We start from the raw sequence: 144,179 nt of genomic DNA, 5'->3' as shown, positions 1-144,179 counted from the left end.
ATCTGAGCATTCAGCTAACAGAGTTAAACAATACTTTTGATTGAGCAGTTTTGAAACACTCTGTCTGTAGAAAATGCAACTGGACATTCGTAGCGCTAAGTGGGTAATAGTGGAAAAAGAATATATTCAAATATAAACTACACAGAAACATGGTATGAAACTTCTTTCTGTTCTGTGCATTCAACTAACAGAGTTGAACCTTACTTATGATTGAGCCTTTCTGAAACACTCTTTCTGTAGAAACTGCAATTGGACATTCTGAGCGCTAGGAGGCCTATATTGGGAAAATGAATTTCTACAAATAAAAACTACACAGAAGAATTGTGTGAAACTTCTTTCTGTTCTGTTTGTTCAACTAAAAGAGTTGAACCTTAGTTTTGATTGAGCCGTTCTGAAACACTCTTTCTGTAGAAAATGCAAGTGGAGTTTCGGAGCGCTAAGAGGGTAATAGTGGAAAAAGGAATGTCTCCAAATATAAACTACACAGAATCATTCTGTGAAACTTCTTTCTGATCTGTGCATTCAGCTAACAGAGTTAAACCATACTTTTGATTGAGCAGATCTGAAAACTCTTTCTGTAGAAAATGCAACTGGACATTTGGAGTGCTAAGAGAGTAGTAGTGGAAAAAGGAATACATGCAAATATAAACTACACAGAAGCATTCTGTGAAACTTCTTTCTGATCTGAGCATTCAGCTAACAGAGTTAAACCATACTTTTGATTGAGCAGTTTTGAAACACTCTGTCTGTAGAAAATGCAACTGGACATTCGTAGCGCTAAGTGGGTAATAGTGGAAAAAAGAATAAGTTCAAATATAAACTACACAGAAGCATTGTATGAAACTTCTTTCTGTTCTGTGCATTCAACTAACAGAGTTGAACCTTACTTTTGATTGAGCCTTTCTGAAACACTCTTTCTGTAGAAACTGCAATTGGACATTCTGAGCGCTAAGAGGCCTATATTGGGAAAAATAATATCTTCAAATATAAACTACACAGAAGCATTGTGTGAATCTTATTTCTGATATGTTCATTAAGCTAACAGAGTTAAGCCATACTTTTGATTGCGCAGTTCTGAACACTCTTTCTGTAGAAAATGCAAGTGGACATTCGGAGTGCTAAGAGGGTAATAGTGGAAAAAGGAATATATTCAAATATAAACTACACAGTAGCATTCTGTGAAAATTCTTTCTGTTCTGTGCATTCAACTAACAGAGTTGAACCTTACTTTTGATTGAGCCGTTCGGAAACACTCTTTCTGTAGAAACTGCAATTGCACATGCTAAGCGCTAAGAGGCCTACATTGGGAAAAAGAATATCTTCAAATAAAAACTACACAGATGCATTCTGTGAAACTTATTTCTGATCTGTAAATTCAGTTAACAGAGATAAAACATATTTTTGATTGAGCAGTTATGAAACACTCTTTTTGTAGAAAATGCAAGTGGACATTCGGAGCGCTAAGAGGGTAATAGTGGAAAAAGGAATGTCTTCAAATATAAACTACACAGAATCATTCGGTGAAAATTCTTTCTGATCTGTGCATTCAGCTAACAGAGTTAAACCATACTTTTGATTGAGCAGATCTGAACACTCTTTCTGTAGAAAATGCAACTGGACATTTGGAGCGCTAAGAGCGTAGTAGTGGAAAAAGGAATATATTCAAATATAAACCACACAGAAGCATTCTGTGAAACTTCTTTCTGATCTGAGCATTCAGCTAACAGAGTTAAACCATACTTTTGATTGAGCAGTTTTGAAACACTCTGTCTGTAGAAAATGCAAGTGGACATTCGTAGCGCTAAGTGGGTAATAGTGGAAAAAAGAATATGTTCAAATATAAACTACACAGAAGCATTGTATGAAACTCCTTTCTGTTCTGTGCATTCAACTAACAGAGTTGAACCTTACTTTTGATTGAGCTGTTCTGAAACACTCTTTCTGTAGAAACTGCGATTGGACATTCTGAGCGCTAGGAGGCCTATATTGGGAAAATGAATGTCTACAAATAAAAACTACACAGAAGAATTGTGTGAAACTTCTTTCTGTTCTGTTTGTTCAACTAAAAGAGTTGAACCTTAGTTTTGATTGAGCCGTTCTGAAACACTCTTTCTGTAGAAAATGCAAGTGGAGATTCGGAGCGCAAAGAGGGTAATAGTGGAAAAAGGAATGTCTCCAAATATAAACTACACAGAATCATTCTGTGAAACTTCTTTCTGATCTGTGCATTCAGCTAACAGAGTTAAATCATACTTTTGATTGAGCAGATCTGAACACTCTTTCTGTAGAAAATGCAACTGGACATTTGGAGCGCTAAGAGAGTAGTAGTGGAAAAAGGAATATATTCAAATATAAACTACACAGAAGCATTCTGTGAAACTTCTTTCTGATCTGAGCATTCAGCTAACAGAATTAAACCATACTTTTGATTGAGCAGTTTTGAAACACTCTGTCTGTAGAAAATGCAACTGGACATTCGTAGCGCTAAGTCGGTAATAGTGGAAAAAAGAATATGTTCAAATATAAACTACACAGAAGCATTGTATGAAACTTCTTTCTGTTCTGTGCATTCAACTAACAGAGTTGAACCTTACTTTTGATTGAGCCTTTCTGAAACACTCTTTCTGTAGAAACTGCAATTGGACATTCTGAGCGCTAAGAGGCCTCTATTGGGAAAAATAATATCTTCAAATAAAAACTACACAGAAGCATTGTGTGAAACTTATTTCTGATATGTTCATTAAGCTAACAGAGTTAAACCATACTTTTGATTGCGCAGTTCTGAACACTCTTTCTGTAGAAAATGCAAGTGGACATTCGGAGCGCTAAGAGGGTAATAGTGGAAAAAGGAATATATTCAAATATAAACTACACAGTAGCATTCTGTGAAAATTCTTTCTGTTCTGTGCATTCAACTAACAGAGTTGAACCTTACTTTTGATTGAGCCGTTCTGAAACACTCTTTCTGTAGAAACTGCAATTGGACATGCTAAGCGCTAAGAGGCCTACATTGGGAGAAATAATATCTTCAAAGAAAAACTACACAGATGCATTCTGTGAAACTTATTTCTGATCTGTAAATTCAGTTAACAGAGATAAAACATATTTTTGATTGAGCAGTTATGAAACACTCTTTTTGTAGAAAATGCAAGTGGAGATTCGGAGCGCTAAGAGGGTAATAGTGGAAAAAGGAATGTCTTCAAATATAAACTACACAGAATCATTCGGTGAAACTTCTTTCTGATCTGTGCATTCAGCTAACAGAGTTAAACCATACTTTTGATTGAGCAGATCTGAACACTCTTTCTGTAGAAAATGCAACTGGACATTTGGAGCGCTAAGAGCGTAGTAGTGGAAAAAGGAATATATTCAAATATAAACTACACAGAAGCATTCTGTGAAACTTCTTTCTGATCTGAGCATTCAGCTAACCGATTTAAACCATACTTTTGATTGAGCAGTTTTGAAACACTCTGTCTGTAGAAAATGCAACTGGACAATCGTAGCGCTAAGTGGGTAATAGTGGAAAAAAGAATATGTTCAAATATAAACTACACAGAAGCATTGTATGAAACTTCTTTCTGTTCTGTGCATTCAACTAACAGAGTTGAACCTTACTTTTGATTGAGCCGTTCTGAAACACTCTTTCTGTAGAAACTGCAATTGGACATTCTGAGCGCTAGGAGGCCTATATTGGGAAAAAGAATGTCTACAAATAAAAACTACACAGAAGAATTGTGTGAAACTTCTTTCGGTTCTGTTTTTTCAACTAAAAGAGTTGAACCTTAGTTTTGATTGAGCCGTTCTGAAACACTCTTTCTGTAGAAAATGCAAGTGGAGATTCGGAGCGCTAAGAGGGTAATAGTGGAAAAAGGAATGTCTCCAAATATAAACTACACAGAGTCATTCTGTGAAACTTCTTTCTGATCTGTGCATTCAGCTAACAGTGTTAAAACATACTTTTGATTGAGCAGATCTGAACACTCTTTCTGTAGAAAATGCAACTGGACATTTGGAGCGCTAAGAGAGTAGTAGTGGAAAAAGGAATATATTCAAATATAAACTACACAGAAGCATTCTCTGAAACTTCTTTCTGATCTGAGCATTCAGCTAACAGAGTTAAAGCATACTTTTGATTGAGCAGTTTTGAAACACTCTGTGTGTAGAAAATGCAACTGGATATTCGTAGCGCTAAGAGGGTAATAGTGGAAAAATGAATATGTTCAAATATAAACTACACAGAAACATTGTATGAAACTTCTTTCTGTTCTGTGCATTCAACTAACAGAGTTGAACCTTACTTATGATTGAGCCTTTCTGAAACACTCTTTCTGTAGAAACTGCAATTGGACATTCTGAGCGCTAAGAGGCGTCTATTGGGAAAAATAATATCTTCAAATAAAAACTACACAGAAGCATTGTGTGAAACTTATTTCTGATATGTGCATTAAGCTAACAGAGTTAAACCATACTTTTGATTGCGCAGTTCTGAACACTCTTTCTGTAGAAAATGCAAGTGGACATTCGGAGCGCTAAGAGGGTAATAGTGGAAAAAGGAATATATTCAAATATAAACTACACAGTAGCTTTCTGTGAAAATTCTTTCTGTTCTGTGCATTCAACTAACAGAGTTGAACCTTACTTTTGATTGAGCCGTTCTGAAACACTCTTTCTGTAGAAACTGCAATTGGACATGCTAAGCGCTAAGAGGCCTACATTGGGAAAAAGAATATCTTCAAATAAAAACTACACAGATGCATTCTGTGAAACTTCTTTCTGATCTGTGCATTCAGCTAACAGAGTTAAACCATACTTTTGATTGAGCAGATCTGAACACTCTTTCTGTAGAAAATGCAACTGGACATTTGGAGCGCTAAGAGCGTAGTAGTGGAAAAAGGAATATATTCAAATATAAACTACACAGAAGCATTCTGTGAAACTTCTTTCTGATCTGAGCATTCAGCTAACAGAGTTAAACCATACTTTTGATTGAGCAGTTTTGAAACACTCTGTCTGTGGAAAATGCAACTGGACATTCGTAGCGCTAAGTGGGTAATAGTGGAAAAAAGAATATGTTCAAATATAAACTACACAGAAGCCTTGTATGAAACTTCTTTCTGTTCTGTGCATTCAACTAACAGAGTTGAACCTTACTTTTGATTGAGCCGTTCTGAAACACTCTTTCTGTAGAAACTGCAATTGGACATTCTGAGCGCTAGGAGGCCTATATTGGGAAAAAGAATGTCTACAAATAAAAACTACACAGAAGAATTGTGTGAAACTTCTTTCTGTTCTGTTTGTTCAACTAAAAGAGTTGAACCTTAGTTTTGATTGAGCCGTTCTGAAACACTCTTTCTGTAGAAAATGCAAGTGGAGATTCGGAGCGCTAAGAGGGTAATAGTGGAAAAAGGAATGTCTCCAAATATAAACTACACAGAATCATTCTGTGAAACTTCTTTCTGATCTGTGCATTCAGCTAACAGAGTTAAACCATACTTTTGATTGAGCAGATCTGAACACTCTTTCTGTAGAAAATGCAACTGGACATTTGGAGCGCTAAGAGCGTAGTAGTGGAAAAAGGAATATATACAAATATAAACTACACAGAAGCATTCTGTGAAAATTCTTTCTGATCTGAGCATTCAGCTAACAGAGTTAAACCATACTTTTGATTGAGCAGTTTTGAAACACTCTGTCTGTAGAAAATGCAACTGGACATTCGTAGCGCTAAGTGGGTAATAGTGGAAAAAAGAATATGTTCAAATATAAACTACACAGAAGCATTGTATGAAACTTCTTTCTGTTCTGTGCATTCAACTAACAGAGTTGAACCTTACTTTTGATTGAGCCGTTCTGAAACACTCTTTCTGTAGAAACTGCAATTGGACATTCTGAGCGCTAAGAGGCCTATATTGGGAAAAAGAATGTCTACAAATAAAAACTACACAGAAGAATTGTGTGAAACTTCTTTCTGTTCTGTTTGTTCAACTAAAAGAGTTGAACCTTAGTTTTGATTGAGCCGTTCTGAAACACTCTTTCTGTAGAAAATGCAAGTGGAGATTCGGAGCGCAAAGAGGGTAATAGTGGAAAAAGGAATGTCTCCAAATATAAACTACACAGAATCATTCTGTGAAACTTCTTTCTGATCTGTGCATTCAGCTAACAGAGTTAAACCATACTTTTGATTGAGCAGATCTGAACACTCTTTCTGTAGAAAATGCAACTGGACATTTGGAGCGCTAAGAGATTAGTAGTGGAAAAAGGAATATATTCAAATATAAACTACACAGAAGCATTCTGTGAAACTTCTTTCTGATCTGAGCATTCAGCTAACAGAATTAAACCATACTTTTGATTGAGCAGTTTTGAAACACTCTGTCTGTAGAAAATGCAACTGGACATTCGTAGCGCTAAGTGGGTAATAGTGGAAAAAAGAATATGTTCAAATATAAACTACACAGAAGCATTGTATGAAACTTCTTTCTGTTCTGTGCATTCAACTAACAGAGTTGAACCTTACTTTTGATTGAGCCGTTCTGAAACACTCTTTCTGTAGAAACTGCAATTGGACATTCTGAGCGCTAAGAGGCCTCTATTGGGAAAAATAATATCTTCAAATAAAAACTACACAGAAGCATTGTGTGAAACTTATTTCTGATATGTTCATTAAGCTAACAGAGTTAAACCATACTTTTGATTGTGCAGTTCTGAACACTCTTTCTGTAGAAAATGCAAGTGGACATTCGGAGCGCTAAGAGGGTAATAGTGGAAAAAGGAATATATTCAAATATAAACTACACAGTAGCATTCTGTGAAAATTCTTTCTGTTCTGTGCATTCAACTAACAGAGTTGAACCTTACTTTTGATTGAGCCGTTCTGAAACACTCTTTCTGTAGAAACTGCAATTGGACATGCTAAGCGCTAAGAGGCCTACATTGGGAAAAAGAATATCTTCAAATAAAAACTACACAGATGCATTCTGTGAAACTTATTTCTGATCTGTAAATTCAGTTAACAGAGATAAAACATATTTTTGATTGAGCAGTTATGAAACACTCTTTTTGTAGAAAATGCAAGTGTAGATTCAGAGCGCTAAGAGGGTAATAGTGGAAAAAGGAATGTCTTCAAATATAAACTACACAGAATCATTCGGTGAAACTTCTTTCTGATCTGTGCATTCAGCTAACAGAGTTAAACCATACTTTTGATTGAGCAGATCTGAACACTCTTTCTGTAGAAAATGCAACTGGACATTTGGAGCGCTAAGAGCGTAGTAGTGGAAAAAGGAATATATTCAAATATAAACTACACAGAAGCATTCTGTGAAACTTCTTTCAGATCTGAGCATTCAGCTAACAGAGTTAAACCATACTTTTGATTGAGCAGTTTTGAAACACTCTGTCTGTAGAAAATGCAACTGGACATTCGTAGCGCTAAGTGGGTAATAGTGGAAAAAAGAATATGTTCAAATATAAACTACACAGAAGCATTGTATGAAACTTCTTTCTGTTCTGTGCATTCAACTAACAGAGTTGAACCTTACTTTTGATTGAGCTGTTCTGAAACACTCTTTCTGTAGAAACTGCGATTGGACATTCTGAGCGCTAAGAGGCCTATATTGGGAAAAAGAATGTCTACAAATAAAAACTACACAGAAGAATTGTGTGAAACTTTTTTCTGTTCTGTTTGTTCAACTAAAAGAGTTGAACCTTAGTTTTGATTGAGCCGTTCTGAAACACTCTTTCTGTAGAAAATGCAAGTGGTGATTTGGAGCGCTAAGAGGGTAATAGTGGAAAAAGGAATGTCTCCAAATATAAACTACACAGAATCATTCTGTGAAACTTCTTTCTGATCTGTGCATTCAGCTAACAGAGTTAAACCATACTTTTGATTGAGCAGATCTGAACACTCTTTCTGTAGAAAATGCAACTGGACATTTGGAGCGCTAAGAGAGTAGTAGTGGAAAAAGGAATATATTCAAATATAAACTACACAGAAGCATTCTGTGAAACTTCTTTCTGATCTGAGCATTCAGCTAACAGAGTTAAACCATACTTTTGATTGAGCAGTTTTGAAACACTCTGTCTGTAGAAAATGCAACTGGACATTCGTAGCGCTAAGGGGGTAATAGTGGAAAAAAGAATATGTTCAAATATAAACTACACAGAAGCATTGTATGAAACTTCTTTCTGTTCTGTGCATTCAACTAACAGAGTTGAACCTTACTTTTGATTGAGCCTTTCTGAAACACTCTTTCTGTAGAAACTGCAATTGGACATTCTGAGCGCTAAGAGGCCTCTATTGGGAAAAATAATATCTTCAAATAAAAACTACACAGAAGCATTGTGTGAAACTTATTTCTGATATGTTTATTAAGCTAACAGAGTTAAACCATACTTTTGATTGCGCAGTTCTGAACCCTCTTTCTGTAGAAAATGCAAGTGGATATTCGGAGCGCTAAGAGGGTAATAGTGGAAAAAGGAATATATTCAAATATAAACTACACAGTAGCATTCTGTGAAAATTCTTTCTGTTCTGTGCATTCAACTAACAGAGTTGAACCTTACTTTTGATTGAGCCGTTCTGAAAAACTCTTTCTGTAGAAACTGCAATTGGACATGCTAAGCGCTAAGAGGCCTACATTGGGAAAAAGAATATCTTCAAATAAAAACTACACAGATGCATTCTGTGAAACTTATTTCTGATCTGTAAATTCAGTTAACAGGAGATAAAACATATTTTTGATTGAGCAGTTATGAAACACTCTTTTTGTAGAAAATGCAAGTGGATATTCGGAGCGCTAACAGTTTAATAGTGGAAAAAGGAATGTCTTCAAATATAAACTACACAGAATCATTCGGTGAAACTTCTTTCTGATCTGTGCATTCAGCTAATAGAGTTAAAGCATACTTTTGATTGAGCAGATCTGAACACTCTTTCTGTAGAAAATGCAACTGGACATTTGGAGCGCTAAGAGCGTAGTAGTGGAAAAAGGAATATATTCAAATATAAACTACACAGAAGCATTCTGTGAAACTTCTTTCTGATCTGAGCATTCAGCTAACAGAGTTAAACCATACTTTTGATTGAGCAGTTTTGAAACACTCTGTGTGTAGAAAATGCAACTGGACATTCGTAGCGCTAAGTGGGTAATAGTGGAAAAAAGAATATGTTCAAATATAAACTACACAGAAACATTGTATGAAACTTCTTTCTGTTCTGTGCATTCAACTAACAGAGTTGAACCTTACTTTTGATTGAGCCGTTCTGAAACACTCTTTCTGTAGAAACTGCAATTGGACATTCTGAGCGCTAGGAGGCCTATATTGGGAAAAAGAATGTCTACAAATAAAAACTACACAGAAGAATTGTGTGAAACTTCTTTCTGTTCTGTTTGTTCAACTAAAAGAGTTGAACCTTAGTTTTGATTGAGCCGTTCTGAAACACTCTTTCCGTAGAAAATGCAAGTGGAGATTCGGAGCGCAAAGAGGGTAATAGTGGAAAAAGGAATGTCTCCAAATATAAACTACACAGAATCATTCTGTGAAACTTCTTTCTGATCTGTGCATTCAGCTAACAGAGTTAAACCATACTTTTGATTGAGCAGATCTGAACACTCTTTCTGTAGATAATGCAACTGGACATTTGGAGCGCTAAGAGATTAGTAGTGGAAAAAGGAATATATTCAAATATAAACTACACAGAAGCATTCTGTGAAACTTCTTTCTGATCTGAGCATTCAGCTAACAGAATTAAACCATACTTTTGATTGAGCAGTTTTGAAACACTCTGTCTGTAGAAAATGCAACTGGACATTCGTAGCGCTAAGTGGGTAATAGTGGAAAAAAGAATATGTTCAAATATAAACTACACAGAAGCATTGTATGAAACTTCTTTCTGTTCTGTGCATTCAACTAACAGAGTTGAACCTTACTTTTGATTGAGCCTTTCTGAAACACTCTTTCTGTAGAAACTGCAATTGGACATTCTGAGCGCTAAGAGGCCTCTATTGGGAAAAATAATATCTTCAAATAAAAACTACACAGAAGCATTGTGTGAAACTTATTTCTGATATGTTCATTAAGCTAACAGAGTTAAACCATACTTTTGATTGCGCAGTTCTGAACACTCTTTCTGTAGAAAATGCAAGTGGACATTCGGAGCGCTAAGAGGGTAATAGTGGAAAAAGGAATATATTCAAATATAAACTACACAGTAGCATTCTGTGAAAATTCTTTCTGTTCTGTGCATTCAACTAACAGAGTTGAACCTTACTTTTGATTGAGCCGTTCTGAAACACTCTTTCTGTAGAAACTGCAATTGGACATGCTAAGCGCTAAGAGGCCTACATTGGGAAAAAGAATATCTTCAAATAAAAACTACACAGATGCATTCTGTGAAACTTATTTCTGATCTGTAAATTCAGTTAACAGAGATAAAACATATTTTTGATTGAGCAGTTATGAAACACTCTTTTTGTAGAAAATGCAAGTGTAGATTCAGAGCGCTAAGAGGGTAATAGTGGAAAAAGGAATGTCTTCAAATATAAACTACACAGAATCATTCGGTGAAACTTCTTTCTGATCTGTGCATTCAGCTAACAGAGTTAAACCATACTTTTGATTGAGCAGATCTGAACACTCTTTCTGTAGAAAATGCAACTGGACATTTGGAGCGCTAAGAGCGTAGTAGTGGAAAAATGAATATATTCTAATATAAACTACACAGAAGCATTCTGTGAAACTTCTTTCTGATCTGAGCATTCAGCTAACAGAGTTAAACCATACTATTGATTGAGCAGTTTTGAAACACTCTGTCTGTAGAAAATGCAACTGGACATTCGTAGCGCTAAGTGGGTAATAGTGGAAAAAAGAATATGTTCAAATATAAACTACACAGAAGCATTGTATGAAACTTCTTTCTGTTCTGTGCATTCAACTAACAGAGTTGAACCTTACTTTTGATTGAGCTGTTCTGAAACACTCTTTCTGTAGAAACTGCGATTGACATTCTGAGCGCTAAGAGGCCTATATTGGGAAAAAGAATGTCTACAAATAAAAACTACACAGAAGAATTGTGTGAAACTTTTTTCTGTTCTGTTTGTTCAACTAAAAGAGTTGAACCTTAGTTTTCATTGAGCCGTTCTGAAACACTCTTTCTGTAGAAAATGCAAGTGGTGATTCGGAGCGCTAAGAGGGTAATAGTGGAAAAAGGAATGTCTCCAAATATAAACTACACAGAATCATTCTGTGAAACTTCTTTCTGATCTGTGCATTCAGCTAACAGTGTTAAACCATACTTTTGATTGAGCAGATCTGAACACTCTTTCTGTAGAAAATGCAACTGAACATTTTTAGCGCTAAGAGAGTAGTAGTGGAAAAAGGAATATATTCAAATATAAACTACACAGAAGCATTCTGTGAAACTTCTTTCTGATCTGAGCATTCAGCTAACAGAGTTAAACCATACATTTGATTGAGCAGTTTTGAAACACTCTGTCTGTAGAAAATGCAACTGGACATTCGTAGCGCTAAGGGGGTAATAGTGGAAAAAAGAATATGTTCAAATATAAACTACACAGAAGCATTGTATGAAACTTCTTTCTGTTCTGTGCATTCAACTAACAGAGTTGAACCTTACTTTTGATTGAGCGTTTCTGAAACACTCTTTCTGTAGAAACTGCAATTGGACATTCTGAGCGCTAAGAGGCCTATATTGGGAAAAATAATATCTTCAAATAAAAACTACACAGAAGCATTGTGTGAAACTTATTTCTGATATGTTTATTAAGCTAACAGAGTTAAACCATACTTTTGATTGCGCAGTTCTGAACCCTCTTTCTGTAGAAAATGCAAGTGGATATTCGGAGCGCTAAGAGGGTAATAGTGGAAAAAGGAATATATTCAAATATAAACTACACAGTAGCATTCTGTGAAAATTCTTTCTGTTCTGTGCATTCAACTAACAGAGTTGAACCTTACTTTTGATTGAGCCGTTCTGAAAAACTCTTTCTGTAGAAACTGCAATTGGACATGCTAAGCGCTAAGAGGCCTACATTGGGAAAAAGAATATCTTCAAATAAAAACTACACAGATGCATTCTGTGAAACTTATTTCTGATCTGTAAATTCAGTTAACAGAGATAAAATATATTTTTGATTGAGCAGTTATGAAACACTCTTTTTGTAGAAAATGCAAGTGGATATTCGGAGCGCTAACAGTTTAATAGTGGAAAAAGGAATGTCTTCAAATATAAACTACACAGAATCATTCGGTGAAACTTCTTTCTGATCTGTGCATTCAGCTAATAGAGTTAAACCATACTTTTGATTGAGCAGATCTGAACACTCTTTCTGTAGAAAATGCAACTGGACATTTGGAGCGCTAAGAGCGTAGTAGTGGAAAAAGGAATATATTCAAATATAAACTACTCAGAAGCATTCTGTGAAACTTCTTTCTGATCTGAGCATTCAGCTAACAGAGTTAAACGATACTTTTGATTGAGCAGTTTTGAAACACTCTGTCTGTAGAAAATGCAACTGGATATTCGTAGCGCTAAGTGGGTAATAGTGGAAAAAAGAATATGTTCAAATATAAACTACACAGAAACATTGTATGAAACTTCTTTCTGTTCTGTGCATTCAACTAACAGAGTTGAACCTTACTTTTGATTGAGCCGTTCTGAAACACTCTTTCTGTAGAAACTGCAATTGGACATTCTGAGCGCTAGGAGGCCTATATTGGGAAAAAGAATGACTACAAATAAAAACTACACAGAATAATTGTGTGAAACTTCTTTCTGTTCTGTTTGTTCAACTAAAAGAGTTAAACCTTAGTTTTGATTGAGCCGTTCTGAAACACTCTTTCTGTAGAAAATGCAAGTGGAGGTTCGGAGCGCAAAGAGGGTAATAGTGGAAAAAGGAATGTCTCCAAATATAAACTACACAGAATCATTCTGTGAAACTTCTTTCTGATCTGTGCATTCAGCTAACAGAGTTAAACCATACTTTTGATTGAGCAGATCTGAACACTCTTTCTGTAGAAAATGCAACTGGACATTTGGAGCGCTAAGAGATTAGTAGTGGAAAAAGGAATATATTCAAATATAAACTACACAGAAGCATTCTGTGAAACTTCTTTCTGATCTGAGCATTCAGCTAACAGAATTAAACCATACTTTTGATTGAGCAGTTTTGAAACACTCTGTCTGTAGAAAATGCAACTGGACATTCGTAGCGCTAAGTGGGTAATAGTGGAAAAAAGAATATGTTCAAATATAAACTACACAGAAGCATTGTATGAAACTTCTTTCTGTTCTGTGCATTCAACTAACAGAGTTGAACCTTACTTTTGATTGAGCCTTTCTGAAACACTCTTTCTGTAGAAACTGCAATTGGACATTCTGAGCGCTAAGAGGCCTCTATTGGGAAAAATAATATCTTCAAATAAAAACTACACAGAAGCATTGTGTGAAACTTATTTCTGATATGTTCATTAAGCTAACAGAGTTAAACCATACTTTTGATTGCGCAGTTCTGAACACTCTTTCTGTAGAAAATGCAAGTGGACATTCGGAGCGCTAAGAGGGTAATAGTGGAAAAAGGAATATATTCAAATATAAACTACACAGTAGCATTCTGTGAAAATTCTTTCTGTTCTGTGCATTCAACTAACAGAGTTGAACCTTACTTTTGATTGAGCCGTTCTGAAACACTCTTTCTGTAGAAACTGCAATTGGACATGCTAAGCGCTAAGAGGCCTACATTGGGAAAAAGAATATCTTCAAATAAAAACTACACAGATGCATTCTGTGAAACTTATTTGTGATCTGTAAATTCAGTTAACAGAGATAAAACATATTTTTGATTGAGCAGTTATGAAACACTCTTTTTGTAGAAAATGCAAGTGGAGATTCAGAGCGCTAAGAGGGTAATAGTGGAAAAAGGAATGTCTTCAAATATAAACTACACAGAATCATTCGGTGAAACTTCTTTCTGATCTGTGCATTCAGCTAACAGAGTTAAACCATACTTTTGATTGAGCAGATCTGAACACTCTTTCTGTAGAAAATGCAACTGGACATTTGGAGCGCTAAGAGCGTAGTAGTGGAAAAAGGAATATATTCAAATATAAACTACACAGAAGCATTCTGTGAAACTTCTTTCTGATCTGAGCATTCAGCTAACAGAGTTAAACCATACTTTTGATTGAGCAGTTTTGAAACACTCTGTCTGTAGAAAATGCAACTGGACATTCGTAGCGCTAAGTGGGTAATAGTGGAAAAAAGAATATGTTCAAATATAAACTACACAGAAGCATTGTATGAAACTACTTTCTGTTGTGTGCATTCAACTAACAGAGTTGAACCTTACTTTTGATTGAGCCGTTCTGAAACACTCTTTCTGTAGAAACTGCAATTGGACATTCTGAGCCCCAGGAGGCCTATATTGGGAAAAAGAATGTCTACAAATAAAAACTACACAGAAGAATTGTGTGAAACTTCTTTCTGTTCTGTTTGTTCAACTAAAAGAGTTGAACCTTAGTTTTGATTGAGCCGTTCTGAAACACTCTTTCTGTAGAAAATGCAAGTGGAGATTCGGAGCGCTAAGAGGGTAATAGTGGAAAAAGGAATGTCTCCAAATATAAACTACACAGAGTCATTCCGTGAAACTTCTTTCTGATCTGTGCATTCAGCTAACAGAGTTAAACCATACTTTTGATTGAGCAGATCTGAACACTCTTTCTGTAGAAAATGCAACTGGACATTTCGAGCGCTAAGAGAGTAGTAGTGGAAAAAGGAATATATTCAAATATAAACTACAAAGAAGCATTCTCTGAAACTTCTTTCTGATCTGAGCATTCAGCTAACAGAGTTAAAGCATACTTTTGATTGAGCAGTTTTGAAACACACTGTCTGTAGAAAATGCAACTGGACATTCGTAGCGCTAAGTGGGTAAATGTGGAAAAAAGAATATGTTCAAATATAAACTACACAGAAGCATTGTATGAAACTTCTTTCTGTTCTGTGCATTCAACTAACAGAGTTGAACCTTACTTATGATTGAGCCTTTCTGAAACACTCTTTCTGTAGAAACTGCAATTGGATATTCTGAGCGCTAAGAGGCCTCTATTGGGAAAAATAATATCTTCAAATAAAAACTACACAGAAGCATTGTGTGAAACTTATTTCTGATATGTGCATTAAGCTAACAGACTTAAACCATACTTATGATTGCGCAGTTTTGAACACTCTTTCTGTAGAAAATGCAAGTGGACATTCGGAGCGCTAAGAGGGTAATAGTGGAAAAAGGAATATATTCATATATAAACTACACAGTAGCTTTCTGTGAAAATTCTTTCTGTTCTGTGCATTCAACTAACAGAGTTGAACCTTACTTTTGATTGAGCCGTTCTGAAACACTCTTTCTGTAGAAACTGCAATTGGACATGCTAAGCGCTAAGAGGCCTACATTGGGAAAAAGAATATCTTCAAATAAAAACTACACAGATGCATTCTGTGAAACTTATTTCTGATCTGTAAATTCAGTTAACAGAGATAAAACATATTTTTGATTGAGCAGTTATGAAACAATCTTTTTGTAGAAAATGCAAGTGGAGATTCAGAGCGCTAAGAGGGTAATAGTGGAAAAAGGAATGTCTTCAAATATAAACTACACAGAATCATTCGGTGAAACTTCTTTCTGATCTGTGCATTCAGCTAACAGAGTTAAACCATACTTTTGATTGAGCAGATCTGAACACTCTTTCTGTAGAAAATGCAACTGGACATTTGGAGCGCTAAGAGAGTAGTAGTGGAAAAAGGAATATATTCAAATATAAACTACACAGAAGCATTCTCTGAAACTTGTTTCTGATCTGAGCATTCAGCTAACAGAGTTAAAGCATACTTTTGATTGAGCAGTTTTGAAACACTCTGTCTGTAGAAAATGCAACTGGACATTCGTAGCGCTAAGTGGGTAATAGTGGAAAAAAGAATATGTTCAAATATAAACTACACAGAAGCATTGTATGAAACTTCTTTCTGTTCTGTGCATTCAACTAACAGAGTTGAACCTTACTTATGATTGAGCCTTTCTGAAACACTCTTTCTGTAGAAACTGCAATTGGACATTCTGAGCGCTAAGAGGCCTATATTGGGAAAAAGAATGTCTACAAATAAAAACTACACAGAAGAATTGTGTGAAACTTCTTTCTGTTCTGTTTGTTCAACTAAAAGAATTGAACCTTAGTTTTGATTGAGCCGTTCTGAAACACTCTTTCTGTAGAAAATGCAAGTGGAGATTTGGAGCGCAAAGAGGGTAATAGTGGAAAAAGTAATGTCTCCAAATATAAACTACACAGAATCATTCTGTGAAACTTCTTTCTGATCTGTGCATTCAGCTAACAGAGTTAAACCATACTTTTGATTGAGCAGATCTGAACACTCTTTCTGTAGAAAATGCAACTGGACATTTGGAGCGCTAAGAGCGTAGTAGTGGAAAAAGGAATATATACAAACATAAACTACACAGTAGCATTCTGTGAAAATTCTTTCTGATCTGAGCATTCAGCTAACAGAGTTAAACCATACTTTTGATTGAGCAGTTTTGAAACACTCTGTCTGTAGAAAATGCAACTGGACATTCGTAGCGCTAAGTGGGTAATAGTGGAAAAAAGAATATGTTCAAATATAAACTACACAGAAGCATTGTATGAAACTTCTTTCTGTTCTGTGCAGTCAACTAACAGAGTTGAACCTTACTTTTGATTGAGCCGTTCTGAAACACTCTTTCTGTAGAAACTGCAATTGGACATTCTGAGCGCTAGGAGGCCTATATTGGGAAAAAGAATGTCTACAAATAAAAACTACACAGAATAATTGTGTGAAACTTCTTTCTGTTCTGTTTGTTCAACTAAAAGAGTTGAAACTTAGTTTTGATTGAGCCGTTCTGAAACACTCTTTCTGTAGAAAATGCAAGTGGAGATTTGGAGCGCAAAGAGGGTAATAGTGGAAAAAGGAATGTCTCCAAATATAAACTACACAGAATCATTCTGTGAAACTTCTTTCTGATCTGTGCATTCAGCTAACAGAGTTAAACCATACTTTTGATTGAGCAGATCTGAACACTCTTTCTGTAGAAAATGCAACTGGACATTTGGAGCACTAAGAGAGTAGTAGTGGAAAAAGGAATATATTCAAATATAAACTACACAGAAGCATTCTCTGAAACTTCTTTCTGATCTGAGCATTCAGCTAACAGAATTAAACCATACTTTTGATTGAGCAGTTTTGAAACACTCTGTCTGTAGAAAATGCAACAGGACATTCGTAGCGCTAAGTCGGTAATAGTGGAAAAAAGAATATGTTCAAATATAAACTACACAGAAGCATTGTATGAAACTTCTTTCTGTTCTGTGCATTCAACTAACAGAGTTGAACCTTACTTTTGATTGAGCCTTTCTGAAACACTCTTTCTGTAGAAACTGCAATTGGACATTCTGAGCGCTAAGAGGCCTCTATTGGGAAAAATAATATCTTCAAATAAAAACTACACAGAAGCATTGTGTGAAACTTATTTCTGATATGTTCATTAAGCTAACAGAGTTAAACCATACTTTTGATTGCGCAGTTCTGAACACTCTTTCTGTAGAAAATGCAAGTGGACATTCGGAGCGCTAAGAGGGTAATAGTGGAAAAAGGAATATATTCAAATATAAACTACACAGTAGCATTCTGTGAAAATTCTTTCTGTTCTGTGCATTCAACTAACAGAGTTGAACCTTACTTTTGATTGAGCCGTTCTGAAACACTCTTTCTGTAGAAACTGCAATTGGACATGCTAAGCGCTAAGAGCCCTACATTGGGAAAAAGAATATCTTCAAATAAAAACTACACAGATGCATTCTGTGAAACTTATTTGTGATCTGTAAATTCAGTTAACAGAGATAAAACATATTTTTGATTGAGCAGTTATGACACACTCTTTTTGTAGAAAATGCAAGTGGAGATTCAGAGCGCTAAGAGGGTAATAGTGGAAAAAGGAATGTCTTCAAATATAAACTACACAGAATCATTCGGTGAAACTTCTTTCTGATCTGTGCATTCAGCTAACAGAGTTAAACCATACTTTTGATTGAGCAGATCTGAACACTCTTTCTGTAGAAAATGCAACTGGACATTTGGAGCGCTAAGAGCGTAGTAGTGGAAAAAGGAATATATTCAAATATAAACTACACAGAAGCATTCTGTGAAACTTCTTTCTGATCTGAGCATTCAGCTAACAGAGTTAAACCATACTTTTGATTGAGCAGTTTTGAAACACTCTGTCTGTAGAAAATGCAACTGGACATTCGTAGCGCTAAGTGGGTAATAGTGGAAAAAAGAATATGTTCAAATATAAACTACACAGAAGCATTGTATGAAACTTCTTTCTGTTCTGTGCATTCAACTAACAGAGTTGAACCTTACTTTTGATTGAGCCGTTCTGAAACACTCTTTCTGTAGAAACTGCAATTGGACATTCTGAGCCCCAGGAGGCCTATATTGGGAAAAATAATGTCTACAAATAAAAACTACACAGAAGAATTGTGTGAAACTTCTTTCTGTTCTGTTTGTTCAACTAAAAGAGTTGAACCTTAGTTTTGATTGAGCCGTTCTGAAACACTCTTTCTGTAGAAAATGCAAGTGGAGATTCGGAGCGCTAAGAGGGTAATAGTGGAAAAAGGAATGTCTCCAAATATAAACTACACAGAGTCATTCCGTGAAACTTCTTTCTGATCTGTGCATTCAGCTAACAGAGTTAAACCATACTTTTGATTGAGCAGATCTGAACACTCTTTCTGTAGAAAATGCAACTGGACATTTGGAGCGCTAAGAGAGTAGTAGTGGAAAAAGGAATATATTCAAATATAAACTACAAAGAAGCATTCTCTGAAACTTCTTTCTGATCTGAGCATTCAGCTAACAGAGTTAAAGCATACTATTGATTGAGCAGTTTTGAAACACACTGTCTGTAGAAAATGCAACTGGACATTCGTAGCGCTAAGTGGGTAAATGTGGAAAAAAGAATATGTTCAAATATAAACTACACAGAAGCATTGTATGAAACTTCTTTCTGTTCTGTGCATTCAACTAACAGAGTTGAACCTTACTTATGATTGAGCCTTTCTGAAACACTCTTTCTGTAGAAACTGCAATTGGACATTCTGAGCGCTAAGAGGCCTCTATTGGGAAAAATAATATCTTCAAATAAAAACTACACAGAAGCATTGTGTGAAACTTATTTCTGATATGTGCATTAAGTTAACAGACTTAAACCATACTTATGATTGCGCAGTTTTGAACACTCTTTCTGTAGAAAATGCAAGTGGACATTCGGAGCGCTAAGAGGGTAATAGTGGAAAAAGGAATATATTCAAATATAAACTACACAGTAGCTTTCTGTGAAAATTCTTTCTGTTCTGTGCATTCAACTAACAGAGTTGAACCTTACTTTTGATTGAGCCGTTCTGAAACACTCTTTCTGTAGAAACTGCAATTGGACATGCTAAGCGCTAAGAGGCCTACATTGGGAAAAAGAATATCTTCAAATAAAAACTACACAGATGCATTCTGTGAAACTTATTTGTGATCTGTAAATTCAGTTAACAGAGATAAAACATATTTTTGATTGAGCAGTTATGAAACACTCTTTTTGTAGAAAATGCAAGTGGAGATTCAGAGCGCTAAGAGGGTAATAGTGGAAAAAGGAATGTCTTCAAATATAAACTACACAGAATCATTCGGTGAAACTTCTTTCTGATCTGTGCATTCTGCTAACAGAGTTAAACCATACTTTTGATTGAGCAGATCTGAACACTCTTTCTGTAGAAAATGCAACTGGACATTTGGAGCGCTAAGAGAGTAGTAGTGGAAAAAGGAATATATTCAAATATAAACTACACAGAAGCATTCTCTGAAACTTGTTTCTGATCTGAGCATTCAGCTAACAGAGTTAAAGCATACTTTTGATTGAGCAGTTTTGAAACACTCTGTCTGTAGAAAATGCAACTGGACATTCGTAGCGCTAAGTGGGTAATAGTGGAAAAAAGAATATGTTCAAATATAAACTACACAGAAGCATTGTATGAAACTTCTTTCTGTTCTGTGCATTCAACTAACAGAGTTGAACCTTACTTATGATTGAGCCTTTCTGAAACACTCTTTCTGTAGAAACTGCAATTGGACATTCTGAGCGCTAAGAGGCCTATATTGGGAAAAAGAATGTCTACAAATAAAAACTACACAGAAGAATTGTGTGAAACTTCTTTGTGTTCTGTTTGTTCAACTAAAAGAGTTGAACCTTAGTTTTGATTGAGCCGTTCTGAAACACTCTTTCTGTAGAAAATGCAAGTGGAGATTCGGAGCGCAAAGAGGGTAATAGTGGAAAAAGTAATGTCTCCAAATATAAACTACACAGAATCATTCTGTGAAACTTCTTTCTGATCTGTGCATTCAGCTAACAGAGTTAAACCATACTTTTGATTGAGCAGATCTGAACACTCTTTCTGTAGAAAATGCAACTGGACATTTGGAGCGCTAAGAGCGTAGTAGTGGAAAAAGGAATATATACAAATATAAACTACACAGAAGCATTCTGTGAAAATTCTTTCTGATCTGAGCATTCAGCTAACAGAGTTAAACCATACTTTTGATTGAGCAGTTTTGAAACACTCTGTCTGTAGAAAATGCAACTGGACATTCGTAGCGCTAAGTGGGTAATAGTGGAAAAAGAATATGTTCAAATATAAACTACACAGAAGCATTGTATGAAACTTCTTTCTGTTCTGTGCAGTCAACTAACAGAGTTGAACCTTACTTTTGATTGAGCCGTTCTGAAACACTCTTTCTGTAGAAACTGCAATTGGACATTCTGAGCGCTAGGAGGCCTATATTGGGAAAAAGAATGTCTACAAATAAAAACTACACAGAATAATTGTGTGAAACTTCTTTCTGTTCTGTTTGTTCAACTAAAAGAGTTGAACCTTAGTTTTGATTGAGCCGTTCTGAAACACTGTTTCTGTAGAAAATGCAAGTGGAGATTCGGAGCACTAAGAGGGTAATAGTGGAAAAAGGAATGTCTCCAAATATAAACTACACAGAATCATTCTGTGAAACTTCTTTCTGATCTGTGCATTCAGCTAACAGAGTTAAACCATACTTTGATTGAGCAGATCTGAACACTCTTTCTGTAGAAAATGCAACTGGACATTTGGAGCGCTAAGAGAGTAGTAGTGGAAAAAGGAATATATTCAAATATAAACTACACAGAAGCATTCTGTGAAACTTCTTTCTGATCTGAGCATTCAGCTAACAGAATTAAACCATACTTTTGATTGAGCAGTTTTGAAACACTCTGTCTGTAGAAAATGCAACTGGACATTCGTAGCGCTATGTCGGTAATAGTGGAAAAAAGTATATGTTCAAATATAAACTACACAGAAGCATTGTATGAAACTACTTTCTGTTCTGTGCATTCAACTAACAGAGTTGAACCTTACTTTTGATTGAGCCTTTCTGAAACACTCTTTCTGTAGAAACTGCAATTGGACATTCTGAGCGCTAAGAGGCCTCTATTGGGAAAAATAATATCTTCAAATAAAAACTACACAGAAGCATTGTGTGAAACTTATTTCTGATATGTTCATTAAGCTAACAGAGTTAAACCATACTTTTGATTGCGCAGTTCTGAACACTCTTTCTGTAGAAAATGCAAGTGGACATTCGGAGCGCTAAGAGGGTAATAGTGGAAAAAGGAATATATTCAAATATAAACTACACAGTAGCATTCTGTGAAAATACTTTCTGTTCTGTGCATTCAACTAACAGAGTTGAACCTTACTTTTGATTGAGCCGTTCTGAAACACTCTTTCTGTAGAAACTGCAATTGGACATTCTGAGCGCTAGGAGGCCTATATTGGGAAAAAGAATGTCTACAAATAAAAACTACACAGAAGAATTGTGTGAAACTTCTTTCTGTTCTGTTTGTTCAACTAAAAGAGTTGAACCTTAGTTTTGATTGAGCCGTTCTGAAACACTCTTTCTGTAGAAAATGCAAGTGGAGATTCGGAGTGCTAAGAGGGTAATAGTGGAAAAAGGAATGTCTCCAAATATAAACTACACAGAGTCATTCTGTGAAACTTCTTTCTGATCTGTGCATTCAGCTAACAGAGTTAAACCATACTTTTGATTGAGCAGATCTGAACACTCTTTCTGTAGAAAATGCAACTGGACATTTGGAGCGCTAAGAGAGTAGTAGTGGAAAAAGGAATATATTCAAATATAAACTACACAGAAGCATTCTCTGAAACTTCTTTCTGATCTGAGCATTCAGCTAACAGAGTTAAAGCATACTTTTGATTGAGCAGTTTTGAAACACTCTGTCTGTAGAAAATGCAACTGGACATTCGTAGCGCTAAGTGGGTAATAGTGGAAAAAAGAATATGTTCAAATATAAACTACAGAGAAGCATTGTATGAAACTCCTTTCTGTTCTGTGCATTCAACTAACAGAGTTGAACCTTACTTATGATTGAGCCTTTCTGAAACACTCTTTCTGTAGAAACTGCAATTGGACATTCTGAGCGCTAAGAGGCCTCTATTGGGAAAAATAATATCTTCAAATAAAAACTACACAGAAGCATTGTGTGAAACTTACTTCTGATATGTGCGTTAAGCTAACAGAGTTAAACCATACTTTTGATTGCGCAGTTCTGAACACTCTTTTTGTAGAAAATGCAAGTGGACATTCGGAGCGCTAAGAGGGTAATAGTGGAAAAAGGAATATATTCAAATATAAACTACACAGTAGCTTTCTGTGAAAATTCTTTCTGTTCTGTGCATTCAACTAACAGAGTTGAACCTTACTTTTGATTGAGCCGTTCTGAAACACTCTTTCTGTAGAAACTGCAATTGGACATGCTAAGCGCTAAGAGGCCTACATTGGGAAAAATAATATCTTCAAATAAAAACTACACAGATGAATTCTGTGAAACTTATTTCTGATATGTAAATTCAGTTAACAGAGATAAAACATATTTTTGATTGAGCAGTTGTGAAACACTCTTTTTGTAGAAAATGCAAGTGGAGATTCGGAGCGCTAAGAGGGTACTAGTGGAAAAAGGAATGTCTTCAAATATAAACTACACAGAATCATTCGGTGAAACTTCTTTCTGATCTGTGCATTCAGCTAACAGAGTTAAACCACATTTTGATTGAGCAGATCTGAAAACTCTTTCTGTAGAAAATGCAACTGGACATTTGGAGCGCTAAGAGCGTAGTAGTGGAAAAAGGAATATATTCAAATATAAACTACACAGAAGCATTCTGTGAAACTTCTTTCTGATCTGAGCATTCAGCTAACAGAGTTAAACCATACTTTTGATTGAGCAGTTTTGAAACACTCTGTCTGTGGAAAATGCAACTGGACATTCGTAGCGCTAAGTGGGTAATAGTGGAAAAAAAATATGTTCAAATATAAACTACACAGAAGCATTGTATGAAACTTCTTTCTGTTCTGTGCATTCAACTAACAGAGTTGAACCTTACTTTTGATTGAGCCGTTCTGAAACACTCTTTCTGTAGAAAGTGCAATTGGACATTCTGAGCGCTAGGAGGCCTATATTGGGAAAAAGAATGTCTACAAATAAAAACTACACAGAAGAATTGTGTGAAACTTCTTTCTGTTCTGTTTGTTCAACTAAAAGAGTTGAACCTTAGTTTTGATTGAGCCGTTCTGAAACACTCTTTCTGTAGAAAATGCAAGTGGATATTCGGAGCACTAAGAGGGTAATAGTGGAAAAAGGAATGTCTCCAAATATAAACTACACAGAATCATTCTGTGAAACTTCTTTCTGATCTGTGCATTCAGCTAACAGAGTTAAACCATACATTTGATTGAGCAGATCTGAACACTCTTTCTGTAGAAAATGCAACTGGACATTTGGAGCGCTAAGAGCGTAGTAGTGGAAAAAGGAATATATACAAATATAAACTACACAGAAGCATTCTGTGAAAATTATTTCTGATCTGCGCATTCAGCTAACAGAGTTAAACCATACTTTTGATTGAGCAGTTTTGAAACACTCTGTCTGTAGAAAATGCAACTGGACATTCGTAGCGCTAAGTGGGTAATAGTGGAAAAAAGAATATGTTCAAATATAAACTACACAGAAGCATTGTATGAAACTTCTTTCTGTTCTGTGCATTCAACTAACAGAGTTGAACCTTACTTTTGATTGAGCCGTTCTGAAACACTCTTTCTGTAGAAACTGCAATTGGACATTCTGAGCGCTAAGAGGCCTATATTGGGAAAAAGAATGTCTACAAATAAAAACTACACAGAAGAATTGTGTGAAACTTCTTTCTGTTCTGTTTGTTCAACTAAAAGAGTTGAACCTTAGTTTTGATTGAGCCGTTCTGAAACACTCTTTCTGTAGAAAATGCAAGTGGAGATTCGGAGCGCAAAGAGGGTAATAGTGGAAAAAGGAATGTCTCCAAATATAAACTACACAGAATGATTCTGTGAAACTTCTTTCTGATCTGTGCATTCAGCTAACAGAGTTAAACCATACTTTTGATTGAGCAGATCTGAACACTCTTTCTGTAGAAAATGCAACTGGACATTTGGAGCGCTGAGAGAGCAGTAGTGGAAAAAGGAATATATTCAAATATAAACTACACAGAAGCATTCTGTGAAACTACTTTCTGATCTGAGCATTCAGCTAACAGAATTAAACCATACTTTTGATTGAGCAGTTTTGAAACACTCTGTCTGTAGAAAATGCAACAGGACATTCGTAGCGCTAAGTCGGTAATAGTGGAAAAAAGAATATGTTCAAATATAAACTACACAGAAGCATTGTATGAAACTTCTTTCTGTTCTGTGCATTCAACTAACAGAGTTGAACCTTACTTTTGATTGAGCCTTTCTGAAACACTCTTTCTGTAGAAACTGCAATTGGACATTCTGAGCGCTAAGAGGCCTCTATTGGGAAAAATAATATCTTCAAATAAAAACTACACAGAAGCATTGTGTGAAACTTATTTCTGATATGTTCATTAAGCTAACAGAGTTAAACCATACTTTTGATTGCGCAGTTCTGAACACTCTTTCTGTAGAAAATGCAAGTGGACATTCGGAGCGCTAAGAGGGTAATAGTGGAAAAAGGAATATATTCAAATATAAACTACACAGTAGCTTTCTGTAAAAATTCTTTCTGTTCTGTGCATTCAACTAACAGAGTTGAACCTTACTTTTGATTGAGCCGTTCTGAAACACTCTTTCTGTAGAAACTGCAATTGGACATGCTAAGCGCTAAGAGGCCTACATTGGGAAAAAGAATATCTTCAAATAAAAACTACACAGATGCATTCTGTGAAACTTATTTGTGATCTGTAAATTCAGTTAACAGAGATAAAACATATTTTTGATTGAGCAGTTATGAAACACTCTTTTTGTAGAAAATGCAAGTGGAGATTCAGAGCGCTAAGAGGGTAATAGTGGAAAAAGGAATGTCTTCAAATATAAACTACACAGAATCATTCGGTGAAACTTCTTTCTGATCTGTGCATTCAGCTAACAGAGTTAAACCATACTTTTGATTGAGCAGATCTGAACACTCTTTCTGTAGAAAATGCAACTGGACATTTGGAGCGCTAAGAGAGTAGTAGTGGAAAAAGGAATATATTCAAATATAAACTACACAGAAGCATTCTCTGAAACTTGTTTCTGATCTGAGCATTCAGCTAACAGAGTTAAAGCATACTTTTGATTGAGCAGTTTTGAAACACTCTGTCTGTAGAAAATGCAACTGGACATTCGTAGCGCTAAGTGGGTAATAGTGGAAAAAAGAATATGTTCAAATATAAACTACACAGAAGCATTGTATGAAACTTCTTTCTGTTCTGTGCATTCAACTAACAGAGTTGAACCTTACTTATGATTGAGCCTTTCTGAAACACTCTTTCTGTAGAAACTGCAATTGGACATTCTGAGCGCTAAGAGGCCTATATTGGGAAAAAGAATGTCTACAAATAAAAACTACACAGAAGAATTGTGTGAAACTTCTTTGTGTTCTGTTTGTTCAACTAAAAGAGTTGAACCTTAGTTTTGATTGAGCCGTTCTGAAACACTCTTTCTGTAGAAAATGCAAGTGGAGATTCGGAGCGCAAAGAGGGTAATAGTGGAAAAAGTAATGTCTCCAAATATAAACTACACAGAATCATTCTGTGAAACTTCTTTCTGATCTGTGCATTCAGCTAACAGAGTTAAACCATACTTTTGATTGAGCAGATCTGAACACTCTTTCTGTAGAAAATGCAACTGGACATTTGGAGCGCTAAGAGCGTAGTAGTGGAAAAAGGAATATATACAAATATAAACTACACAGAAGCATTCTGTGAAAATTCTTTCTGATCTGAGCATTCAGCTAACAGAGTTAAACCATACTTTTGATTGAGCAGTTTTGAAACACTCTGTCTGTAGAAAATGCAACTGGACATTCGTAGCGCTAAGTGGGTAATAGTGGAAAAAGAATATGTTCAAATATAAACTACACAGAAGCATTGTATGAAACTTCTTTCTGTTCTGTGCAGTCAACTAACAGAGTTGAACCTTACTTTTGATTGAGCCGTTCTGAAACACTCTTTCTGTAGAAACTGCAATTGGACATTCTGAGCGCTAGGAGGCCTATATTGGGAAAAAGAATGTCTACAAATAAAAACTACACAGAATAATTGTGTGAAACTTCTTTCTGTTCTGTTTGTTCAACTAAAAGAGTTGAACCTTAGTTTTGATTGAGCCGTTCTGAAACACTGTTTCTGTAGAAAATGCAAGTGGAGATTCGGAGCACTAAGAGGGTAATAGTGGAAAAAGGAATGTCTCCAAATATAAACTACACAGAATCATTCTGTGAAACTTCTTTCTGATCTGTGCATTCAGCTAACAGAGTTAAACCATACTTTGATTGAGCAGATCTGAACACTCTTTCTGTAGAAAATGCAACTGGACATTTGGAGCGCTAAGAGAGTAGTAGTGGAAAAAGGAATATATTCAAATATAAACTACACAGAAGCATTCTGTGAAACTTCTTTCTGATCTGAGCATTCAGCTAACAGAATTAAACCATACTTTTGATTGAGCAGTTTTGAAACACTCTGTCTGTAGAAAATGCAACTGGACATTCGTAGCGCTATGTCGGTAATAGTGGAAAAAAGAATATGTTCAAATATAAACTACACAGAAGCATTGTATGAAACTACTTTCTGTTCTGTGCATTCAACTAACAGAGTTGAACCTTACTTTTGATTGAGCCTTTCTGAAACACTCTTTCTGTAGAAACTGCAATTGGACATTCTGAGCGCTAAGAGGCCTCTATTGGGAAAAATAATATCTTCAAATAAAAACTACACAGAAGCATTGTGTGAAACTTATTTCTGATATGTTCATTAAGCTAACAGAGTTAAACCATACTTTTGATTGCGCAGTTCTGAACACTCTTTCTGTAGAAAATGCAAGTGGACATTCGGAGCGCTAAGAGGGTAATAGTGGAAAAAGGAATATATTCAAATATAAACTACACAGTAGCATTCTGTGAAAATACTTTCTGTTCTGTGCATTCAACTAACAGAGTTGAACCTTACTTTTGATTGAGCCGTTCTGAAACACTCTTTCTGTAGAAACTGCAATTGGACATTCTGAGCGCTAGGAGGCCTATATTGGGAAAAAGAATGTCTACAAATAAAAACTACACAGAAGAATTGTGTGAAACTTCTTTCTGTTCTGTTTGTTCAACTAAAAGAGTTGAACCTTAGTTTTGATTGAGCCGTTCTGAAACACTCTTTCTGTAGAAAATGCAAGTGGAGATTCGGAGTGCTAAGAGGGTAATAGTGGAAAAAGGAATGTCTCCAAATATAAACTACACAGAGTCATTCTGTGAAACTTCTTTCTGATCTGTGCATTCAGCTAACAGAGTTAAACCATACTTTTGATTGAGCAGATCTGAACACTCTTTCTGTAGAAAATGCAACTGGACATTTGGAGCGCTAAGAGAGTAGTAGTGGAAAAAGGAATATATTCAAATATAAACTACACAGAAGCATTCTCTGAAACTTCTTTCTGATCTGAGCATTCAGCTAACAGAGTTAAAGCATACTTTTGATTGAGCAGTTTTGAAACACTCTGTCTGTAGAAAATGCAACTGGACATTCGTAGCGCTAAGTGGGTAATAGTGGAAAAAAGAATATGTTCAAATATAAACTACAGAGAAGCATTGTATGAAACTTCTTTCTGTTCTGTGCATTCAACTAACAGAGTTGAACCTTACTTATGATTGAGCCTTTCTGAAACACTCTTTCTGTAGAAACTGCAATTGGACATTCTGAGCGCTAAGAGGCCTCTATTGGGAAAAATAATATCTTCAAATAAAAACTACACAGAAGCATTGTGTGAAACTTACTTCTGATATGTGCGTTAAGCTAACAGAGTTAAACCATACTTTTGATTGCGCAGTTCTGAACACTCTTTTTGTAGAAAATGCAAGTGGACATTCGGAGCGCTAAGAGGGTAATAGTGGAAAAAGGAATATATTCAAATATAAACTACACAGTAGCTTTCTGTGAAAATTCTTTCTGTTCTGTGCATTCAACTAACAGAGTTGAACCTTACTTTTGATTGAGCCGTTCTGAAACACTCTTTCTGTAGAAACTGCAATTGGACATGCTAAGCGCTAAGAGGCCTACATTGGGAAAAATAATATCTTCAAATAAAAACTACACAGATGAATTCTGTGAAACTTATTTCTGATATGTAAATTCAGTTAACAGAGATAAAACATATTTTTGATTGAGCAGTTGTGAAACACTCTTTTTGTAGAAAATGCAAGTGGAGATTCGGAGCGCTAAGAGGGTACTAGTGGAAAAAGGAATGTCTTCAAATATAAACTACACAGAATCATTCGGTGAAACTTCTTTCTGATCTGTGCATTCAGCTAACAGAGTTAAACCACATTTTGATTGAGCAGATCTGAAAACTCTTTCTGTAGAAAATGCAACTGGACATTTGGAGCGCTAAGAGCGTAGTAGTGGAAAAAGGAATATATTCAAATATAAACTACACAGAAGCATTCTGTGAAACTTCTTTCTGATCTGAGCATTCAGCTAACAGAGTTAAACCATACTTTTGATTGAGCAGTTTTGAAACACTCTGTCTGTGGAAAATGCAACTGGACATTCGTAGCGCTAAGTGGGTAATAGTGGAAAAAAAATATGTTCAAATATAAACTACACAGAAGCATTGTATGAAACTTCTTTCTGTTCTGTGCATTCAACTAACAGAGTTGAACCTTACTTTTGATTGAGCCGTTCTGAAACACTCTTTCTGTAGAAAGTGCAATTGGACATTCTGAGCGCTAGGAGGCCTATATTGGGAAAAAGAATGTCTACAAATAAAAACTACACAGAAGAATTGTGTGAAACTTCTTTCTGTTCTGTTTGTTCAACTAAAAGAGTTGAACCTTAGTTTTGATTGAGCCGTTCTGAAACACTCTTTCTGTAGAAAATGCAAGTGGATATTCGGAGCACTAAGAGGGTAATAGTGGAAAAAGGAATGTCTCCAAATATAAACTACACAGAATCATTCTGTGAAACTTCTTTCTGATCTGTGCATTCAGCTAACAGAGTTAAACCATACATTTGATTGAGCAGATCTGAACACTCTTTCTGTAGAAAATGCAACTGGACATTTGGAGCGCTAAGAGCGTAGTAGTGGAAAAAGGAATATATACAAATATAAACTACACAGAAGCATTCTGTGAAAATTATTTCTGATCTGAGCATTCAGCTAACAGAGTTAAAACATACTTTTGATTGAGCAGTTTTGAAACACTCTGTCTGTAGAAAATGCAACTGGACATTCGTAGCGCTAAGTGGGTAATAGTGGAAAAAAGAATATGTTCAAATATAAACTACACAGAAGCATTGTATGAAACTTCTTTCTGTTCTGTGCATTCAACTAACAGAGTTGAACCTTACTTTTGATTGAGCCGTTCTGAAACACTCTTTCTGTAGAAACTGCAATTGGACATTCTGAGCGCTAAGAGGCCTATATTGGGAAAAAGAATGTCTACAAATAAAAACTACACAGAAGAATTGTGTGAAACTTCTTTCTGTTCTGTTTGTTCAACTAAAAGAGTTGAACCTTAGTTTTGATTGAGCCGTTCTGAAACACTCTTTCTGTAGAAAATGCAAGTGGAGATTCGGAGCGCAAAGAGGGTAATAGTGGAAAAAGGAATGTCTCCAAATATAAACTACACAGAATGATTCTGTGAAACTTCTTTCTGATCTGTGCATTCAGCTAACAGAGTTAAACCATACTTTTGATTGAGCAGATCTGAACACTCTTTCTGTAGAAAATGCAACTGGACATTTGGAGCGCTGAGAGAGCAGTAGTGGAAAAAGGAATATATTCAAATATAAACTACACAGAAGCATTCTGTGAAACTACTTTCTGATCTGAGCATTCAGCTAACAGAATTAAACCATACTTTTGATTGAGCAGTTTTGAAACACTCTGTCTGTAGAAAATGCAACAGGACATTCGTAGCGCTAAGTCGGTAATAGTGGAAAAAAGAATATGTTCAAATATAAACTACACAGAAGCATTGTATGAAACTTCTTTCTGTTCTGTGCATTCAACTAACAGAGTTGAACCTTACTTTTGATTGAGCCTTTCTGAAACACTCTTTCTGTAGAAACTGCAATTGGACATTCTGAGCGCTAAGAGGCCTCTATTGGGAAAAATAATATCTTCAAATAAAAACTACACAGAAGCATTGTGTGAAACTTATTTCTGATATGTTCATTAAGCTAACAGAGTTAAACCATACTTTTGATTGCGCAGTTCTGAACACTCTTTCTGTAGAAAATGCAAGTGGACATTCGGAGCGCTAAGAGGGTAATAGTGGAAAAAGGAATATATTCAAATATAAACTACACAGTAGCTTTCTGTGAAAATTCTTTCTGTTCTGTGCATTCAACTAACAGAGTTGAACCTTACTTTTGATTGAGCCGTTCTGAAACACTCTTTCTGTAGAAACTGCAATTGGACATGCTAAGCGCTAAGAGGCCTACATTGGGAAAAAGAATATCTTCAAATAAAAACTACACAGATGCATTCTGTGAAACTTATTTGTGATCTGTAAATTCAGTTAACAGAGATAAAACATATTTTTGATTGAGCAGTTATGAAACACTCTTTTTGTAGAAAATGCAAGTGGAGATTCAGAGCGCTAAGAGGGTAATAGTGGAAAAAGGAATGTCTTCAAATATAAACTACACAGAATCATTCGGTGAAACTTCTTTCTGATCTGTGCATTCAGCTAACAGAGTTAAACCATACTTTTGATTGAGCAGATCTGAACACTCTTTCTGTAGAAAATGCAACTGGACATTTGGAGCGCTAAGAGAGTAGTAGTGGAAAAAGGAATATATTCAAATATAAACTACACAGAAGCATTCTCTGAAACTTGTTTCTGATCTGAGCATTCAGCTAACAGAGTTAAAGCATACTTTTGATTGAGCAGTTTTGAAACACTCTGTCTGTAGAAAATGCAACTGGACATTCGTAGCGCTAAGTGGGTAATAGTGGAAAAAAGAATATGTTCAAATATAAACTACACAGAAGCATTGTATGAAACTTCTTTCTGTTCTGTGCATTCAACTAACAGAGTTGAACCTTACTTATGATTGAGCCTTTCTGAAACACTCTTTCTGTAGAAACTGCAATTGGACATTCTGAGCGCTAAGAGGCCTATATTGGGAAAAAGAATGTCTACAAATAAAAACTACACAGAAGAATTGTGTGAAACTTCTTTGTGTTCTGTTTGTTCAACTAAAAGAGTTGAACCTTAGTTTTGATTGAGCCGTTCTGAAACACTCTTTCTGTAGAAAATGCAAGTGGAGATTCGGAGCGCAAAGAGGGTAATAGTGGAAAAAGTAATGTCTCCAAATATAAACTACACAGAATCATTCTGTGAAACTTCTTTCTGATCTGTGCATTCAGCTAACAGAGTTAAACCATACTTTTGATTGAGCAGATCTGAACACTCTTTCTGTAGAAAATGCAACTGGACATTTGGAGCGCTAAGAGCGTAGTAGTGGAAAAAGGAATATATACAAATATAAACTACACAGAAGCATTCTGTGAAAATTCTTTCTGATCTGAGCATTCAGCTAACAGAGTTAAACCATACTTTTGATTGAGCAGTTTTGAAACACTCTGTCTGTAGAAAATGCAACTGGACATTCGTAGCGCTAAGTGGGTAATAGTGGAAAAAGAATATGTTCAAATATAAACTACACAGAAGCATTGTATGAAACTTCTTTCTGTTCTGTGCAGTCAACTAACAGAGTTGAACCTTACTTTTGATTGAGCCGTTCTGAAACACTCTTTCTGTAGAAACTGCAATTGGACATTCTGAGCGCTAGGAGGCCTATATTGGGAAAAAGAATGTCTACAAATAAAAACTACACAGAATAATTGTGTGAAACTTCTTTCTGTTCTGTTTGTTCAACTAAAAGAGTTGAACCTTAGTTTTGATTGAGCCGTTCTGAAACACTGTTTCTGTAGAAAATGCAAGTGGAGATTCGGAGCACTAAGAGGGTAATAGTGGAAAAAGGAATGTCTCCAAATATAAACTACACAGAATCATTCTGTGAAACTTCTTTCTGATCTGTGCATTCAGCTAACAGAGTTAAACCATACTTTGATTGAGCAGATCTGAACACTCTTTCTGTAGAAAATGCAACTGGACATTTGGAGCGCTAAGAGAGTAGTAGTGGAAAAAGGAATATATTCAAATATAAACTACACAGAAGCATTCTGTGAAACTTCTTTCTGATCTGAGCATTCAGCTAACAGAATTAAACCATACTTTTGATTGAGCAGTTTTGAAACACTCTGTCTGTAGAAAATGCAACTGGACATTCGTAGCGCTATGTCGGTAATAGTGGAAAAAAGAATATGTTCAAATATAAACTACACAGAAGCATTGTATGAAACTACTTTCTGTTCTGTGCATTCAACTAACAGAGTTGAACCTTACTTTTGATTGAGCCTTTCTGAAACACTCTTTCTGTAGAAACTGCAATTGGACATTCTGAGCGCTAAGAGGCCTCTATTGGGAAAAATAATATCTTCAAATAAAAACTACACAGAAGCATTGTGTGAAACTTATTTCTGATATGTTCATTAAGCTAACAGAGTTAAACCATACTTTTGATTGCGCAGTTCTGAACACTCTTTCTGTAGAAAATGCAAGTGGACATTCGGAGCGCTAAGAGGGTAATAGTGGAAAAAGGAATATATTCAAATATAAACTACACAGTAGCATTCTGTGAAAATACTTTCTGTTCTGTGCATTCAACTAACAGAGTTGAACCTTACTTTTGATTGAGCCGTTCTGAAACACTCTTTCTGTAGAAACTGCAATTGGACATTCTGAGCGCTAGGAGGCCTATATTGGGAAAAAGAATGTCTAAAAATAAAAACTACACAGAAGAATTGTGTGAAACTTCTTTCTGTTCTGTTTGTTCAACTAAAAGAGTTGAACCTTAGTTTTGATTGAGCCGTTCTGAAACACTCTTTCTGTAGAAAATGCAAGTGGAGATTCGGAGTGCTAAGAGGGTAATAGTGGAAAAAGGAATGTCTCCAAATATAAACTACACAGAGTCATTCTGTGAAACTTCTTTCTGATCTGTGCATTCAGCTAACAGAGTTAAACCATACTTTTGATTGAGCAGATCTGAACACTCTTTCTGTAGAAAATGCAACTGGACATTTGGAGCGCTAAGAGAGTAGTAGTGGAAAAAGGAATATATTCAAATATAAACTACACAGAAGCATTCTCTGAAACTTCTTTCTGATCTGAGCATTCAGCTAACAGAGTTAAAGCATACTTTTGATTGAGCAGTTTTGAAACACTCTGTCTGTAGAAAATGCAACTGGACATTCGTAGCGCTAAGTGGGTAATAGTGGAAAAAAGAATATGTTCAAATATAAACTACAGAGAAGCATTGTATGAAACTTCTTTCTGTTCTGTGCATTCAACTAACAGAGTTGAACCTTACTTATGATTGAGCCTTTCTGAAACACTCTTTCTGTAGAAACTGCAATTGGACATTCTGAGCGCTAAGAGGCCTCTATTGGGAAAAATAATATCTTCAAATAAAAACTACACAGAAGCATTGTGTGAAACTTACTTCTGATATGTGCGTTAAGCTAACAGAGTTAAACCATACTTTTGATTGCGCAGTTCTGAACACTCTTTTTGTAGAAAATGCAAGTGGACATTCGGAGCGCTAAGAGGGTAATAGTGGAAAAAGGAATATATTCAAATATAAACTACACAGTAGCTTTCTGTGAAAATTCTTTCTGTTCTGTGCATTCAACTAACAGAGTTGAACCTTACTTTTGATTGAGCCGTTCTGAAACACTCTTTCTGTAGAAACTGCAATTGGACATGCTAAGCGCTAAGAGGCCTACATTGGGAAAAATAATATCTTCAAATAAAAACTACACAGATGAATTCTGTGAAACTTATTTCTGATATGTAAATTCAGTTAACAGAGATAAAACATATTTTTGATTGAGCAGTTGTGAAACACTCTTTTTGTAGAAAATGCAAGTGGAGATTCGGAGCGCTAAGAGGGTACTAGTGGAAAAAGGAATGTCTTCAAATATAAACTACACAGAATCATTCGGTGAAACTTCTTTCTGATCTGTGCATTCAGCTAACAGAGTTAAACCACATTTTGATTGAGCAGATCTGAAAACTCTTTCTGTAGAAAATGCAACTGGACATTTGGAGCGCTAAGAGCGTAGTAGTGGAAAAAGGAATATATTCAAATATAAACTACACAGAAGCATTCTGTGAAACTTCTTTCTGATCTGAGCATTCAGCTAACAGAGTTAAACCATACTTTTGATTGAGCAGTTTTGAAACACTCTGTCTGTGGAAAATGCAACTGGACATTCGTAGCGCTAAGTGGGTAATAGTGGAAAAAAAATATGTTCAAATATAAACTACACAGAAGCATTGTATGAAACTTCTTTCTGTTCTGTGCATTCAACTAACAGAGTTGAACCTTACTTATGATTGAGCCTTTCTGAAACACTCTTTCTGTAGAAACTGCAATTGGACATTCTGAGCGCTAAGAGGCCTATATTGGGAAAAAGAATGTCTACAAATAAAAACTACACAGAAGAATTGTGTGAAACTTCTTTGTGTTCTGTTTGTTCAACTAAAAGAGTTGAACCTTAGTTTTGATTGAGCCGTTCTGAAACACTCTTTCTGTAGAAAATGCAAGTGGAGATTCGGAGCGCAAAGAGGGTAATAGTGGAAAAAGTAATGTCTCCAAATATAAACTACACAGAATCATTCTGTGAAACTTCTTTCTGATCTGTGCATTCAGCTAACAGAGTTAAACCATACTTTTGATTGAGCAGATCTGAACACTCTTTCTGTAGAAAATGCAACTGGACATTTGGAGCGCTAAGAGCGTAGTAGTGGAAAAAGGAATATATACAAATATAAACTACACAGAAGCATTCTGTGAAAATTCTTTCTGATCTGAGCATTCAGCTAACAGAGTTAAACCATACTTTTGATTGAGCAGTTTTGAAACACTCTGTCTGTAGAAAATGCAACTGGACATTCGTAGCGCTAAGTGGGTAATAGTGGAAAAAGAATATGTTCAAATATAAACTACACAGAAGCATTGTATGAAACTTCTTTCTGTTCTGTGCAGTCAACTAACAGAGTTGAACCTTACTTTTGATTGAGCCGTTCTGAAACACTCTTTCTGTAGAAACTGCAATTGGACATTCTGAGCGCTAGGAGGCCTATATTGGGAAAAAGAATGTCTACAAATAAAAACTACACAGAATAATTGTGTGAAACTTCTTTCTGTTCTGTTTGTTCAACTAAAAGAGTTGAACCTTAGTTTTGATTGAGCCGTTCTGAAACACTGTTTCTGTAGAAAATGCAAGTGGAGATTCGGAGCACTAAGAGGGTAATAGTGGAAAAAGGAATGTCTCCAAATATAAACTACACAGAATCATTCTGTGAAACTTCTTTCTGATCTGTGCATTCAGCTAACAGAGTTAAACCATACTTTGATTGAGCAGATCTGAACACTCTTTCTGTAGAAAATGCAACTGGACATTTGGAGCGCTAAGAGAGTAGTAGTGGAAAAAGGAATATATTCAAATATAAACTACACAGAAGCATTCTGTGAAACTTCTTTCTGATCTGAGCATTCAGCTAACAGAATTAAACCATACTTTTGATTGAGCAGTTTTGAAACACTCTGTCTGTAGAAAATGCAACTGGACATTCGTAGCGCTATGTCGGTAATAGTGGAAAAAAGAATATGTTCAAATATAAACTACACAGAAGCATTGTATGAAACTACTTTCTGTTCTGTGCATTCAACTAACAGAGTTGAACCTTACTTTTGATTGAGCCTTTCTGAAACACTCTTTCTGTAGAAACTGCAATTGGACATTCTGAGCGCTAAGAGGCCTCTATTGGGAAAAATAATATCTTCAAATAAAAACTACACAGAAGCATTGTGTGAAACTTATTTCTGATATGTTCATTAAGCTAACAGAGTTAAACCATACTTTTGATTGCGCAGTTCTGAACACTCTTTCTGTAGAAAATGCAAGTGGACATTCGGAGCGCTAAGAGGGTAATAGTGGAAAAAGGAATATATTCAAATATAAACTACACAGTAGCATTCTGTGAAAATACTTTCTGTTCTGTGCATTCAACTAACAGAGTTGAACCTTACTTTTGATTGAGCCGTTCTGAAACACTCTTTCTGTAGAAACTGCAATTGGACATTCTGAGCGCTAGGAGGCCTATATTGGGAAAAAGAATGTCTAAAAATAAAAACTACACAGAAGAATTGTGTGAAACTTCTTTCTGTTCTGTTTGTTCAACTAAAAGAGTTGAACCTTAGTTTTGATTGAGCCGTTCTGAAACACTCTTTCTGTAGAAAATGCAAGTGGAGATTCGGAGTGCTAAGAGGGTAATAGTGGAAAAAGGAATGTCTCCAAATATAAACTACACAGAGTCATTCTGTGAAACTTCTTTCTGATCTGTGCATTCAGCTAACAGAGTTAAACCATACTTTTGATTGAGCAGATCTGAACACTCTTTCTGTAGAAAATGCAACTGGACATTTGGAGCGCTAAGAGAGTAGTAGTGGAAAAAGGAATATATTCAAATATAAACTACACAGAAGCATTCTCTGAAACTTCTTTCTGATCTGAGCATTCAGCTAACAGAGTTAAAGCATACTTTTGATTGAGCAGTTTTGAAACACTCTGTCTGTAGAAAATGCAACTGGACATTCGTAGCGCTAAGTGGGTAATAGTGGAAAAAAGAATATGTTCAAATATAAACTACAGAGAAGCATTGTATGAAACTTCTTTCTGTTCTGTGCATTCAACTAACAGAGTTGAACCTTACTTATGATTGAGCCTTTCTGAAACACTCTTTCTGTAGAAACTGCAATTGGACATTCTGAGCGCTAAGAGGCCTCTATTGGGAAAAATAATATCTTCAAATAAAAACTACACAGAAGCATTGTGTGAAACTTACTTCTGATATGTGCGTTAAGCTAACAGAGTTAAACCATACTTTTGATTGCGCAGTTCTGAACACTCTTTTTGTAGAAAATGCAAGTGGACATTCGGAGCGCTAAGAGGGTAATAGTGGAAAAAGGAATATATTCAAATATAAACTACACAGTAGCTTTCTGTGAAAATTCTTTCTGTTCTGTGCATTCAACTAACAGAGTTGAACCTTACTTTTGATTGAGCCGTTCTGAAACACTCTTTCTGTAGAAACTGCAATTGGACATGCTAAGCGCTAAGAGGCCTACATTGGGAAAAATAATATCTTCAAATAAAAACTACACAGATGAATTCTGTGAAACTTATTTCTGATATGTAAATTCAGTTAACAGAGATAAAACATATTTTTGATTGAGCAGTTGTGAAACACTCTTTTTGTAGAAAATGCAAGTGGAGATTCGGAGCGCTAAGAGGGTACTAGTGGAAAAAGGAATGTCTTCAAATATAAACTACACAGAATCATTCGGTGAAACTTCTTTCTGATCTGTGCATTCAGCTAACAGAGTTAAACCACATTTTGATTGAGCAGATCTGAAAACTCTTTCTGTAGAAAATGCAACTGGACATTTGGAGCGCTAAGAGCGTAGTAGTGGAAAAAGGAATATATTCAAATATAAACTACACAGAAGCATTCTGTGAAACTTCTTTCTGATCTGAGCATTCAGCTAACAGAGTTAAACCATACTTTTGATTGAGCAGTTTTGAAACACTCTGTCTGTGGAAAATGCAACTGGACATTCGTAGCGCTAAGTGGGTAATAGTGGAAAAAAAATATGTTCAAATATAAACTACACAGAAGCATTGTATGAAACTTCTTTCTGTTCTGTGCATTCAACTAACAGAGTTGAACCTTACTTTTGATTGAGCCGTTCTGAAACACTCTTTCTGTAGAAAGTGCAATTGGACATTCTGAGCGCTAGGAGGCCTATATTGGGAAAAAGAATGTCTACAAATAAAAACTACACAGAAGAATTGTGTGAAACTTCTTTCTGTTCTGTTTGTTCAACTAAAAGAGTTGAACCTTAGTTTTGATTGAGCCGTTCTGAAACACTCTTTCTGTAGAAAATGCAAGTGGATATTCGGAGCACTAAGAGGGTAATAGTGGAAAAAGGAATGTCTCCAAATATAAACTACACAGAATCATTCTGTGAAACTTCTTTCTGATCTGTGCATTCAGCTAACAGAGTTAAACCATACATTTGATTGAGCAGATCTGAACACTCTTTCTGTAGAAAATGCAACTGGACATTTGGAGCGCTAAGAGCGTAGTAGTGGAAAAAGGAATATATACAAATATAAACTACACAGAAGCATTCTGTGAAAATTATTTCTGATCTGAGCATTCAGCTAACAGAGTTAAAACATACTTTTGATTGAGCAGTTTTGAAACACTCTGTCTGTAGAAAATGCAACTGGACATTCGTAGCGCTAAGTGGGTAATAGTGGAAAAAAGAATATGTTCAAATATAAACTACACAGAAGCATTGTATGAAACTTCTTTCTGTTCTGTGCATTCAACTAACAGAGTTGAACCTTACTTTTGATTGAGCCGTTCTGAAACACTCTTTCTGTAGAAACTGCAATTGGACATTCTGAGCGCTAAGAGGCCTATATTGGGAAAAAGAATGTCTACAAATAAAAACTACACAGAAGAATTGTGTGAAACTTCTTTCTGTTCTGTTTGTTCAACTAAAAGAGTTGAACCTTAGTTTTGATTGAGCCGTTCTGAAACACTCTTTCTGTAGAAAATGCAAGTGGAGATTCGGAGCGCAAAGAGGGTAATAGTGGAAAAAGGAATGTCTCCAAATATAAACTACACAGAATGATTCTGTGAAACTTCTTTCTGATCTGTGCATTCAGCTAACAGAGTTAAACCATACTTTTGATTGAGCAGATCTGAACACTCTTTCTGTAGAAAATGCAACTGGACATTTGGAGCGCTGAGAGAGCAGTAGTGGAAAAAGGAATATATTCAAATATAAACTACACAGAAGCATTCTGTGAAACTACTTTCTGATCTGAGCATTCAGCTAACAGAATTAAACCATACTTTTGATTGAGCAGTTTTGAAACACTCTGTCTGTAGAAAATGCAACAGGACATTCGTAGCGCTAAGTCGGTAATAGTGGAAAAAAGAATATGTTCAAATATAAACTACACAGAAGCATTGTATGAAACTTCTTTCTGTTCTGTGCATTCAACTAACAGAGTTGAACCTTACTTTTGATTGAGCCTTTCTGAAACACTCTTTCTGTAGAAACTGCAATTGGACATTCTGAGCGCTAAGAGGCCTCTATTGGGAAAAATAATATCTTCAAATAAAAACTACACAGAAGCATTGTGTGAAACTTATTTCTGATATGTTCATTAAGCTAACAGAGTTAAACCATACTTTTGATTGCGCAGTTCTGAACACTCTTTCTGTAGAAAATGCAAGTGGACATTCGGAGCGCTAAGAGGGTAATAGTGGAAAAAGGAATATATTCAAATATAAACTACACAGTAGCTTTCTGTGAAAATTCTTTCTGTTCTGTGCATTCAACTAACAGAGTTGAACCTTACTTTTGATTGAGCCGTTCTGAAACACTCTTTCTGTAGAAACTGCAATTGGACATGCTAAGCGCTAAGAGGCCTACATTGGGAAAAAGAATATCTTCAAATAAAAACTACACAGATGCATTCTGTGAAACTTATTTGTGATCTGTAAATTCAGTTAACAGAGATAAAACATATTTTTGATTGAGCAGTTATGAAACACTCTTTTTGTAGAAAATGCAAGTGGAGATTCAGAGCGCTAAGAGGGTAATAGTGGAAAAAGGAATGTCTTCAAATATAAACTACACAGAATCATTCGGTGAAACTTCTTTCTGATCTGTGCATTCAGCTAACAGAGTTAAACCATACTTTTGATTGAGCAGATCTGAACACTCTTTCTGTAGAAAATGCAACTGGACATTTGGAGCGCTAAGAGAGTAGTAGTGGAAAAAGGAATATATTCAAATATAAACTACACAGAAGCATTCTCTGAAACTTGTTTCTGATCTGAGCATTCAGCTAACAGAGTTAAAGCATACTTTTGATTGAGCAGTTTTGAAACACTCTGTCTGTAGAAAATGCAACTGGACATTCGTAGCGCTAAGTGGGTAATAGTGGAAAAAAGAATATGTTCAAATATAAACTACACAGAAGCATTGTATGAAACTTCTTTCTGTTCTGTGCATTCAACTAACAGAGTTGAACCTTACTTATGATTGAGCCTTTCTGAAACACTCTTTCTGTAGAAACTGCAATTGGACATTCTGAGCGCTAAGAGGCCTATATTGGGAAAAAGAATGTCTACAAATAAAAACTACACAGAAGAATTGTGTGAAACTTCTTTGTGTTCTGTTTGTTCAACTAAAAGAGTTGAACCTTAGTTTTGATTGAGCCGTTCTGAAACACTCTTTCTGTAGAAAATGCAAGTGGAGATTCGGAGCGCAAAGAGGGTAATAGTGGAAAAAGTAATGTCTCCAAATATAAACTACACAGAATCATTCTGTGAAACTTCTTTCTGATCTGTGCATTCAGCTAACAGAGTTAAACCATACTTTTGATTGAGCAGATCTGAACACTCTTTCTGTAGAAAATGCAACTGGACATTTGGAGCGCTAAGAGCGTAGTAGTGGAAAAAGGAATATATACAAATATAAACTACACAGAAGCATTCTGTGAAAATTCTTTCTGATCTGAGCATTCAGCTAACAGAGTTAAACCATACTTTTGATTGAGCAGTTTTGAAACACTCTGTCTGTAGAAAATGCAACTGGACATTCGTAGCGCTAAGTGGGTAATAGTGGAAAAAGAATATGTTCAAATATAAACTACACAGAAGCATTGTATGAAACTTCTTTCTGTTCTGTGCAGTCAACTAACAGAGTTGAACCTTACTTTTGATTGAGCCGTTCTGAAACACTCTTTCTGTAGAAACTGCAATTGGACATTCTGAGCGCTAGGAGGCCTATATTGGGAAAAAGAATGTCTACAAATAAAAACTACACAGAATAATTGTGTGAAACTTCTTTCTGTTCTGTTTGTTCAACTAAAAGAGTTGAACCTTAGTTTTGATTGAGCCGTTCTGAAACACTGTTTCTGTAGAAAATGCAAGTGGAGATTCGGAGCACTAAGAGGGTAATAGTGGAAAAAGGAATGTCTCCAAATATAAACTACACAGAATCATTCTGTGAAACTTCTTTCTGATCTGTGCATTCAGCTAACAGAGTTAAACCATACTTTGATTGAGCAGATCTGAACACTCTTTCTGTAGAAAATGCAACTGGACATTTGGAGCGCTAAGAGAGTAGTAGTGGAAAAAGGAATATATTCAAATATAAACTACACAGAAGCATTCTGTGAAACTTCTTTCTGATCTGAGCATTCAGCTAACAGAATTAAACCATACTTTTGATTGAGCAGTTTTGAAACACTCTGTCTGTAGAAAATGCAACTGGACATTCGTAGCGCTATGTCGGTAATAGTGGAAAAAAGAATATGTTCAAATATAAACTACACAGAAGCATTGTATGAAACTACTTTCTGTTCTGTGCATTCAACTAACAGAGTTGAACCTTACTTTTGATTGAGCCTTTCTGAAACACTCTTTCTGTAGAAACTGCAATTGGACATTCTGAGCGCTAAGAGGCCTCTATTGGGAAAAATAATATCTTCAAATAAAAACTACACAGAAGCATTGTGTGAAACTTATTTCTGATATGTTCATTAAGCTAACAGAGTTAAACCATACTTTTGATTGCGCAGTTCTGAACACTCTTTCTGTAGAAAATGCAAGTGGACATTCGGAGCGCTAAGAGGGTAATAGTGGAAAAAGGAATATATTCAAATATAAACTACACAGTAGCATTCTGTGAAAATACTTTCTGTTCTGTGCATTCAACTAACAGAGTTGAACCTTACTTTTGATTGAGCCGTTCTGAAACACTCTTTCTGTAGAAACTGCAATTGGACATTCTGAGCGCTAGGAGGCCTATATTGGGAAAAAGAATGTCTACAAATAAAAACTACACAGAAGAATTGTGTGAAACTTCTTTCTGTTCTGTTTGTTCAACTAAAAGAGTTGAACCTTAGTTTTGATTGAGCCGTTCTGAAACACTCTTTCTGTAGAAAATGCAAGTGGAGATTCGGAGTGCTAAGAGGGTAATAGTGGAAAAAGGAATGTCTCCAAATATAAACTACACAGAGTCATTCTGTGAAACTTCTTTCTGATCTGTGCATTCAGCTAACAGAGTTAAACCATACTTTTGATTGAGCAGATCTGAACACTCTTTCTGTAGAAAATGCAACTGGACATTTGGAGCGCTAAGAGAGTAGTAGTGGAAAAAGGAATATATTCAAATATAAACTACACAGAAGCATTCTCTGAAACTTCTTTCTGATCTGAGCATTCAGCTAACAGAGTTAAAGCATACTTTTGATTGAGCAGTTTTGAAACACTCTGTCTGTAGAAAATGCAACTGGACATTCGTAGCGCTAAGTGGGTAATAGTGGAAAAAAGAATATGTTCAAATATAAACTACAGAGAAGCATTGTATGAAACTTCTTTCTGTTCTGTGCATTCAACTAACAGAGTTGAACCTTACTTATGATTGAGCCTTTCTGAAACACTCTTTCTGTAGAAACTGCAATTGGACATTCTGAGCGCTAAGAGGCCTCTATTGGGAAAAATAATATCTTCAAATAAAAACTACACAGAAGCATTGTGTGAAACTTACTTCTGATATGTGCGTTAAGCTAACAGAGTTAAACCATACTTTTGATTGCGCAGTTCTGAACACTCTTTTTGTAGAAAATGCAAGTGGACATTCGGAGCGCTAAGAGGGTAATAGTGGAAAAAGGAATATATTCAAATATAAACTACACAGTAGCTTTCTGTGAAAATTCTTTCTGTTCTGTGCATTCAACTAACAGAGTTGAACCTTACTTTTGATTGAGCCGTTCTGAAACACTCTTTCTGTAGAAACTGCAATTGGACATGCTAAGCGCTAAGAGGCCTACATTGGGAAAAATAATATCTTCAAATAAAAACTACACAGATGAATTCTGTGAAACTTATTTCTGATATGTAAATTCAGTTAACAGAGATAAAACATATTTTTGATTGAGCAGTTGTGAAACACTCTTTTTGTAGAAAATGCAAGTGGAGATTCGGAGCGCTAAGAGGGTACTAGTGGAAAAAGGAATGTCTTCAAATATAAACTACACAGAATCATTCGGTGAAACTTCTTTCTGATCTGTGCATTCAGCTAACAGAGTTAAACCACATTTTGATTGAGCAGATCTGAAAACTCTTTCTGTAGAAAATGCAACTGGACATTTGGAGCGCTAAGAGCGTAGTAGTGGAAAAAGGAATATATTCAAATATAAACTACACAGAAGCATTCTGTGAAACTTCTTTCTGATCTGAGCATTCAGCTAACAGAGTTAAACCATACTTTTGATTGAGCAGTTTTGAAACACTCTGTCTGTGGAAAATGCAACTGGACATTCGTAGCGCTAAGTGGGTAATAGTGGAAAAAAAATATGTTCAAATATAAACTACACAGAAGCATTGTATGAAACTTCTTTCTGTTCTGTGCATTCAACTAACAGAGTTGAACCTTACTTTTGATTGAGCCGTTCTGAAACACTCTTTCTGTAGAAAGTGCAATTGGACATTCTGAGCGCTAGGAGGCCTATATTGGGAAAAAGAATGTCTACAAATAAAAACTACACAGAAGAATTGTGTGAAACTTCTTTCTGTTCTGTTTGTTCAACTAAAAGAGTTGAACCTTAGTTTTGATTGAGCCGTTCTGAAACACTCTTTCTGTAGAAAATGCAAGTGGATATTCGGAGCACTAAGAGGGTAATAGTGGAAAAAGGAATGTCTCCAAATATAAACTACACAGAATCATTCTGTGAAACTTCTTTCTGATCTGTGCATTCAGCTAACAGAGTTAAACCATACATTTGATTGAGCAGATCTGAACACTCTTTCTGTAGAAAATGCAACTGGACATTTGGAGCGCTAAGAGCGTAGTAGTGGAAAAAGGAATATATACAAATATAAACTACACAGAAGCATTCTGTGAAAATTATTTCTGATCTGAGCATTCAGCTAACAGAGTTAAACCATACTTTTGATTGAGCAGTTTTGAAACACTCTGTCTGTAGAAAATGCAACTGGACATTCGTAGCGCTAAGTGGGTAATAGTGGAAAAAAGAATATGTTCAAATATAAACTACACAGAAGCATTGTATGAAACTTCTTTCTGTTCTGTGCATTCAACTAACAGAGTTGAACCTTACTTTTGATTGAGCCGTTCTGAAACACTCTTTCTGTAGAAACTGCAATTGGACATTCTGAGCGCTAAGAGGCCTATATTGGGAAAAAGAATGTCTACAAATAAAAACTACACAGAAGAATTGTGTGAAACTTCTTTCTGTTCTGTTTGTTCAACTAAAAGAGTTGAACCTTAGTTTTGATTGAGCCGTTCTGAAACACTCTTTCTGTAGAAAATGCAAGTGGAGATTCGGAGCGCAAAGAGGGTAATAGTGGAAAAAGGAATGTCTCCAAATATAAACTACACAGAATGATTCTGTGAAACTTCTTTCTGATCTGTGCATTCAGCTAACAGAGTTAAACCATACTTTTGATTGAGCAGATCTGAACACTCTTTCTGTAGAAAATGCAACTGGACATTTGGAGCGCTGAGAGAGCAGTAGTGGAAAAAGGAATATATTCAAATATAAACTACACAGAAGCATTCTGTGAAACTACTTTCTGATCTGAGCATTCAGCTAACAGAATTAAACCATACTTTTGATTGAGCAGTTTTGAAACACTCTGTCTGTAGAAAATGCAACAGGACATTCGTAGCGCTAAGTCGGTAATAGTGGAAAAAAGAATATGTTCAAATATAAACTACACAGAAGCATTGTATGAAACTTCTTTCTGTTCTGTGCATTCAACTAACAGAGTTGAACCTTACTTTTGATTGAGCCTTTCTGAAACACTCTTTCTGTAGAAACTGCAATTGGACATTCTGAGCGCTAAGAGGCCTCTATTGGGAAAAATAATATCTTCAAATAAAAACTACACAGAAGCATTGTGTGAAACTTATTTCTGATATGTTCATTAAGCTAACAGAGTTAAACCATACTTTTGATTGCGCAGTTCTGAACACTCTTTCTGTAGAAAATGCAAGTGGACATTCGGAGCGCTAAGAGGGTAATAGTGGAAAAAGGAATATATTCAAATATAAACTACACAGTAGCTTTCTGTGAAAATTCTTTCTGTTCTGTGCATTCAACTAACAGAGTTGAACCTTACTTTTGATTGAGCCGTTCTGAAACACTCTTTCTGTAGAAACTGCAATTGGACATGCTAAGCGCTAAGAGGCCTACATTGGGAAAAAGAATATCTTCAAATAAAAACTACACAGATGCATTCTGTGAAACTTATTTGTGATCTGTAAATTCAGTTAACAGAGATAAAACATATTTTTGATTGAGCAGTTATGAAACACTCTTTTTGTAGAAAATGCAAGTGGAGATTCAGAGCGCTAAGAGGGTAATAGTGGAAAAAGGAATGTCTTCAAATATAAACTACACAGAATCATTCGGTGAAACTTCTTTCTGATCTGTGCATTCAGCTAACAGAGTTAAACCATACTTTTGATTGAGCAGATCTGAACACTCTTTCTGTAGAAAATGCAACTGGACACTTGGAGCGCTAAGAGAGTAGTAGTGGAAAAAGGAATATATTCAAATATAAACTACACAGAAGCATTCTCTGAAACTTGTTTCTGATCTGAGCATTCAGCTAACAGAGTTAAAGCATACTTTTGATTGAGCAGTTTTGAAACACTCTGTCTGTAGAAAATGCAACTGGACATTCGTAGCGCTAAGTGGGTAATAGTGGAAAAAAGAATATGTTCAAATATAAACTACACAGAAGCATTGTATGAAACTTCTTTCTGTTCTGTGCATTCAACTAACAGAGTTGAACCTTACTTATGATTGAGCCTTTCTGAAACACTCTTTCTGTAGAAACTGCAATTGGACATTCTGAGCGCTAAGAGGCCTATATTGGGAAAAAGAATGTCTACAAATAAAAACTACACAGAAGAATTGTGTGAAACTTCTTTGTGTTCTGTTTGTTCAACTAAAAGAGTTGAACCTTAGTTTTGATTGAGCCGTTCTGAAACACTCTTTCTGTAGAAAATGCAAGTGGAGATTCGGAGCGCAAAGAGGGTAATAGTGGAAAAAGTAATGTCTCCAAATATAAACTACACAGAATCATTCTGTGAAACTTCTTTCTGATCTGTGCATTCAGCTAACAGAGTTAAACCATACTTTTGATTGAGCAGATCTGAACACTCTTTCTGTAGAAAATGCAACTGGACATTTGGAGCGCTAAGAGCGTAGTAGTGGAAAAAGGAATATATACAAATATAAACTACACAGAAGCATTCTGTGAAAATTCTTTCTGATCTGAGCATTCAGCTAACAGAGTTAAACCATACTTTTGATTGAGCAGTTTTGAAACACTCTGTCTGTAGAAAATGCAACTGGACATTCGTAGCGCTAAGTGGGTAATAGTGGAAAAAGAATATGTTCAAATATAAACTACACAGAAGCATTGTATGAAACTTCTTTCTGTTCTGTGCAGTCAACTAACAGAGTTGAACCTTACTTTTGATTGAGCCGTTCTGAAACACTCTTTCTGTAGAAACTGCAATTGGACATTCTGAGCGCTAGGAGGCCTATATTGGGAAAAAGAATGTCTACAAATAAAAACTACACAGAATAATTGTGTGAAACTTCTTTCTGTTCTGTTTGTTCAACTAAAAGAGTTGAACCTTAGTTTTGATTGAGCCGTTCTGAAACACTGTTTCTGTAGAAAATGCAAGTGGAGATTCGGAGCACTAAGAGGGTAATAGTGGAAAAAGGAATGTCTCCAAATATAAACTACACAGAATCATTCTGTGAAACTTCTTTCTGATCTGTGCATTCAGCTAACAGAGTTAAACCATACTTTGATTGAGCAGATCTGAACACTCTTTCTGTAGAAAATGCAACTGGACATTTGGAGCGCTAAGAGAGTAGTAGTGGAAAAAGGAATATATTCAAATATAAACTACACAGAAGCATTCTGTGAAACTTCTTTCTGATCTGAGCATTCAGCTAACAGAATTAAACCATACTTTTGATTGAGCAGTTTTGAAACACTCTGTCTGTAGAAAATGCAACTGGACATTCGTAGCGCTATGTCGGTAATAGTGGAAAAAAGAATATGTTCAAATATAAACTACACAGAAGCATTGTATGAAACTACTTTCTGTTCTGTGCATTCAACTAACAGAGTTGAACCTTACTTTTGATTGAGCCTTTCTGAAACACTCTTTCTGTAGAAACTGCAATTGGACATTCTGAGCGCTAAGAGGCCTCTATTGGGAAAAATAATATCTTCAAATAAAAACTACACAGAAGCATTGTGTGAAACTTATTTCTGATATGTTCATTAAGCTAACAGAGTTAAACCATACTTTTGATTGCGCAGTTCTGAACACTCTTTCTGTAGAAAATGCAAGTGGACATTCGGAGCGCTAAGAGGGTAATAGTGGAAAAAGGAATATATTCAAATATAAACTACACAGTAGCATTCTGTGAAAATACTTTCTGTTCTGTGCATTCAACTAACAGAGTTGAACCTTACTTTTGATTGAGCCGTTCTGAAACACTCTTTCTGTAGAAACTGCAATTGGACATTCTGAGCGCTAGGAGGCCTATATTGGGAAAAAGAATGTCTACAAATAAAAACTACACAGAAGAATTGTGTGAAACTTCTTTCTGTTCTGTTTGTTCAACTAAAAGAGTTGAACCTTAGTTTTGATTGAGCCGTTCTGAAACACTCTTTCTGTAGAAAATGCAAGTGGAGATTCGGAGTGCTAAGAGGGTAATAGTGGAAAAAGGAATGTCTCCAAATATAAACTACACAGAGTCATTCTGTGAAACTTCTTTCTGATCTGTGCATTCAGCTAACAGAGTTAAACCATACTTTTGATTGAGCAGATCTGAACACTCTTTCTGTAGAAAATGCAACTGGACATTTGGAGCGCTAAGAGAGTAGTAGTGGAAAAAGGAATATATTCAAATATAAACTACACAGAAGCATTCTCTGAAACTTCTTTCTGATCTGAGCATTCAGCTAACAGAGTTAAAGCATACTTTTGATTGAGCAGTTTTGAAACACTCTGTCTGTAGAAAATGCAACTGGACATTCGTAGCGCTAAGTGGGTAATAGTGGAAAAAAGAATATGTTCAAATATAAACTACAGAGAAGCATTGTATGAAACTTCTTTCTGTTCTGTGCATTCAACTAACAGAGTTGAACCTTACTTATGATTGAGCCTTTCTGAAACACTCTTTCTGTAGAAACTGCAATTGGACATTCTGAGCGCTAAGAGGCCTCTATTGGGAAAAATAATATCTTCAAATAAAAACTACACAGAAGCATTGTGTGAAACTTACTTCTGATATGTGCGTTAAGCTAACAGAGTTAAACCATACTTTTGATTGCGCAGTTCTGAACACTCTTTTTGTAGAAAATGCAAGTGGACATTCGGAGCGCTAAGAGGGTAATAGTGGAAAAAGGAATATATTCAAATATAAACTACACAGTAGCTTTCTGTGAAAATTCTTTCTGTTCTGTGCATTCAACTAACAGAGTTGAACCTTACTTTTGATTGAGCCGTTCTGAAACACTCTTTCTGTAGAAACTGCAATTGGACATGCTAAGCGCTAAGAGGCCTACATTGGGAAAAATAATATCTTCAAATAAAAACTACACAGATGAATTCTGTGAAACTTATTTCTGATATGTAAATTCAGTTAACAGAGATAAAACATATTTTTGATTGAGCAGTTGTGAAACACTCTTTTTGTAGAAAATGCAAGTGGAGATTCGGAGCGCTAAGAGGGTACTAGTGGAAAAAGGAATGTCTTCAAATATAAACTACACAGAATCATTCGGTGAAACTTCTTTCTGATCTGTGCATTCAGCTAACAGAGTTAAACCACATTTTGATTGAGCAGATCTGAAAACTCTTTCTGTAGAAAATGCAACTGGACATTTGGAGCGCTAAGAGCGTAGTAGTGGAAAAAGGAATATATTCAAATATAAACTACACAGAAGCATTCTCTGAAACTTGTTTCTGATCTGAGCATTCAGCTAACAGAGTTAAAGCATACTTTTGATTGAGCAGTTTTGAAACACTCTGTCTGTAGAAAATGCAACTGGACATTCGTAGCGCTAAGTGGGTAATAGTGGAAAAAAGAATATGTTCAAATATAAACTACACAGAAGCATTGTATGAAACTTCTTTCTGTTCTGTGCATTCAACTAACAGAGTTGAACCTTACTTATGATTGAGCCTTTCTGAAACACTCTTTCTGTAGAAACTGCAATTGGACATTCTGAGCGCTAAGAGGCCTATATTGGGAAAAAGAATGTCTACAAATAAAAACTACACAGAAGAATTGTGTGAAACTTCTTTGTGTTCTGTTTGTTCAACTAAAAGAGTTGAACCTTAGTTTTGATTGAGCCGTTCTGAAACACTCTTTCTGTAGAAAATGCAAGTGGAGATTCGGAGCGCAAAGAGGGTAATAGTGGAAAAAGTAATGTCTCCAAATATAAACTACACAGAATCATTCTGTGAAACTTCTTTCTGATCTGTGCATTCAGCTAACAGAGTTAAACCATACTTTTGATTGAGCAGATCTGAACACTCTTTCTGTAGAAAATGCAACTGGACATTTGGAGCGCTAAGAGCGTAGTAGTGGAAAAAGGAATATATACAAATATAAACTACACAGAAGCATTCTGTGAAAATTCTTTCTGATCTGAGCATTCAGCTAACAGAGTTAAACCATACTTTTGATTGAGCAGTTTTGAAACACTCTGTCTGTAGAAAATGCAACTGGACATTCGTAGCGCTAAGTGGGTAATAGTGGAAAAAGAATATGTTCAAATATAAACTACACAGAAGCATTGTATGAAACTTCTTTCTGTTCTGTGCAGTCAACTAACAGAGTTGAACCTTACTTTTGATTGAGCCGTTCTGAAACACTCTTTCTGTAGAAACTGCAATTGGACATTCTGAGCGCTAGGAGGCCTATATTGGGAAAAAGAATGTCTACAAATAAAAACTACACAGAATAATTGTGTGAAACTTCTTTCTGTTCTGTTTGTTCAACTAAAAGAGTTGAACCTTAGTTTTGATTGAGCCGTTCTGAAACACTGTTTCTGTAGAAAATGCAAGTGGAGATTCGGAGCACTAAGAGGGTAATAGTGGAAAAAGGAATGTCTCCAAATATAAACTACACAGAATCATTCTGTGAAACTTCTTTCTGATCTGTGCATTCAGCTAACAGAGTTAAACCATACTTTGATTGAGCAGATCTGAACACTCTTTCTGTAGAAAATGCAACTGGACATTTGGAGCGCTAAGAGAGTAGTAGTGGAAAAAGGAATATATTCAAATATAAACTACACAGAAGCATTCTGTGAAACTTCTTTCTGATCTGAGCATTCAGCTAACAGAATTAAACCATACTTTTGATTGAGCAGTTTTGAAACACTCTGTCTGTAGAAAATGCAACTGGACATTCGTAGCGCTATGTCGGTAATAGTGGAAAAAAGAATATGTTCAAATATAAACTACACAGAAGCATTGTATGAAACTACTTTCTGTTCTGTGCATTCAACTAACAGAGTTGAACCTTACTTTTGATTGAGCCTTTCTGAAACACTCTTTCTGTAGAAACTGCAATTGGACATTCTGAGCGCTAAGAGGCCTCTATTGGGAAAAATAATATCTTCAAATAAAAACTACACAGAAGCATTGTGTGAAACTTATTTCTGATATGTTCATTAAGCTAACAGAGTTAAACCATACTTTTGATTGCGCAGTTCTGAACACTCTTTCTGTAGAAAATGCAAGTGGACATTCGGAGCGCTAAGAGGGTAATAGTGGAAAAAGGAATATATTCAAATATAAACTACACAGTAGCATTCTGTGAAAATACTTTCTGTTCTGTGCATTCAACTAACAGAGTTGAACCTTACTTTTGATTGAGCCGTTCTGAAACACTCTTTCTGTAGAAACTGCAATTGGACATTCTGAGCGCTAGGAGGCCTATATTGGGAAAAAGAATGTCTACAAATAAAAACTACACAGAAGAATTGTGTGAAACTTCTTTCTGTTCTGTTTGTTCAACTAAAAGAGTTGAACCTTAGTTTTGATTGAGCCGTTCTGAAACACTCTTTCTGTAGAAAATGCAAGTGGAGATTCGGAGTGCTAAGAGGGTAATAGTGGAAAAAGGAATGTCTCCAAATATAAACTACACAGAGTCATTCTGTGAAACTTCTTTCTGATCTGTGCATTCAGCTAACAGAGTTAAACCATACTTTTGATTGAGCAGATCTGAACACTCTTTCTGTAGAAAATGCAACTGGACATTTGGAGCGCTAAGAGAGTAGTAGTGGAAAAAGGAATATATTCAAATATAAACTACACAGAAGCATTCTCTGAAACTTCTTTCTGATCTGAGCATTCAGCTAACAGAGTTAAAGCATACTTTTGATTGAGCAGTTTTGAAACACTCTGTCTGTAGAAAATGCAACTGGACATTCGTAGCGCTAAGTGGGTAATAGTGGAAAAAAGAATATGTTCAAATATAAACTACAGAGAAGCATTGTATGAAACTTCTTTCTGTTCTGTGCATTCAACTAACAGAGTTGAACCTTACTTATGATTGAGCCTTTCTGAAACACTCTTTCTGTAGAAACTGCAATTGGACATTCTGAGCGCTAAGAGGCCTCTATTGGGAAAAATAATATCTTCAAATAAAAACTACACAGAAGCATTGTGTGAAACTTACTTCTGATATGTGCGTTAAGCTAACAGAGTTAAACCATACTTTTGATTGCGCAGTTCTGAACACTCTTTTTGTAGAAAATGCAAGTGGACATTCGGAGCGCTAAGAGGGTAATAGTGGAAAAAGAAATATATTCAAATATAAACTACACAGTAGCTTTCTGTGAAAATTCTTTCTGTTCTGTGCATTCAACTAACAGAGTTGAACCTTACTTTTGATTGAGCCGTTCTGAAACACTCTTTCTGTAGAAACTGCAATTGGACATGCTAAGCGCTAAGAGGCCTACATTGGGAAAAATAATATCTTCAAATAAAAACTACACAGATGAATTCTGTGAAACTTATTTCTGATATGTAAATTCAGTTAACAGAGATAAAACATATTTTTGATTGAGCAGTTGTGAAACACTCTTTTTGTAGAAAATGCAAGTGGAGATTCGGAGCGCTAAGGGGGTACTAGTGGAAAAAGGAATGTCTTCAAATATAAACTACACAGAATCATTCGGTGAAACTTCTTTCTGATCTGTGCATTCAGCTAACAGAGTTAAACCACATTTTGATTGAGCAGATCTGAAAACTCTTTCTGTAGAAAATGCAACTGGACATTTGGAGCGCTAAGAGCGTAGTAGTGGAAAAAGGAATATATTCAAATATAAACTACACAGAAGCATTCTGTGAAACTTCTTTCTGATCTGAGCATTCAGCTAACAGAGTTAAACCATACTTTTGATTGAGCAGTTTTGAAACACTCTGTCTGTGGAAAATGCAACTGGACATTCGTAGCGCTAAGTGGGTAATAGTGGAAAAAAAATATGTTCAAATATAAACTACACAGAAGCATTGTATGAAACTTCTTTCTGTTCTGTGCATTCAACTAACAGAGTTGAACCTTACTTTTGATTGAGCCGTTCTGAAACACTCTTTCTGTAGAAAGTGCAATTGGACATTCTGAGCGCTAGGAGGCCTATATTGGGAAAAAGAATGTCTACAAATAAAAACTACACAGAAGAATTGTGTGAAACTTCTTTCTGTTCTGTTTGTTCAACTAAAAGAGTTGAACCTTAGTTTTGATTGAGCCGTTCTGAAACACTCTTTCTGTAGAAAATGCAAGTGGATATTCGGAGCACTAAGAGGGTAATAGTGGAAAAAGGAATGTCTCCAAATATAAACTACACAGAATCATTCTGTGAAACTTCTTTCTGATCTGTGCATTTAGCTAACAGAGTTAAACCATACATTTGATTGAGCAGATCTGAACACTCTTTCTGTAGAAAATGCAACTGGACATTTGGAGCGCTAAGAGCGTAGTAGTGGAAAAAGGAATATATACAAATATAAACTACACAGAAGCATTCTGTGAAAATTATTTCTGATCTGAGCATTCAGCTAACAGAGTTAAACCATACTTTTGATTGAGCAGTTTTGAAACACTCTGTCTGTAGAAAATGCAACTGGACATTCGTAGCGCTAAGTGGGTAATAGTGGAAAAAAGAATATGTTCAAATATAAACTACACAGAAGCATTGTATGAAACTTCTTTCTGTTCTGTGCATTCAACTAACAGAGTTGAACCTTACTTTTGATTGAGCCGTTCTGAAACACTCTTTCTGTAGAAACTGCAATTGGACATTCTGAGCGCTAAGAGGCCTATATTGGGAAAAAGAATGTCTACAAATAAAAACTACACAGAAGAATTGTGTGAAACTTCTTTCTGTTCTGTTTGTTCAACTAAAAGAGTTGAACCTTAGTTTTGATTGAGCCGTTCTGAAACACTCTTTCTGTAGAAAATGCAAGTGGAGATTCGGAGCGCAAAGAGGGTAATAGTGGAAAAAGGAATGTCTCCAAATATAAACTACACAGAATGATTCTGTGAAACTTCTTTCTGATCTGTGCATTCAGCTAACAGAGTTAAACCATACTTTTGATTGAGCAGATCTGAACACTCTTTCTGTAGAAAATGCAACTGGACATTTGGAGCGCTGAGAGAGCAGTAGTGGAAAAAGGAATATATTCAAATATAAACTACACAGAAGCATTCTGTGAAACTACTTTCTGATCTGAGCATTCAGCTAACAGAATTAAACCATACTTTTGATTGAGCAGTTTTGAAACACTCTGTCTGTAGAAAATGCAACTGGACATTCGTAGCGCTAAGTCGGTAATAGTGGAAAAAAGAATATGTTCAAATATAAACTACACAGAAGCATTGTATTTAACTTCTTTCTGTTCTGTGCATTCAACTAACAGAGTTGAACCTTACTTTTGATTGAGCCTTTCTGAAACACTCTTTCTGTAGAAACTGCAATTGGACATTCTGAGCGCTAAGAGGCCTCTATTGGGAAAAATAATATCTTCAAATAAAAACTACACAGAAGCATTGTGTGAAACTTATTTCTGATATGTGCATTAAGCTAACAGAGTTAAACCATACATTTGATTGCGCAGTTCTGAACACTCTTTCTGTAGAAAATGCAAGTGGACATTCGGAGCGCTAAGAGGGTAATAGTGGAAAAAGGAATATATTCAAATATAAACTACACAGTAGCTTTCTGTGAAAATTCTTTCTGTTCTGTGCATTCAACTAACAGAGTTGAACCTTACTTTTGATTGAGCCGTTCTGAAACACTCTTTCTGTAGAAACTGCAATTGGACATGCTAAGCGCTAAGAGGCCTACATTGGGAAAAAGAATATCTTCAAATAAAAACTACACAGATGCATTCTGTGAAACTTATTTCTGATCTGTAAATTCAGTTAACAGAGATAAAACATATTTTTGATTGAGCAGTTATGAAACACTCTTTTTGTAGAAAATGCAAGTGGAGATTCGGAGCGCTAACAGGGTACTAGTGGAAAAAGGAATGTCTTCAAATATAAACTACACAGAATCATTCGGTGAAAATTCTTTCTGATCTGTGCATTCAGCTAACAGAGTTAAACCATACTTTTGATTGAGCAGATCTGAACACTCTTTCTGTAGAAAATGCAACTGGACATTTGGAGCGCTAAGAGCGTAGTAGTGGAAAAAGGAATATATTCAAATATAAACTACACAGAAGCATTCTGTGAAACTTCTTTCTGATCTGAGCATTCAGCTAACAGAGTTAAACCACACTTTTGATTGAGCAGTTTTGAAACACTCTGTCTGTGGAAAATGCAACTGGACATTCGTAGCGCTAAGTGGGTAATAGTGGAAAAAAGAATATGTTCAAATATAAACTACACAGAAGCATTGTATGAAACTTCTTTCTGTTCTGTGCATTCAACTAACAGAGTTGAACCTTACTTTTGATTGAGCCATTCTGAAACACTCTTTCTGTAGAAACTGCAATTGGACATTCTGAGCGCTAGGAGGCCTATATTGGGAAAAAGAATGTCTACAAATAAAAACTACACAGAAGAATTGTGTGAAACTTCTTTCTGTTCTGTTTGTTCAACTAAAAGAGTTGAACCTTAGTTTTGATTGAGCCGTTCTGAAACACTCTTTCTGTAGAAAATGCAAGTGGAGATTCGGAGCGCTAAGAGGGTAATAGTGGAAAAAGGAATGTCTCCAAATATAAACTACACAGAATCTTTCTGTGAAACTTCTTTCTGATCTGTGCATTCAGCTAACAGAGTTAAACCATACTTTTGATTGAGCAGATCTGAACACTCTTTCTGTAGAAAATGCAACTGGACATTTGGAGCGCTAAGAGCGTAGTAGTGGAAAAAGGAATATATACAAATATAAACTACACAGAAGCATTCTGTGAAAATTCTTTCTGATCTGAGCATTCAGCTAACAGAGTTAAACCATACTTTTGATTGAGCAGTTTTGAAACACTCTGTCTGTAGAAAATGCAACTGGACATTCGTAGCGCTAAGTGGGTAATAGTGGAAAAAATAATATGTTCAAATATAAACTACACAGAAGCATTGTATGAAACTTCTTTCTGTTCTGTGCATTCAACTAACAGAGTTGAACCTTACTTTTGATTGAGCCGTTCTGAAACACTCTTTCTGTAGAAACTGCAATTGGACATTCTGAGCGCTAAGAGGCCTATATTGGGAAAAAGAATGTCTACAAATAAAAACTACACAGAAGAATTGTGTGAAACTTCTTTCTGTTCTGTTTGTTCAACTAAAAGAGTTGAACCTTAGTTTTGATTGAGCCGTTCTGAAACACTCTTTCTGTAGAAAATGCAAGTGGAGATTCGGAGCGCAAAGAGGGTAATAGTGGAAAAAGGAATGTCTCCAAATATAAACTACACAGAATCATTCTGTGAAACTTCTTTCTGATCTGTGCATTCAGCTAACAGAGTTAAACCATAGTTTTGATTGAGCAGATCTGAACACTCTTTCTGTAGAAAATGCAACTGGACATTTGGAGCGCTAAGAGAGTAGTAGTGGAAAAAGGAATATATTCAAATATAAACTACACAGAAGCATTCTGTGAAACTTCTTTCTGATCTGAGCATTCAGCTAACAGAGTTAAACCATACAGTTGATTGAGCATCTTTGAAACACTCTGTCTGTAGAAAATGCAACTGGACATTCGTAGCGCTAAGAGGGTAATAGTGGAAAAAAGAACATGTTCAAATATAAACTACACAGAAGCATTGTATGAAACTTCTTTCTGTTCTGTGCATTCAACTAACAGAGTTGAACCTTACTTTTGATTGAGCCGTTCTGAAACACTCTTTCTGTAGAAACTGCAATTGGACATTCTGAGCGCTAAGAGGCCTATATTGGGAAAAAGAATGTCTACAAATAAAAACTACACAGAAGAATTGTCTGAAACTTCTTTCTGTTCTGTTTGTTCAACTAAAAGAGTTGAACCTTAGTTTTGATTGAGCCGTTCTGAAACACTCTTTCTGTAGAAAATGCAAGTGGAGATTCGGAGCGCAAAGAGGGTAATAGTGGAAAAAGGAATGTCTCCAAATATAAACTACACAGAATCATTCTGTGAAACTTCTTTCTGATCTGTGCATTCAGCTAACAGAGTTAAACCATACTTTTGATTGAGCAGATCTGAACACTCTTTCTGTAGAAAATGCAACTGGACATTTGGAGCGCTGAGAGAGCAGTAGTGGAAAAAGGAATATATTCAAATATAAACTACACAGAAGCATTCTGTGAAACTTCTTTCTGATCTGAGCATTCAGCTAACAGAATTAAACCATACTTTTGATTGAGCAGTTTTGAAACACTCTGTCTGTAGAAAATGCAACTGGACATTCGTAGCGCTAAGTCGGTAATAGTGGAAAAAAGAATATGTTCAAATATAAACTACACAGAAGCATTGTATTTAACTTCTTTCTGTTCTGTGCATTCAACTAACAGAGTTGAACCTTACTTTTGATTGAGCCTTTCTGAAACACTCTTTCTGTAGAAACTGCAATTGGACATTCTGAGCGCTAAGAGGCCTCTATTGGGAAAAATAATATCTTCAAATAAAAACTACACAGAAGCATTGTGTGAAACTTATTTCTGATATGTGCATTAAGCTAACAGAGTTAAACCATACTTTTGATTGCGCAGTTCTGAACACTCTTTCTGTAGAAAATGAAAGTGGACATTCGGAGCGCTAAGAGGGTAATAGTGGAAAAAGGAATATATTCAAATATAAACTACACAGTAGCTTTCTGTGAAAATTCTTTCTGTTCTGTGCATTCAACTAACAGAGTTGAACCTTACTTTTGATTGAGCCGTTCTGAAACACTCTTTCCGTAGAAACTGCAATTGGACATGCTAAGCGCTAAGAGGCCTACATTGGGAAAAAGAATATCTTCAAATAAAAACTACACAGATGCATTCTGTGAAACTTATTTCTGATCTGTAAATTCAGTTAACAGAGATAAAACATATTTTTGATTGAGCAGTTATGAAACACTCTTTTTGTAGAAAATGCAAGTGGAGATTCGGAGCGCTAACAGGGTACTAGTGGAAAAAGGAATGTCTTCAAATATAAACTACACAGAAGCATTCTGTGAAACTTCTTTCTGATCTGAGCATTCAGCTAACAGAGTTAAAACATACTTTTGATTGAGCAGTTTTGAAACACTCTGTCTGTAGAAAATACTACTGGACATTCGTAGCGCTAAGTGGGTAATAGTGGAAAAAAGAATATGTTCAAATATAAACTACACAGAAGCATTGTATGAAACTTCTTTCTGTTCTGTGCACTCAACTAACAGAGTTGAACCTTACTTTTGATTGAGCCGTTCTGAAACACTCTTTCTGTAGAAACTGCAATTGGACATTCTGAGCGCTAAGAGGCCTATATTGGGAAAAAGAATGTCTACAAATAAAAACTACACAGAAGAAATGTGTGAAACTTCTTTCTGTTCTGTTTGTTCAACTAAAAGAGTTGAACCTTAGTTTTGATTAAGCCGTTCTGAAACACTCTTTCTGTAGAAAATGCAAGTGGAGATTCGGAGCGCTAAGAGGGTAATAGTGGAAAAAGGAATATCTCCAAATATAAAATACACAGAATCATTCTGTGAAACTTCTTTCTGATCTGTGCATTCAGCTAACAGAGTTAAACCATACTTTTGATTGAGCAGATCTGAACACTCTTTCTGTAGAAAATGCAACTGGACATTTGGAGCGCTAAGAGAGTAGTAGTGGAAAAAGGAATATATTCAAATATAAACTACACAGAAGCATTCTGTGAAACTTCTTTCTGATCTGAGCATTCAGCTAACAGAGTTAAACCATACTTTTGATTGAGCAGCTTTGAAACACTCTGTCTGTAGAAAATGCAACTGGACATTCGTAGCGCTAAGTGGGTAATAGTGGAAAAAAGAATATTTTCAAATATAAACTACACAGAAGCATTGTATGAAACTACTTTCTGTTCTGTGCATTCAACTAACAGAGTTGAACCTTACTTTTGATTGAGCCTTTCTGAAACACTCTTTCTGTAGAAACTGCAATTGGACATTCTGAGCGCTAAGAGGCCTCTATTGGGAAAAATAATATCTTCAAATAAAAACTACACAGAAGCATTGTGTGATACTTAATTCTGATATGTTCATTAAGCTAACAGAGTTAAACCATAATTTTGATTGCGCAGTTCTGAACACTCTTTTTGTAGAAAATGCAAGTGGACATTCGGAGCGCTAAGAGGGTAATAGTGGAAAAAGGAATATATTCAAATATAAACTACACAGTAGCATTCTGTGAAAATTCTTTCTGTTCTGTGCATTCAACTAACAGAGTTGAACCTTACTTTTGATTGAGCCGTTCTGAAAAACTCTTTCTGTAGAAACTGCAATTGGACATGCTAAGCGCTAAGAGGCCTACATTGGGAAAAAGAATATCTTCAAATAAAAACTACACAGATGCATTCTGTGAAACTTATTTCTGATCTGTAAATTCAGTTAACAGAGATAAAACATATTTTTGATTGAGTAGTTATGAAACACTCTTTTTGTAGAAAATGCATGTGGAGATTCAGAGCGCTAAGTGGGTAATAGTGGAAAAAGGAATGTCTTCAAATATAAACTACACAGAATCATTCTGTGAAACTTCTTTCTGATCTGTGCATTCAGCTAACAGAGTTAAACCATACATTTGATTGAGCAGATCTGAACACTCTTTCTGTAGAAAATGCAACTGGACATTTGGAGCGCTAAGAGCGTAGTAGTGGAAAAAGGAATATATACAAATATAAACTACACAGAAGCATTCTGTGAAAATTATTTCTGATCTGAGCATTCAGCTAACAGAGTTAAAACATACTTTTGATTGAGCAGTTTTGAAACACTCTGTCTGTAGAAAATGCAACTGGACATTCGTAGCGCTAAGTGGGTAATAGTGGAAAAAAGAATATGTTCAAATATAAACTACACAGAAGCATTGTATGAAACTTCTTTCTGTTCTGTGCATTCAACTAACAGAGTTGAACCTTACTTTTGATTGAGCCGTTCTGAAACACTCTTTCTGTAGAAACTGCAATTGGACATTCTGAGCGCTAAGAGGCCTATATTGGGAAAAAGAATGTCTACAAATAAAAACTACACAGAAGAATTGTGTGAAACTTCTTTCTGTTCTGTTTGTTCAACTAAAAGAGTTGAACCTTAGTTTTGATTGAGCCGTTCTGAAACACTCTTTCTGTAGAAAATGCAAGTGGAGATTCGGAGCGCAAAGAGGGTAATAGTGGAAAAAGGAATGTCTCCAAATATAAACTACACAGAATGATTCTGTGAAACTTCTTTCTGATCTGTGCATTCAGCTAACAGAGTTAAACCATACTTTTGATTGAGCAGATCTGAACACTCTTTCTGTAGAAAATGCAACTGGACATTTGGAGCGCTGAGAGAGCAGTAGTGGAAAAAGGAATATATTCAAATATAAACTACACAGAAGCATTCTGTGAAACTACTTTCTGATCTGAGCATTCAGCTAACAGAATTAAACCATACTTTTGATTGAGCAGTTTTGAAACACTCTGTCTGTAGAAAATGCAACAGGACATTCGTAGCGCTAAGTCGGTAATAGTGGAAAAAAGAATATGTTCAAATATAAACTACACAGAAGCATTGTATGAAACTTCTTTCTGTTCTGTGCATTCAACTAACAGAGTTGAACCTTACTTTTGATTGAGCCTTTCTGAAACACTCTTTCTGTAGAAACTGCAATTGGACATTCTGAGCGCTAAGAGGCCTCTATTGGGAAAAATAATATCTTCAAATAAAAACTACACAGAAGCATTGTGTGAAACTTATTTCTGATATGTTCATTAAGCTAACAGAGTTAAACCATACTTTTGATTGCGCAGTTCTGAACACTCTTTCTGTAGAAAATGCAAGTGGACATTCGGAGCGCTAAGAGGGTAATAGTGGAAAAAGGAATATATTCAAATATAAACTACACAGTAGCTTTCTGTGAAAATTCTTTCTGTTCTGTGCATTCAACTAACAGAGTTGAACCTTACTTTTGATTGAGCCGTTCTGAAACACTCTTTCTGTAGAAACTGCAATTGGACATGCTAAGCGCTAAGAGGCCTACATTGGGAAAAAGAATATCTTCAAATAAAAACTACACAGATGCATTCTGTGAAACTTATTTGTGATCTGTAAATTCAGTTAACAGAGATAAAACATATTTTTGATTGAGCAGTTATGAAACACTCTTTTTGTAGAAAATGCAAGTGGAGATTCAGAGCGCTAAGAGGGTAATAGTGGAAAAAGGAATGTCTTCAAATATAAACTACACAGAATCATTCGGTGAAACTTCTTTCTGATCTGTGCATTCAGCTAACAGAGTTAAACCATACTTTTGATTGAGCAGATCTGAACACTCTTTCTGTAGAAAATGCAACTGGACATTTGGAGCGCTAAGAGAGTAGTAGTGGAAAAAGGAATATATTCAAATATAAACTACACAGAAGCATTCTCTGAAACTTGTTTCTGATCTGAGCATTCAGCTAACAGAGTTAAAGCATACTTTTGATTGAGCAGTTTTGAAACACTCTGTCTGTAGAAAATGCAACTGGACATTCGTAGCGCTAAGTGGGTAATAGTGGAAAAAAGAATATGTTCAAATATAAACTACACAGAAGCATTGTATGAAACTTCTTTCTGTTCTGTGCATTCAACTAACAGAGTTGAACCTTACTTATGATTGAGCCTTTCTGAAACACTCTTTCTGTAGAAACTGCAATTGGACATTCTGAGCGCTAAGAGGCCTATATTGGGAAAAAGAATGTCTACAAATAAAAACTACACAGAAGAATTGTGTGAAACTTCTTTGTGTTCTGTTTGTTCAACTAAAAGAGTTGAACCTTAGTTTTGATTGAGCCGTTCTGAAACACTCTTTCTGTAGAAAATGCAAGTGGAGATTCGGAGCGCAAAGAGGGTAATAGTGGAAAAAGTAATGTCTCCAAATATAAACTACACAGAATCATTCTGTGAAACTTCTTTCTGATCTGTGCATTCAGCTAACAGAGTTAAACCATACTTTTGATTGAGCAGATCTGAACACTCTTTCTGTAGAAAATGCAACTGGACATTTGGAGCGCTAAGAGCGTAGTAGTGGAAAAAGGAATATATACAAATATAAACTACACAGAAGCATTCTGTGAAAATTCTTTCTGATCTGAGCATTCAGCTAACAGAGTTAAACCATACTTTTGATTGAGCAGTTTTGAAACACTCTGTCTGTAGAAAATGCAACTGGACATTCGTAGCGCTAAGTGGGTAATAGTGGAAAAAGAATATGTTCAAATATAAACTACACAGAAGCATTGTATGAAACTTCTTTCTGTTCTGTGCAGTCAACTAACAGAGTTGAACCTTACTTTTGATTGAGCCGTTCTGAAACACTCTTTCTGTAGAAACTGCAATTGGACATTCTGAGCGCTAGGAGGCCTATATTGGGAAAAAGAATGTCTACAAATAAAAACTACACAGAATAATTGTGTGAAACTTCTTTCTGTTCTGTTTGTTCAACTAAAAGAGTTGAACCTTAGTTTTGATTGAGCCGTTCTGAAACACTGTTTCTGTAGAAAATGCAAGTGGAGATTCGGAGCACTAAGAGGGTAATAGTGGAAAAAGGAATGTCTCCAAATATAAACTACACAGAATCATTCTGTGAAACTTCTTTCTGATCTGTGCATTCAGCTAACAGAGTTAAACCATACTTTGATTGAGCAGATCTGAACACTCTTTCTGTAGAAAATGCAACTGGACATTTGGAGCGCTAAGAGAGTAGTAGTGGAAAAAGGAATATATTCAAATATAAACTACACAGAAGCATTCTGTGAAACTTCTTTCTGATCTGAGCATTCAGCTAACAGAATTAAACCATACTTTTGATTGAGCAGTTTTGAAACACTCTGTCTGTAGAAAATGCAACTGGACATTCGTAGCGCTATGTCGGTAATAGTGGAAAAAAGAATATGTTCAAATATAAACTACACAGAAGCATTGTATGAAACTACTTTCTGTTCTGTGCATTCAACTAACAGAGTTGAACCTTACTTTTGATTGAGCCTTTCTGAAACACTCTTTCTGTAGAAACTGCAATTGGACATTCTGAGCGCTAAGAGGCCTCTATTGGGAAAAATAATATCTTCAAATAAAAACTACACAGAAGCATTGTGTGAAACTTATTTCTGATATGTTCATTAAGCTAACAGAGTTAAACCATACTTTTGATTGCGCAGTTCTGAACACTCTTTCTGTAGAAAATGCAAGTGGACATTCGGAGCGCTAAGAGGGTAATAGTGGAAAAAGGAATATATTCAAATATAAACTACACAGTAGCATTCTGTGAAAATACTTTCTGTTCTGTGCATTCAACTAACAGAGTTGAACCTTACTTTTGATTGAGCCGTTCTGAAACACTCTTTCTGTAGAAACTGCAATTGGACATTCTGAGCGCTAGGAGGCCTATATTGGGAAAAAGAATGTCTACAAATAAAAACTACACAGAAGAATTGTGTGAAACTTCTTTCTGTTCTGTTTGTTCAACTAAAAGAGTTGAACCTTAGTTTTGATTGAGCCGTTCTGAAACACTCTTTCTGTAGAAAATGCAAGTGGAGATTCGGAGTGCTAAGAGGGTAATAGTGGAAAAAGGAATGTCTCCAAATATAAACTACACAGAGTCATTCTGTGAAACTTCTTTCTGATCTGTGCATTCAGCTAACAGAGTTAAACCATACTTTTGATTGAGCAGATCTGAACACTCTTTCTGTAGAAAATGCAACTGGACATTTGGAGCGCTAAGAGAGTAGTAGTGGAAAAAGGAATATATTCAAATATAAACTACACAGAAGCATTCTCTGAAACTTCTTTCTGATCTGAGCATTCAGCTAACAGAGTTAAAGCATACTTTTGATTGAGCAGTTTTGAAACACTCTGTCTGTAGAAAATGCAACTGGACATTCGTAGCGCTAAGTGGGTAATAGTGGAAAAAAGAATATGTTCAAATATAAACTACAGAGAAGCATTGTATGAAACTTCTTTCTGTTCTGTGCATTCAACTAACAGAGTTGAACCTTACTTATGATTGAGCCTTTCTGAAACACTCTTTCTGTAGAAACTGCAATTGGACATTCTGAGCGCTAAGAGGCCTCTATTGGGAAAAATAATATCTTCAAATAAAAACTACACAGAAGCATTGTGTGAAACTTACTTCTGATATGTGCGTTAAGCTAACAGAGTTAAACCATACTTTTGATTGCGCAGTTCTGAACACTCTTTTTGTAGAAAATGCAAGTGGACATTCGGAGCGCTAAGAGGGTAATAGTGGAAAAAGGAATATATTCAAATATAAACTACACAGTAGCTTTCTGTGAAAATTCTTTCTGTTCTGTGCATTCAACTAACAGAGTTGAACCTTACTTTTGATTGAGCCGTTCTGAAACACTCTTTCTGTAGAAACTGCAATTGGACATGCTAAGCGCTAAGAGGCCTACATTGGGAAAAATAATATCTTCAAATAAAAACTACACAGATGAATTCTGTGAAACTTATTTCTGATATGTAAATTCAGTTAACAGAGATAAAACATATTTTTGATTGAGCAGTTGTGAAACACTCTTTTTGTAGAAAATGCAAGTGGAGATTCGGAGCGCTAAGAGGGTACTAGTGGAAAAAGGAATGTCTTCAAATATAAACTACACAGAATCATTCGGTGAAACTTCTTTCTGATCTGTGCATTCAGCTAACAGAGTTAAACCACATTTTGATTGAGCAGATCTGAAAACTCTTTCTGTAGAAAATGCAACTGGACATTTGGAGCGCTAAGAGCGTAGTAGTGGAAAAAGGAATATATTCAAATATAAACTACACAGAAGCATTCTGTGAAACTTCTTTCTGATCTGAGCATTCAGCTAACAGAGTTAAACCATACTTTTGATTGAGCAGTTTTGAAACACTCTGTCTGTGGAAAATGCAACTGGACATTCGTAGCGCTAAGTGGGTAATAGTGGAAAAAAAATATGTTCAAATATAAACTACACAGAAGCATTGTATGAAACTTCTTTCTGTTCTGTGCATTCAACTAACAGAGTTGAACCTTACTTTTGATTGAGCCGTTCTGAAACACTCTTTCTGTAGAAAGTGCAATTGGACATTCTGAGCGCTAGGAGGCCTATATTGGGAAAAAGAATGTCTACAAATAAAAACTACACAGAAGAATTGTGTGAAACTTCTTTCTGTTCTGTTTGTTCAACTAAAAGAGTTGAACCTTAGTTTTGATTGAGCCGTTCTGAAACACTCTTTCTGTAGAAAATGCAAGTGGATATTCGGAGCACTAAGAGGGTAATAGTGGAAAAAGGAATGTCTCCAAATATAAACTACACAGAATCATTCTGTGAAACTTCTTTCTGATCTGTGCATTCAGCTAACAGAGTTAAACCATACATTTGATTGAGCAGATCTGAACACTCTTTCTGTAGAAAATGCAACTGGACATTTGGAGCGCTAAGAGCGTAGTAGTGGAAAAAGGAATATATACAAATATAAACTACACAGAAGCATTCTGTGAAAATTATTTCTGATCTGAGCATTCAGCTAACAGAGTTAAACCATACTTTTGATTGAGCAGTTTTGAAACACTCTGTCTGTAGAAAATGCAACTGGACATTCGTAGCGCTAAGTGGGTAATAGTGGAAAAAAGAATATGTTCAAATATAAACTACACAGAAGCATTGTATGAAACTTCTTTCTGTTCTGTGCATTCAACTAACAGAGTTGAACCTTACTTTTGATTGAGCCGTTCTGAAACACTCTTTCTGTAGAAACTGCAATTGGACATTCTGAGCGCTAAGAGGCCTATATTGGGAAAAAGAATGTCTACAAATAAAAACTACACAGAAGAATTGTGTGAAACTTCTTTCTGTTCTGTTTGTTCAACTAAAAGAGTTGAACCTTAGTTTTGATTGAGCCGTTCTGAAACACTCTTTCTGTAGAAAATGCAAGTGGAGATTCGGAGCGCAAAGAGGGTAATAGTGGAAAAAGGAATGTCTCCAAATATAAACTACACAGAATGATTCTGTGAAACTTCTTTCTGATCTGTGCATTCAGCTAACAGAGTTAAACCATACTTTTGATTGAGCAGATCTGAACACTCTTTCTGTAGAAAATGCAACTGGACATTTGGAGCGCTGAGAGAGCAGTAGTGGAAAAAGGAATATATTCAAATATAAACTACACAGAAGCATTCTGTGAAACTACTTTCTGATCTGAGCATTCAGCTAACAGAATTAAACCATACTTTTGATTGAGCAGTTTTGAAACACTCTGTCTGTAGAAAATGCAACAGGACATTCGTAGCGCTAAGTCGGTAATAGTGGAAAAAAGAATATGTTCAAATATAAACTACACAGAAGCATTGTATGAAACTTCTTTCTGTTCTGTGCATTCAACTAACAGAGTTGAACCTTACTTTTGATTGAGCCTTTCTGAAACACTCTTTCTGTAGAAACTGCAATTGGACATTCTGAGCGCTAAGAGGCCTCTATTGGGAAAAATAATATCTTCAAATAAAAACTACACAGAAGCATTGTGTGAAACTTATTTCTGATATGTTCATTAAGCTAACAGAGTTAAACCATACTTTTGATTGCGCAGTTCTGAACACTCTTTCTGTAGAAAATGCAAGTGGACATTCGGAGCGCTAAGAGGGTAATAGTGGAAAAAGGAATATATTCAAATATAAACTACACAGTAGCTTTCTGTGAAAATTCTTTCTGTTCTGTGCATTCAACTAACAGAGTTGAACCTTACTTTTGATTGAGCCGTTCTGAAACACTCTTTCTGTAGAAACTGCAATTGGACATGCTAAGCGCTAAGAGGCCTACATTGGGAAAAAGAATATCTTCAAATAAAAACTACACAGATGCATTCTGTGAAACTTATTTGTGATCTGTAAATTCAGTTAACAGAGATAAAACATATTTTTGATTGAGCAGTTATGAAACACTCTTTTTGTAGAAAATGCAAGTGGAGATTCAGAGCGCTAAGAGGGTAATAGTGGAAAAAGGAATGTCTTCAAATATAAACTACACAGAATCATTCGGTGAAACTTCTTTCTGATCTGTGCATTCAGCTAACAGAGTTAAACCATACTTTTGATTGAGCAGATCTGAACACTCTTTCTGTAGAAAATGCAACTGGACACTTGGAGCGCTAAGAGAGTAGTAGTGGAAAAAGGAATATATTCAAATATAAACTACACAGAAGCATTCTCTGAAACTTGTTTCTGATCTGAGCATTCAGCTAACAGAGTTAAAGCATACTTTTGATTGAGCAGTTTTGAAACACTCTGTCTGTAGAAAATGCAACTGGACATTCGTAGCGCTAAGTGGGTAATAGTGGAAAAAAGAATATGTTCAAATATAAACTACACAGAAGCATTGTATGAAACTTCTTTCTGTTCTGTGCATTCAACTAACAGAGTTGAACCTTACTTATGATTGAGCCTTTCTGAAACACTCTTTCTGTAGAAACTGCAATTGGACATTCTGAGCGCTAAGAGGCCTATATTGGGAAAAAGAATGTCTACAAATAAAAACTACACAGAAGAATTGTGTGAAACTTCTTTGTGTTCTGTTTGTTCAACTAAAAGAGTTGAACCTTAGTTTTGATTGAGCCGTTCTGAAACACTCTTTCTGTAGAAAATGCAAGTGGAGATTCGGAGCGCAAAGAGGGTAATAGTGGAAAAAGTAATGTCTCCAAATATAAACTACACAGAATCATTCTGTGAAACTTCTTTCTGATCTGTGCATTCAGCTAACAGAGTTAAACCATACTTTTGATTGAGCAGATCTGAACACTCTTTCTGTAGAAAATGCAACTGGACATTTGGAGCGCTAAGAGCGTAGTAGTGGAAAAAGGAATATATACAAATATAAACTACACAGAAGCATTCTGTGAAAATTCTTTCTGATCTGAGCATTCAGCTAACAGAGTTAAACCATACTTTTGATTGAGCAGTTTTGAAACACTCTGTCTGTAGAAAATGCAACTGGACATTCGTAGCGCTAAGTGGGTAATAGTGGAAAAAGAATATGTTCAAATATAAACTACACAGAAGCATTGTATGAAACTTCTTTCTGTTCTGTGCAGTCAACTAACAGAGTTGAACCTTACTTTTGATTGAGCCGTTCTGAAACACTCTTTCTGTAGAAACTGCAATTGGACATTCTGAGCGCTAGGAGGCCTATATTGGGAAAAAGAATGTCTACAAATAAAAACTACACAGAATAATTGTGTGAAACTTCTTTCTGTTCTGTTTGTTCAACTAAAAGAGTTGAACCTTAGTTTTGATTGAGCCGTTCTGAAACACTGTTTCTGTAGAAAATGCAAGTGGAGATTCGGAGCACTAAGAGGGTAATAGTGGAAAAAGGAATGTCTCCAAATATAAACTACACAGAATCATTCTGTGAAACTTCTTTCTGATCTGTGCATTCAGCTAACAGAGTTAAACCATACTTTGATTGAGCAGATCTGAACACTCTTTCTGTAGAAAATGCAACTGGACATTTGGAGCGCTAAGAGAGTAGTAGTGGAAAAAGGAATATATTCAAATATAAACTACACAGAAGCATTCTGTGAAACTTCTTTCTGATCTGAGCATTCAGCTAACAGAATTAAACCATACTTTTGATTGAGCAGTTTTGAAACACTCTGTCTGTAGAAAATGCAACTGGACATTCGTAGCGCTATGTCGGTAATAGTGGAAAAAAGAATATGTTCAAATATAAACTACACAGAAGCATTGTATGAAACTACTTTCTGTTCTGTGCATTCAACTAACAGAGTTGAACCTTACTTTTGATTGAGCCTTTCTGAAACACTCTTTCTGTAGAAACTGCAATTGGACATTCTGAGCGCTAAGAGGCCTCTATTGGGAAAAATAATATCTTCAAATAAAAACTACACAGAAGCATTGTGTGAAACTTATTTCTGATATGTTCATTAAGCTAACAGAGTTAAACCATACTTTTGATTGCGCAGTTCTGAACACTCTTTCTGTAGAAAATGCAAGTGGACATTCGGAGCGCTAAGAGGGTAATAGTGGAAAAAGGAATATATTCAAATATAAACTACACAGTAGCATTCTGTGAAAATACTTTCTGTTCTGTGCATTCAACTAACAGAGTTGAACCTTACTTTTGATTGAGCCGTTCTGAAACACTCTTTCTGTAGAAACTGCAATTGGACATTCTGAGCGCTAGGAGGCCTATATTGGGAAAAAGAATGTCTACAAATAAAAACTACACAGAAGAATTGTGTGAAACTTCTTTCTGTTCTGTTTGTTCAACTAAAAGAGTTGAACCTTAGTTTTGATTGAGCCGTTCTGAAACACTCTTTCTGTAGAAAATGCAAGTGGAGATTCGGAGTGCTAAGAGGGTAATAGTGGAAAAAGGAATGTCTCCAAATATAAACTACACAGAGTCATTCTGTGAAACTTCTTTCTGATCTGTGCATTCAGCTAACAGAGTTAAACCATACTTTTGATTGAGCAGATCTGAACACTCTTTCTGTAGAAAATGCAACTGGACATTTGGAGCGCTAAGAGAGTAGTAGTGGAAAAAGGAATATATTCAAATATAAACTACACAGAAGCATTCTCTGAAACTTCTTTCTGATCTGAGCATTCAGCTAACAGAGTTAAAGCATACTTTTGATTGAGCAGTTTTGAAACACTCTGTCTGTAGAAAATGCAACTGGACATTCGTAGCGCTAAGTGGGTAATAGTGGAAAAAAGAATATGTTCAAATATAAACTACAGAGAAGCATTGTATGAAACTTCTTTCTGTTCTGTGCATTCAACTAACAGAGTTGAACCTTACTTATGATTGAGCCTTTCTGAAACACTCTTTCTGTAGAAACTGCAATTGGACATTCTGAGCGCTAAGAGGCCTCTATTGGGAAAAATAATATCTTCAAATAAAAACTACACAGAAGCATTGTGTGAAACTTACTTCTGATATGTGCGTTAAGCTAACAGAGTTAAACCATACTTTTGATTGCGCAGTTCTGAACACTCTTTTTGTAGAAAATGCAAGTGGACATTCGGAGCGCTAAGAGGGTAATAGTGGAAAAAGGAATATATTCAAATATAAACTACACAGTAGCTTTCTGTGAAAATTCTTTCTGTTCTGTGCATTCAACTAACAGAGTTGAACCTTACTTTTGATTGAGCCGTTCTGAAACACTCTTTCTGTAGAAACTGCAATTGGACATGCTAAGCGCTAAGAGGCCTACATTGGGAAAAATAATATCTTCAAATAAAAACTACACAGATGAATTCTGTGAAACTTATTTCTGATATGTAAATTCAGTTAACAGAGATAAAACATATTTTTGATTGAGCAGTTGTGAAACACTCTTTTTGTAGAAAATGCAAGTGGAGATTCGGAGCGCTAAGAGGGTACTAGTGGAAAAAGGAATGTCTTCAAATATAAACTACACAGAATCATTCGGTGAAACTTCTTTCTGATCTGTGCATTCAGCTAACAGAGTTAAACCACATTTTGATTGAGCAGATCTGAAAACTCTTTCTGTAGAAAATGCAACTGGACATTTGGAGCGCTAAGAGCGTAGTAGTGGAAAAAGGAATATATTCAAATATAAACTACACAGAAGCATTCTCTGAAACTTGTTTCTGATCTGAGCATTCAGCTAACAGAGTTAAAGCATACTTTTGATTGAGCAGTTTTGAAACACTCTGTCTGTAGAAAATGCAACTGGACATTCGTAGCGCTAAGTGGGTAATAGTGGAAAAAAGAATATGTTCAAATATAAACTACACAGAAGCATTGTATGAAACTTCTTTCTGTTCTGTGCATTCAACTAACAGAGTTGAACCTTACTTATGATTGAGCCTTTCTGAAACACTCTTTCTGTAGAAACTGCAATTGGACATTCTGAGCGCTAAGAGGCCTATATTGGGAAAAAGAATGTCTACAAATAAAAACTACACAGAAGAATTGTGTGAAACTTCTTTGTGTTCTGTTTGTTCAACTAAAAGAGTTGAACCTTAGTTTTGATTGAGCCGTTCTGAAACACTCTTTCTGTAGAAAATGCAAGTGGAGATTCGGAGCGCAAAGAGGGTAATAGTGGAAAAAGTAATGTCTCCAAATATAAACTACACAGAATCATTCTGTGAAACTTCTTTCTGATCTGTGCATTCAGCTAACAGAGTTAAACCATACTTTTGATTGAGCAGATCTGAACACTCTTTCTGTAGAAAATGCAACTGGACATTTGGAGCGCTAAGAGCGTAGTAGTGGAAAAAGGAATATATACAAATATAAACTACACAGAAGCATTCTGTGAAAATTCTTTCTGATCTGAGCATTCAGCTAACAGAGTTAAACCATACTTTTGATTGAGCAGTTTTGAAACACTCTGTCTGTAGAAAATGCAACTGGACATTCGTAGCGCTAAGTGGGTAATAGTGGAAAAAGAATATGTTCAAATATAAACTACACAGAAGCATTGTATGAAACTTCTTTCTGTTCTGTGCAGTCAACTAACAGAGTTGAACCTTACTTTTGATTGAGCCGTTCTGAAACACTCTTTCTGTAGAAACTGCAATTGGACATTCTGAGCGCTAGGAGGCCTATATTGGGAAAAAGAATGTCTACAAATAAAAACTACACAGAATAATTGTGTGAAACTTCTTTCTGTTCTGTTTGTTCAACTAAAAGAGTTGAACCTTAGTTTTGATTGAGCCGTTCTGAAACACTGTTTCTGTAGAAAATGCAAGTGGAGATTCGGAGCACTAAGAGGGTAATAGTGGAAAAAGGAATGTCTCCAAATATAAACTACACAGAATCATTCTGTGAAACTTCTTTCTGATCTGTGCATTCAGCTAACAGAGTTAAACCATACTTTGATTGAGCAGATCTGAACACTCTTTCTGTAGAAAATGCAACTGGACATTTGGAGCGCTAAGAGAGTAGTAGTGGAAAAAGGAATATATTCAAATATAAACTACACAGAAGCATTCTGTGAAACTTCTTTCTGATCTGAGCATTCAGCTAACAGAATTAAACCATACTTTTGATTGAGCAGTTTTGAAACACTCTGTCTGTAGAAAATGCAACTGGACATTCGTAGCGCTATGTCGGTAATAGTGGAAAAAAGAATATGTTCAAATATAAACTACACAGAAGCATTGTATGAAACTACTTTCTGTTCTGTGCATTCAACTAACAGAGTTGAACCTTACTTTTGATTGAGCCTTTCTGAAACACTCTTTCTGTAGAAACTGCAATTGGACATTCTGAGCGCTAAGAGGCCTCTATTGGGAAAAATAATATCTTCAAATAAAAACTACACAGAAGCATTGTGTGAAACTTATTTCTGATATGTTCATTAAGCTAACAGAGTTAAACCATACTTTTGATTGCGCAGTTCTGAACACTCTTTCTGTAGAAAATGCAAGTGGACATTCGGAGCGCTAAGAGGGTAATAGTGGAAAAAGGAATATATTCAAATATAAACTACACAGTAGCATTCTGTGAAAATACTTTCTGTTCTGTGCATTCAACTAACAGAGTTGAACCTTACTTTTGATTGAGCCGTTCTGAAACACTCTTTCTGTAGAAACTGCAATTGGACATTCTGAGCGCTAGGAGGCCTATATTGGGAAAAAGAATGTCTACAAATAAAAACTACACAGAAGAATTGTGTGAAACTTCTTTCTGTTCTGTTTGTTCAACTAAAAGAGTTGAACCTTAGTTTTGATTGAGCCGTTCTGAAACACTCTTTCTGTAGAAAATGCAAGTGGAGATTCGGAGTGCTAAGAGGGTAATAGTGGAAAAAGGAATGTCTCCAAATATAAACTACACAGAGTCATTCTGTGAAACTTCTTTCTGATCTGTGCATTCAGCTAACAGAGTTAAACCATACTTTTGATTGAGCAGATCTGAACACTCTTTCTGTAGAAAATGCAACTGGACATTTGGAGCGCTAAGAGAGTAGTAGTGGAAAAAGGAATATATTCAAATATAAACTACACAGAAGCATTCTCTGAAACTTCTTTCTGATCTGAGCATTCAGCTAACAGAGTTAAAGCATACTTTTGATTGAGCAGTTTTGAAACACTCTGTCTGTAGAAAATGCAACTGGACATTCGTAGCGCTAAGTGGGTAATAGTGGAAAAAAGAATATGTTCAAATATAAACTACAGAGAAGCATTGTATGAAACTTCTTTCTGTTCTGTGCATTCAACTAACAGAGTTGAACCTTACTTATGATTGAGCCTTTCTGAAACACTCTTTCTGTAGAAACTGCAATTGGACATTCTGAGCGCTAAGAGGCCTCTATTGGGAAAAATAATATCTTCAAATAAAAACTACACAGAAGCATTGTGTGAAACTTACTTCTGATATGTGCGTTAAGCTAACAGAGTTAAACCATACTTTTGATTGCGCAGTTCTGAACACTCTTTTTGTAGAAAATGCAAGTGGACATTCGGAGCGCTAAGAGGGTAATAGTGGAAAAAGAAATATATTCAAATATAAACTACACAGTAGCTTTCTGTGAAAATTCTTTCTGTTCTGTGCATTCAACTAACAGAGTTGAACCTTACTTTTGATTGAGCCGTTCTGAAACACTCTTTCTGTAGAAACTGCAATTGGACATGCTAAGCGCTAAGAGGCCTACATTGGGAAAAATAATATCTTCAAATAAAAACTACACAGATGAATTCTGTGAAACTTATTTCTGATATGTAAATTCAGTTAACAGAGATAAAACATATTTTTGATTGAGCAGTTGTGAAACACTCTTTTTGTAGAAAATGCAAGTGGAGATTCGGAGCGCTAAGGGGGTACTAGTGGAAAAAGGAATGTCTTCAAATATAAACTACACAGAATCATTCGGTGAAACTTCTTTCTGATCTGTGCATTCAGCTAACAGAGTTAAACCACATTTTGATTGAGCAGATCTGAAAACTCTTTCTGTAGAAAATGCAACTGGACATTTGGAGCGCTAAGAGCGTAGTAGTGGAAAAAGGAATATATTCAAATATAAACTACACAGAAGCATTCTGTGAAACTTCTTTCTGATCTGAGCATTCAGCTAACAGAGTTAAACCATACTTTTGATTGAGCAGTTTTGAAACACTCTGTCTGTGGAAAATGCAACTGGACATTCGTAGCGCTAAGTGGGTAATAGTGGAAAAAAAATATGTTCAAATATAAACTACACAGAAGCATTGTATGAAACTTCTTTCTGTTCTGTGCATTCAACTAACAGAGTTGAACCTTACTTTTGATTGAGCCGTTCTGAAACACTCTTTCTGTAGAAAGTGCAATTGGACATTCTGAGCGCTAGGAGGCCTATATTGGGAAAAAGAATGTCTACAAATAAAAACTACACAGAAGAATTGTGTGAAACTTCTTTCTGTTCTGTTTGTTCAACTAAAAGAGTTGAACCTTAGTTTTGATTGAGCCGTTCTGAAACACTCTTTCTGTAGAAAATGCAAGTGGATATTCGGAGCACTAAGAGGGTAATAGTGGAAAAAGGAATGTCTCCAAATATAAACTACACAGAATCATTCTGTGAAACTTCTTTCTGATCTGTGCATTTAGCTAACAGAGTTAAACCATACATTTGATTGAGCAGATCTGAACACTCTTTCTGTAGAAAATGCAACTGGACATTTGGAGCGCTAAGAGCGTAGTAGTGGAAAAAGGAATATATACAAATATAAACTACACAGAAGCATTCTGTGAAAATTATTTCTGATCTGAGCATTCAGCTAACAGAGTTAAACCATACTTTTGATTGAGCAGTTTTGAAACACTCTGTCTGTAGAAAATGCAACTGGACATTCGTAGCGCTAAGTGGGTAATAGTGGAAAAAAGAATATGTTCAAATATAAACTACACAGAAGCATTGTATGAAACTTCTTTCTGTTCTGTGCATTCAACTAACAGAGTTGAACCTTACTTTTGATTGAGCCGTTCTGAAACACTCTTTCTGTAGAAACTGCAATTGGACATTCTGAGCGCTAAGAGGCCTATATTGGGAAAAAGAATGTCTACAAATAAAAACTACACAGAAGAATTGTGTGAAACTTCTTTCTGTTCTGTTTGTTCAACTAAAAGAGTTGAACCTTAGTTTTGATTGAGCCGTTCTGAAACACTCTTTCTGTAGAAAATGCAAGTGGAGATTCGGAGCGCAAAGAGGGTAATAGTGGAAAAAGGAATGTCTCCAAATATAAACTACACAGAATGATTCTGTGAAACTTCTTTCTGATCTGTGCATTCAGCTAACAGAGTTAAACCATACTTTTGATTGAGCAGATCTGAACACTCTTTCTGTAGAAAATGCAACTGGACATTTGGAGCGCTGAGAGAGCAGTAGTGGAAAAAGGAATATATTCAAATATAAACTACACAGAAGCATTCTGTGAAACTACTTTCTGATCTGAGCATTCAGCTAACAGAATTAAACCATACTTTTGATTGAGCAGTTTTGAAACACTCTGTCTGTAGAAAATGCAACTGGACATTCGTAGCGCTAAGTCGGTAATAGTGGAAAAAAGAATATGTTCAAATATAAACTACACAGAAGCATTGTATTTAACTTCTTTCTGTTCTGTGCATTCAACTAACAGAGTTGAACCTTACTTTTGATTGAGCCTTTCTGAAACACTCTTTCTGTAGAAACTGCAATTGGACATTCTGAGCGCTAAGAGGCCTCTATTGGGAAAAATAATATCTTCAAATAAAAACTACACAGAAGCATTGTGTGAAACTTATTTCTGATATGTGCATTAAGCTAACAGAGTTAAACCATACATTTGATTGCGCAGTTCTGAACACTCTTTCTGTAGAAAATGCAAGTGGACATTCGGAGCGCTAAGAGGGTAATAGTGGAAAAAGGAATATATTCAAATATAAACTACACAGTAGCTTTCTGTGAAAATTCTTTCTGTTCTGTGCATTCAACTAACAGAGTTGAACCTTACTTTTGATTGAGCCGTTCTGAAACACTCTTTCTGTAGAAACTGCAATTGGACATGCTAAGCGCTAAGAGGCCTACATTGGGAAAAAGAATATCTTCAAATAAAAACTACACAGATGCATTCTGTGAAACTTATTTCTGATCTGTAAATTCAGTTAACAGAGATAAAACATATTTTTGATTGAGCAGTTATGAAACACTCTTTTTGTAGAAAATGCAAGTGGAGATTCGGAGCGCTAACAGGGTACTAGTGGAAAAAGGAATGTCTTCAAATATAAACTACACAGAATCATTCGGTGAAAATTCTTTCTGATCTGTGCATTCAGCTAACAGAGTTAAACCATACTTTTGATTGAGCAGATCTGAACACTCTTTCTGTAGAAAATGCAACTGGACATTTGGAGCGCTAAGAGCGTAGTAGTGGAAAAAGGAATATATTCAAATATAAACTACACAGAAGCATTCTGTGAAACTTCTTTCTGATCTGAGCATTCAGCTAACAGAGTTAAACCACACTTTTGATTGAGCAGTTTTGAAACACTCTGTCTGTGGAAAATGCAACTGGACATTCGTAGCGCTAAGTGGGTAATAGTGGAAAAAAGAATATGTTCAAATATAAACTACACAGAAGCATTGTATGAAACTTCTTTCTGTTCTGTGCATTCAACTAACAGAGTTGAACCTTACTTTTGATTGAGCCATTCTGAAACACTCTTTCTGTAGAAACTGCAATTGGACATTCTGAGCGCTAGGAGGCCTATATTGGGAAAAAGAATGTCTACAAATAAAAACTACACAGAAGAATTGTGTGAAACTTCTTTCTGTTCTGTTTGTTCAACTAAAAGAGTTGAACCTTAGTTTTGATTGAGCCGTTCTGAAACACTCTTTCTGTAGAAAATGCAAGTGGAGATTCGGAGCGCTAAGAGGGTAATAGTGGAAAAAGGAATGTCTCCAAATATAAACTACACAGAATCTTTCTGTGAAACTTCTTTCTGATCTGTGCATTCAGCTAACAGAGTTAAACCATACTTTTGATTGAGCAGATCTGAACACTCTTTCTGTAGAAAATGCAACTGGACATTTGGAGCGCTAAGAGCGTAGTAGTGGAAAAAGGAATATATACAAATATAAACTACACAGAAGCATTCTGTGAAAATTCTTTCTGATCTGAGCATTCAGCTAACAGAGTTAAACCATACTTTTGATTGAGCAGTTTTGAAACACTCTGTCTGTAGAAAATGCAACTGGACATTCGTAGCGCTAAGTGGGTAATAGTGGAAAAAATAATATGTTCAAATATAAACTACACAGAAGCATTGTATGAAACTTCTTTCTGTTCTGTGCATTCAACTAACAGAGTTGAACCTTACTTTTGATTGAGCCGTTCTGAAACACTCTTTCTGTAGAAACTGCAATTGGACATTCTGAGCGCTAAGAGGCCTATATTGGGAAAAAGAATGTCTACAAATAAAAACTACACAGAAGAATTGTGTGAAACTTCTTTCTGTTCTGTTTGTTCAACTAAAAGAGTTGAACCTTAGTTTTGATTGAGCCGTTCTGAAACACTCTTTCTGTAGAAAATGCAAGTGGAGATTCGGAGCGCAAAGAGGGTAATAGTGGAAAAAGGAATGTCTCCAAATATAAACTACACAGAATCATTCTGTGAAACTTCTTTCTGATCTGTGCATTCAGCTAACAGAGTTAAACCATAGTTTTGATTGAGCAGATCTGAACACTCTTTCTGTAGAAAATGCAACTGGACATTTGGAGCGCTAAGAGAGTAGTAGTGGAAAAAGGAATATATTCAAATATAAACTACACAGAAGCATTCTGTGAAACTTCTTTCTGATCTGAGCATTCAGCTAACAGAGTTAAACCATACAGTTGATTGAGCATCTTTGAAACACTCTGTCTGTAGAAAATGCAACTGGACATTCGTAGCGCTAAGAGGGTAATAGTGGAAAAAAGAACATGTTCAAATATAAACTACACAGAAGCATTGTATGAAACTTCTTTCTGTTCTGTGCATTCAACTAACAGAGTTGAACCTTACTTTTGATTGAGCCGTTCTGAAACACTCTTTCTGTAGAAACTGCAATTGGACATTCTGAGCGCTAAGAGGCCTATATTGGGAAAAAGAATGTCTACAAATAAAAACTACACAGAAGAATTGTCTGAAACTTCTTTCTGTTCTGTTTGTTCAACTAAAAGAGTTGAACCTTAGTTTTGATTGAGCCGTTCTGAAACACTCTTTCTGTAGAAAATGCAAGTGGAGATTCGGAGCGCAAAGAGGGTAATAGTGGAAAAAGGAATGTCTCCAAATATAAACTACACAGAATCATTCTGTGAAACTTCTTTCTGATCTGTGCATTCAGCTAACAGAGTTAAACCATACTTTTGATTGAGCAGATCTGAACACTCTTTCTGTAGAAAATGCAACTGGACATTTGGAGCGCTGAGAGAGCAGTAGTGGAAAAAGGAATATATTCAAATATAAACTACACAGAAGCATTCTGTGAAACTTCTTTCTGATCTGAGCATTCAGCTAACAGAATTAAACCATACTTTTGATTGAGCAGTTTTGAAACACTCTGTCTGTAGAAAATGCAACTGGACATTCGTAGCGCTAAGTCGGTAATAGTGGAAAAAAGAATATGTTCAAATATAAACTACACAGAAGCATTGTATTTAACTTCTTTCTGTTCTGTGCATTCAACTAACAGAGTTGAACCTTACTTTTGATTGAGCCTTTCTGAAACACTCTTTCTGTAGAAACTGCAATTGGACATTCTGAGCGCTAAGAGGCCTCTATTGGGAAAAATAATATCTTCAAATAAAAACTACACAGAAGCATTGTGTGAAACTTATTTCTGATATGTGCATTAAGCTAACAGAGTTAAACCATACTTTTGATTGCGCAGTTCTGAACACTCTTTCTGTAGAAAATGAAAGTGGACATTCGGAGCGCTAAGAGGGTAATAGTGGAAAAAGGAATATATTCAAATATAAACTACACAGTAGCTTTCTGTGAAAATTCTTTCTGTTCTGTGCATTCAACTAACAGAGTTGAACCTTACTTTTGATTGAGCCGTTCTGAAACACTCTTTCCGTAGAAACTGCAATTGGACATGCTAAGCGCTAAGAGGCCTACATTGGGAAAAAGAATATCTTCAAATAAAAACTACACAGATGCATTCTGTGAAACTTATTTCTGATCTGTAAATTCAGTTAACAGAGATAAAACATATTTTTGATTGAGCAGTTATGAAACACTCTTTTTGTAGAAAATGCAAGTGGAGATTCGGAGCGCTAACAGGGTACTAGTGGAAAAAGGAATGTCTTCAAATATAAACTACACAGAAGCATTCTGTGAAACTTCTTTCTGATCTGAGCATTCAGCTAACAGAGTTAAAACATACTTTTGATTGAGCAGTTTTGAAACACTCTGTCTGTAGAAAATACTACTGGACATTCGTAGCGCTAAGTGGGTAATAGTGGAAAAAAGAATATGTTCAAATATAAACTACACAGAAGCATTGTATGAAACTTCTTTCTGTTCTGTGCACTCAACTAACAGAGTTGAACCTTACTTTTGATTGAGCCGTTCTGAAACACTCTTTCTGTAGAAACTGCAATTGGACATTCTGAGCGCTAAGAGGCCTATATTGGGAAAAAGAATGTCTACAAATAAAAACTACACAGAAGAAATGTGTGAAACTTCTTTCTGTTCTGTTTGTTCAACTAAAAGAGTTGAACCTTAGTTTTGATTAAGCCGTTCTGAAACACTCTTTCTGTAGAAAATGCAAGTGGAGATTCGGAGCGCTAAGAGGGTAATAGTGGAAAAAGGAATATCTCCAAATATAAAATACACAGAATCATTCTGTGAAACTTCTTTCTGATCTGTGCATTCAGCTAACAGAGTTAAACCATACTTTTGATTGAGCAGATCTGAACACTCTTTCTGTAGAAAATGCAACTGGACATTTGGAGCGCTAAGAGAGTAGTAGTGGAAAAAGGAATATATTCAAATATAAACTACACAGAAGCATTCTGTGAAACTTCTTTCTGATCTGAGCATTCAGCTAACAGAGTTAAACCATACTTTTGATTGAGCAGCTTTGAAACACTCTGTCTGTAGAAAATGCAACTGGACATTCGTAGCGCTAAGTGGGTAATAGTGGAAAAAAGAATATTTTCAAATATAAACTACACAGAAGCATTGTATGAAACTACTTTCTGTTCTGTGCATTCAACTAACAGAGTTGAACCTTACTTTTGATTGAGCCTTTCTGAAACACTCTTTCTGTAGAAACTGCAATTGGACATTCTGAGCGCTAAGAGGCCTCTATTGGGAAAAATAATATCTTCAAATAAAAACTACACAGAAGCATTGTGTGATACTTAATTCTGATATGTTCATTAAGCTAACAGAGTTAAACCATAATTTTGATTGCGCAGTTCTGAACACTCTTTTTGTAGAAAATGCAAGTGGACATTCGGAGCGCTAAGAGGGTAATAGTGGAAAAAGGAATATATTCAAATATAAACTACACAGTAGCATTCTGTGAAAATTCTTTCTGTTCTGTGCATTCAACTAACAGAGTTGAACCTTACTTTTGATTGAGCCGTTCTGAAAAACTCTTTCTGTAGAAACTGCAATTGGACATGCTAAGCGCTAAGAGGCCTACATTGGGAAAAAGAATATCTTCAAATAAAAACTACACAGATGCATTCTGTGAAACTTATTTCTGATCTGTAAATTCAGTTAACAGAGATAAAACATATTTTTGATTGAGTAGTTATGAAACACTCTTTTTGTAGAAAATGCATGTGGAGATTCAGAGCGCTAAGTGGGTAATAGTGGAAAAAGGAATGTCTTCAAATATAAACTACACAGAATCATTCGGTGAAACTTCTTTCTGATCTGTGCATTCAGCTAACAGAGTTAAACCATACTTTTGATTGAGCAGATCTGAACACTCTTTCTGTAGAAAATGCAACTGGACATTTGGAGCGCTAAGAGCGTAGTAGTGGAAAAAGGAATATATTCAAATATAAACTACACAGAAGCATTCTGTGAAACTTCTTTCTGATCTGAGCATTCAGCTAACAGAGTTAAACCATACTTTTGATTGAGCAGTTTTGAAACACTCTGTCTGTAGAAAATGCAACTGGACATTCGTAGCGCTAAGTGGGTAATAGTGGAAAAAAGAATATGTTCAAATATAAACTACACAGAAGCATTGTATGAAACTTCTTTCTGTTCTGTGCATTCAACTAACAGAGTTGAACCTTACTTTTGATTGAGCCGTTCTGAAACACTCTTTCTGTAGAAACTGCAATTGGACATTCTGAGCGCTAAGAGGCCTATATTGGGAAAAAGAATGTCTACAAATAAAAACTACACAGAAGAATTGTGTGAAACATCTTTCTGTTCTGTTTGTTCAACTAAAAGAGTTGAACCTTAGTTTTGATTGAGCCTTTCTGAAACACTCTTTCTGTAGAAACTGCAATTGGACATTCTGAGCGCTAAGAGGCCTCTATTGGGAAAAATAATATCTTCAAATAAAAACTACACAGAAGCATTGTGTGAAACTTATTTCTGATATGTTCATTAAGCTAACAGAGTTAAACCATACTTTTGATTGCGCAGTTCTGAGCACTCTTTCTGTAGAAAATGCAAGTGGACATTCGGAGCGCTAAGAGGGTAATAGTGGAAAAAGGAATATATTCAAATATAAACTACACAGTAGCATTCTGTGAAGATTCTTTCTGTTCTGTGCATTCAACTAACAGAGTTCAACCTTACTTTTGATTGAGCCGTTCTGAAACACTCTTTCTGTAGAAACTGCAATTGGACATGCTAAGCGCTAAGAGGCCTACATTGGGAAAAAGAATATCTTCAAATAAAAACTACACAGATGCATTCTGTGAAACATATTTCTGATCTGTAAATTCAGTTAACAGAGATAAAACATATTTTTGATTGAGCAGTTATGAAACACTCTTTTTGTAGAAAATGCAAGTGGAGATTCGGAGCGCTAAGAGGGTAATAGTGGAAAAAGGAATGTCTTCAAATATAAACTACACAGAATCATTCGGTGAAACTTCTTTCTGATCTGTGCATTCAGCTAACAGAGTTAAACCATACTTTTGATTGAGCAGATCTGAACACTCTTTCTGTAGAAAATGCAACTGGACATTTGGAGCGCTAAGAGCGTAGTAGTGGAAAAAGGAATATATTCAAATATAAACTACACAGAAGCATTCTGTGAAACTTCTTTCTGATCTGAGCATTCAGCTAACAGAGTTAAACCATACTTTTGATTGAGCAGTTTTGAAACACTCTGTCTGTAGAAAATGCAACTGGACATTCGTAGCGCTAAGTGGGTAATAGTGGAAAAAATAATATGCTCAAATATAAACTACACAGAAGCATTGTATGAAACTTCTTTCTGTTCTGTGCATTCAACTAACAGAGTTGAACCTTACTTTTGATTGAGCCGTTCTGAAACACTCTTTCTGTAGAAACTGCAATTGGACATTCTGAGCGCTAAGAGGCCTATATTGGGAAAAAGAATGTCTACAAATAAAAACTACACAGAAGAATTGTGTGAAACAACTTTCTGTTCTGTTTGTTCAACTAAAAGAGTTGAACCTTAGTTTTGATTGAGCCGTTCTGAAACACTCTTTCTGTAGAAAATGCAAGTGGAGATTCGGAGCGCTAAGAGGGTAATAGTGGAAAAAGGAATGTCTCCAAATATAAACTACACAGAATCATTCTGTGAAACTTCTTTCTGATCTGTGCATTCAGCTAACAGAGTTAAACCATACTTTTGATTGAGCAGTTTTGAAACACTCTGTCTGTAGAAAATGCAACTGGACATTCGTAGCGCTAAGTGGGTAATAGTGGAAAAAAGAATATGTTCAAATATAAACTACACAGAAGCATTGTATGAAACTTCTTTCTGTTCTGTGCATTCAACTAACAGAGTTGAACCTTACTTATGATTGAGCCTTTCTGAAACACTCTTTCTGTAGAAACTGCAATTGGACATTCTGAGCGCTAAGAGGCCTCTATTGGGAAAAATAATATCTTCAAATAAAAACTACACAGAAGCATTGTGTGAAACTTATTTCTGATATGTTCATTAAGCTAACAGAGTTAAACCATACTTTTGATTGCGCAGTTCTGAACACTCTTTCTGTAGAAAATGCAAGTGGACATTCGGAGCGCTAAGAGGGTAATAGTGGAAAAAGGAATATATTCAAATATAAACTACACAGTAGCATTCTGTGAAAATTCTTTCTGTTCTGTGCATTCAACTAACAGAGTTCAACCTTACTTTTGATTGAGCCGTTCTGAAACACTCTTTCTGTAGAAACTGCAATTGGACATGCTAAGCGCTAAGAGGCCTACATTGGGAAAAAGAATATCTTCAAATAAAAACTACACAGATGCATTCTGTGAAACTTATTTCTGATCTCTAAACTCAGGTAACAGAGATAAAACATATTTTTGATTGAGCAGTTATCAAACACTCTTTTTGTAGAAAATGCATGTGGAGATTCGGAGCGCTAAGGGGGTAATAGTGGAAAAAGGAATGTCTTCAAATATAAACTACTCAGAATCATTGGGTGAAACTTCTTTCTGATCTGTGCATTCAGCTAACAGAGTTAAACCATACTTTTGATTGAGCAGATCTGAACACGCTTTCTGTAGAAAATGCAACTGGACATTTGGAGCGCTAAGAGCGTAGTAGTGGAAAAAGGAATATATTCAAATATAAACTACACAGAAGCATTCTGTGAAACTTCTTTCTGATCTGAGCATTCAGCTAACAGAGTTAAACCATACTTTTGATTGAGCAGTTTTGAAACACTCTGTCTGTAGAAAATGCAAGTGGACATTCGGAGCGCTAAGTGGGTAATAGTGGAAAAAAGAATATGTTCAAATATAAACTACACAGAAGCATTGTATGAAACTTCTTTCTGTTCTGTGCATTCAACTAACAGAGTTGAACCTTACTTTTGATTGAGCCGTTCTGAAACACTCTTTCTGTAGAAACTGCAATTGGACATTCTGAGCGCTAAGAGGCCTATATTGGGAAAAAGAATGTCTACAAATAAAAACTACACAGAAGAATTGTGTGAAACATCTTTCTGTTCTGTTTGTTCAACTAAAAGATTTGAACCTTAGTTTTGATTAAGCCGTTCTGAAACACTCTTTCTGTAGAAAATGGAAGTGGAGATTCGGAGCGCTAAGAGGGTAATAGTGGAAAAAGGAATGTCTCCAAATATAAACTACACAGAATCATTCTGTGAAACTTCTTTCTGATCTGTGCATTCAGCTAACAGAGTTAAACCATACTTTTGATTGAGCAGATCTGAACACTCTTTCTGTAGAAAATGCAACTGGACATTTGGAGCGCTAAGAGCGTAGTAGTGGAAAAAGGAATATATTCAAATATAAACTACACAGAAGCATTCTGTGAAACTTCTTTCTGATCTGAGCATTCAGCTAACAGAGTTAAACCATACTTTTGATTGAGCAGCTTTGAAACACTCTGTCTGTAGAAAATGCAACTGGACATTCGTAGCGCTAAGTGGGTAATAGTGGAAAAAAGAATATGTTCAAATATAAACTACACAGAAGCATTGTATGAAACTTCTTTCTGTTCTGTGCATTCAACTAACAGAGTTGAACCTTACTTTTGATTGAGCCGTTCTGAAACACCCTTTCTGTAGAAACTGCAATTGGACATTCTGAGCGCTAAGAGGCCTATATTGGGAAAAAGAATGTCTACAAATAAAAACTACACAGAAGAATTGTGTGAAACATCTTTCTGTTCTGTTTGTTCAACTAAAAGATTTGAACCTTAGTTTTGATTGAGCCTTTCTGAAACACTCTTTCTGTAGAAACTGCAATTGGACATTCTGAGCGCTAAGAGGCCTCTATTGGGAAAAATAATATCTTCAAATAAAAACTACACAGAAGCATTGTGTGAAACTTATTTCTGATATGTTCATTAAGCTAACAGAGTTAAACCATACTTTTGATTGCGCAGTTCTGAACACTCTTTCTGTATAAAATGCAAGTGGACATTCGGAGCGCTAAGAGGGTAATAGTGGAAAAAGGAATATATTCAAATATAAACTACACAGTAGCATTCTGTGAAAATTCTTTCTGTTCTGTGCATTCAACTAACAGAGTTGAACCTTACTTTTGATTGAGCCGTTCTGAAACACTCTTTCTGTAGAAACTGCAATTGGACATGCTAAGCGCTAAGAGGCCTACATTGGGAAAAAGAATATCTTCAAATAAAAACTACACAGATGCATTCTGTGAAACATATTTCTGATCTGTAAATTCAGTTAACAGAGATAAAACATATTTTTGATTGAGCAGTTATGAAACACTCTTTTTGTAGAAAATGCAAGTGGAGATTCGGAGCGCTAAGAGGGTAATAGTGGAAAAAGGAATGTCTTCAAATATAAACTACACAGAATCATTCGGTGAAACTTCTTTCTGATCTGTGCATTCAGCTAACAGAGTTAAACCATACTTTTGATTGAGCAGATCTGAACACTCTTTCTGTAGAAAATGCAGCTGGACATTTGGAGCGCTAAAAGCGTAGTATTGGAAAAAGGAATATATTCAAATATAAACTACACAGAAGCATTCTGTGAAACTTCTTTCTGATCTGAGCATTCAGCTAACAGAGTTAAACCATACTTTTGATTGAGCAGTTTTGAAACACTCTGTCTGTAGAAAATGCAACTGGACATTCGTAGCGCTAAGTGGGTAATAGTGGAAAAAAGAATATGTTCAAATATAAACTACACAGAAGCATTGTATGAAACTTCTTTCTGTTCTGTGCATTCAACTAACAGAGTTGAACCTTACTTTTGATTGAGCCGTTCTGAAACACTCTTTCTGTAGAAACTGCAATTGGACATTCTGAGCGCTAAGAGGCCTATATTGGGAAAAGAATGTCTACAAATAAAAACTACACACAATTGTGTGAAACAACTTTCTGTTCTGTTTGTTCAACTAAAAGAGTTGAACCTTAGTTTTGATTGAGCCGTTCTGAAACACTCTTTCTGTAGAAAATGCAAGTGGAGATTCGGAGCGCTAAGAGGGTAATAGTGGAAAAAGGAATGTCTCCAAATATAAACTACACAGAATCATTCTGTGAAACTTCTTTCTGATCTGTGCATTCAGCTAACAGAGTTAAACCATACTTTTGATTGAGCAGATCTGAACACTCTTTCTGTAGAAAATGCAACTGGACATTTGGAGCGCTAAGAGAGTAGTAGTGGAAAAAGGAATATATTCAAATATAAACTACACAGAAGCATTCTCTGAAACTTCTTTCTGATCTGAGCATTCAGCTAACAGAGTTAAAGCATACTTTTGATTGAGCAGTTTTGAAACACTCTGTCTGTAGAAAATGCAACTGGACATTCGTAGCGCTAAGTGGGTAATAGTGGAAAAAAGAATATGTTCAAATGTAAACTACACAGAAGCATTGTATGAAACTGCTTTCTGTTCTGTGCATTCAACTAACAGAGTTGAACCTTACTTATGATTGAGCCTTTCTGAAACACTCTTTCTGTAGAATCTGCAATTGGACATTCTGAGCGCTAAGAGGACTCTATTGGGAAAAATAATATCTTCAAATAAAAACTACACAGAAGCATTGTGTGAAACTTATTTCTGATATGTTCATTAAGCTAACAGAGTTAAACCATACTTTTGATTGCGCAGTTCTGAACACTCTTTCTGTAGAAAATGCAAGTGGACATTCGGAGCGCTAAGAGGGTAATAGTGGAAAAAGGAATATATTAAAATATAAACTACACAGTAGCATTCTGTGAAAATTCTTTCTGTTCTGTGCATTCAACTAACAGATTTGAACCTTACTTTTGATTGAGCCGTTCTGAAACACTCTTTCTGTAGAAACTGCAATTGGACATGCTAAGCGCTAAGAGGCCTACATTGGGAAAAAGAATATCTTCAAATAAAAACTATACAGATGCATTCTGTGAAACTTATTTCTGATCTGTAAACTCAGGTAACAGTGATAAAACATATTTTTGATTGAGCAGTTATGAAACACTCTTTTTGTAGCAAATGCAAGTGGAGATTCGGAGCGCTAAGGGGGTAATAGTGGAAAAAGGAATGTCTTCAAATATAAACTACTCAGAATCATTCGGTGAAACTTCTTTCTGATCTGTGCATTCAGCTAACAGAGTTAAACCATTTTTTTGATTGAGCAGATCTGAACACTCTTTCTGTAGAAAATGCAACTGGACATTTGGAGCGCAAAGAGCGTAGTAGTGGAAAAAGGAATATATTCAAATATAAACTACACAGAAGCATTCTGTGAAACTTCTTTCTGATCTGAGCATTCAGCTAACAGAGTTAAAACATACTTTTGATTGAGCAGTTTTGAAACACTCTGTCTGTAGAAAATGCTACTGGACATTCGTAGCGCTAAGTGGGTAATAGTGGAAAAAAGAATATGTTCAAATATAAACTACACAGAAGCATTGTATGAAACTTCTTTCTGTTCTGTGCACTCAACTAACAGAGTTGAACCTTACTTTTGATTGAGCCGTTCTGAAACACTCTTTCTGTAGAAACTGCAATTGGACATTCTGAGCGCTAAGAGGCCTATATTGGGAAAAAGAATGTCTACAAATAAAAACTACACAGAAGAAATGTGTGAAACTTCTTTCTGTTCTGTTTGTTCAACTAAAAGAGTTGAACCTTAGTTTTGATTAAGCCGTTCTGAAACACTCTTTCTGTAGAAAATGCAAGTGGAGATTCGGAGCGCTAAGAGGGTAATAGTGGAAAAAGGAATATCTCCAAATATAAAATACACAGAATCATTCTGTGAAACATCTTTCTGATCTGTGCATTCAGCTAACAGAGTTAAACCATACGTTTGATTGAGCAGATCTGAACACTCTTTCTGTAGAAAATGCAACTGGACATTTGGAGCGCTAAGTGGGTAATAGTGGAAAAAAGAATATTTTCAAATATAAACTACACAGAAGCATTGTATGAAACTACTTTCTGTTCTGTGCATTCAACTAACAGAGTTGAACCTTACTTTTGATTGAGCCTTTCTGAAACACTCTTTCTGTAGAAACTGCAATTGGACATTCTGAGCGCTAAGAGGCCTCTATTGGGAAAAATAATATCTTCAAATAAAAACTACACAGAAGCATTGTGTGAAACTTATTTCTGATATGTGCATTAAGCTAACAGAGTTAAACCATACTTTTGATTGCGCAGTTCTGAACACTCTTTCTGTAGAAAATGAAAGTGGACATTCGGAGCGCTAAGAGGGTAATAGTGGAAAAAGGAATATATTCAAATATAAACTACACAGTAGCTTTCTGTGAAAATTCTTTCTGTTCTGTGCATTCAACTAACAGAGTTGAACCTTACTTTTGATTGAGCCGTTCTGAAACACTCTTTCCGTAGAAACTGCAATTGGACATGCTAAGCGCTAAGAGGCCTACATTGGGAAAAAGAATATCTTCAAATAAAAACTACACAGATGCATTCTGTGAAACTTATTTCTGATCTGTAAATTCAGTTAACAGAGATAAAACATATTTTTGATTGAGCAGTTATGAAACACTCTTTTTGTAGAAAATGCAAGTGGAGATTCGGAGCGCTAACAGGGTACTAGTGGAAAAAGGAATGTCTTCAAATATAAACTACACAGAAGCATTCTGTGAAACTTCTTTCTGATCTGAGCATTCAGCTAACAGAGTTAAAACATACTTTTGATTGAGCAGTTTTGAAACACTCTGTCTGTAGAAAATACTACTGGACATTCGTAGCGCTAAGTGGGTAATAGTGGAAAAAAGAATATGTTCAAATATAAACTACACAGAAGCATTGTATGAAACTTCTTTCTGTTCTGTGCACTCAACTAACAGAGTTGAACCTTACTTTTGATTGAGCCGTTCTGAAACACTCTTTCTGTAGAAACTGCAATTGGACATTCTGAGCGCTAAGAGGCCTATATTGGGAAAAAGAATGTCTACAAATAAAAACTACACAGAAGAAATGTGTGAAACTTCTTTCTGTTCTGTTTGTTCAACTAAAAGAGTTGAACCTTAGTTTTGATTAAGCCGTTCTGAAACACTCTTTCTGTAGAAAATGCAAGTGGAGATTCGGAGCGCTAAGAGGGTAATAGTGGAAAAAGGAATATCTCCAAATATAAAATACACAGAATCATTCTGTGAAACTTCTTTCTGATCTGTGCATTCAGCTAACAGAGTTAAACCATACTTTTGATTGAGCAGATCTGAACACTCTTTCTGTAGAAAATGCAACTGGACATTTGGAGCGCTAAGAGAGTAGTAGTGGAAAAAGGAATATATTCAAATATAAACTACACAGAAGCATTCTGTGAAACTTCTTTCTGATCTGAGCATTCAGCTAACAGAGTTAAACCATACTTTTGATTGAGCAGCTTTGAAACACTCTGTCTGTAGAAAATGCAACTGGACATTCGTAGCGCTAAGTGGGTAATAGTGGAAAAAAGAATATTTTCAAATATAAACTACACAGAAGCATTGTATGAAACTACTTTCTGTTCTGTGCATTCAACTAACAGAGTTGAACCTTACTTTTGATTGAGCCTTTCTGAAACACTCTTTCTGTAGAAACTGCAATTGGACATTCTGAGCGCTAAGAGGCCTCTATTGGGAAAAATAATATCTTCAAATAAAAACTACACAGAAGCATTGTGTGATACTTAATTCTGATATGTTCATTAAGCTAACAGAGTTAAACCATAATTTTGATTGCGCAGTTCTGAACACTCTTTTTGTAGAAAATGCAAGTGGACATTCGGAGCGCTAAGAGGGTAATAGTGGAAAAAGGAATATATTCAAATATAAACTACACAGTAGCATTCTGTGAAAATTCTTTCTGTTCTGTGCATTCAACTAACAGAGTTGAACCTTACTTTTGATTGAGCCGTTCTGAAAAACTCTTTCTGTAGAAACTGCAATTGGACATGCTAAGCGCTAAGAGGCCTACATTGGGAAAAAGAATATCTTCAAATAAAAACTACACAGATGCATTCTGTGAAACTTATTTCTGATCTGTAAATTCAGTTAACAGAGATAAAACATATTTTTGATTGAGTAGTTATGAAACACTCTTTTTGTAGAAAATGCATGTGGAGATTCAGAGCGCTAAGTGGGTAATAGTGGAAAAAGGAATGTCTTCAAATATAAACTACACAGAATCATTCGGTGAAACTTCTTTCTGATCTGTGCATTCAGCTAACAGAGTTAAACCATACTTTTGATTGAGCAGATCTGAACACTCTTTCTGTAGAAAATGCAACTGGACATTTGGAGCGCTAAGAGCGTAGTAGTGGAAAAAGGAATATATTCAAATATAAACTACACAGAAGCATTCTGTGAAACTTCTTTCTGATCTGAGCATTCAGCTAACAGAGTTAAACCATACTTTTGATTGAGCAGTTTTGAAACACTCTGTCTGTAGAAAATGCAACTGGACATTCGTAGCGCTAAGTGGGTAATAGTGGAAAAAAGAATATGTTCAAATATAAACTACACAGAAGCATTGTATGAAACTTCTTTCTGTTCTGTGCATTCAACTAACAGAGTTGAACCTTACTTTTGATTGAGCCGTTCTGAAACACTCTTTCTGTAGAAACTGCAATTGGACATTCTGAGCGCTAAGAGGCCTATATTGGGAAAAAGAATGTCTACAAATAAAAACTACACAGAAGAATTGTGTGAAACATCTTTCTGTTCTGTTTGTTCAACTAAAAGAGTTGAACCTTAGTTTTGATTGAGCCTTTCTGAAACACTCTTTCTGTAGAAACTGCAATTGGACATTCTGAGCGCTAAGAGGCCTCTATTGGGAAAAATAATATCTTCAAATAAAAACTACACAGAAGCATTGTGTGAAACTTATTTCTGATATGTTCATTAAGCTAACAGAGTTAAACCATACTTTTGATTGCGCAGTTCTGAGCACTCTTTCTGTAGAAAATGCAAGTGGACATTCGGAGCGCTAAGAGGGTAATAGTGGAAAAAGGAATATATTCAAATATAAACTACACAGTAGCATTCTGTGAAGATTCTTTCTGTTCTGTGCATTCAACTAACAGAGTTCAACCTTACTTTTGATTGAGCCGTTCTGAAACACTCTTTCTGTAGAAACTGCAATTGGACATGCTAAGCGCTAAGAGGCCTACATTGGGAAAAAGAATATCTTCAAATAAAAACTACACAGATGCATTCTGTGAAACATATTTCTGATCTGTAAATTCAGTTAACAGAGATAAAACATATTTTTGATTGAGCAGTTATGAAACACTCTTTTTGTAGAAAATGCAAGTGGAGATTCGGAGCGCTAAGAGGGTAATAGTGGAAAAAGGAATGTCTTCAAATATAAACTACACAGAATCATTCGGTGAAACTTCTTTCTGATCTGTGCATTCAGCTAACAGAGTTAAACCATACTTTTGATTGAGCAGATCTGAACACTCTTTCTGTAGAAAATGCAACTGGACATTTGGAGCGCTAAGAGCGTAGTAGTGGAAAAAGGAATATATTCAAATATAAACTACACAGAAGCATTCTGTGAAACTTCTTTCTGATCTGAGCATTCAGCTAACAGAGTTAAACCATACTTTTGATTGAGCAGTTTTGAAACACTCTGTCTGTAGAAAATGCAACTGGACATTCGTAGCGCTAAGTGGGTAATAGTGGAAAAAATAATATGTTCAAATATAAACTACACAGAAGCATTGTATGAAACTTCTTTCTGTTCTCTGCATTCAACTAACAGAGTTGAACCTTACTTTTGATTGAGCCGTTCTGAAACACTCTTTCTGTAGAAACTGCAATTGGACATTCTGAGCGCTAAGAGGCCTATATTGGGAAAAAGAATGTCTACAAATAAAAACTACACAGAAGAATTGTGTGAAACAACTTTCTGTTCTGTTTGTTCAACTAAAAGAGTTGAACCTTAGTTTTGATTGAGCCGTTCTGAAACACTCTTTCTGTAGAAAATGCAAGTGGAGATTCGGAGCGCTAAGAGGGTAATAGTGGAAAAAGGAATGTCTCCAAATATAAACTACACAGAATCATTCTGTGAAACTTCTTTCTGATCTGTGCATTCAGCTAACAGAGTTAAACCATACTTTTGATTGAGCAGTTTTGAAACACTCTGTCTGTAGAAAATGCAACTGGACATTCGTAGCGCTAAGTGGGTAATAGTGGAAAAAAGAATATGTTCAAATATAAACTACACAGAAGCATTGTATGAAACTTCTTTCTGTTCTGTGCATTCAACTAACAGAGTTGAACCTTACTTATGATTGAGCCTTTCTGAAACACTCTTTCTGTAGAAACTGCAATTGGACATTCTGAGCGCTAAGAGGCCTCTATTGGGAAAAATAATATCTTCAAATAAAAACTACACAGAAGCATTGTGTGAAACTTATTTCTGATATGTTCATTAAGCTAACAGAGTTAAACCATACTTTTGATTGCGCAGTTCTGAACACTCTTTCTGTAGAAAATGCAAGTGGACATTCGGAGCGCTAAGAGGGTAATAGTGGAAAAAGGAATATATTCAAATATAAACTACACAGTAGCATTCTGTGAAAATTCTTTCTGTTCTGTGCATTCAACAAACAGAGTTCAACCTTACTTTTGATTGAGCCGTTCTGAAACACTCTTTCTGTAGAAACTGCAATTGGACATGCTAAGCGCTAAGAGGCCTACATTGGGAAAAAGAATATCTTCAAATAAAAACTACACAGATGCATTCTGTGAAACTTATTTCTGATCTCTAAACTCAGGTAACAGAGATAAAACATATTTTTGATTGAGCAGTTATCAAACACTCTTTTTGTAGAAAATGCATGTGGAGATTCGGAGCGCTAAGGGGGTAATAGTGGAAAAAGGAATGTCTTCAAATATAAACTACTCAGAATCATTGGGTGAAACTTCTTTCTGATCTGTGCATTCAGCTAACAGAGTTAAACCATACTTTTGATTGAGCAGATCTGAACACGCTTTCTGTAGAAAATGCAACTGGACATTTGGAGCGCTAAGAGCGTAGTAGTGGAAAAAGGAATATATTCAAATATAAACTACACAGAAGCATTCTGTGAAACTTCTTTCTGATCTGAGCATTCAGCTAACAGAGTTAAACCATACTTTTGATTGAGCAGTTTTGAAACACTCTGTCTGTAGAAAATGCAAGTGGACATTCGGAGCGCTAAGTGGGTAATAGTGGAAAAAAGAATATGTTCAAATATAAACTACACAGAAGCATTGTATGAAACTTCTTTCTGTTCTGTGCATTCAACTAACAGAGTTGAACCTTACTTTTGATTGAGCCGTTCTGAAACACTCTTTCTGTAGAAACTGCAATTGGACATTCTGAGCGCTAAGAGGCCTATATTGGGAAAAAGAATGTCTACAAATAAAAACTACACAGAAGAATTGTGTGAAACATCTTTCTGTTCTGTTTGTTCAACTAAAAGATTTGAACCTTAGTTTTGATTAAGCCGTTCTGAAACACTCTTTCTGTAGAAAATGGAAGTGGAGATTCGGAGCGCTAAGAGGGTAATAGTGGAAAAAGGAATGTCTCCAAATATAAACTACACAGAATCATTCTGTGAAACTTCTTTCTGATCTGTGCATTCAGCTAACAGAGTTAAACCATACTTTTGATTGAGCAGATCTGAACACTCTTTCTGTAGAAAATGCAACTGGACATTTGGAGCGCTAAGAGCGTAGTAGTGGAAAAAGGAATATATTCAAATATAAACTACACAGAAGCATTCTGTGAAACTTCTTTCTGATCTGAGCATTCAGCTAACAGAGTTAAACCATACTTTTGATTGAGCAGCTTTGAAACACTCTGTCTGTAGAAAATGCAACTGGACATTCGTAGCGCTAAGTGGGTAATAGTGGAAAAAAGAATATGTTCAAATATAAACTACACAGAAGCATTGTATGAAACTTCTTTCTGTTCTGTGCATTCAACTAACAGAGTTGAACCTTACTTTTGATTGAGCCGTTCTGAAACACCCTTTCTGTAGAAACTGCAATTGGACATTCTGAGCGCTAAGAGGCCTATATTGGGAAAAAGAATGTCTACAAATAAAAACTACACAGAAGAATTGTGTGAAACATCTTTCTGTTCTGTTTGTTCAACTAAAAGATTTGAACCTTAGTTTTGATTGAGCCTTTCTGAAACACTCTTTCTGTAGAAACTGCAATTGGACATTCTGAGCGCTAAGAGGCCTCTATTGGGAAAAATAATATCTTCAAATAAAAACTACACAGAAGCATTGTGTGAAACTTATTTCTGATATGTTCATTAAGCTAACAGAGTTAAACCATACTTTTGATTGCGCAGTTCTGAACACTCTTTCTGTATAAAATGCAAGTGGACATTCGGAGCGCTAAGAGGGTAATAGTGGAAAAAGGAATATATTCAAATATAAACTACACAGTAGCATTCTGTGAAAATTCTTTCTGTTCTGTGCATTCAACTAACAGAGTTGAACCTTACTTTTGATTGAGCCGTTCTGAAACACTCTTTCTGTAGAAACTGCAATTGGACATGCTAAGCGCTAAGAGGCCTACATTGGGAAAAAGAATATCTTCAAATAAAAACTACACAGATGCATTCTGTGAAACATATTTCTGATCTGTAAATTCAGTTAACAGAGATAAAACATATTTTTGATTGAGCAGTTATGAAACACTCTTTTTGTAGAAAATGCAAGTGGAGATTCGGAGCGCTAAGAGGGTAATAGTGGAAAAAGGAATGTCTTCAAATATAAACTACACAGAATCATTCGGTGAAACTTCTTTCTGATCTGTGCATTCAGCTAACAGAGTTAAACCATACTTTTGATTGAGCAGATCTGAACACTCTTTCTGTAGAAAATGCAGCTGGACATTTGGAGCGCTAAGAGCGTAGTATTGGAAAAAGGAATATATTCAAATATAAACTACACAGAAGCATTCTGTGAAACTTCTTTCTGATCTGAGCATTCAGCTAACAGAGTTAAACCATACTTTTGATTGAGCAGTTTTGAAACACTCTGTCTGTAGAAAATGCAACTGGACATTCGTAGCGCTAAGTGGGTAATAGTGGAAAAAAGAATATGTTCAAATATAAACTACACAGAAGCATTGTATGAAACTTCTTTCTGTTCTGTGCATTCAACTAACAGAGTTGAACCTTACTTTTGATTGAGCCGTTCTGAAACACTCTTTCTGTAGAAACTGCAATTGGACATTCTGAGCGCTAAGAGGCCTATATTGGGAAAAGAATGTCTACAAATAAAAACTACACACAATTGTGTGAAACAACTTTCTGTTCTGTTTGTTCAACTAAAAGAGTTGAACCTTAGTTTTGATTGAGCCGTTCTGAAACACTCTTTCTGTAGAAAATGCAAGTGGAGATTCGGAGCGCTAAGAGGGTAATAGTGGAAAAAGGAATGTCTCCAAATATAAACTACACAGAATCATTCTGTGAAACTTCTTTCTGATCTGTGCATTCAGCTAACAGAGTTAAACCATACTTTTGATTGAGCAGATCTGAACACTCTTTCTGTAGAAAATGCAACTGGACATTTGGAGCGCTAAGAGAGTAGTAGTGGAAAAAGGAATATATTCAAATATAAACTACACAGAAGCATTCTCTGAAACTTCTTTCTGATCTGAGCATTCAGCTAACAGAGTTAAAGCATACTTTTGATTGAGCAGTTTTGAAACACTCTGTCTGTAGAAAATGCAACTGGACATTCGTAGCGCTAAGTGGGTAATAGTGGAAAAAAGAATATGTTCAAATGTAAACTACACAGAAGCATTGTATGAAACTGCTTTCTGTTCTGTGCATTCAACTAACAGAGTTGAACCTTACTTATGATTGAGCCTTTCTGAAACACTCTTTCTGTAGAAACTGCAATTGGACATTCTGAGCGCTAAGAGGACTCTATTGGGAAAAATAATATCTTCAAATAAAAACTACACAGAAGCATTGTGTGAAACTTATTTCTGATATGTTCATTAAGCTAACAGAGTTAAACCATACTTTTGATTGCGCAGTTCTGAACACTCTTTCTGTAGAAAATGCAAGTGGACATTCGGAGCGCTAAGAGGGTAATAGTGGAAAAAGGAATATATTAAAATATAAACTACACAGTAGCATTCTGTGAAAATTCTTTCTGTTCTGTGCATTCAACTAACAGATTTGAACCTTACTTTTGATTGAGCCGTTCTGAAACACTCTTTCTGTAGAAACTGCAATTGGACATGCTAAGCGCTAAGAGGCCTACATTGGGAAAAAGAATATCTTCAAATAAAAACTATACAGAAGCATTCTGTGAAACTTATTTCTGATCTGTAAACTCAGGTAACAGAGATAAAACATATTTTTGATTGAGCAGTTATGAAACACTCTTTTTGTAGCAAATGCAAGTGGAGATTCGGAGCGCTAAGGGGGTAATAGTGGAAAAAGGAATGTCTTCAAATATAAACTACTCAGAATCATTCGGTGAAACTTCTTTCTGATCTGTGCATTCAGCTAACAGAGTTAAACCATTTTTTTGATTGAGCAGATCTGAACACTCTTTCTGTAGAAAATGCAACTGGACATTTGGAGCGCAAAGAGCGTAGTAGTGGAAAAAGGAATATATTCAAATATAAACTACACAGAAGCATTCTGTGAAACTTCTTTCTGATCTGAGCATTCAGCTAACAGAGTTAAAACATACTTTTGATTGAGCAGTTTTGAAACACTCTGTCTGTAGAAAATGCTACTGGACATTCGTAGCGCTAAGTGGGTAATAGTGGAAAAAAGAATATGTTCAAATATAAACTACACAGAAGCATTGTATGAAACTTCTTTCTGTTCTGTGCACTCAACTAACAGAGTTGAACCTTACTTTTGATTGAGCCGTTCTGAAACACTCTTTCTGTAGAAACTGCAATTGGACATTCTGAGCGCTAAGAGGCCTATATTGGGAAAAAGAATGTCTACAAATAAAAACTACACAGAAGAAATGTGTGAAACTTCTTTCTGTTCTGTTTGTTCAACTAAAAGAGTTGAACCTTAGTTTTGATTAAGCCGTTCTGAAACACTCTTTCTGTAGAAAATGCAAGTGGAGATTCGGAGCGCTAAGAGGGTAATAGTGGAAAAAGGAATATCTCCAAATATAAAATACACAGAATCATTCTGTGAAACATCTTTCTGATCTGTGCATTCAGCTAACAGAGTTAAACCATACTTTTGATTGAGCAGACATGAACACTCTTTCTGTAGAAAATGCAACTGGACATTTGGAGCGCTAAGAGAGTAGTAGTGGAAAAAGGAATATATTCAAATATAAACTACACAGAAGCATTCTGTGAAACTTCTTTCTGATCTGAGCATTCAGCTAACAGAGTTAAACCATACTTTTGATTGAGCAGCTTTGAAACACTCTGTCTGTAGAAAATGCAACTGGACATTCGTAGCGCTAAGTGGGTAATAGTGGAAAAAAGAATATGTTCAAATATAAACTACACAGAAGCATTGTATGAAACTTCTTTCTGTTCTGTGCATTCAACTAACAGAGTTGAACCTTACTTTTGATTGAGCCGTTCTGAAACACTCTTTCTGTAGAAACTGCAATTGGACATTCTGAGCGCTAAGAGGCCTATATTGGGAAAAAGAATGTCTACAAATAAAAACTACACAGAAGAATTGTGTGAAACATCTTTCTGTTCTGTTTGTTCAACTAAAAGAGTTGAACCTTAGTTTTGATTGAGCCTTTCTGAAACACTCTTTCTGTAGAAACTGCAATTGGACATTCTGAGCGCTAAGAGGCCTCTATTGGGAAAAATAATATCTTCAAATAAAAACTACACAGAAGCATTGTGTGAAACTTATTTCTGATATGTTCATTAAGCTAACAGAGTTAAACCATACTTTTGATTGCGCAGTTCTGAGCACTCTTTCTGTAGAAAATGCAAGTGGACATTCGGAGCGCTAAGAGGGTAATAGTGGAAAAAGGAATATATTCAAATATAAACTACACAGTAGCATTCTGTGAAAATTCTTTCTGTTCTGTGCATTCAACTAACAGAGTTCAACCTTACTTTTGATTTAGCCGTTCTGAAACACTCTTTCTGTAGAAACTGCAATTGGACATGCTAAGCGCTAAGAGGCCTACATTGGGAAAAAGAATATCTTCAAATAAAAACTACACAGATGCATTCTGTGAAACTTATTTCTGATCTGTAAATTCAGTTAACAGAGATAAAACATATTTTTGATTGAGCAGTTATGAAACAATCTTTTTGTAGAAAATGCAAGTGGAGATTCGGAGCGCTAAGTGTGTAATAGTGGAAAAAGGAATGTCTTCAAATATAAACTACACAGAATCATTCGGTGAAACTTCTTTCTGATCTGTGCATTCAGCTAACAGAGTTAAACCATACTTTTGATTGAGCAGATCTGAACACTCTTTCTGTAGAAAATGCAACTGGACATTTGGAGCGCTAAGAGAGTAGTAGTGGAAAAAGGAATATATTCAAATATAAACTACACAGAAGCATTCTGTGAAACTTCTTTCTGATCTGAGCATTCAGCTAACAGAGTTAAACCATACTTTTGATTGAGCAGTTTTGAAACACTCTGTCTGTAGAAAATGCAACTGGACATTCGTAGCGCTAAGTGGGTAATAGTGGAAAAAAGAATATGTTCAAATATAAACTACAAAGAAGCATTGTATGAAACTTCTTTCTGTTCTGTGCATTCAACTAACAGAGTTGAACCTTACTTTTGATTGAGCCTTTCTGAAACACTCTTTCTGTAGAAACTGCAATTGGACATTCTGAGCGCTAAGAGGCCTCTATTGGGAAAAATAATATCTTCAAGTAAAAACTACACAGAAGCATTGTGTGAAACTTATTTCTGATATGTTCATTAAGCTAACAGAGTTAAACCATACTTTTGATTGCGCAGTTCTGAACACTCTTTCTGTAGAAAATGCAAGTGGACTTTCGGAGCGCTAAGAGGGTAATAGTGGAAAAAGGAATATATTCAAATATAAACTACACAGTAGCATTCTGTGAAAATTCTTTCTGTTCTGTGCATTCAACTAACAGAGTTGAACCTTACTTTTGATTGAGCCGTTCTGAAACACTCTTTCTGTAGAAACTGCAATTGGACATTCTGAGCGCTAAGAGGCCTATATTGGGAAAATGAATTTCTACAAATAAAAACTACACAGAAGAATTTTGTGAAACTTCTTTCTGTTCTGTTTGTTCAACTAAAAGGGTTGAAACTTAGTTTTGATTGAGCCGTTCTGAAACACTCTTTCTGTAGAAAATGCAAGTGGAGATTCGGAGCGCTAAGAGGGTAATAGTGGAAAAAGGAATGTCTCCAAATATAAACTACACAGAATCATTCAGTGAAACTTCTTTCTGATCTGTGCATTCAGCTAACAGAGTTAAATCATACTTTTGATTGAGCAGATCTGAACACTCTTTCTGTAGAAAATGCAACTGGACATTTGGAGCGCTAAGAGAGTAGTAGTGGAAAAAGGAATATATTCAAATATAAACTACACAGAAGCATTCTGTGAAACTTCTATCTGATCTGAGCATTCAGCTAACAGAGTTAAACCATACTTTTGATTGAGCAGTTTTGAAACACTCTGTCTGTAGAAAATGCAACTGGACATTCGTAGCGCTAAGTGGGTAAAAGTGGAAAAAAGAATATGTTCAAATATAAACTACACAGAACCATTGTATGAAACTACTTTCTGTTCTGTGCATTCAACTAACAGAGTTGAACCTTACTTTTGATTGAGCCTTTCTGAAACACTCTTTCTGTAGAAACTGCAATTGGACATTCTGAGCGCTAAGAGGACTCTATTGGGAAAAATAATATCTTCAAATAAAAACTACACAGAAGCATTGTGTGAAACTTATTTCTGATATGTTCATTAAGCTAACAGAGTTAAACCATACTTTTGATTGCGCAGTTCTGAACACTCTTTCTGTAGAAAATGCAAGTGGACATTCGGAGCGCTAAGAGGGTAATAGTGGAAAAAGGAATATATTCAAATATAAACTACACAGTAGCATTCTGTGAAAATTCTTTCTGTTCTGTGCATTCAACTAACAGAGTTGAACCTTACTTTTGATTGAGCCGTTCTGAAACACTCTTTCTGTAGAAACTGCAATTGGACATGCTAAGCGCTAAGAGGCCTACATTGGGAAAAAGAATATCTTCAAATAAAAACTACACAGATGCATTCTGTGAAACTTATTTCTGATCTGTAAATTCAGTTAACAGAGATAAAACATATTTTTGATTGAGCAGTTATGAAACACTCTTTTTGTAGAAAATGCAAGTGGAGATTCGGAGAGCTAAGAGGGTAATAGTGGAAAAAGGAATGTCTTCAAATATAAACTACACAGAATCATTCTGTGAAACTTCTTTCTGATCTGTGCATTCAGCTAACAGAGTTAAACCATACTTTTGATTGAGCAGATCTGAACACTCTTTCTGTAGAAAATGCAACTGGACATTTGGAGTGCTAAGAGCGTAGTAGTGGAAAAAGGAATATATTCAAATATAAACTACACAGAAGCATTCTGTGAAACTTCTTTCTGATCTGAGCATTCAGCTAACAGAGTTAAACCATACTTTTGATTGAGCAGTTTTGAAACACTCTGTCTGTAGAAAATGCAACTGGACATTCGTAGCGCTAAGTGGGTAATAGTGGAAAAAAGAATATGTTCAAATATAAACTACACAGAAGCATTGTATGAAACTTCTTTCTGTTCTGTGCATTCAACTAACAGAGTTGAACCTTACTTTTGATTGAGCCGTTCTTAAACACTCTTTCTGTAGAAACTGCAATTGGACATTCTGAGCGCTAAGAGGCCTATATTGGGAAAAAGAATGTCTACAAATAAAAACTACACAGAAGAATTGTGTGAAACAACATTCTGTTCTGTTTGTTCAACTAAAAGGGTTGAACCTTAGTTTTGATTGAGCCGTTCTGAAACTCTCTTTCTGTAGAAAATGCAAGTGGAGATTCGGAGCGCTAAGAGGCAAATAGTGGAAAAAGTAATGTCTCCAAATATAAACTACACAGAATCATTCTGTGAAACTTCTTTCTGATCTGTGCATTCAGCAAACAGAGTTAAACCATACTTTTGATTGAGCAGATCTGAACACTCTTTCTGTAGAAAATGCAACTGGACATTTGGAGCGCTAAGAGAGTAGTAGTGGAAAAAGGAATATTTTCAAATATAAACTACACAGAAGCATTCTGTGAAACTTCTTTCTGATCTGAGCATTCAGCTAACAGAGTTAAACCATACTTTTGATTGAGCAGTTTTGAAACACTCTGTCTGTAGAAAATGCAACTGGACATTCGTAGCGCTAAGTGGGTAATAGAGGAAAAAAGAATATGTTCAAATATAAACTACACAGAAGCATTGTATGAAACTTCTTTCTGTTCTGTGCATTCAACTAACAGAGTTGAACCTTACTTTTGATTGAGCCTTTCTGAAACACTCTTTCTGTAGAAACTGCAATTGGACATTCTGAGCGCTAAGAGGCCTCTATTGGGAAAAATAATATCTTCAAGTAAAAACTACACAGAAGCATTGTGTGAAACTTATTTCTGATATGTTCATTAAGCTAACAGAGTTAAACCATACTTTTGATTGCGCAGTTCTGAACACTCTTTCTGTAGAAAATGCAAGTGGACTTTCGGAGCGCTAAGAGGGTAATAGTGGAAAAAGGAATATATTCAAATATAAACTACACAGTAGCATTCTGTGAAAATTCTTTCTGTTCTGTGCATTCAACTAACAGAGTTGAACCTTACTTTTGATTGAGCCGTTCTGAAACACTCTTTCTGTAGAAACTGCAATTGAAAATTCTGAGCGCTAAGAGGCCTATATTGGGAAAATGAATGTCTGCAAATAAAAACTACACAGAAGAATTGTGTGAAACTTCTTTCTGTTCTGTTTGTTCAACTAAAAGAGTTGAAACTTAGTTTTGATTGAGCCGTTCTGAAACACTCTTTCTGTAGAAAATGCAAGTGGAGATTCGGAGCGCTAAGAGGGTAATAGTGGAAAAAGGAATGTCTCCAAATATAAACTACACAGAATCATTCTGTGAAACTTCTTTCTGATCTGTGCATTCAGCTAACAGAGTTAAACCATACTTTTGATTGAGCAGATCTGAACACTCTTTCTGTAGAAAATGCAACTGGACATTTGGAGCGCTAAGAGAGTAGTAGTGGAAAAAGGAATATATTCAAATATAAACTACACAGAAGCATTCTGTGAAACTTCTTTCTGATCTGAGCATTCAGCTAACAGAGTTAAACCATACTTTTGATTGAGCAGTTTTGAAACACTCTGTCTGTAGAAAATGCAACTGGACATTTGTAGCGCTAAGTGGGTAATAGTGGAAAAAAGAATATGTTCAAATATAAACTACACAGAACCATTGTATGAAACTTCTTTCTGTTCTGTGCATTCAACTAACAGAGTTGAACCTTACTTTTGATTGAGAATTCCGAAACACTCTTTCTGTAGAAACTGCAATTGGACATTCTGAGCGCTAAGAGGCCTATATTGGGAAAAATAATATCTTCAAATAAAAACTACACAGAAGCATTGTGTGAAACTTATTTCTGATATGTTCATTAAGCTAACAGAGTTAAACCATACTTTTGATTGCGCAGTTCTGAACACTCTTTCTATAGAAAATGCAAGTGTTCATTCGGAGAGCTAAGAGGGTAATAGTGGAAAAAGGAATATATTCAAATATAAACTACACAGTAGCTTTCTGTGAAAATTCTTTCTGTTCTGTGCATTCAACTAACAGAGTTGAACCTTACTTTTTATTGAGCCGTTCTGAAACACTCTTTCTGTAGAAACTGCAATTGGACATGCTAAGCGCTAAGAGGCCTACATTGGGAAAAAGAATATCTTCAAATAAAAACTACACAGATGCGTTCTGTGAAACTTATTTCTGATCTGTAAATTCAGTTAACACAGATAAAACATATTTTTGATTGAGCATTTATGAAACACTCTTTTTGTAGAAAATGCAAGTGGAGATTCGGAGCGCTAAGAGGGTACTAGTGGAAAAAGGAATGTCTTCAAATATAAACTACACAGAATCATTCGGTGAAACTTCTTTCTGATCTGTGCATTCAGCTAACAGAGTTAAACCACATTTTTGATTAAGCAGATCTGAACACTCTTTCTGTAGAAAATGCAACTGGACATTTGGAGCGCTAAGAGCGTAGTAGTGGATAAAGGAATATATTCAAATATAAACTACACAGAAGCATTCTGTGAAAATTCTTTCTGATCTGAGCATTCAGCTAACAGAGTTAAACCATACTTTTGATTGAGCAGTTTTGAAACACTCTGTCTGTAGAAAATGCAACTGGACATTCGTAGCGCTAAGTGGGTAATAGTGGAAAAAATAATATGTTCAAATATAAACTACACAGAAGCATTGTATGAAACTTCTTTCTGTTCTGTGCATTCAACTAACAGAGTTGAACCTTACTTTTGATTGAGCCGTTCTGAAACACTCTTTCTGTAGAAACTGCAATTGGACATTCTGAGCGCTAAGAGGCCTATATTGGGAAAAAGAATGTCTACAAATAAAAACTACACAGAAGAATTGTGTGAAACTTCTTTCTGTTCTGTTTGTTCAACTAAAAGAGTTGAACCTTAGTTTTGATTGAGCCGTTCTGAAACACTCTTTCTGTAGAAAATGCAAGTGGAGATTCGGAGCGCAAAGAGGGTAATAGTGGAAAAAGGAATGTCTCCAAATATAAACTACACAGAATCATTCTGTGAAACTTCTTTCTGATCTGTGCATTCAGCTAACAGAGTTAAACCATACTTTTGATTGAGCAGATCTGAACACTCTTTCTGTAGAAAATGCAACTGGACATTTGGAGCGTCAAGAGAGTAGTAGTGGAAAAAGTAATATATTCAAATATAAACTACACAGAAGCATTCTGTGAAACTTATTTCTGATCTGAGCATTCAGCTAACAGAGTTAAACCATACTTTTGATTGAGCAGTTTTGAAACACTCTGTCTGTAGAAAATGCAACTGGACATTCGTAGCGCTAAGTGGGTAATAGTGGAAAAAAGAATATGTTCAAATATAAACTACACAGAACCATTGTATGAAACTTCTTTCTGTTCTGTGCATTCAACTAACAGAGTTGAACCTTACTTTTGATTGAGAATTCTGAAACACTCTTTCTGTAGAAACTGCAATTGGACATTCTGAGCGCTAAGAGGCCTATATTGGGAAAAATAATATCTTCAAATAAAAACTACACAGAAGCATTGTGTGAAACTTATTTCTGATATGTTCATTAAGCTAACAGAGTTAAACCATACTTTTGATTGCGCAGTTCTGAACACTCTTTCTGTAGAAAATGCAAGTGGACATTCGGAGCGCTAAGAGGGTAATAGTGGAAAAAGGAATATATTCAAATATAAACTACACAGTAGCATTCTGTGAAAATTCTTTCTGTTCTGTGCATTCAACTAACAGAGTTGAACCTTACATTTGATTGAGCCGTTCTGAAACACTCTTTCTGTAGAAACTGCAATTGGACATGCTAAGCGCTAAGAGGCCTACATTGGGAAAAAGAATATCTTCAAATGAAAACTACACAGATGCATTCTGTGAAACTTATTTCTGATCTGTAAATTCAGTTAACAGAGATAAAACATATTTTTGATTGAGCAGTTATGAAACACTCTTTTTGTAGAAAATGCAAGTGGAGATTCGGAGCGCTAAGAGGGTAATAGTGGAAAAAGGAATGTCTTCAAATATAAACTACACAGAATCATTCGGTGAAACTTCTTTCTGATCTGTGCATTCAGCTAACAGAGTTAAACCATACTTTTGATTGAGCAGATCTGAACACTCTTTCTGTAGAAAATGCAACTGGACATTTGGAGCGCTAAGAGCGTAGTAGTGGAAAAAGGAATATATTCAAATATAAACTACACAGAAGCATTCTGTGAAACTTCTTTCTGATCTGAGCATTCAGCTAACAGAGTTAAACCATACTTTTGATTGAGCAGTTTTGAAACACTCTGTCTGTAGAAAATGCAACTGCACATTCGTAGCGCTAAGTGGGTAATAGTGGACAAATGAATATGTTCAAATATAAACTACACAGAAGCATTGTATGAAACTTCTTTCTGTTCTGTGCACTCAACTAACAGAGTTGAACCTTACTTTTTATTGAGCCGTTCTGAAACACTCTTTCTGTAGAAACTGCAATTGGACATTCTGAGCGCTAAGAGGCCTAATTTGGGAAAAAGAATGTCTACAAATAAAAACTACACAGAAGAATTGTGTGAAACATCTTTCTGTTCTGTTTGTTCAACTAAAAGGGTTGAACCTTAGTTTTGATTGAGCCGTTCTGAAACTCTCTTTCTGTAGAAAATGCAAGTGGAGATTCGGAGCGCTAAGAGGCAAATAGTGGAAAAAGGAATGTCTCCAAATATAAACTACACAGAATCATTCTGTGAAACTTCTTTCTGATCTGTGCATTCAGCAAACAGAGTTAAACCATACTTTTGATTGAGCAGATCTGAACACTCTTTCTGTAGAAAATGCAACTGGACATTTGGAGCGCTAAGAGAGTAGTAGTGGAAAAAGGAATATTTTCAAATATAAACTACACAGAAGCATTCTGTGAAACTTCTTTCTGATCTGAGCATTCAGCTAACAGAGTTAAACCATACTTTTGATTGAGCAGTTTTGAAACACTCTGTCTGTAGAAAATGCAACTGGACATTCGTAGCGCTAAGTGGGTAATAGTGGAAAAAAGAATATGTTCAAATATAAACTACACAGAAGCATTGTATGAAACTTCTTTCTGTTCTGTGCATTCAACTAACAGAGTTGAACCTTACTTTTGATGGAGCCTTTCTGAAACACTCTTTCTGTAGAAACTGCAATTGGACATTCTGAGCGCTAAGAGGCCTCTATTGGGAAAAATAATATCTTCAAGTAAAAACTACACAGAAGCATTGTGTGAAACTTATTTCTGATATGTTCATTAAGCTAACAGAGTTAAACCATACTTTTGATTGCGCAGTTCTGAACACTCTTTCTGTAGAAAATGCAAGTGGACTTTCGGAGCGCTAAGAGGGTAATAGTGGAAAAAGGAATATATTCAAATATAAACTACACAGTAGCATTCTGTGAAAATTCTTTCTGTTCTGTGCATTCAACTAACAGAGTTGAACCTTACTTTTGATTGAGCCGTTCTGAAACACTCTTTCTGTAGAAACTGCAATTGAAAATTCTGAGCGCTAAGAGGCCTATATTGGGAAAATGAATGTCTGCAAATAAAAACTACACAGAAGAATTGTGTGAAACTTCTTTCTGTTCTGTTTGTTCAACTAAAAGAGTTGAAACTTAGTTTTGATTGAGCCGTTCTGAAACACTCTTTCTGTAGAAAATGCAAGTGGAGATTCGGAGCGCTAAGAGGGTAATAGTGGAAAAAGGAATGTCTCCAAATATAAACTACACAGAATCATTCTGTGAAACTTCTTTCTGATCTGTGCATTCAGCTAACAGAGTTAAACCATACTTTTGATTGAGCAGATCTGAACACTCTTTCTGTAGAAAATGCAACTGGACATTTGGAGCGCTAAGAGAGTAGTAGTGGAAAAAGGAATATATTCAAATATAAACTACACAGAAGCATTCTGTGAAACTTCTTTCTGATCTGAGCATTCAGCTAACAGAGTTAAACCATACTTTTGATTGAGCAGTTTTGAAACACTCTGTCTGTAGAAAATGCAACTGGACATTTGTAGCGCTAAGTGGGTAATAGTGGAAAAAAGAATATGTTCAAATATAAACTACACAGAACCATTGTATGAAACTTCTTTCTGTTCTGTGCATTCAACTAACAGAGTTGAACCTTACTTTTGATTGAGAATTCCGAAACACTCTTTCTGTAGAAACTGCAATTGGACATTCTGAGCGCTAAGAGGCCTATATTGGGAAAAATAATATCTTCAAATAAAAACTACACAGAAGCATTGTGTGAAACTTATTTCTGATATGTTCATTAAGCTAACAGAGTTAAACCATACTTTTGATTGCGCAGTTCTGAACACTCTTTCTATAGAAAATGCAAGTGTTCATTCGGAGAGCTAAGAGGGTAATAGTGGAAAAAGGAATATATTCAAATATAAACTACACAGTAGCATTCTGTGAAAATTCTTTCTGTTCTGTGCATTCAACTAACAGAGTTGAACCTTACCTTTGATTGAGCCGTTCTGAAACACTCTTTCTGTAGAAACTGCAATTGGACATTCTGAGCGCTAAGAGGCCTATATTGGGAAAAAGAATGTCTACAAATAAAAACTACACAGAAGAATTGTGTGAAACATCTTTCTGTTCTGTTTGTTCAACTAAAAGAGTTGAACCTTAGTTTTGATTGAGTCGTTCTGAAACACTCTTTCTGTAGAAAATGCAAGTGGAGATTCGGAGCGCTAAGAGGGTAATAGTGGAAAAAGGAATGTCTCCAAATATAAACTACACAGAATCATTCTGTGAAACTTCTTTCTGATCTGTGCATTCAGCTAACAGAGTTAAACCATACTTTTGATTGAGCAGATCTGAACACTCTTTCTGTAGAAAATGCAACTGGACATTTGGAGCGCTAAGAGAGTAGTAGTGGAAAAAGGAATATATTCAAATATAAACTACACAGAAGCATTCTGTGAAACTTCTTTCTGATCTGAGCATTCAGCTAACAGAGTTAAACCATACTTTTGATTGAGCAGTTTTGAAACACTCGGTCTGTAGAAAATGCAACTGGACATTCGTAGCGCTAAGTGGGTAATAGTGGAAAAAATAATATGTTCAAATATAAACTACACAGAAGCATTGTATGAAACTTCTTTCTGTTCTGTGCATTCAACTAACAGAGTTGAACCTTACTTTTGATTGAGCCGTTCTGAAACACTCTTTCTGTAGAAACTGCAATTGGACATTCTGAGCGCTAGGAGGCCTATATTGGGAAAAATAATGTCTACAAATAAAAACTACACAGAAGAATTGTGTGAAACTTCTTTCTGTTCTGTTTGTTCAACTAAAAGAGTTGAACCTTAGTTTTGATTGAGCCGTTCTGAAACACTCTTTCTGTAAAAAATGCAAGTGGAGATTCGGAGCGCTAAGAGGGTAATAGTGGAAAAAGGAATGTCTCCAAATATAAACTACACAGAATCATTCTGTGAAACTTCTTTCTGATCTGTGCATTCAGCTAACAGAGTTAAACCATACTTCTGATTGAGCAGATCTGAACACTCTTTCTGTAGAAAATGCAACTGGACATTTTGAGCGCTAAGAGAGTAGTAGTGGAAAAAGGAATATATTCAAATATAAACTACACAGAAGCATTCTCTGAAACTTCTTTCTGATCTGAGCATTCAGCTAACAGAATTAAACCATACTTTTGATTGAGCAGTTTTGAAACACTCTGTCTGTAGAAAATGCAACTGGACATTCGTAGCGCTAAGTCGGTAATAGTGGAAAAAAGAATATGTTCAAATATAAACTACACAGAAGCATTGTATGAAACTTCTTTCTGTTCTGTGCATTCAACTAACAGAGTTGAACCTTACTTTTGATTGAGCCTTTCTGAAACACTCTTTCTGTAGAAACTGCAATTGGACATTCTGAGCACTAAGAGGCCTCTATTGGGAAAAAAAATATCTTCAAATAAAAACTACACAGAAGCATTGTGTGAAACTTATTTCTGATATGTGCATTAAGCTAACAGAGTTAAACCATAATTTTGATTGCGCAGTTCTGAACACTCTTTCTGTAGAAAATGCAAGTGGACATTCGGAGCGCTAAGAGGGTAATAGTGGAAAAAGGAATATATTCAAATATAAACTACACAGTAGCTTTCTGTGAAAATTCTTTCTGTTCTGTGCATTCAACTAACAGAGTTGAACCTTACTTTTTATTGAGCCGTTCTGAAACTCTCTTTCTGTAGAAACTGCAATTGGACATGCTAAGCGCTAAGAGGCCTACATTGGGAAAAAGAATATCTTCAAATAAAAACTACACAGATGCGTTCTGTGAAACTTATTTCTGATCTGTAAATTCAGTTAACAGAGATAAAACATATTTTTGATTGAGCATTTATGAAACACTCTTTTTGTAGAAAATGCAAGTGGAGATTCGGAGCGCTAAGAGGGTACTAGTGGAAAAAGGAATGTCTTCAAATATAAACTACACAGAATCATTCGGTGAAACTTCTTTCTGATCTGTGCATTCAGCTAACAGAGTTAAACCACATTTTTGATTAAGCAGATCTGAACACTCTTTCTGTAGAAAATGCAACTGGACATTTGGAGCGCTAAGAGCGTAGTAGTGGAAAAAGGAATATATTCAAATATAAACTACACAGAAGCATTCTGTGAAAATTCTTTCTGATCTGAGCATTCAGCTAACAGAGTTAAACCATACTTTTGATTGAGAAGTTTTGAAACACTCTGTCTGTAGAAAATGCAACTGGACATTCGTAGCGCTAAGTGGGTAATAGTGGAAAAAATAATATGTTCAAATATAAACTACACAGAAGCATTGTATGAAACTTCTTTCTGTTCTGTGCATTCAACTAACAGAGTTGAACCTTACTTTTGATTGAGCCGTTCTGAAACAGTCTTTCTGTAGAAACTGCAATTGGACATTCTGAGCGCTAAGAGGCCTATATTGGGAAAAAGAATGTCTACAAATAAAAACTACACAGAAGAATTGTGTGAAACTTCTTTCTGTTCTGTTTGTTCAACTAAAAGAGTTGAACCTTAGTTTTGATTGAGCCGTTCTGAAACACTCTTTCTGTAGAAAATGCAAGTGGAGATTCGGAGCGCAAAGAGGGTAATAGTGGAAAAAGGAATGTCTCCAAATATAAACTACACAGAATCATTCTGTGAAACTTCTTTCTGATCTGTGCATTCAGCTAACAGAGTTAAACCATACTTTTGATTGAGCAGATCTGAACACTCTTTCTGTAGAAAATGCAACTGGACATTTGGAGCGTCAAGAGAGTAGTAGTGGAAAAAGTAATATATTCAAATATAAACTACACAGAAGCATTCTGTGAAACTTATTTCTGATCTGAGCATTCAGCTAACAGAGTTAAACCATACTTTTGATTGAGCAGTTTTGAAACACTCTGTCTGTAGAAAATGCAACTGGACATTCGTAGCGCTAAGTGGGTAATAGTGGAAAAAAGAATATGTTCAAATATAAACTACACAGAACCATTGTATGAAACTTCTTTCTGTTCTGTGCATTCAACTAACAGAGTTGAACCTTACTTTTGATTGAGAATTCTGAAACACTCTTTCTGTAGAAACTGCAATTGGACATTCTGAGCGCTAAGAGGCCTATATTGGGAAAAATAATATCTTCAAATAAAAACTACACAGAAGCATTGTGTGAAACTTATTTCTGATATGTTCATTAAGCTAACAGAGTTAAACCATACTTTTGATTGCGCAGTTCTGAACACTCTTTCTGTAGAAAATGCAAGTGGACATTCGGAGCGCTAAGAGGGTAATAGTGGAAAAAGGAATATATTCAAATATAAACTACACAGTAGCATTCTGTGAAAATTCTTTCTGTTCTGTGCATTCAACTAACAGAGTTGAACCTTACATTTGATTGAGCCGTTCTGAAACACTCTTTCTGTAGAAACTGCAATTGGACATGCTAAGCGCTAAGAGGCCTACATTGGGAAAAAGAATATCTTCAAATGAAAACTACACAGATGCATTCTGTGAAACTTATTTCTGATCTGTAAATTCAGTTAACAGAGATAAAACATATTTTTGATTGAGCAGTTATGAAACACTCTTTTTGTAGAAAATGCAAGTGGAGATTCGGAGCGCTAAGAGGGTAATAGTGGAAAAAGGAATGTCTTCAAATATAAACTACACAGAATCATTCGGTGAAACTTCTTTCTGATCTGTGCATTCAGCTAACAGAGTTAAACCATACTTTTGATTGAGCAGATCTGAACACTCTTTCTGTAGAAAATGCAACTGGACATTTGGAGCGCTAAGAGCGTAGTAGTGGAAAAAGGAATATATTCAAATATAAACTACACAGAAGCATTCTGTGAAACTTCTTTCTGATCTGAGCATTCAGCTAACAGAGTTAAACCATACTTTTGATTGAGCAGTTTTGAAACACTCTGTCTGTAGAAAATGCAACTGCACATTCGTAGCGCTAAGTGGGTAATAGTGGACAAATGAATATGTTCAAATATAAACTACACAGAAGCATTGTATGAAACTTCTTTCTGTTCTGTGCACTCAACTAACAGAGTTGAACCTTACTTTTTATTGAGCCGTTCTGAAACACTCTTTCTGTAGAAACTGCAATTGGACATTCTGAGCGCTAAGAGGCCTAATTTGGGAAAAAGAATGTCTACAAATAAAAACTACACAGAAGAATTGTGTGAAACATCTTTCTGTTCTGTTTGTTCAACTAAAAGGGTTGAACCTTAGTTTTGATTGAGCCGTTCTGAAACTCTCTTTCTGTAGAAAATGCAAGTGGAGATTCGGAGCGCTAAGAGGCAAATAGTGGAAAAAGGAATGTCTCCAAATATAAACTACACAGAATCATTCTGTGAAACTTCTTTCTGATCTGTGCATTCAGCAAACAGAGTTAAACAATACTTTTGATTGAGCAGATCTGAACACTCTTTCTGTAGAAAATGCAACTGGACATTTGGAGCGCTAAGAGAGTAGTAGTGGAAAAAGGAATATATTCAAATATAAACTACACAGAAGCATTCTGTGAAACTTCTTTCTGATCTGAGCATTCAGCTAACAGAGTTAAACCATACTTTTGATTGAGCAGTTTTGAAACACTCTGTCTGTAGAAAATGCAACTGGACATTCGTAGCGCTAAGTGGGTAATAGTGGAAAAAAGAATATGTTCAAATATAAACTACACAGAAGCATTGTATGAAACTTCTTTCTGTTCTGTGCATTCAACTAACAGAGTTGAACCTTACTTTTGATTGAGCCTTTCTGAAACACTCTTTCTGTAGAAACTGCAATTGGACATTCTGAGCGCTAAGAGGCCTCTATTGGGAAAAATAATATCTTCAAGTAAAAACTACACAGAAGCATTGTGTGAAACTTATTTCTGATATGTTCATTAAGCTAACAGAGTTAAACCATACTTTTGATTGCGCAGTTCTGAACACTCTTTCTGTAGAAAATGCAAGTGGACTTTCGGAGCGCTAAGAGGGTAATAGAGGAAAAAGGAATATATTCAAATATAAACTACACAGTAGCATTCTGTGAAAATTCTTTCTGTTCTGTGCATTCAACTAACAGAGTTGAACCTTACTTTTGATTGAGCCGTTCTGAAACACTCTTTCTGTAGAAACTGCAATTGAACATTCTGAGCGCTAAGAGGCCTATATTGGGAAAATGAATGTCTGCAAATAAAAACTGCACAGAAGAATTGTGTGAAACTTCTTTCTGTTCTGTTTGTTCAACTAAAAGAGTTGAAACTTAGTTTTGATTGAGCCGTTCTGAAACACTCTTTCTGTAGAAAATGCAAGTGGAGATTCGGAGCGCTAAGAGGGTAATAGTGGAAAAAGGAATGTCTCCAAATATAAACTACACAGAATCATTCTGTGAAACTTCTTTCTGATCTGTGCATTCAGCTAACAGAGTTAAACCATACTTTTGATTGAGCAGATCTGAACACTCTTTCTGTAGAAAATGCAACTGGACATTTGGAGCGCTAAGAGAGTAGTAGTGGAAAAAGGAATATATTCAAATATAAACTACACAGAAGCATTCTGTGAAACTTCTATCTGATCTGAGCATTCAGCTAACAGAGTTAAACCATACTTTTGATTGAGCAGTTTTGAAACACTCTGTCTGTAGAAAATGCAACTGGACATTCGTAGCGCTAAGTGGGTAAAAGTGGAAAAAAGAATATGTTCAAATATAAACTACACAGAACCATTGTATGAAACTACTTTCTGTTCTGTGCATTCAACTAACAGAGTTGAACCTTACTTTTGATTGAGCCTTTCTGAAACACTCTTTCTGTAGAAACTGCAATTGGACATTCTGAGCGCTAAGAGGACTGTATTGGGAAAAATAATATCTTCAAATAAAAACTACACAGAAGCATTGTGTGAAACTTATTTCTGATATGTTCATTAAGCTAACAGAGTTAAACCATACTTTTGATTGCGCAGTTCTGAACACTCTTTCTGTAGAAAATGCAAGTGGACATTAGGAGCGCTAAGAGGGTAATAGTGGAAAAAGGAATGTATTCAAATATAAACTACACAGTAGCATTCTGTGAAAATACTTTCTGTTCTGTGCATTCAACTAACAGAGTTGAACCTTACTTTTGATTGAGCCGTTCTGAAACACTCTTTCTGTAGAAACTGCAATTGGACATGCTAAGCGCTAAGAGGCCTACATTGGGAAAAAGAATATCTTCAAATAAAAACTACACAGATGCATTCTGTGAAACTTATTTCTGATCTGTAAATTCAGTTAACAGAGATAAAACATATTTTTGATTGAGCAGTTATGAAACACTCTTTTTGTAGAAAATGCAAGTGGAGATTCGGAGCGCTAAGAGGGTAATAGTGGAAAAAGGAATGTCTTCAAATATAAACTACACAGAATCATTCTGTGAAACTTCTTTCTGATCTGTGCATTCAGCTAACAGAGTTAAACCATACTTTTGATTGAGCAGATCTGAACACTCTTTCTGTAGAAAATGCAACTGGACATTTGAGTGCTAAGAGCGTAGTAGTGGAAAAAGGAATATATTCAAATATAAACTACACAGAAGCATTCTGTGAAACTTCTTTCTGATCTGAGCATTCAGCTAACAGAGTTAAACCATACTTTTGATTGAGCAGTTTTGAAACACTCTGTCTGTAGAAAATGCAACTGGACATTCGTAGCGCTAAGTGGGTAATAGTGGAAAAAAGAATATGTTCAAATATAAACTACACAGAAGCATTGTATGAAACTTCTTTCTGTTCTGTGCATTCAACTAACAGAGTTGAACCTTACTTTTGATTGAGCCGTTCTTAAACACTCTTTCTGTAGAAACTGCAATTGGACATTCTGAGCGCTAAGAGGCCTATATTGGGAAAAAGAATGTCTACAAATAAAAACTACACAGAAGAATTGTGTGAAACAACTTTCTGTTCTGTTTGTTCAACTAAAAGAGTTGAACCTTAGTTTTGATTGAGCCGTTCTTAAACACTCTTTCTGTAGAAAATGCAAGTGGAGATTCGGAGCGCTAAGAGGGTAATAGTGGAAAAAGGAATGTCTCCAAATATAAACTACACAGAATCATTCTGTGAAACTTCTTTCTGATCTGTGCATTCAGCTAACAGAGTTAAACCATACTTTTGATTGAGCAGATCTGAACACTCTTTCTGTAGAAAATGCAACTGGACATTTGGAGCGCTAAGAGAGTAGTAGTGGAAAAAGGAATATATTCAAATATAAACTACACAGAAGCATTCTGTGAAACTTCTTTCTGATCTGAGCATTCAGCTAACAGAGTTAAACCATACTTTTGATTGAGCAGTTTTGAAACACTCTGTCTGTAGAAAATGCAACTGGACATTTGTAGCGCTAAGTGGGTAATAGTGGAAAAAAGAATATGTTCAAATATAAACTACACAGAACCATTGTATGAAACTTCTTTCTGTTCTGTGCATTCAACTTACAGAGTTGAAGCTTACTTTTGATTGAGAATTCCGAAACACTCTTTCTGTAGAAACTGCAATTGGACATTCAGAGCGCTAAGAGGCCTATATTGGGAAAAATAATATCTTCAAATAAAAACTACACAGAAGCATTGTGTGAAACTTATTTCTGATATGTTCATTAAGCTAACAGAGTTAAACCATACTTTTGATTGCTTAGTTCTGAACACTCTTTCTATAGAAAATGCAAGTGTTCATTCGGAGAGCTAAGAGGGTAATAGTGGAAAAAGGAATATATTCAAATATAAACTACACAGTAGCATTCTGTGAAAATTCTTTCTGTTCTGTGCATTCAACTAACAGAGTTGAACCTTACCTTTGATTGAGCCGTTCTGAAACACTCTTTCTGTAGAAACTGCAATTGGACATTCTGAGCGCTAAGAGGCCTATATTGGGAAAAAGAATGTCTACAAATAAAAACTACACAGAAGAATTGTGTGAAACATCTTTCTGTTCTGTTTGTTCAACTAAAAGAGTTGAACCTTAGTTTTGATTGAGTCCTTCTGAAACACTCTTTCTGTAGAAAATGCAAGTGGAGATTCGGAGCGCTAAGAGGGTAATAGTGGAAAAAGGAATGTCTCCAAATATAAACTACACAGAATCATTCTGTGAAACTTCTTTCTGATCTGTGCATTCAGCTAACAGAGTTAAACCATACTTTTGATTGAGCAGATCTGAACACTCTTTCTGTAGAAAATGCAACTGGACATTTGGAGCGCTAAGAGAGTAGTAGTGGAAAAAGGAATATATTCAAATATAAACTACACAGAAGCATTCTGTGAAACTTCTTTCTGATCTGAGCATTCAGCTAACAGAGTTAAACCATACTTTTGATTGAGCAGTTTTGAAACACTCGGTCTGTAGAAAATGCAACTGGACATTCGTAGCGCTAAGTGGGTAATAGTGGAAAAAAGAATATGTTCAAATATAAACTACACAGAAGCATTGTATGAAACTTCTTTCTGTTCTGTGCATTCAACTAACAGAGTTGAACCTTACTTTTGATTGAGCCGTTCTGAAACACTCTTTCTGTAGAAACTGCAATTGGACATTCTGAGCGCTAGGAAGCCTATATTGGGAAAAAGAATGTCTAAAAATAAAAACTACACAGAAGAATTGTGTGAAACTTCTTTCTGTTCTGTTTGTTCAACTAAAAGAGTTGAACCTTAGTTTTGATTGAGCCGTTCTGAAACACTCTTTCTGTAAAAAATGCAAGTGGAGATTCGGAGCGCAAAGAGGGTAATAGTGGAAAAAGGAATGTCTCCAAATATAAACTACACAGAATCATTCTGTGAAACTTCTTTCTGATCTGTGCATTCAGCTAACAGAGTTAAACCATACTTTTGATTGAGCAGATCTGAACACTCTTTCTGTAGAAAATGCAACTGGACATTTGGAGCGCTAAGAGAGTAGTAGTGGAAAAAGGAATATATTCAAATATAAACTACACAGAAGCATTCTCTGAAACTTCTTTCTGATCTGAGCATTCAGCTAACAGAATTAAACCATACTTTTGATTGAGCAGTTTTGAAACACTCTGTCTGTAGAAAATGCAACTGGACATTCGTAGCGCTAAGTCGGTAATAGTGGAAAAAAGAATATGTTCAAATATAAACTACACAGAAGCATTGTATGAAACTTCTTTCTGTTCTGTGCATTCAACTAACAGAGTTGAACCTTACTTTTGATTGAGCCTTTCTGAAACACTCTTTCTGTAGAAACTGCAATTGGACATTCTGAGCGCTAAGAGGCCTCTATTGGGAAAAATAATATCTTCAAATAAAAACTACACAGAAGCATTGTGTGAAACTTATTTCTGATATGTTCATTAAGCTAACAGAGTTAAACCATACTTTTGATTGCGCAGTTCTGAACACTCTTTCTGTAGAAAATGCAAGTGGACATTTGGAGCGCTAAGAGGGTAATAGTGGAAAAAGGAATATATTCAAATATAAACTACACAGTAGCATTCTGTGAAAATTCTTTCTGTTCTGTGCATTCAACTAACAGAGTTGAACCTTACTTTTGATTGAGCCGTTCTGAAACACTCTTTCTGTAGAAACTGCAATTGGACATGCTAAGCGCTAAGAGGCCTACATTGGGAAAAAGAATATCTTCAAATAAAAACTACACAGATGCATTCTGTGAAACTTATTTCTGATCTGTAAATTCAGCTAACAGAGATAAAACATATTTTTGATTGAGCAGTTATGAAACACTCTTTTTGTAGAAAATGCAAGTGGAGATTCAGAGCGCTAAGAGGGTAATAGTGGAAAAAGGAATGTCTTCAAATATAAACTACACAGAATCATTCGGTGAAACTTCTTTCTGATCTGTGCATTCAGCTAACAGAGTTAAACCATACTTTTGATTGAGCAGATCTGAACACTCTTTCTGTAGAAAATGCAACTGGACATTTGGAGCGCTAAGAGCGTAGTAGTGGAAAAAGGAATATATTCAAATATAAACTACACAGAAGCATTCTGTGAAACTTCTTTCTGATCTGAGCATTCAGCTAACAGAGTTAAACCATACTTTTGATTGAGCAGTTTTGAAACACTCTGTCTGTAGAAAATGCAACTGGACATTTGGAGCGCTAAGAGAGTAGTAGTGGAAAAAGGAATATATTCAAATATAAACTACACAGAAGCATTCTCTGAAACTTCTTTCTGATCTGAGCATTCAGCTAACAGAGTTAAAGCATACTTTTGATTGAGCAGTTTTGAAACACTCTGTCTGTAGAAAATGCAACTGGACATTCGTAGCGCTAAGTGGGTAATAGTGGAAAAAAGAATATGTTCAAATATAAACTACACAGAAGCATTGTATGAAACTTCTTTCTGTTCTGTGCATTCAACTAACAGAGTTGAACCTTATTTATGATTGAGCCTTTCTGAAACACTCTTTCTGTAGAAACTGCAATTGGACATTCTGAGCGCTAAGAGGCCTATATTGGGAAAAAGAATGTCTACAAATAAAAACTACACAGAAGAATTGTGTGAAACTTCTTTCTGTTCTGTTTGTTCAACTAAAAGAGTTGAACCTTATTTTTGATTGAGCCTTTCTGAAACACTCTTTCTGTAGAAAATGCAAGTGGAGATTCGGAGCGCAAAGAGGGTAATAGTGGAATAAGTAATGTCTCCAAATATAAACTACACAGAATCATTCTGTGAAACTTCTTTCTGATCTGTGCATTCAGCTAACAGAGTTAAACCATACTTTTGATTGAGCAGATCTGAACACTCTTTCTGTAGAAAATGCAACTGGACATTTGGAGCGCTAAGAGAGTAGTAGTGGAAAAAGGAATATATTCAAATATAAACTACACAGAAGCATTCTGTGAAACTTCATTCTGATCTGAGCATTCAGCTAACAGAATTAAACCATACTTTTGATTGAGCAGTTTTGAAACACTCTGTCTGTAGAAAATGCAACTGGACATTCGTAGTGCTAAGTCGGTAATAGTGGAAAAAAGAATATGTTCAAATATAAACTACACAGAAGCATTGTATGAAACTTCTTTCTGTTCTGTGCATTCAAATAACAGAGTTGAACCTTACTTTTGATTGAGCCTTTCTGAAACACTCTTTCTGTAGAAACTGCAATTGGACATTCTGAGCGCTAAGAGGCCTCTATTGGGAAAAATAATATCTTCAAATAAAAACTACACAGAAGAATTTTGTGAAACTTATTTCTGATATGTTCATTAAGCTAACAGAGTTAAACCATACTTTTGATTGCGCAGTTCTGAACACTCTTTCTGTAGAAAATGCAAGTGGACATTCTGAGCGCTAAGAGGGTAATAGTGGAAAAAGGAATATATTCAAATATAAACTACACAGTAGCATTCTGTGAAAATACTTTCTGTTCTGTGCATTCAACTAACAGAGTTGCACCTTACTTTTGATTGAGCCGTTCTGAAACACTCTTTCTGTAGAAACTGCAATTGGACATGCTAAGCGCTAAGAGGCCTACATTGGGAAAAAGAATATCTTCAAATAAAAATTACACAGATGCATTCTGTGAAACTTATTTCTGATCTGTAAATTCAGTTAACAGAGATAAAACATATTTTTGATTGAGCAGTTATGAAACACTCTTTTTGTAGAAAATGCAAGTGGAGATTCAGAGCGCTAAGAGGGTAATAGTGGAAAAAGGAATGTCTTCAAATATAAACTACACAGAATCATTCGGTGAAACTTCTTTCTGATCTGTGCATTCAGCTAACAGAGTTAAACCATACTTTTGATTGAGCAGATCTGAACACTCTTTCTGTAGAAAATGCAACTGGACATTTGGAGCGCTAAGAGCGTAGTAGTGGAAAAAGGAATATATTCAAATATAAACTACACAGAAGCATTGTATGAAACTTCTTTCTGTTCTGTGCATTCAACTAACAGAGTTGAACCTTACTTTTGATTGAGCCGTTCTGAAACACTCTTTCTGTAGAAACTGCAATTGGACATTCTGAGCGCTAGGAGGCCTATATTGGGAAAAAGAATGTCTACAAATAAAAACTACACAGAAGAATTGTGTGAAACTTCTTTCTGTTCTGTTTGTTCAACTAAAAGAGTTGAACCTTAGTTTTGATTGAGCCGTTCTGAAACACTCTTTCTGTAGAAAATGCAAGTGGAGATTCGGAGCGCTAAGAGGGTAATAGTGGAAAAAGGAATGCCTCCAAATATAAACTACACAGAGTCATTCTGTTAAACTTATTTCTGATCTGTGCATTCAGCTAACAGAGTTAAACCATACTTTTGATTGAGCAGATCTGAACACTCTTTCTGTAGAAAATGCAACTGGACATTTGGAGCGCTAAGAGAGTAGTAGTGGAAAAAGGAATATATTCAAATATAAACTACACAGAAGCATTCTCTGAAACTTCTTTCTGATCTGAGCATTCAGCTAACAGAGTTAAAGCATACTTTTGATTGAGCAGTTTTGAAACACTCTGTCTGTAGAAAATGCAACTGGACATTCGTAGCGCTAAGTGGGTAATAGTGGAAAAAAGAATATGTTCAAATATAAACTACACAGAAGCATTGTATGAAACTTCTTTCTGTTCTGTGCATTCAACTAACAGAGTTGAACCTTACTTATGATTGAGCCTTTCTGAAACACTCTTTCTGTAGAAACTGCAATTGGACATTCTGAGCGCTAAGAGGCCTCTATTGGGAAAAATAATATCTTCAAATAAAAACTACACAGAAGCATTGTGTGAAACTTATTTCTGATATGTGCGTTAAGCTAACAGAGTTAAACCATACTTTTGATTGCGCAGTTCTGAACACTCTTTCTGTAGAAAATGCAAGTGGACATTCGGAGCGCTAAGAGGGTAATAGTGGAAAAAGGAATATATTCAAATATAAACTACACAGTAGCTTTCTGTGAAAATTCTTTCTGTTCTGTGCATTCAACTAACAGAGTTGAACCTTACTTTTGATTGAGCCGTTCTGAAACACTCTTTCTGTAGAAACTGCAATTGGACATGCTAAGCGCTAAGAGGCCTACATTGGGAAAAAGAATATCTTCAAATAAAAACTACACAGATGCATTCTGTGAAACTTATTTCTGATCTGTAAATTCAGTTAACAGAGATAAAACATATTTTTGATTGAGCAGTTATGAAACACTCTTTTTGTAGAAAATGCAAGTGGAGATTCGGAGCGCTAAGAGGGTACTAGTGGAAAAAGGAATGTCTTCAAATATAAACTACACAGAATCATTCGGTGAAATTTCTTTCTGATCTGTGCATTCAGCTAACAGAATTAAACCACATTTTGATTGAGCAGATCTGAAAACTCTTTCTGTAGAAAATGCAACTGGACATTTGGAGCGCTAAGAGCGTAGTAGTGGAAAAAGGAATATATTCAAATATAAACTACACAGAAGCATTCTGTGAAACTTCTTTCTGATCTGAGCATTCAGCTAACAGAGTTAAACCATACTTTTGATTGAGCAGTTTTGAAACACTCTGTCTGTGGAAAATGCAACTGGACATTCGTAGCGCTAAGTGGGTAATAGTGGAAAAAAGAATATGTTCAAATATAAACTACACAGAAGCATTGTATGAAACTTCTTTCTGTTCTGTGCATTCAACTAACAGAGTTGAACCTTACTTTTGATTGAGCCGTTCTTAAACACTCTTTCTGTAGAAACTGCAATTGGACATTCTGAGCGCTAAGAGGCCTATATTGGGAAAAAGAATGTCTACAAATAAAAACTACACAGAAGAATTGTGTGAAACAACTTTCTGTTCTGTTTGTTCAACTAAAAGAGTTGAACCTTAGTTTTGATTGAGCCGTTCTGAAACACTCTTTCTGTAGAAAATGCAAGTGGAGATTCGGAGCGCTAAGAGGGTAATAGTGGAAAAAGGAATGTCTCCAAATATAAACTACACAGAATCATTCTGTGAAACTTCTTTCTGATCTGTGCATTCAGCTAACAGAGTTAAACCATACTTTTGATTGAGCAGATCTGAACACTCTTTCTGTAGAAAATGCAACTGGACATTTGGAGCGCTAAGAGAGTAGTAGTGGAAAAAGGAATATATTCAAATATAAACTACACAGAAGCATTCTGTGAAACTTCTTTCTGATCTGAGCATTCAGCTAACAGAGTTAAACCATACTTTTGATTGAGCAGTTTTGAAACACTCTGTCTGTAGAAAATGCAACTGGACATTTGTAGCGCTAAGTGGGTAATAGTGGAAAAAAGAATATGTTCAAATATAAACTACACAGAACCATTGTATGAAACTTCTTTCTGTTCTGTGCATTCAACTAACAGAGTTGAACCTTACTTTTGATTGAGAATTCCGAAACACTCTTTCTGTAGAAACTGCAATTGGACATTCTGAGCGCTAAGAGGCCTATATTGGGAAAAATAATATCTTCAAATAAAAACTACACAGAAGCATTGTGTGAAACTTATTTCTGATATGTTCATTAAGCTAACAGAGTTAAACCATACTTTTGATTGCGCAGTTCTGAACACTCTTTCTATAGAAAATGCAAGTGTTCATTCGGAGAGCTAAGAGGGTAATAGTGGAAAAAGGAATATATTCAAATATAAACTACACAGTAGCATTCTGTGAAAATTCTTTCTGTTCTGTGCATTCAACTAACAGAGTTGAACCTTACCTTTGATTGAGCCGTTCTGAAACACTCTTTCTGTAGAAACTGCAATTGGACATTCTGAGCGCTAAGAGGCCTATATTGGGAAAAAGAATGTCTACAAATAAAAACTACACAGAAGAATTGTGTGAAACATCTTTCTGTTCTGTTTGTTCAACTAAAAGAGTTGAACCTTAGTTTTGATTGAGTCGTTCTGAAACACTCTTTCTGTAGAAAATGCAAGTGGAGATTCGGAGCGCTAAGAGGGTAATAGTGGAAAAAGGAATGTCTCCAAATATAAACTACACAGAATCATTCTGTGAAACTTCTTTCTGATCTGTGCATTCAGCTAACAGAGTTAAACCATACTTTTGATTGAGCAGATCTGAACACTCTTTCTGTAGAAAATGCAACTGGACATTTGGAGCGCTAAGAGAGTAGTAGTGGAAAAAGGAATATATTCAAATATAAACTACACAGAAGCATTCTGTGAAACTTCTTTCTGATCTGAGCATTCAGCTAACAGAGTTAAACCATACTTTTGATTGAGCAGTTTTGAAACACTCGGTCTGTAGAAAATGCAACTGGACATTCGTAGCGCTAAGTGGGTAATAGTGGAAAAAAGAATATGTTCAAATATAAACTACACAGAAGCATTGTATGAAACTTCTTTCTGTTCTGTGCATTCAACTAACAGAGTTGAACCTTACTTTTGATTGAGCCGTTCTGAAACACTCTTTCTGTAGAAACTGCAATTGGACATTCTGAGCGCTAGGAAGCCTATATTGGGAAAAAGAATGTCTACAAATAAAAACTACACAGAAGAATTGTGTGAAACTTCTTTCTGTTCTGTTTGTTCAACTAAAAGAGTTGAACCTTAGTTTTGATTGAGCCGTTCTGAAACACTCTTTCTGTAAAAAATGCAAGTGGAGATTCGGAGCGCAAAGAGGGTAATAGTGGAAAAAGGAATGTCTCCAAATATAAACTACACAGAATCATTCTGTGAAACTTCTTTCTGATCTGTGCATTCAGCTAACAGAGTTAAACCATAATTTTGATTGAGCAGATCTGAACACTCTTTCTGTAGAAAATGCAACTGGACATTTGGAGCGCTAAGAGAGTAGTAGTGGAAAAAGGAATATATTCAAATATAAACTACACAGAAGCATTCTCTGAAACTTCTTTCTGATCTGAGCATTCAGCTAACAGAATTAAACCATACTTTTGATTGAGCAGTTTTGAAACACTCTGTCTGTAGAAAATGCAACTGGACATTCGTAGCGCTAAGTCGGTAATAGTGGAAAAAAGAATATGTTCAAATATAAACTACACAGAAGCATTGTATGAAACTTCTTTCTGTTCTGTGCATTCAACTAACAGAGTTGAACCTTACTTTTGATTGAGCCTTTCTGAAACACTCTTTCTGTAGAAACTGCAATTGGACATTCTGAGCGCTAAGAGGCCTCTATTGGGAAAAATAATATCTTCAAATAAAAACTACACAGAAGCATTGTGTGAAACTTATTTCTGATATGTTCATTAAGCTAACAGAGTTAAACCATACTTTTGATTGCGCAGTTCTGAACACTCTTTCTGTAGAAAATGCAAGTGGACATTTGGAGCGCTAAGAGGGTAATAGTGGAAAAAGGAATATATTCAAATATAAACTACACAGTAGCATTCTGTGAAAATTCTTTCTGTTCTGTGCATTCAACTAACAGAGTTGAACCTTACTTTTGATTGAGCCGTTCTGAAACACTCTTTCTGTAGAAACTGCAATTGGACATGCTAAGCGCTAAGAGGCCTACATTGGGAAAAAGAATATCTTCAAATAAAAACTACACAGATGCATTCTGTGAAACTTATTTCTGATCTGTAAATTCAGCTAACAGAGATAAAACATATTTTTGATTGAGCAGTTATGAAACACTCTTTTTGTAGAAAATGCAAGTGGAGATTCAGAGCGCTAAGAGGGTAATAGTGGAAAAAGGAATGTCTTCAAATATAAACTACACAGAATCATTCGGTGAAACTTCTTTCTGATCTGTGCATTCAGCTAACAGAGTTAAACCATACTTTTGATTGAGCAGATCTGAACACTCTTTCTGTAGAAAATGCAACTGGACATTTGGAGCGCTAAGAGCGTAGTAGTGGAAAAAGGAATATATTCAAATATAAACTACACAGAAGCATTCTGTGAAACTTCTTTCTGATCTGAGCATTCAGCTAACAGAGTTAAACCATACTTTTGATTGAGCAGTTTTGAAACACTCTGTCTGTAGAAAATGCAACTGGACATTCGTAGCGCTAAGTGGGTAATAGTGGAAAAAAGAATATGTTCAAATATAAACTACACAGAAGCATTGTATGAAACTACTTTCTGTTCTGTGCATTCAACTAACAGAGTTGAACCTTACTTTTGATTGAGCCGTTCTGAAACACTCTTTCTGTAGAAACTGCAATTGGACATTCTGAGCGCTAGGAGGCCTATATTGGGAAAAAGAATGTCTACAAATAAAAACTACACAGAAGAATTGTGTGAAACTTCTTTCTGTTCTGTTTGTTCAACTAAAAGAGTTGAACCTTAGTTTTGATTGAGCCGTTCTGAAACACTCTTTCTGTAGAAAATGCAAGTGGAGATTCGGAGCGCAAAGAGGGTAATAGTGGAAAAAGTAATGTCTCCAAATATAAACTACACAGAATCATTCTGTGAAACTTCTTTCTGATCTGTGCATTCAGCTAACAGAGTTAAACCATACTTTTGATTGAGCAGATCTGAACACTCTTTCTGTAGAAAATGCAACTGGACATTTGGAGCGCTAAGAGAGTAGTAGTGGAAAAAGGAATATATTCAAATATAAACTACACAGAAGCATTCTGTGAAACTTCATTCTGATCTGAGCATTCAGCTAACAGAATTAAACCATACTTTTGATTGAGCAGTTTTGAAACACTCTGTCTGTAGAAAATGCAACTGGACATTCGTAGTGCTAAGTCGGTAATAGTGGAAAAAAGAATATGTTCAAATATAAACTACACAGAAGCATTGTATGAAACTTCTTTCTGTTCTGTGCATTCAACTAACAGAGTTGAACCTTACTTTTGATTGAGCCTTTCTGAAACACTCTTTCTGTAGAAACTGCAATTGGACATTCTGAGCGCTAAGAGGCCTCTATTGGGAAAAATAATATCTTCAAATAAAAACTACACAGAAGAATTGTGTGAAACTTATTTCTGATATGTTCATTAAGCTAACAGAGTTAAACCATACTTTTGATTGCGCAGTTCTGAACACTCTTTCTGTAGAAAATGCAAGTGGACATTCTGAGCGCTAAGAGGGTAATAGTGGAAAAAGGAATATATTCAAATATAAACTACACAGTAGCATTCTGTGAAAATACTTTCTGTTCTGTGCATTCAACTAACAGAGTTGAACCTTACTTTTGATTGAGCCGTTCTGAAACACTCTTTCTGTAGAAACTGCAATTGGACATGCTAAGCGCTAAGAGGCCTACATTGGGAAAAAGAATATCTTCAAATAAAAATTACACAGATGCATTCTGTGAAACTTATTTCTGATCTGTAAATTCAGTTAACAGAGATAAAACATATTTTTGATTGAGCAGTTATGAAACACTCTTTTTGTAGAAAATGCAAGTGGAGATTCAGAGCGCTAAGAGGGTAATAGTGGAAAAAGGAATGTCTTCAAATATAAACTACACAGAATCATTCGGTGAAACTTCTTTCTGATCTGTGCATTCAGCTAACAGAGTTAAACCATACTTTTGATTGAGCAGATCTGAACACTCTTTCTGTAGAAAATGCAACTGGACATTTGGAGCGCTAAGAGCGTAGTAGTGGAAAAAGGAATATATTCAAATATAAACTACACAGAAGCATTGTATGAAACTTCTTTCTGTTCTGTGCATTCAACTAACAGAGTTGAACCTTACTTTTGATTGAGCCGTTCTGAAACACTCTTTCTGTAGAAACTGCAATTGGACATTCTGAGCGCTAGGAGGCCTATATTGGGAAAAAGAATGTCTACAAATAAAAACTACACAGAAGAATTGTGTGAAACTTCTTTCTGTTCTGTTTGTTCAACTAAAAGAGTTGAACCTTAGTTTTGATTGAGCCGTTCTGAAACACTCTTTCTGTAGAAAATGCAAGTGGAGATTCGGAGCGCTAAGAGGGTAATAGTGGAAAAAGGAATGTCTCCAAATATAAACTACACAGAGTCATTCTGTTAAACTTCTTTCTGATCTGTGCATTCAGCTAACAGAGTTAAACCATACTTTTGATTGAGCAGATCTGAACACTCTTTCTGTAGAAAATGCAACTGGACATTTGGAGCGCTAAGAGAGTAGTAGTGGAAAAAGGAATATATTCAAATATAAACTACACAGAAGCATTCTCTGAAACTTCTTTCTGATCTGAGCATTCAGCTAACAGAGTTAAAGCATACTTTTGATTGAGCAGTTTTGAAACACTCTGTCTGTAGAAAATGCAACTGGACATTCGTAGCGCTAAGTGGGTAATAGTGGAAAAAAGAATATGTTCAAATATAAACTACACAGAAGCATTGTATGAAACTTCTTTCTGTTCTGTGCATTCAACTAACAGAGTTGAACCTTACTTATGATTGAGCCTTTCTGAAACACTCTTTCTGTAGAAACTGCAATTGGACATTCTGAGCGCTAAGAGGCCTCTATTGGGAAAAATAATATCTTCAAATAAAAACTACACAGAAGCATTGTGTGAAACTTATTTCTGATATGTGCGTTAAGCTAACAGAGTTAAACCATACTTTTGATTGCGCAGTTCTGAACACTCTTTCTGTAGAAAATGCAAGTGGACATTCGGAGCGCTAAGAGGGTAATAGTGGAAAAAGGAATATATTCAAATATAAACTACACAGTAGCTTTCTGTGAAAATTCTTTCTGTTCTGTGCATTCAACTAACAGAGTTGAACCTTACTTTTGATTGAGCCGTTCTGAAACACTCTTTCTGTAGAAACTGCAATTGGACATGCTAAGCGCTAAGAGGCCTACATTGGGAAAAAGAATATCTTCAAATAAAAACTACACAGATGCATTCTGTGAAACTTATTTCTGATCTGTAAATTCAGTTAACAGAGATAAAACATATTTTTGATTGAGCAGTTATGAAACACTCTTTTTGTAGAAAATGCAAGTGGAGATTCGGAGCGCTAACAGGGTACTAGTGGAAAAAGGAATGTCTTCAAATATAAACTACACAGAATCATTCGGTGAAATTTCTTTCTGATCTGTGCATTCAGCTAACAGAGTTAAACCACATTTTGATTGAGCAGATCTGAAAACTCTTTCTGTAGAAAATGCAACTGGACATTTGGAGCGCTAAGAGCGTAGTAGTGGAAAAAGGAATATATTCAAATATAAACTACACAGAAGCATTCTGTGAAACTTCTTTCTGATCTGAGCATTCAGCTAACAGAGTTAAACCATACTTTTGATTGAGCAGTTTTGAAACACTCTGTCTGTGGAAAATGCAACTGGACATTCGTAGCGCTAAGTGGGTAATAGTGGAAAAAAGAATATGTTCAAATATAAACTACACAGAAGCATTGTATGAAACTTCTTTCTGTTCTGTGCATTCAACTAACAGAGTTGAACCTTACTTTTGATTGAGCCGTTCTGAAACACTCTTTCTGTAGAAACTGCAATTGGACATTCTGAGCGCTAGGAGGCCTATATTGGGAAAAAGAATGTCTACAAATAAAAACTACACAGAAGAATTGTGTGAAACTTCTTTCTGTTCTGTTTGTTCAACTAAAAGAGTTGAACCTTAGTTTTGATTGAGCCGTTCTGAAACAATCTTTCTGTAGAAAATGCAAGTGGAGATTCGGAGCGCTAAGAGGGTAATAGTGGAAAAAGGAATGTCTCCAAATATAAACTACACAGAATCATTCTGTGAAACTTCTTTCTGATCTGTGCATTCAGCTAACAGAGTTAAACCATACATTTGATTGAGCAGATCTGAACACTCTTTCTGTAGAAAATGCAACTGGACATTTGGAGCGCTAAGAGCGTAGTAGTGGAAAAAGGAATATATACAAATATAAACTACACAGAAGCATTCTGTGAAAATTATTTCTGATCTGAGCATTCAGCTAACAGAGTTAAACCATACTTTTGATTGAGCAGTTTTGAAACACTCTGTCTGTAGAAAATGCAACTGGACATTCGTAGCGCTAAGTGGGTAATAGTGGAAAAAAGAATATGTTCAAATATAAACTACACAGAAGCATTGTATGAAACTTCTTCCTGTTCTGTGCATTCAACTAACAGAGTTGAACCTTACTTTTGATTGAGCCGTTCTGAAACACTCTTTCTGTAGAAACTGCAATTGGACATTCTGAGCGCTAAGAGGCCTATATTGGGAAAAAGAATGTCTACAAATAAAAACTACACAGAAGAATTGTGTGAAACTTCTTTCTGTTCTGTTTGTTCAAGTAAAAGAGTTGAACCTTAGTTTTGATTGAGCCGTTCTGAAACACTCTTTCTGTAGAAAATGCAAGTGGAGATTCGGAGCGCAAAGAGGGTAATAGTGGAAAAAGGAATGTCTCCAAATATAAACTACACAGAATCATTCTGTGAAACTTCTTTCTGATCTGTGCATTCAGCTAACAGAGTTAAACCATACTTTTGATTGAGCAGATCTGAACACTCTTTCTGTAGAAAATGCAACTGGACATTTGGAGCGCTGAGAGAGCAGTAGTGGAAAAAGGAATATATTCAAATATAAACTACACAGAAGCATTCTGTGAAACTTCTTTCTGATCTGAGCATTCAGCTAACAGAATTAAACCATAATTTTGATTGAGCAGTTTTGAAACACTCTGTCTGTAGAAAATGCAACTGGACATTCGTAGCGCTAAGTCGGTAATAGTGGAAAAAAGAATATGTTCAAATATAAACTACACAGAAGCATTGTATTTAACTTCTTTCTGTTCTGTGCATTCAACTAACAGAGTTGAACCCTACTTTTGATTGAGCCTTTCTGAAACACTCTTTCTGTAGAAACTGCAATTGGACATTCTGAGCGCTAAGAGGCCTCTATTGGGAAAAAAAATATCTTCAAATAAAAACTACACAGAAGCATTGTGTGAAACTTATTTCTGATATGTGCATTAAGCTAACAGAGTTAAACCATACATTTGATTGCGCAGTTCTGAACATTCTTTCTGTAGAAAATGCAAGTGGACATTCGGAGCGCTAAGAGGGTAATAGTGGAAAAAGGAATATATTCAAATATAAACTACACAGTAGCTTTCTGTGAAAATTCTTTCTGTTCTGTGCATTCAACTAACAGAGTTGAACCTTACTTTTGATTGAGCCGTTCTGAAACACTCTTTCTGTAGAAACTGCAATTGGACATGCTAAGCGCTAAGAGGCCTACATTGGGAAAAAGAATATCTTCAAATAAAAACTACACAGATGCATTCTGTGAAACTTATTTCTGATCTGTAAATTCAGTTAACAGAGATAAAACATATTTTTGATTGAGCAGTTATGAAACACTCTTTTTGTAGAAAATGCAAGTGGAGATTCGGAGCGCTAACAGGGTACTAGTGGAAAAAGGAATGTCTTCAAATATAAACTACACAGAATCATTCGGTGAAAATTCTTTCTGATCTGTGCATTCAGCTAACAGAGTTAAACCACATTTTTGATTAAGCAGATCTGAACACTCTTTCTGTAGAAAATGCAACTGGACATTTGGAGCGCTAAGAGCGTAGTAGTGGAAAAAGGAATATATTCAAATATAAACTACACAGAAGCATTCTGTGAAACTTCTTTCTGATCTGAGCATTCAGCTAACAGATTTAAACCATACTTTTGATTGAGCAGTTTTGAAACACTCTGTCTGTGGAAAATGCAACTGGACATTCGTAGCGCTAAGTGGGTAATAGTGGAAAAAAGAATATGTTCAAATATAAACTACAAAGAAGCATTGTATGAAACTTCTTTCTGTTCTGTGCATTCAACTAACAGAGTTGAACCTTACTTTTGATTGAGCCGTTCTGAAACACTCTTTCTGTAGAAACTGCAATTGGACATTCTGAGCGCTAGGAGGCCTATATTGGGAAAAAGAATGTCTACAAATAAAAACTACACAGAAGAATTGTGTGAAACTTCTTTCTGTTCTGTTTGTTCAACTAAAAGAGTTGAACCTTAGTTTTGATTGAGCCGTTCTGAAACACTCTTTCTGTAGAAAATGCAAGTGGAGATTCGGAGCGCTAAGAGGGTAATAGTGGAAAAAGGAATGTCTCCAAATATAAACTACACAGAATCTTTCTGTGAAACTTCTTTCTGATCTGTGCATTCAGCTAACAGAGTTAAACCTTACTTTTGATTGAGCAGATCTGAACACTCTTTCTGTAGAAAATGCAACTGGACATTTGGAGCGCTAAGAGCGTAGTAGTGGAAAAAGGAATATATACAAATATAAACTACACAGAAGCATTCTGTGAAAATTCTTTCTGATCTGAGCATTCAGCTAACAGAGTTAAACCATACTTTTGATTGAGCAATTTTGAAACACTCTGTCTGTAGAAAATGCAACTGGACATTCGTAGCGCTAAGTGGGTAATAGTGGAAAAAATAATATGTTCAAATATAAACTACACAGAAGCATTGTATGAAACTTCTCTCTGTTCTGTGCATTCAACTAACAGAGTTGAACCTTACTTTTGATTGAGCCGTTCTGAAACACTCTTTCTGTAGAAACTGCAATTGGACATTCTGAGCGCTAAGAGGCCTATATTGGGAAAAAGAATGTCTACAAATAAAAACTACACAGAAGAATTGTGTGAAACTTCTTTCTGTTCTGTTTGTTCAACTAAAAGAGTTGAACCTTAGTTTTGATTGAGCCGTTCTGAAACACTCTTTCTGTAGAAAATGCAATTGGAGATTCGGAGCGCAAAGAGGGTAATAGTGGAAAAAGGAATGTCTCCAAATATAAACTACACAGAATCATTCTGTGAAACTTCTTTCTGATCTGTGCATTCAGCTAACAGAGTTAAACCATAGTTTTGATTGAGCAGATCTGAACACTCTTTCTGTAGAAAATGCAACTGGACATTTGGAGCGCTAAGAGAGTAGTAGTGGAAAAAGGAATATATTCAAATATAAACTACACAGAAGCATTCTGTGAAACTTCTTTCTGATCTGAGCATTCAGCTAACAGAGTTAAACCATACTTTTGATTGAGCAGCTTTGAAACACTCTGTCTGTAGAAAATGCAACTGGACATTCGTAGCGCTAAGTGGGTAATAGTGGAAAAAAGAATATGTTCAAATATAAACCTCACAGAAGCATTGTATGAAACTTCTTTCTGTTCTGTGCATTCAACTAACAGAGTTGAACCTTACTTTTGATTGAGCCGTTCTGAAACACTCTTTCTGTAGAAACTGCAATTGGACATTCTGAGCGCTAAGAGGCCTATATTGGGAAAAAGAATGTCTACAAATAAAAACTATACAGAAGAATTGTGTGAAACTTCTTTCTGTTCTGTTTGTTCAACTAAAAGAGTTGAACCTTAGTTTTGATTGAGCCGTTCTGAAACACTCTTTCTGTAGAAAATGCAAGTGGAGATTCGGAGCGCAAAGAGGGTAATAGTGGAAAAAGGAATGTCTCCAAATATAAACTACACAGAATCATTCTGTGAAACTTCTTTCTGATCTGTGCATTCAGCTAACAGAGTTAAACCATACTTTTGATTGAGCAGATCTGAACACTCTTTCTGTAGAAAATGCAACTGGACATTTGGAGCGCTGAGAGAGCAGTAGTGGAAAAAGGAATATATTCAAATATAAACTACACAGAAGCATTCTGTGAAACTTCTTTCTGATCTGAGCATTCAGCTAACAGAATTAAACCATACTTTTGATTGAGCAGTTTTGAAACACTCTGTCTGTAGAAAATGCAACTGGACATTCGTAGCGCTAAGTCGGTAATAGTGGAAAAAAGAATATGTTCAAATATAAACTACACAGAAGCATTGTATTTAACTTCTTTCTGTTCTGTGCATTCAACTAACAGAGTTGAACCTTACTTTTGATTGAGCCTTTCTGAAACACTCTTTCTGTAGAAACAGCAATTGGACATTCTGAGCGCTAAGAGGCCTCTATTGGGAAAAATAATATCCTCAAATAAAAACTACACAGAAGCATTGTGTGAAACTTATTTCTGATATGTGCATTAAGCTAACAGAGTTAAACCATACTTTTGATTGCGCAGTTCTGAACACTCTTTCTGTAGAAAATGAAAGTGGACATTCGGAGCGCTAAGAGGGTAATAGTGGAAAAAGGAATATATTCAAATATAAACTACACAGTAGCTTTCTGTGAAAATTCTTTCTGTTCTGTGCATTCAACTAACAGAGTTGAACCTTACTTTTGATTGAGCCGTTCTGACACACTCTTTCTGTAGAAACTGCAATTGGACATGCTAAGCGCTAAGAGGCCTACATTGGGAAAAAGAATATCTTCAAATAAAAACTACACAGATGCATTCTGTGAAACTTATTTCTGATCTGTAAATTCAGTTAACAGAGATAAAACATATTTTTGATTGAGCAGTTATGAAACACTCTTTTTGTAGAAAATGCAAGTGGAGATTCGGAGCGCTAAGAGGGTACTAGTGGAAAAAGGAATGTCTTCAAATATAAACTACACAGAATCATTCGGTGAAATTTCTTTCTGATCTGTGCATTCAGCTAACAGAGTTAAACCACATTTTGATTGAGCAGATCTGAAAACTCTTTCTGTAGAAAATGCAACTGGACATTTGGAGCGCTAAGAGCGTAGTAGTGGAAAAAGGAATATATTCAAATATAAACTACACAGAAGCATTCTGTGAAACTTCTTTCTGATCTGAGCATTCAGCTAACAGAGTTAAACCATACTTTTGATTGAGCAGTTTTGAAACACTCTGTCTGTGGAAAATGCAACTGGACATTCGTAGCGCTAAGTGGGTAATAGTGGAAAAAAGAATATGTTCAAATATAAACTACACAGAAGCATTGTATGAAACTTCTTTCTGTTCTGTGCATTCAACTAACAGAGTTGAACCTTACTTTTGATTGAGCCGTTCTGAAACACTCTTTCTGTAGAAACTGCAATTGGACATTCTGAGCGCTAGGAGGCCTATATTGGGAAAAAGAATGTCTACAAATAAAAACTACACAGAAGAATTGTGTGAAACTTCTTTCTGTTCTGTTTGTTCAACTAAAAGAGTTGAACCTTAGTTTTGATTGAGCCGTTCTGAAACACTCTTTCTGTAGAAAATGCAAGTGGAGATTCGGAGCGCTAAGAGGGTAATAGTGGAAAAAGGAATGTCTCCAAATATAAACTACACAGAATCATTCTGTGAAACTTCTTTCTGATCTGTGCATTCAGCTAACAGAGTTAAACCATACATTTGATTGAGCAGATCTGAACACTCTTTCTGTAGAAAATGCAACTGGACATTTGGAGCGCTAAGAGCGTAGTAGTGGAAAAAGGAATATATACAAATATAAACTACACAGAAGCATTCTGTGAAAATTATTTCTGATCTGAGCATTCAGCTAACAGAGTTAAACCATACTTTTGATTGAGCAGTTTTGAAACACTCTGTCTGTAGAAAATGCAACTGGACATTCGTAGCGCTAAGTGGGTAATAGTGGAAAAAAGAATATGTTCAAATATAAACTACACAGAAGCATTGTATGAAACTTCTTCCTGTTCTATGCATTCAACTAACAGAGTTGAACCTTACTTTTGATTGAGCCGTTCTGAAACACTCTTTCTGTAGAAACTGCAATTGGACATTCTGAGCGCTAAGAGGCCTATATTGGGAAAAAGAATGTCTACAAATAAAAACTACACAGAAGAATTGTGTGAAACTTCTTTCTGTTCTGTTTGTTCAACTAAAAGAGTTGAACCTTAGTTTTGATTGAGCCGTTCTGAAACACTCTTTCTGTAGAAAATGCAAGTGGAGATTCGGAGCGCAAAGAGGGTAATAGTGGAAAAAGGAATGTCTCCAAATATAAACTACACAGAATCATTCTGTGAAACTTCTTTCTGATCTGTGCATTCAGCTAACAGAGTTAAACCATACTTTTGATTGAGCAGATCTGAACACTCTTTCTGTAGAAAATGCAACTGGACATTTGGAGCGCTGAGAGAGCAGTAGTGGAAAAAGGAATATATTCAAATATAAACTACACAGAAGCATTCTGTGAAACTTCTTTCTGATCTGTGCATTCAGCTAACAGAATTAAACCATAATTTTGATTGAGCAGTTTTGAAACACTCTGTCTGTAGAAAATGCAACTGGACATTCGTAGCGCTAAGTCGGTAATAGTGGAAAAAAGAATATGTTCAAATATAAACTACACAGAAGCATTGTATTTAACTTCTTTCTGTTCTGTGCATTCAACTAACAGAGTTGAACCTTACTTTTGATTGAGCCTTTCTGAAACACTCTTTCTGTAGAAAGTGCAATTGGACATTCTGAGCGCTAAGAGGCCTCTATTGGGAAAAAAAATATCTTCAAATAAAAACTACACAGAAGCATTGTGTGAAACTTATTTCTGATATGTGCATTAAGCTAACAGAGTTAAACCATACATTTGATTGCGCAGTTCTGAACATTCTTTCTGTAGAAAATGCAAGTGGACATTCGGAGCGCTAAGAGGGTAATAGTGGAAAAAGGAATATATTCAAATATAAACTACACAGTAGCTTTCTGTGAAAATTCTTTCTGTTCTGTGCATTCAACTAACGGAGTTGAACCTTACTTTTGATTGAGCCGTTCTGAAACACTCTTTCTGTAGAAACTGCAATTGGACATGCTAAGCGCTAAGAGGCCTACATTGGGAAAAAGAATATCTTCAAATAAAAACTACACAGATGCATTCTGTGAAACTTATTTCTGATCTGTAAATTCAGTTAACAGAGATAAAACATATTTTTGATTGAGCAGTTATGAAACACTCTTTTTGTAGAAAATGCAAGTGGAGATTCGGAGCGCTAACAGGGTACTAGTGGAAAAAGGAATGTCTTCAAATATAAACTACACAGAATCATTCGGTAAAAATTCTTTCTGATCTGTGCATTCAGCTAACAGAGTTAAACCACATTTTTGATTAAGCAGATCTGAACACTCTTTCTGTAGAAAATGCAACTGGACATTTGGAGCGCTAAGAGCGTAGTAGTGGAAAAAGGAATATATTCAAATATAAACTACACAGAAGCATTCTGTGAAACTTCTTTCTGATCTGAGCATTCAGCTAACAGAGTTAAACCATACTTTTGATTGAGCAGTTTTGAAACACTCTGTCTGTGGAAAATGCAACTGGACATTCGTAGCGCTAAGTGGGTAATAGTGGAAAAAAGAATATGTTCAAATATAAACTACAAAGAAGCATTGTATGAAACTTCTTTCTGTTCTGTGCATTCAACTAACAGAGTTGAACCTTACTTTTGATTGAGCCGTTCTGAAACACTCTTTCTGTAGAAACTGCAATTGGACATTCTGAGCGCTAGGAGGCCTATATTGGGAAAAAGAATGTCTACAAATAAAAACTACACAGAAGAATTGTGTGAAACTTCTTTCTGTTCTGTTTGTTCAACTAAAAGAGTTGAACCTTAGTTTTGATTGAGCCGTTCTGAAACACTCTTTCTGTAGAAAATGCAAGTGGAGATTCGGAGCGCTAAGAGGGTAATAGTGGAAAAAGGAATGTCTCCAAATATAAACTACACAGAATCTTTCTGTGAAACTTCTTTCTGATCTGTGCATTCAGCTAACAGAGTTAAACCTTACTTTTGATTGAGCAGATCTGAACACTCTTTCTGTAGAAAATGCAACTGGACATTTGGAGCGCTAAGAGCGTAGTAGTGGAAAAAGGAATATATACAAATATAAACTACACAGAAGCATTCTGTGAAAATTCTTTCTGATCTGAGCATTCAGCTAACAGAGTTAAACCATACTTTTGATTGAGCAGCTTTGAAACACTCTGTCTGTAGAAAATGCAACTGGACATTCGTAGCGCTAAGTGGGTAATAGTGGAAAAAATAATATGTTCAAATATAAACTACACAGAAGCATTGTATGAAACTTCTTTCTGTTCTGTGCATTCAACTAACAGAGTTGAACCTTACTTTTGATTGAGCCGTTCTGAAACACTCTTTCTGTAGAAACTGCAATTGGACATTCTGAGCGCTAAGAGGCCTATATTGGGAAAAAGAATGTCTACAAATAAAAACTACACAGAAGAATTGTGTGAAACTTCTTTCTGTTCTGTTTGTTCAACTAAAAGAGTTGAACCTTAGTTTTGATTGAGCCGTTCTGAAACACTCTTTCTGTAGAAAATGCAAGTGGAGATTCGGAGCGCTAAGAGGGTAATAGTGGAAAAAGGAATGTCTCCAAATATAAACTACACAGAATCATTCTGTGAAACTTCTTTCTGATCTGTGCATTCAGCTAACAGAGTTAAACCATAGTTTTGATTGAGCAGATCTGAACACTCTTTCTGTAGAAAATGCAACTGGACATTTGGAGCGCTAAGAGAGTAGTAGTGGAAAAAGGAATATATTCAAATATAAACTACACAGAAGCATTCTGTGAAACTTCTTTCTGATCTGAGCATTCAGCTAACAGAGTTAAACCATACTTTTGATTGAGCAGCTTTGAAACACTCTGTCTGTAGAAAATGCAACTGGACATTCGTAGCGCTAAGTGGGTAATAGTGGAAAAAAGAATATGTTCAAATATAAACCTCACAGAAGCATTGTATGAAACTTCTATCTGTTCTGTGCATTCAACTAACAGAGTTGAACCTTACTTTTGATTGAGCCGTTCTGAAACACTCTTTCTGTAGAAACTGCAATTGGACATTCTGAGCGCTAAGAGGCCTATATTGGGAAAAAGAATGTCTACAAATAAAAACTAAACAGAAGAATTGTGTGAAACTTCTTTCTGTTCTGTTTGTTCAACTAAAAGAGTTGAACCTTAGTTTTGATTGAGCCGTTCTGAAACACTCTTTCTGTAGAAAATGCAAGTGGAGATTCGGAGCGCAAAGAGGGTAATAGTGGAAAAAGGAATGTCTCCAAATATAAACTACACAGATTCATTCTGTGAAACTTATTTCTGATCTGTGCATTCAGCTAACAGAGTTAAACCATACTTTTGATTGAGCAGATCTGAACACTCTTTCTGTAGAAAATGCAACTGGACATTTGGAGCGCTGAGAGAGCAGTAGTGGAAAAAGGAATATATTCAAATATAAACTACACAGAAGCATTCTGTGAAACTTCTTTCCGATCTGAGCATTCAGCTAACAGAATTAAACCATACTTTTGATTGAGCAGTTTTGAAACACTCTGTCTGTAGAAAATACAACTGGACATTCGTAGCGCTAAGTCGGTAATAGTGGAAAAAAGAATATGTTCAAATATAAACTACACAGAAGCATTGTATTTAACTTCTTTCTGTTCTGTGCATTCAACTAACAGAGTTGAACCTTACTTTTGATTGAGCCTTTCTGAAACACTCTTTCTGTAGAAACTGCAATTGGACATTCTGAGCGCTAAGAGGCCTCTATTGGGAAAAATAATATCCTCAAATAAAAACTACACAGAAGCATTGTGTGAAACTTATTTCTGATATGTGCATTAAGCTAACAGAGTTAAACCATACTTTTGATTGCGCAGTTCTGAACACTCTTTCTGTAGAAAATGCAAGTGGACATTCGGAGCGCTAAGAGGGTAATAGTGGAAAAAGGAATATATTCAAATATAAACTACACAGTAGCTTTCTGTGAAAATTCTTTCTGTTCTGTGCATTCAACTAACAGAGTTGAACCTTACTTTTGATTGAGCCGTTCTGACACACTCTTTCTGTAGAAACTGCAATTGGACATGCTAAGCGCTAAGAGGCCTACATTGGGAAAAAGAATATCTTCAAATAAAAACTACACAGATGCATTCTGTGAAACTTATTTCTGATCTGTAAATTCAGTTAACAGAGATAAAACATATTTTTGATTGAGCAGTTATGAAACACTCTTTTTGTAGAAAATGCAAGTGGAGATTCGGAGCGCTAACCGGGTACTAGTGGAAAAAGGAATGTCTTCAAATATAAACTACACAGAATCATTCGGTGAAAATTCTTTCTGATCTGTGCATTCAGCTAACAGAGTTAAACCACAATTTTGATTGAGCAGATCTGAACACTCTTTCTGTAGAAAATGCAACTGGACATTTCGAGCGCTAAGAGCGTAGTAGTGGAAAAAGGAATATATTCAAATATAAACTACACAGAAGCATTCTGTGAAACTTCTTTCTGATCTGAGCATTCAGCTAACAGAGTTAAACCATACATTTGATTGAGCAGTTTTGAAACACTCTGTCTGTGGAAAATGCAACTGGACATTCGTAGCGCTAAGTGGGTAATAGTGGAAAAAAGAATATGTTCAAATATAAACTACACAGAAGCATTGTATGAAACTTCTTTCTGTTCTGTGCATTCAACTAACAGAGTTGAACCTTACTTTTGATTGAGCCGTTCTGAAACACTCTTTCTGTAGAAACTGGAATTGGACATTCTGAGCGCTAGGAGGCCTATATTGGGAAAAAGAATGTCTACAAATAAAAACTACACAGAAGAATTGTGTGAAACTTCTTTCTGTTCTGTTTGCTCAACTAAAAGAGTTGAACCTTAGTTTTGATTGAGCCGTTCTGAAACACTCTTTCTGTAGAAAATGCAAGTGGAGATTCGGAGCGCTAAGAGGGTAATAGTGGAAAAAGGAATGTCTCCAAATATAAACTACACAGAATCTTTCTGTGAAAATTCTTTCTGATCTGTGCATTCAGCTAACAGAGTTAAAGCATACTTTTGATTGAGCAGATCTGAACACTCTTTCTGTAGAAAATGCAACTGGACATTTGGAGCGCTAAGAGCTTAGTAGTGGAAAAAGGAATATATACAAATATAAACTACCCAGAAGCATTCTGTGAAAATTCTTTCTGATCTGAGCATTCAGCTAACAGATTTAAACCATACTTTTGATTGAGCAGTTTTGAAACACTCTGTCTGTAGAAAATGCAACTGGACATTCGTAGCGCTAAGTGGGTAATAGTGGAAAAAATAATATGTTCAAATATAAACTACACAGAAGCATTGTATGAAACTTCTTTCTGTTCTGTGCATTCAACTAACAGAGTTGAACCTTACTTTTGATTGAGCCGTTCTGAAACACTCTTTCTGTAGAAACTGCAATTGGACATTCTGAGCGCTAAGAGGCCTATATTGGGAAAAAGAATGTCTACAAATAAAAACTACACAGAAGAATTGTGTGAAACTTCTTTCTGTTCTGTTTGTTCAACTAAAAGAGTTGAACCTTAGTTTTGATTGAGCCGTTCTGAAACACTCTTTCTGTAGAAAATGCAAGTGGAGATTCGGAGCGCAAAGAGGGTAATAGTGGAAAAAGGAATGTCTCCAAATATAAACTACACAGAATCATTCTGTGAAACTTCTTTCTGATCTGTGCATTCAGCTAACAGAGTTAAACCATACTTTTGATTGAGCAGATCTGAACACTCTTTCTGTAGAAAATGCAACTGGACATTTGGAGCGCTAAGAGAGTAGTAGAGGAAAAAGGAATATATTCAAATATAAACTACACAGAAGCATTCTGTGAAACTTCTTTCTGATCTGAGCATTCAGCTAACAGAGTTAAACCATACTTTTGATTGAGCAGCTTTGAAACACTCTGTCTGTAGAAAATGCAACTGGACATTCGTAGCGCTAAGTGGGTAATAGTGGAAAAAAGAATATGTTCAAATATAAACTACACAGAAGCATTGTATGAAACTTCTTTCTGTTCTGTGCATTCAACTAACAGAGTTGAACCTTACTTTTGATTGAGCCGTTCTGAAACACCCTTTCTGTAGAAACTGCAATTGGACATTCTGAGCTCTAAGAGGCCTATATTGGGAAAAAGAATGTCTACAAATAAAAACTACACAGAAGAATTGTGTGAAACATCTTTCTGTTCTGTTTGTTCAACTAAAAGATTTGAACCTTAGTTTTGATTGAGCCTTTCTGAAACACTCTTTCTGTAGAAACTGCAATTGGACATTCTGAGCGCTAAGAGGCCTCTATTGGGAAAAATAATATCTTCTAATAAAAACTACACAGAAGCATTGTGTGAAACTTATTTCTGATATGTTCATTAAGCTAACAGAGTTAAACCATACTTTTGATTGCGCTGTTCTGAACACTCTTTCTGTAGAAAATGCAAGTGGACATTCGGAGCGCTAAGAGGGTAATAGTGGAAAAAGGAATATATTCAAATATAAACTACACAGTAGCATTCTGTGAAAATTCTTTCTGTTCTGTGCATTCAACTAACAGAGTTGAACCTTACTTTTGATTGAGCCGTTCTGAAACACTCTTTCTGTAGAAACTGCAATTGGACATGCTAAGCGCTAAGAGGCCTACATTGGGAAAAAGAATATCTTCAAATAAAAACTACACAGATGCATTCTGTGAAACTTATTTCTGATCTGTAAATTCAGTTAACAGAGATAAAACATATTTTTGATTGAGCAGTTATGAAACACTCTTTTTGTAGAAAATGCAAGTGGAGATTCGGAGCGCTAAGAGGGTAATAGTGGAAAAAGGAATGTCTTCAAATATAAACTACACAGAATCATTCGGTGAAACTTCTTTCTGATCTGTGCATTCAGCTAACAGAGTTAAACCATACTTTTGATTGAGCAGATCTGAACACTCTTTCTGTAGAAAATGCAGCTGGACATTTGGAGCGCTAAGAGCGTAGTATTGGAAAAAGGAATATATTCAAATATAAACTACACAGAAGCATTCTGTGAAACTTCTTTCTGATCTGAGCATTCAGCTAACAGAGTTAAACCATACTTTTGATTGAGCAGTTTTGAAACACTCTGTCTGTAGAAAATGCAACTGGACATTCGTAGCGCTAAGTGGGTAATAGTGGAAAAAAGAATATGTTCAAATATAAACTACACAGAAGCATTGTATGAAACTTCTTTCTGTTCTGTGCATTCAACTAACAGAGTTGAACCTTACTTTTGATTGAGCCGTTCTGAAACACTCTTTCTGTAGAAACTGCAATTGGACATTCTGAGCACTAAGAGGCCTATATTGGGAAAAGAATGTCTACAAATAAAAACTACACAGAAGAATTGTGTGAAACAACTTTCTGTTCTGTTTGTTCAACTAAAAGAGTTGAACCTTAGTTTTGATTGAGCCGTTCTGAGACACTCTTTCTGTAGAAAATGCAAGTGGAGATTCGGAGCGCTAAGAGGGTAATAGTGGAAAAAGGAATGTCTCCAAATATAAACTACACAGAATCATTCTGTGAAACTTCTTTCTGATCTGTGCATTCAGCTAACAGAGTTAAACCATACTTTTGATTGAGCAGATCTGAACACTCTTTCTGTAGAAAATGCAACTGGACATTTGGAGCGCTAAGAGAGTAGTAGTGGAAAAAGGAATATATTCAAATATAAACTACACAGAAGCATTCTCTGAAACTTCTTTCTGATCTGAGCATTCAGCTAACAGAGTTAAAGCATACTTTTGATTGAGCAGTTTTGAAACACTCTGTCTGTAGAAAATGCAACTGGACATTCGTAGCGCTAAGTGGGTAATAGTGGAAAAAAGAATATGTTCAAATATAAACTACACAGAAGCATTGTATGAAACTGCTTTCTGTTCTGTGCATTCAACTAACAGAGTTGAACCTTACTTATGATTGAGCCTTTCTGAAACACTCTTTCTGTAGAAACTGCAATTGGACATTCTGAGCGCTAAGAGGCCTCTATTGGGAAAAATAATATCTTCAAATAAAAACTACACAGAAGCATTGTGTGAAACTTATTTCTGATATGTTCATTAAGCTAACAGAGTTAAACCATACTTTTGATTGCGCAGTTCTGAACACTCTTTCTCTAGAAAATGCAAGTGGACATTCGGAGCGCTAAGAGGGTAATAGTGGAAAAAGGAATATATTCAAATATAAACTACACAGTAGCATTCTGTGAAAATTCTTTCTGTTCTGTGCATTCAACTAACAGATTTGAACCTTACTTTTGATTGAGCCGTTCTGAAACACTCTTTCTGTAGAAACTGCAATTGGACATGCTAAGCGCTAAGAGGCCTACATTGGGAAAAAGAATATCTTCAAATAAAAACTACACAGATGCATTCTGTGAAACTTATTTCTGATCTGTAAACTCAGGTAACAGAGATAAAACATATTTTTGATTGAGCAGTTATGAAACACTCTTTTTGTAGCAAATGCAAGTGGAGATTCGGAGCGCTAAGTGGGTAATAGTGGAAAAAGGAATGTCTTCAAATATAAACTACTCAGAATCATTCGGTGAAACTTCTTTCTGATCTGTGCATTCAGCTAACAGAGTTAAACCATACTTTTGATTGAGCAGATCTGAACACTCTTTCTGTAGAAAATGCAACTGGACATTTGGAGCGCTAAGAGCGTAGTAGTGGAAAAAGGAATATATTCAAATATAAACTACACAGAAGCATTCTGTGAAACTTCTTTCTGATCTGAGCATTCAGCTAACAGAGTTAAACCATACTTTTGATGGAGCAGTTTTGAAACACTCTGTCTGTAGAAACTGCAACTGGACATTCGTAGCGCTAAGTGGGTAATAGTGGAAAAAAGAATATGTTCAAATATAAACTACACAGAAGCATTGTATGAAACTTCTTTCTGTTCTGTGCATTCAACTAACAGAGTTGAACCTTACTTTTGATTGAGCCGTTCTGAAACACTCTTTCTGTAGAAACTGCAATTGGACATTCTGAGCGCTAAGAGGCCTATATTGGGAAAAAGAATGTCTACAAATAAAAACTACACAGAAGAATTGTGTGAAATATCTTTCTGTTCTGTTTGTTCAACTAAAAGAGTTGAACCTTAGTTTTGATTGAGCCTTTCTGAAACAATCTTTCTGTAGAAACTGCAATTGGACATTCTGAGCGCTAAGAGGCCTCTATTGGGAAAAATAATATCTTCAAATAAAAACTACACAGAAGCATTGTGTGAAACTTATTTCTGATATGTTCATTAAGCTAACAGAGTTAAACCATACTTTTGATTGCGCAGTTCTGAACACTCTTTCTGTAGAAAATGCAAGTGGACATTCGGAGCGCTAAGAGGGTAATAGTGGAAAAAGGAATATATTCAAATATAAACTACACAGTAGCATTCTGTGAAAATTCTTTCTGTTCTGTGCATTCAACTAACAGAGTTCAACCTTACTTTTGATTGAGCCGTTCTGAAACACTCTTTCTGTAGAAACTGCAATTGGACATGCTAAGCGCTAAGAGGCCTACATTGGGAAAAAGAATATCTTCAAATAAAAACTACACAGATGCATTCTGTGA

This window comes from Symphalangus syndactylus, chromosome 12 (genome assembly GCF_028878055.3).
Source record: "Symphalangus syndactylus isolate Jambi chromosome 12, NHGRI_mSymSyn1-v2.1_pri, whole genome shotgun sequence".
Taxonomy (NCBI): domain Eukaryota; kingdom Metazoa; phylum Chordata; class Mammalia; order Primates; family Hylobatidae; genus Symphalangus; species Symphalangus syndactylus.
The sequence above is the reverse complement of the archived record's forward strand: the minus strand, read 5'-3'. Positions refer to the sequence as shown.